The 144179-nt window shown below is 41.5% G+C and overlaps 4 long non-coding RNA genes across 9 annotated transcripts; 2 read left to right on the plus strand and 2 right to left on the minus strand.

Annotated features, from left to right (window-relative positions):
* Positions 1-22824: 22824 nt before the first annotated feature.
* LOC115601009 lies at positions 22825-25225 on the minus strand. Its single transcript, XR_003989215.1, has 3 exons — positions 25100-25225; positions 23224-23950; positions 22825-22930 (listed from the first exon to the last, which is right to left on the minus strand). It is a non-coding gene; the product is annotated as an uncharacterized LOC115601009 (long non-coding RNA).
* Positions 24438-87020, plus strand: LOC115601006. 5 transcript variants are annotated; one of them, XR_003989208.1, is made up of 5 exons: positions 24438-24586; positions 34249-34910; positions 36518-36568; positions 78119-78636; positions 86654-87020. It is a non-coding gene; the product is annotated as an uncharacterized LOC115601006 (long non-coding RNA). The 5 variants fall into 5 exon arrangements; XR_003989212.1 differs by having other exon boundaries at positions 24440-24586; positions 34685-34910; XR_003989210.1 differs by lacking the exon at positions 24438-24586 and having other exon boundaries at positions 33073-34910; positions 78119-78202; positions 78528-78636.
* On the minus strand, positions 31743-36097 carry LOC115601008. Of its 2 annotated transcripts, none has more exons than XR_003989214.1 (4): positions 35867-36097; positions 33860-35295; positions 32077-33305; positions 31743-31920 (listed from the first exon to the last, which is right to left on the minus strand). It is a non-coding gene; the product is annotated as an uncharacterized LOC115601008 (long non-coding RNA). The 2 variants fall into 2 exon arrangements; XR_003989213.1 differs by having other exon boundaries at positions 32077-33309.
* Positions 87021-109974: 22954 nt separating the features above from the next.
* Positions 109975-120771, plus strand: LOC116915250. Its single transcript, XR_004389863.1, has 2 exons — positions 109975-111781; positions 115397-120771. It is a non-coding gene; the product is annotated as an uncharacterized LOC116915250 (long non-coding RNA).
* Positions 120772-144179: the final 23408 nt, after the last annotated feature.

Raw genomic sequence — 144179 nt, forward strand, 5'->3', positions numbered from 1 at the left:
TTAAAGCACATGACTCAGTGTTCATAGCTAGGAATATGAACTGTGCAGCAAGGCAGAGGGTCAGGCAGCCGATGGTGGGGTAAACATCCACAGACCCCCCTGCGGAAAGACATGGGTTTACAATGGACTGGGAGCAGGTCAGGCAGAGGAGATTTTCCAGACTATCCAAATCTCATGTAGATATCCTGTGTAAGGTCTGTGACACTTAAACTTCTCAGAGGGACTTATTATCCAGGTCTCCTTATTGTCCCTGACCAGTCTGCTAGTGCATGGGCCATCTCCAAAGTGTTGATGTCTATACAACAGTTAACAAAGTGCTTGGGATCTCAGTTTTTCACCATCTACCTGCCTATGTGGTATAGAAAAGAAAAAACTGTCTACCAAACTCCTGACTTCTGCCTTTTTATTAAAAAATAAAAAGAGAAAAGAAAAGCTTCTTGTCCCCAGGCTTAAGCTCAGAAGAGCTTTGCAGTGCTTTTAAAGACAAAACTCCTTTTTTTTTGACATTCATTTCGGATATGCTGTCCCCGAATAATTCCGAGGAAGTTTTTGATGGATCCTAGGAGATTACATATGTTAATAACAGAGTTAATAAACAGACAGACAACAAGACAGAAATACTTTTAGAAGTCTTTGTTAAAAGACTTTTGCAAAGGTCTTCCAAGCCATGGCATATGGGTGTCATGTTGAAGTTCAGGTTGCACAGATAATCTTAACCTCCTCTCTGTTTATAATGTGTATGATTCAGGGCTATCATTCTTCTGAGCATGCTGCAAAAGACATCTGTTCAGTAAGATTCTGTGGAGAGCAATGAGAATATTCTTCCTGGAGTGATGTACGTTTGCAACAAAGCTTTTGTAACTAGTTGGCTAAGATTATCTTTCAAATCGTTATTTTTGCTGCTGGGACTTTTTTCTATTATTAATTATGTGTTAGATGCCTAGAGCCTTGTCTCGGCAATTTTTTCACCTCAATTATCCTTTAAATTTAAATGAATAAATATTCCACAATCTCTCCCAGGCAAGCCATTCTTTCTCTGTCTCAGTTTTCTCCTGTGTCAGAGACTTCCTATCCATTCAGGGCCTTTTCAACTGCAAATCCCTAAGTGAGCAAAGGGCACATGTAAACATACACACTAGATTCGTGGTGAGGGAGGATGTCAGGCTCGCTTTGGCTTGCATCCTGGAATGGAGAAACCTCTCTGTTGGTGGAATTAGTTTCTTCCACCTCTGAGAAGGGGCAGAGACACTTGGTAGCTTGGTGCTACTCATGTGACTATCAATCAAGCTTTGCAGGCAAAGAGATACGAAATACCAGCCTGATCAAAGTGTTTTCTCAAAACAGTCCTGCACAGATACATAACCAGTTTGCTTGAACTGGCAGTGCATGTTCCAAGCTGAACCCCACTGGAAGTGCTGGAAGGGCTCCAGTTGCCTTCAGCAGGCTTTCAAGCAGGACATGTCTGTCCAAAGGCACTTCCCTAACACTTAGCGGGGGTTTTGGGAGCTACCTGACCATTGCAGCAGGCAGGTAAAATGCTTTGCAGTATCCAGGCATCTCACTTGGGTGGTTTGCTGTGCAGATCCCATTAGCCTAAACCCTACCACAAAAGTGGGATCTGCCCCTTCATCTGCTAATCCCCGCTCCTGATGCACATGTTTCACAAAGGAAAAATGGCAAAGTAGTTTAAGAGTGATTTTAAAGCTTCTTGCCTGTGGTGGGAGCTTAACTCTGCATCCCTCCTTAGCGCTCCCATTCCCAACTCTTGGGCGAGCAGCAGGAGCTCCTTTTCTGCTGCAGGAGCAGGTACTTATCAAAGCAGGAGAGATGAGGATAGGTGTTGTGACACCTATCACACTGTTTGCATGAGCCACGGGCCCTGAGTTTAGCGTTACCAGAAGCAATCGTTCTCTTCTCTCTGCATGTGGTGGTGTTAATAGTTCTATGTTTTGACAGATCTGCAGGTAAAATCCCAGCTTGTTAATCGTACTTATGGGCCTAGCTCTGCCCTCAGACACATGTTGGCATCTCCCATTGGGCAGAGAAGCTTAGGAACTGCTAGTGCTGCTGCTTTGCTGCTCTCAGGTGCAAGCCTTTGGTTAAAAATACCATTCACCTTGTCTTCCATGAACTTCTGCACCTTGGAAATAGAGACATCTCACTATGTGGTACAAATGGTCCTTTCCAACCTTAAATCTCCAAATATAGAGATAGAAACTATCTCTTTTTCTAATGAGTTGACGTTATCTTTTTTCTTCGGAGAAGTCTAAGGTGTATTTGAAAAGATTCTGAGGATCATTCCTAATTATATCTGGGTTTGCAATTAAACACTGTGTTTAATTAAACAATGTGTTTGCAATTAAACACTATGTGGTCAGTATTTTCCATACTGTACAAAGATGGAATAAGACAAACTAAGTTTTATAATTATGCTTAAGTATATAGTTATGTTATAGTTATATTTATTGCTCATGATACACAATAATGGAATTTAAATATAAACGTTTAGAGAACTTTGTGAGATTAATACAAAAGCCTTACCTTTGAGTAAAATCAGTAGCAAGTAAAAGTTTATGGTCAGTTCCTGTTCTTTTACCACTATAGCGTTTGTGAGGGCATGATTTTAAGATAACATACCATGCCATCCATGCCAAAAAAAGCTGGCTACAAGGGAAAATCTACAAAGATGTTCACCTGCTTGTGTTATTTAATGTCGTGAAATAAAACTATCAACTAACTACCTGAATTACCATCTTTGTAAACAAAACCTGGGAGCATATGGCAGTGCACATTGCCTCAGGATGAAGTGGGGTCACAGCACAGCACAGCACTGGTTTGAATTACAGGCACTGCTATGCTCTGATGTGCAGGGAGAGATGACAGGACTTGACAAGCACGTATATGAGAAGGAAAGACACAAAGGTGACACTAAAAACATAAATCCAAGTTGGGAAGCCTGAGTCACCTGGAAGATGTGAGTAAAGATGAAGAAAAGAGAATGAAGAATGTCTAAAAGGCATCATAGAAACACAGAATCCTGGAGTGGTTTGTATTGAAAGGGACCTTAAAGCTCACCCAGTTCCAACCCCCTGCAATGGGCACAGGCACTTTCCCCTAGACCAGGTTGCTCCAAGCCTCGTCCAACCTGGCCTTGAACACTGCCAGCGATGGGGCAGTCACAGCTTCTCTGGGCAACCTGCAGCAGGACCTCACCACCCTCACAGTAATGTTTTGAATATGGATGATTCAGCATGAAGGAAGAGGGCAGCTCCTGTATTTCACATCTACACAAAATAAAGGGTGCTCAGGGAGGGAGAAGCATGCCTCTTTGTAGGCTGTTTGCACACTGGAAATGCAGGAGTTTTTCTCCATGAGCAGATACATGTTTTCATTTTCCTTGCTGTGTAGAGGTTTGGCAGCTGGAATTTTTGCTTTTACAGCAACATAACTTCACATCTTGGTTCTGCATAAGAAAAGCTGGATTTGTTGCTGTGCTGCCAGTTTTTGTGTCCCACCCCCCTTCCTGGGTCCCATTGCCAGCAGCAGAATGCCACCTCTCCCTCCCAAACAATAGAGACAGATGAAACAGAGCCTCACAGGCCGACTGTCTGACACTTCGGCCCCAGAAATTTATGCTGTGGAGTTGGCATCCACAATACCAGGCACACTGTTCATGGTGACATCTGCCGCTCCTGCAGAGCACAGGTTAGCCCTTCAGTTGTGCTGCCTTCTTTTGCTTCTGCACAGACACCTGAAATACCATCTGCCGCTGCAGCACCTATGTCTTGAAGACCTTTCTGCTTTCCAGGACACTTGGGAAGACATTCTTGACGTGTCCTGTTCCCCTCCCTCCTGGAGTAAGTACTGTTTCCCTGTGCCTCCAGCTGCCTAGGAGCACGAGAGGGGCAATATGTGTGGAGGGGCAATATACACACAACAGCACCAGCCCACCCTGACCTACCACCAGCATCAGGAAATGGTTCTCTTCATGAACACCCCATAGAGATATAAAAAAAGGCTCCTCCTGAAAACAGTCCCTAAACACTCTCACGGAGGACTCTGTCTCCCTCCAGTGACTACTGAGTACCTACAGACACTAACCTCCTCAACTGTTTAAAGTTAGATGGTTTAAGTGATTCTTCCAGGTTAGAAAACCAGACGAACTGGAGATTATCTCAGCTGACTTGTGGGCTGTAGATTTTCGCATAACACCCTACACTGAGCTTACTAATATGCTGAAATGTACTAATGCATGAGTCCAGAGTTACTACTAACACGCTAAAGGTGCTGCGAGGGTCTGAAGCAGCTCTGCTCTGGAGACAGGCTGAGAGAGCTGGGCTGGTTCAGCCTGCAGAAGAGAAGGCTCCTTCAGGGGACACCTTAGAGCAGCTCCAGTGCCTAAAGGGGCTACAAGAAACCTGGAGAGGGGCTTTGGGCAAGGGCCTGTAGGCACAAAACAAGGGGGAATGGCTTTAACCTGTCAGAGGCGAGATTGAGATGAGCTGTCAGGCAGAAGTTCTTCCCTGTGAGGGTGGTGAGGCCCTGGCACAGGTTGCTCAGAGAAGCTGTGGCTGCCCCATCCCTGGCAGTGTTCAAGGCCAGGCTGGACAGGGCTTGGAGCAACCTGGTCTAGTGGAAGGTGTCCCTGCCCATAGCAAGGGGTTGGAACTGGATGAACTGTAAGATGCCTTCCAACACAAACCGTTCTATGACTTTGATTCTATAAAAGATATCTTTGAGGCAGGATAGTAAGGTTTAGAGAGGTCTTCTCTTCCCTTGTACTGGTGGTGTCCTCTGTACATTAATGTGCCTACTCTTGACAAATACAGCTTTTCATCTGTGGTTTTTTCCCTCGTGCAAGGAAGACCCCTTCAGTACTTTTGTCCCTGTAAAACTCTTTATGTCATGTAAGTAAGACTTTAATTTGACTTCTTTTGGTAGGCAGATACATTTAGGTGCCTGACATAGCCTTCTGCTTTCCCCAGCATTCAAGTAGTTTTTAGGCATGCTCTCCAATGTTTCAGCTTCAGCACTTTAAAAGGTGGACCTGCAAAAATGTGAACATAGACAGTGTCCTGGTTGTGACACACCATTCCTGAGCTGTGCAAAAATGCAAAATGATCTTTCTGTACACATTAATTCTTTATCAGTGTTCATGAACAGATTAGTCTTTTTTCAGCAGTCTCAAGATGAGAATTATTGCTCAGCTGCCTCTAGATTGTGAACCTGTACAAGGTCATTGCGTTTGAAAGAACCACCTCTCTGCAGGTGGTTGCAGTTGTTGTCCCATGGTACATGACTTTGCATTTGACTTGCATGTACTAGAAAATGCGTTGGCTGACCCAGGTTAGATACAGACCTAGAATATTCTGTATGACTCCCCTATAACTAGCGTTATTTTTCTCTTGTACAAAGCTTATGTCATCTGCAAATATTGAGAGTTGTGATTTCTTGTTTAGCTTCAGACAGTTACTAAAATATTGGAAAGAACAGAGTCATCCATAGATCTATGGGAATCCTGCCAGGATTCCCATAGATCTTATTTGACAGGTTTTTTCACTAACGCCAGTTTTTTGAGATCTACTGGTTGGCCAGTTCCTAATTCATAATAGCATGTGCCTTGCTGATAGCCTGGTAGTCCTCAGTCAGACTGTCATGCACTGCAAAATCAAACAATTGTGCAGAACTATGCAGTGACTTATATCAGCCAGCCCATTTACCTCATAAAAGCTGAAGTCACATTTCTTTGATTTAAACCATTTTCCATAAAACTGTGAATTGGCGGTAGTTGCACTGCCATCTTTCAGTTTCTTCTTGATTAATCACAGAATCACAGAATCATCCATCAGTCTTTTCACTAAGCTGTCTCAGATTGATGTTAAGTTCATTATTTAATTTGTCCTGAGTAACATGACATTCTAAAAAAAAAAAAAAAAAAAAATTTGGGACAGTACAGAGAGATAGGAGCTTCATAATGAGTGATTCAGAACTGTTCTCAGTACTTTGTTTAGTACGAAAAGGGTTGTTACTGGCAGCAATGTACAACTTTTCAGAAATTAAAATTAGTAATCATTCACAAGTCAAAACTTTGCTGAAAAATAATCCCAAACACACACGATATACACACATGATATACATGATATGTATATATAAGAAGTATCTCTGGAAAAGCACTGAGTTTTGAAGTAGCCAGTCTTCTGCTGTTTGCAGTCAGTGCATCCTTATTCTGAGGATGAAAAGACCTGAAAGTCTCATATAAAGTCAGATAGTTTTCACGGCAAAGCATCAATTTTTGGTCACAGACAGCATGATGCTTCCCTAGAGAATTACTGATTTCAAAATGTATCAAGAGCGAGAATTTTTGTTGTGTCTTTGTTGACAAGGTAGACAATAAATGGTCCCAAAAGCATGGCACACAAGCAAAACTATTCAAAATTGCTAGAGTATGTTGTTCAATAAATAACTAATGAGATGTGTCAGCAGTTAAGATTTCATGCAAGGCTGGAGGACAAGCAATATACAATGGAAAAAAAGGAACAAATCACTCCTTTTTTTCCCTAAGAGCACTTGCACAACAGTACCATCAGGAAGCGTTGTGTTCAGTCTGCAGAAATCAGTGCTAAAACAAAGGTGGGTAGTGGATGCTATGTTGGCTTAAGTATAAATCTCCACAGCTGATTTTGCCAGTAACAAAAGTTTGAATTTTTAAGAAACGGGTGTGAGGAGTGAAAGCTTTTCTAAAGAAAGCTTTGGATTCAGCATCCACTGACCTTGCCTGCATTTTGACTCTCTCCTGCAAATTGTGGTCTGGATTTATTGATTATCAGACCAACTGAGAGACCTTGTATCTGTGACTTCTGCAGTTCCTGAGTGGTGAAACTGCAGCATTCATCAATAAATCACTGAAAAGACGAAGAACTGGAACATCATCTTAAGAGAGCTGGGGGGAAGACAGGTGGCTTTTTGCATTGCCTGACACTCCAGAAGTGGTAGTCATGATGTTGCCTCTGTTTTCCATGAGCTTGAGGATGGATTAGGGGTGCCACGCATTTCCCCTCAAATTTTAGTGCCCAGCAACCGTAGTGAATTTGTCATGTCCTTCCAAAAGACAAAACACTGCAGAGAGGCCTCAGTGCCCTTACTGGAGAATGGTAATTCTAATATTTAGTATGTGTGCTCCCCATGCTTCTTTTACACAAAGAAGCAAGGTTACGCAAAGCGATATCATACGAAGTAGGCTTTATCTTCTTTTCCATCTTTGATCTCATGATCAGAAGCCAGGATCTTATTATTCATCTTCATTTCATACAGTGAACTAAACTTACTAGCTAAATGCAAAAGGCAGAGAGAAAACAAAATCTGGCTCAATGCTATTTCTATTACTCTAATCTATACAATTTGGTGAGTTTTATCCCATTATTGACATATGACTGAAGAAAATTGCTGGTTTTCTTGTATATGCAACTAATATCGGGAGCATAATCCATTTAATTTGCTAGGAAAAAACAAATTTACTGGTAGTGTGAAATAAGTCTATTACACTTTTTATGCTGCTAAAGATGGCCTTAGCAGTAAGAACTTACGAGGATGGAAAGAAACATTGAATAAAGGCTTCCCCTGAGGGAGAAGAAGCCAGAAGATGTAGCCACCTGAGAGATGGGTTTTAGAGAGAAAGCAGGATGTAGTATTTACGGCAGAGGCAGATCCAGAAGTAATAGAGGTCGTGGAATTCCTAAGGAGAAACTTGTCATAGGTTCAGCAGAGTGGACAAGAAGAATGTCAATTTGATTAGTTGGGATGGGTGAAGGTAAGGAGGGTGGCTGTGAGCTTTCTGCTGTAGAAACGAGATACTTCTTCATGTAAGAGGGCAGAAGGGTGATGAGAGGGTGGATACTTGCGATTTATCTGGGTACTTGTGATTTATTACAAAGCCTGTGCCACCTTTGCCTTCCAGGCAAGCTGTGGGCCACAGGAAAGAAATCCCATGCTGAATGCTAAACAAAGGTGTTATAATAACCTAGCAGTAGCAAATGTGAGAATCAATGTTTGGACAGTTCAGCGTGGGGGTGGGGAGGCTGTTGTTGCTGTTGAATGGTGACAATATGGTCGGAAGTAGTGAAAAGCTGCCTTTGTCACAAGTGCAATATGCTGAGAGAAAGAAGGTTTTATAGGGGAATGTCACCAGTTAGTCTGAATCTGAAAACCCAGCCATCAGCACCATCTGAGAAAAATGGAAAATGTAAAAGGACATCAGGAGGAAACAAGGGCCGGCACATGCCACATCCCTCTTTTTGGCAGCATGGTGCAGAGGGCTTGCAAACAAACCAAGATCTCACATTGCTTGTCACGAACTGGTCGGTAATTGTTATGTATTAGGGAAAAGTGCATGATACATACGGAGTTGGATCATTTAATTTTGTTGCTGAGGGGAATCAACATCTACAGCTTGCTCCGTCTGCTCCTTCACCGGGCCTCTTCTTAGCTGCCGTCACGGCTGGAATCCCCTGTAAATGATGAGGACAAACTGGGTCTGGCAATCAGACCCTGCCATGCAGCCCCTCCAAACCACAAAACGTTCTACCATGTAACCATACCACCTCTCATGGATGAAGGAGGCCAACTGCCCCACTGCCAAGAACAAAACCATTCTAAGTAGAAATTCAGGGTATTGGGTTGCTGGACTCCATGTCCAGAGAAGGGCAACGGAGCTGGTGAAAGGCCTGGAGCACAAGTGTGATGAGGAACGGCTGAGGGAACTGGGCTGTTTAGTCTGGAGAAGAGAAGGCTCAGGGGGGACCTTATCGTTCTCTACAACTACCTGAAAGGAGGATAGAGCCAGGAGGTGGCTGGTCTCTTCTCCCAGGGAACAAGCAAAAGGACAAGAGGAAATGGCCCCAAGCTGGAACGGCTGTTTAGGCATTGGAACAGGCTGCCCAGGGCAGTGGTGGAGTCAGCATCCCTGGAAGTGTTCACAAGCTGTATAGGTGAGGCCCTCAGTGACATAGTTGAGAGGTGGACTTGGCAGTGCTGGGGTAATGGTTGGACTCAATGACCTGAAAGGACTTTTCCAAACTGGTTGATGCTATGATTCTTCAGGGATGCTCAAATAGCTCCGTTCTTCATGCTAGACTAATTTTAAAATACTGAGGTCATCCTATAAGGACAGTGTGTGTAGCAGGAGATGTCTACGATTGGGGAAAAAAAAAAAAAAAAAAAGAACACAACAGTTTAACTGTACATAGGGTAGGTGGTATTTTTTCATTTTTACTTTTACTAAAAGAGTAAAACCAACCTGTTTAACTCAGCACTCTCTTGAAGTAGTGCTGCCTTTTACCTTAGTGTATTAAACTGTCCTTAGGAAAATTTGTTGGTAATAACATAGTTCTTTAACTGCCTCGCTTTTTCCCATTTGTAAGCAAAAACTGCAAGTAGAGTTTTATGGTTTAGTTGCTGGCTTTTTTACTTAATTGCATTGTTTTCCTCCAGTTTTAAAGGCTGAGTTCTTCTTAGGGGCGGTGAGGGAGGCAAGTGGTTCCTTGTAGGACACTGAGAAGATTATCAGTTTGTTGTTAAAAATGTTTTTTGACAGAAGGAAGCTGTATTTTCTAAGAGTAGGTGCTTGTTTCAGTTAATCCCTTCTGGAAATTTGATAGATATTGTTTTTCCTTGTGCAGACAAAAAACATACTTACTCAGGTTTAAATTTACAGGAATACTCACCTGATACTCCAGCAAGTGACTAATTGCTGGCCTCTGGCCTACTAAACATTTGTAACTCAGAACTGTGTCAAGTATCAGGGAGTAGAAAAGACAATGTAATTGTAATTTTGTTTAAAATACTTCCTTCTTCCACCGAATCTAATTCCATCAAGTGTCTCTCTCTGCTTTCACCCACAAAAAATACACTACCTGAATTTTGAAATGTGTGCTTCATGAATTTTTTAATCCCCTAAATGTTTGCAAAGTGCATGTATTAACTTTGAAATCGTTACATTTTTGGTCTGGTCTGTACTCCTCATCTCTACTGAGTGTTGCAGAGTGTAGTTCAAGGGCTGAAGATCCTCTTTTGCTCTTGGGAAATTTAGTGGAAGTCTTGCAATTGCTTATGCCTCAAGTCAAGATGCCTTAAGGCGTTAAGCAAAGCAGTGATCTTACAAGATTACCTCTATGTCAGAAAGTGAAGCTCTCAGGATGCCAATATGACATAAGAAAGAGTTGTAGCATCGTATCGGTGTGGGACAGCAAAGCTGACACAGTTTGGGTCTACATTTTAATCCTAAAATAAGAAATATAGAACACCAGCATTGCCCAACATTTCTAAAAGATTGATGGTCCAAAACATGTATAATTAAATTAATTGAAAGAAAAGGAAATAAAAACTTAAATTTTATATTTCATACTTGTACCACTGTAACATATTCCTTTATTTGGTTAGTAACTAAATACATAACAAAAACAGCACTAGTGGTGGTATTATATGTTACAGTGACTCAGGCTGAGAAAGTGAATATCTATTGGAGCCTGCAGTATGTTATACAAGGCAATTACAAATATATGCAAAAACTGGAATGGGGGGCGGTGTTAGCTCCAAGCCTTAATAAAGCCTTTTGGCACCCAGCATCTAACACAGAATCATTGAATCATAGAATCCCAGACTGGTTTGTGTTGGAAAGGACCTTAAAGCTCATCCAGTTCCAACCCCCTGCCATGGGCAGGGACACCTTCCACTAGAGCAGGTTGCTCCAAACCCCGTCCAACCTGGCCTTGTGCACTGCCAGGGATGGGGCAGCCACAGCTTCTCTGGGCAACCTGTGCCAGGGCCTCACCACCCTCACAGGGAAGAACTTCTTCCTAAGATCTCATCTCAACCTCCCCTCTGTCAGGTTGAAGCCATTCCCCCTTGTCCTGTCCCTACTTGCTCTTGTAAAAGGTTTTATATAAAATTTTATATTAAACAAAAAAAAAATTTATATAACCATCTACCTCAGCTGCTCTAGACATATGTGATTTCTATCCATTTTGATCTTACTCTTTCATAAGTGTCATATAAAGAATAGACTTTGAATTCTTTTTTATCAATTGTCTGGTTTGTATTTGTCAAAATCATATATTGGCACTTAGTTATAGTTTGTGAGAAGTATCTGAGCTTTTAGCCATTGTATTTAACAACTGTGAAACATGAAGTCACAAAGGAAGACTATTGTACCCATATCCATGCGCAAGGAAAGGTTCAGGATGAAAATAAGCTTCATTACAACAATCCGTAGGAAATGAGTGATTATTTGGTTTTCAAGTATTTAGGGCTTTATTTTCATTGTACTTGACTTCTGAATGCCTGCTGCCGAATACCAGATATGTTTTCATGTCTATAGGTTTGTCTGAAAATTCAGGCAAAACAGAAAAAAACCCCAATGTTTTGGGATGAGTAATCAGAGGCAAAGCAGGAGAAGGGCTGTTTGGGAAGCAAGGCCAGGCAGAAGAAACAAGACCCCCATTCTTCACCACAGTCACAACAGCTTTGAAAGGGTTGGCTGGCATTGAAATGGCTGCTTGCTGTTAAAGTATATCCCAAACTTGGTGCTTTACTCTCAGTAGCAGCACAGCTCTGGCACTGAGAGGGGCCTGTAATGCTCTGTAGAGCTAATATCTCTTAATCTAAATACAGGTCTCCCTTCATGGCTTTTTTTCCTAGTGGTTTCGGGTGAAAGCAGGAGTAGGTGGAAGGAAGGGAGGACTGGGGGGGGCAGATATACTCTTCATGTTGTGCTCCATGAAGGAATCTCACATCCACCAAGACATGAATCTACAGACTCACCTCTTTCTGGGGCAGGATTGGGCCAGGGAGGTGTTGTAAAGTAGCAGTTTTTCATTGTGAGCCACCCCTGACACTGCTTTCCTAAATCTAGTTGTGCCCTGGTGTCGTGGTTTGAGCCCAACCGGTAACTCAGAACCACGCAGCCGCTCGCTCACTCCCCACCTCTTCCTCATCCCACTCCCGGAGGGATGGGGAGGAGAATCAGAAGAATGTAACTCCCACAGGTTGAGATAAGAGCAGTCCCGCAACTAAGGTATAATACAAAACCACTACTGCTGCCACCAATGATAATAACAATAAGGGAAATAACAAGGGGAGAGGATACAATTGCTCACCACCCGCCGACCGATACCCAGCCCGATCCGAGCAGTGATCTGGGCCTTCCAGGTAACTCCACCAGTTTATATACTGGGCATGATGTGCTGTGGTATGGAATACCCCTTTGGCTAGTTTGGGTCAGGTGTCCTGTCTCTGCTTCCTCCCGGCTTCCCCTCCTCCCTGGCAAAGCATGAGACTGAGAAAGTTCTTGGTCAGAGTAAACATTACTTAGCAACAACTAAAAACATCGGTGTTATCAGTGTTGTTTCCAGGCTGAAAGTTAAAAAACACAGCACTGCACCGGCTATTAAGAATTAGAAAAATGACTGCTATAGCTGAACCCAGGACATTATCCACCCCTGATTCCATACCATTCATGTCATGCTCAGATCCCACATCTCTCCACACACCACCGCCCCTGTCCCATATATACACATATATATACGCCCACACCCACACACAAAGAGAAAGATATCATTCCCTAGTCCATGGATCAATCCCTATAAAATTGCTGAATTCATCCAGTCCATGATGTCAGGCTCCATCTCTTGTAATAGTCTTTCAGGGCAGGAGGGATGGTGGGTTGTTGCCTGCTGATGACACTGCCAAACTCGTCTGGTCACTGCTGACTTGGTCTGGTTTCCTCAAAATTCATTCTTTGTTGGGGTGATGATCGGAGGGAAGCCAGGGTCAGTTGCTGGCAACCTGAAGATATCTAGCTGGTGGGCTATAAAAGTGTTATAGAGCAGGCAACAACATACAATTGAGTTCGTCGGCTCTTTTCCCCCAAAATCAAATCCCCTTGAGGTACACATCGGACTTCCCCATCTTCCCGCATTGCCCACCAAGTATATACAGGTCCCTGAGCAAAAGCAACCCCACAAGTGGGTTTGCCTTTAGCTGAAGCAGGAATAGCCCAGGCTGTCTTCCCCAACAAATTCTTTCTGTGCACCACAGGAATTTTATCCTCCTCTACAGTACGTAAAAGTTCTGACTGGCAGATCCCCTAGTATTGACCAACCAGGTGGCTTTTGGTGAATGTGTATCCCAGTGTTTGAAAGTCCCACCACTCATTGCTCTCAGAGTAGTTTTTAACAGCCCATTGTACCGTTCGATTTTCCCACAGGCTGGTGCATGGTAGGGGATGTGATATATCCACTCAATGCCATGCTCTTTGGCCCAAGTGTCTATAATGTTGCTCCGGAACTGAGTCCCATTGTCTGACTCAGTTCTCTCTGGGGTGCCGTGTTGCCACAAAACTTGTTTCTCAAGGCCCAGGATAGTGTTCTGGGCAGTGGCGTGGGGCACAGCGTATGTTTCCAGCCATCCAGTGGTTGCTTCCACCATAGTAAGCACATAGCGCTTGCCTTGTCGGGTCGGTGGGAGTGTGATATAGTCAATCTGCCAAGCCTTCCCATACTTGCACTTCAGCCATCGTCCTCCACACCAGAGAGGCTTTAACCTTTTGGCTTGCTTAATTGCAGCACATGTTTCACATTCGTGAATAACCTGGGCAATAGTGTCCATTGTTAGGTCCACCCCTCGATCACGAGCCCATCTATATGTTGCATCTCTGCCTTGATGGCCTGAGGTGTCATGGGCCCACCGGGCTAAAAATAATTCACCCTTAGGTTGCCAATCTAAGTCCATCTGAGCCACTTCAATCTTAGCAGCGTTATCCACTTGCTGGTTGTTCTGGTGTTCCTCAGTGGCTCGACCCTTGGGTACATGAGCATCTACGTGGCATACCTTCACCACCAGGTTCTGCACCCGGGCAGCGATATCTTGCCACAGCGCAGCAGTCCAGATGGGTTTACTTCTGCGTTGCCAGTAGCTCTGCTTCCGTTGCTGCAACCACCCACACAGGGCATTTGCCACCATCCATGAGTCAGTGTAGAGATAAAGTACTGGCCATTTTTCTCGTTCAGCAACGTCCAAGGCCAGCTGGATGGCTTCCACCTCTGCAAACTGACTCGATTCACCCTTTCCTTCAGCAGTTTCTGCAACTTGTCACAGGGGACTCCACACAGCTGACTTCCATCTCCGATGCTTTCCCACAGTACAGCAGGACCCATAAGTAAACAAGGCATATTGCTTTTCACTCTCTGACAGTTCATTATATGGTGGGGCCTCTTCAGCATGCATCACCTCCTCTTCTCGTGACATCCCAAAATCTTTGCCCTCTGGCCAGTCCATGATGATGTCTAGAATTTCTGGGTGACTGGGATTTCGCGTTCCAGCTCGTTGTGTAATTAGTGAGGCCCACTTACTCCATGTAGCATCGGTTGCATGATGGGTAGCGGAGATCCTGCCTTTGAACATCCAGCCCAGCTTAGGGAACTGGGGTGCCAGGAGAAGCTGTGCTTCAGTTCCAATCACTTCTGAAGTAGCTCAAACCCCTTCATGGGCTGCCAGTATCTCTTTTTCAGTGGGAGTGTAGCTGGCCTCAGATCCTTTATATCCCCTACTCCAAAAGCCGAGGGGTCGACCTCGAGTCTCCCCTGGAGCTTTCTGCCAGAGTCTCCAGGTAGGATCATTCTCCCCAGCTGCGGTATAGAGCACATTTTTCACATCTGGCCCGGCCCGGACTGGTCCAAGGGCTACTGCATGAACTATTTCTCGTTTAATTTGTTCAAAGGCTTGTTGTTGCTCAGGGCCCCATTTGAAATCATTCTTCTTCTGGGTCACGTGGTAGAGAGGGCTTACAATCAGACTGTAATTAGGGATGTGCATTCTCCAGAACCCCACGACACCTAAGAAAGCTTGTGTTTCTTTCTTGCTAGTTGATGGAGACATTGCTGTTATCTTGTTGATGACATCTGTGGGGATCTGGCGACATCCATCTTGCCATTTTATTCCCAAAAATTGAATCTCCTGTGCAGGTCCCTTGACCTTACTCCATTTTATGGCAAAACCGGCCTTCAGCAGGATTTGGATTATCTTCCTCCCTTTCTCAAAAACTTCTTCCGCTGTATCACCCCACATGATGATGTCATCAATGTATTGCAGGTGTTCTGGAGCTTGCCCCTGTTCCAGTGCAGTCTGGATCAATCCATGGCAGATGGTAGGGCTGTGTTTCCACCCCTGGGCAGTCGGTTCCAAGTGTACTGGACGCCCCTCCAAGTGAAAGCAAACTGTGGCCTGCATTCTGCTGCCAAAGGGATTGAGAAAAATGCATTGGCAATATCAATTGTGGCATACCACTTGGCTGCCTTTGACTCCAGTTCATATTGAAGTCCTAGCATATCCGGTACGGCAGCACTCCATGGTGGTGTGACTTCGTTCAGGCCACGATAGTCTACTGTTAGTCTCCACTCCCCATTAGACTTTTGCACTGGCCATATGGGGCTATTAAAGGGTGAGCAGGTCCTGCTGATCACTCCTTGGCTCTCCAGTCTACGGATCAGCTTATGGATGGGAATCGGTGAGTCTCGGTTGGTGCGATATTGCCGCCGGTGCACTGTTGTGGTTGCGATTGGCATTTGTTGTTCTTCGACCTTCAGCAACCCCACAACAGAAGAATCCTCTGAGAGACTGGGCAAGGTGGACAGCTGCTTAATTTCCTCTGTTTCCAAGGCAGCAATACCAAAAGCCCATCAATACCCTTTTGGGCCTTTGAAGTACCCTATCCTGAGATAGTCTATGCCAAGGATGCATGGAGCCCTTGGACCAGTCACAATGGGGTGCTTTTGCCACTTCCTCCCAGTCAGGCTGATTTCAGCTTCCAGTACAGTTAACTCTTGGTATCCTCCTGTCACTCCAGAAATATAAATGGGTTTCACCCCTTGATACCTTGATGGCATCAGGGTGCGCTGTGCACCGGTATCTACTAGAGCCTTATACTTCTGTGGGACTGATGTGCCAGGCCATCTGATCCACACAGTCCAGTAAACCCGATTATCCCTCTTCTCCATCTGGCTGGAGGCAGGGCCCCTCTAATAGCGATCACAAGATTGTCCTCTTATGTTTTGTAGAAAGGGATTAGTATTCCTTATCACAGGAGCTGGAGTAAAATCAGTTCTTCCACTCCATCTGGGAAACTGCCCACCAGAGACTGGAGCAGCAGCTTTCCTGGGAGGATCATCCTTGACCATTGTTCTCCTCTTCAGTTCACGCACCCGTTGCTCCAGAACTGAGGTATGTTTTCCGTCCCACTTTCTCATGTCTTCTCCGTGATCCCACAGGTAAAACCATAGGGTGGCCTGTGGCATGTACCTCCTATATTTTCTTTCTCGAGCAGTACGGCGCCATCTGTTAACAGTTGAGACATGGGTTGGTAGACATGGTGAGCTGGATAGATCAGATAAATCGTCCCTCCATTGTTTGAACTCCTGGGACAGTTTTTCCACAGCTGAAATGATGGAAGGGGTGAGATTGTCTTTGAACTCTCGGAGTTGACGAATCGGGTCATCCACTGTTGGTGATGTTCCGTCATTCCAGGTCATTGATGCCAATGAGTGGACATACGATGGTGGCGCACTCTGTGTAAGTTTCCGCCACATGGGTCGTGTACATTCGACTTCATCTGGATCTACGGATGTGTTCCTGGCATCTGGCCTATGATAGATCATCTCTAGAATGGCTGATTCCCTCAGGGACTGGATGCCTTTCTCCATCGTGGTCCAGTTGGCTGAGCGACTCATAATGTCATCTTTGTAGGGAAACGTTTCCTTCACAGCTGCCAGGAGCCGCCTCCAAAGACTGAGGGCTCACTTCTCTCTTGCAATCGCTTTGTCAATTCCTCCTTCCCTAGCAAGTGATCCCAGCTGCTTGGCTTCCCTACCCTCTAGTTCATGACTGTCGGCCCCATTGTCCCAGCATTGGAGCAACCAGGTGACAATGTGCTCCCCTGGAAGACGGCTGAAATCTTTTTGCATATTCCGCAGGTTGGTTGAGGTCTGGGGTTGAGAAGTGACCTCTTCTTCTTCTTCCGCTTCCTCTGATCCAGGTAGTAGTAACTCTCGTTCAGATCCTGTTCCGTGTAGTAATTGCATTGGGACTTCATCTTTCTTCACTGCAGGGGGTGCTTTTTGCACCTCTCATTTGCTTTTGCTTACAGGGGCAACAGATATTGTCACAAATTGGACATTTGGCTTAGCTGCAGTGTATGTCACTGTGGTTGGAGTGGCTGCAGCGTCTGCCACTAGGATTGGTGTGGCTGCAGTGTCTATTGCTGGGGTTGGTGCAGCTGTTGTGCTTGGGGGTTGAGTAACGCCAACAGCTGCGTTGTCTGTTGCTGTCAGGGTTTGAGTAGCTGCTGTGCTTGTAGTTGGCATAGCTGCGTTGTCTGTTGCTTTGCCATCAGATCCAGAGACATTTTTTTCCCTTTGAAGGTGCTGGATAGTGTTGAGCAGGGCTCTGTAGGCGTAGGCCAAGCCCCAGCACGTTGCCATGATTTGTCCCTCTCTGGTATAACCAGGACGACAGCACACCTCGTTTAAGTGTTTTACTAGTTTTTCCGGATGTTGCACTTGTTCAGTGGTGAAGTTCCAAAGCACTGGAGGGGCCCACTGGCCTAGATATTTGCCCATACTATCCCACACACCCTGCCACTCATAACTGTCCAGCCTCAGGGAAAATCTCTTGGTGGTCCTCCTATATCGTTGTCTAACCCTAGACCAGATTTGAACCTGATACTGCTGCATTTTTGAGATTAAACGAAATAGGGTGTTCCCAGGGTGGGAAGGCCACGGGTAAAACACACTCCGTATGTGTGCCAACATGCCGATCCCCAGCACAATCAGCAGGCAGGTCTCAGGGTATTCAAAGGCCATCCAAAACCTTCAGAACTCTCAAATACAGTTGTAAATAGCCTGCTGGGGAAGTGGGGGGTGTAAGGGAATGCCTCCTTCATAGGTTGACCCCCCAAGGAGGAAAATAATACACGTAATTGCTAAAAAATTTCATTATATACCTCCCAAAGTATAGAGGTGATGGCCACACCGGGAGCGCAAGCCAGACCAGTTTCATGATCAAGGAGTCTGTTGTATTACAAGTCATTACCATGAAGCACAGTAAAACAAGAACCTTAGCCCAGGCCCCCTAGCTGATAAACGCTAAAACAGCAAATACTGTCTGTAAGTAAAGTACGACGTGCTGAAACTCTGAGATCAAACGCAACAACTCTGAGAGCAAACAAACCAATATTGTGATGAGTAGTAACAATGAATGCTTATGACAAATATGATTAGACACATTCTGGTCAGATCTGTCGTTATCTCAACCCTTTGTGCCCCACCTTGGGCGCCACAAAGAACTGTCGTGGTTTGAGCCCAGCCGGTAACTCGGAACCACGCAGCCGCTCGCTCACTCCCACCCTTCTTCCTCCCCCCACTCCTGGAGGAATGGGGAGGAGAATCAGAAGAATGTAACTCCCACGGGTTGAGATAAGAGCAGTCCAGTAGCTAAGCCTAAGGTATAATACAAAACCACTACTGCTACAAGCAATAATAATAACGATAAGGGAAATAACAAGGGGAGAGGATGCAATTGCTCACCACTGGCCAACCGATACCCAGCCCGACCCGAGCAGTGATCTCAGGTAACTCCCCCTGGTTTATATATTGGGCATGATGTGCCATGGTATGGAATACCCCTTTGGTTAGTTTGGGTCAGGTGTCCTGTCTCTGTTTCCTCCCGGCTTCTCCTCCTCCCTGGAAGAGCATGAGACTGAGAAAGTCCTTGGTCAGAGTAAACATTACTGAGCAACAACTAAGAACATCGGTGTTATCAGCGTTGTTCCCAGGCTGAAAGTTAAAAAATACAGCACTGCACCAGCTACTAAGAAGGGGAAAAATGACTGCTATAGCTGAACCCAGGACACCTGGCTGCAATAGGAGAAGAATCTGGGATGGTGTGAGCTTATAAATTATGGTTACAATAAAGCCTGGCTTCAATTAGCCCTTTGAGGTTTTATTAATTACCCCTACTCAACTTTCCTCCCAGGTCCCACTAGTTTTCAAATGTCACTGCAGGTTGTTGGGAGCTCCACATTTCCTCACAACCACCTTTATCTGTCTTCTTTCCTACAAAGTTTTCAACAGATTGTGCATTGCCGCTGCATCCCCGAGGCAGGCATCCTGGCAGAGAGCAGTGGGGAGCCATGGAGGGGAACCGAAGAGCATCTACCCTTGCTGATGGAGCTACAGCTTGCATCTGGCAGAGGGTAAAATCCAACAAAAGGGAAGAAAAAGGGGAAAAAAGGAAAGGGGGAAAAAAAAAAAAAGTGGGTGGGGAGAAGGGGGAAAAAAAGGGGGGAAATTATAAAGGATTAGAAATGAACTCACACATCTGTCTTTTCCCCTCTGCAGGCAATTTTTCATGTCTCTTTAGGCTGTGCCCCTCCCTCCACACCTGCACTTGGTGTGACCCCACTCCTCAACCTCATTCCACTGTGTCCCCCAAAAACTTCTGCCCCCTTCCTCACCTTTTGCACACCCCCATCCCCATTTCCAAATTTCCTCTCTTTTACCCTATTTTTTGCTATGGCTCCTGGCTGCTCTAGCCAGACCTGCCACAGCCCGCATCCACAGGAAGGTGTATGCCTCCCCACCACATTCCCTAGTGGTTTTCCAAAGGTTTGGGCAACTTTTGAAAAGCAGAAAGTTTCCTTTACTTTCAGGCCTGTTCTGATCTTTTTTTTTATTCCCTTCCCTTCCCTTCAATTCTTTCTTCTCTCATTTCTCTTTTTCTTTTCTCTCTTTTCTGTGTTCTCCCCTCTTCTCCTTCCCTCCTGTCTCCTCTCCTTCTCTCTACTTCTCTTCTTTCTTTTTTTTTCCCCCCTCCCGGGCACATGGGCGATGACGAGGGCGCGTTTGTTCTCTCCCGCCTCCCCCGGGTCGCTTCCGCGGGTCCTTTCTATTACTGTTATTATTCATTTTCCTCTGCCTTTTCTGCTCTTTCTGCGTTCCTCCGGCTCCGCTGGTGCGCAGCGCAGGTGGCGCCACGTGGCGCCACCAGAGGGCAGCAACGCCCCGCGCTCCTTCTCTTCCCCCCCCATATCATCCCTCGTCCACCTGTCCGTGCAAGGCAGAGGGGCCCGCTCCGCTCAGCTCCGCAGGTTGGTCTCTTTGTGCTTTCTTTTAATAATAACTGTGATCATCAACAATAATATGCAATAGGCATCATGTTATGCACTGTTATGAAGTGCGACCGTCCAGAGGGGCAGAGGTGGGTGCGGGGGTCGGGCACAAACGCTGACGTCGGGATGGAAAACTGGTGTTAACCCCCGGCAAGACACACTCACACACAAAGTGAGGGGTTTTGGTGCTGTTTTCTCTGTTTCACCCCGTTGAAGTTCTGTGGCAGGATGGGAAGGTGGAATACTGGAAGCGGACGGGATGTCTTCCCCCGTGAGCAGGCACAAGGTGCCTGCCTCGGATGGCACTGCCTCCTGCCAAACCAAAGCGAAAGGGGTTTTCCTCTGCGCTGGAAGGAGTGTCCTGCCCTCCTTCCTATCCCAGGTTTAGGAAACACGCGTAGGAGGAAAAGAGGGTTTGATTGGGGGCTGTTTTGTGGGGGGAGGAGGAGGGAAGAAGCAGCGTGCTGGGAAGAAGGTGTCCGTGCGGGACCAGGAGGGCTTCCTCAGCGCAGGTTTGCGTTCTGCGACCCAGGCGTCCAGTTCTCAATCGTACCTACAACCACGGCTCTGCGCTGGGAGGGGGATCACGGTGCGGGGGGGCTGCAGGGCTGTGGGTACGAAACTCCCGCGGAGGGGTCTAGCACCGGGAGAGGACTGCAGGCTGGGTTCTATGCGTTGCTGATTCCTACCTCCAGATTGCTCCCCATCACTACACCTGTGGTGGTTTAACAACTCCTTAAGGTGACTTTTTTTCTCTCGCCTCTGGTGGTGAGCAAGTCTTAGTTGTTTATTTGAGGGGAAAAAATACAAAAGAAAAGTAAAAAGAAAAAAAGAAAAAGAAAAATAAGGAGAAAGAAAAAGAAAAAAGAGACGAAGCGAAAATAAAGATAAGAGATAAGAAAAAAATGAAAAAGAAACGAGAAAAAAAGAAAAGCAAAGAGAAGAAAAGAGAAGAAAAGAAAAGAAAAGAAAAGAAAAGAAAAGAAAAGAAAAGAAAAGAACAAAGAAAAAATAAAAGAAAGAAAAAAAGGAGAAAGAAGAAGAAGGAAAAAGAAGGAAAAAGAAGGAAAAAGAAAAATTAAAACCAAACAAACGGAAAATAAAGCCAAAAAAAATTTTAAAAAAGCACCAAGCCGCAAAATAGCGACCGCTTTTGAAAATTATTCCTGTCGTTTCTGTGCCGTTTGAGGAAAATTATCCCCTTTAAGAGTGTCTGGAAAGGAGCTCCACTTCCCCTCCACCCCCCACGCCCCCCCCCCAAACAAAAAAAAAGAAGACAAAGTAACTGAAGCAATTCACATAACTCTTCGTTTTCAGCGACCCCGGCTTACACGGGACAGTTTTTCTCAGGAAGAACAGCTTGATGCCCCTCTGGATGTGCTGGTTGGCACCTTCTCAGGAGGGACCCCCCCGCGCTGGCTGGCTGTCCTCTCCCTCTCCCAGCAGCGCTCACTTCATTAACGAAACACGTTTTATTTTATAATAGCGCTCCACTCTGGCTTCAAAACAAACCGGCTTCCTAAGAACACAGCAAACTTTATATCCTTGTTCGGCTCTTCCCCGAGGAGAGCATCCCCTCGCCTAATGGAGGTGTTGCTGGACTTGACTCCATCCTGCTTGGTACACCACCCTGGTACTGCAGGATGCTTGACTCCATCCCTGAAGTACTAGCTGTACTGTAGCTGGATGGAGTCAAGCTGTTCACATAACCGAGCAAAAACAACGCGTTTTGTACTCATGAGGTACTTGAAGTGACTTCGTCTAGTGAAAGGGAGGACGAAGTGTGTCCTGTTTTAAGCCTAATTCTCTTCAGGGGTGCCACAGACCGACCAACAACCCTGATTCCGGCTCCCACCACCAGACAGGCGGGGTTTGGGTGGCATAACTTCTCTTAGTTTGAGGTGTACTATTTACGAGCAGAGTTTTGGAGAGAAAAAAAGTCTTTAGAGGAAAGATAGAAACAGAATTAGAGCAGTTTACTTCGCCAGAGTAATTATTATGCAGGATTTTAAATGTTTTATTCCCATTTGTATGGCGTCAGCCTCTTGGCAAGACTTTTCCTTGTGATAATTATGTGACCTACAACTGCAGTACTGGAGCTACCTAATAAGTCCGGGAATAAACGATTTTAACTTCAGCAGATCCTCCCGCCCCCTTTAAATTCATTTGAAAAACCTGAATACCTTGCCTTTACCGGCCATATATGTAGATCTAGACATATACTCACATTATAGACATAGGTATGTAGATACAAATATAAAAGACTCATCTCTTGTTAAATATGTGTACTTATTTATCGAGATCTTGAGATACATAGGTGCAGATTTAGAAGTACATGTAGATATGGAGATATCAAAATACGTATGTATAGAGCGAGATTGATATGTATTTATATCGAGAGAGACAGCTTGGGTATACATATGGCCGGTATGGGAGAGACGAGATGAATTTGAGTTAAGAGTTAAAACAAACAACCACACACCTTTGTAACTTAAACAACTGATCCGTATTATTCTGCCCCTTTAAAACCAATTCACCGATTTAAATGGTTTTAGAACCAATCTGGTTATGATTCCATACTTAATAACCCACTTTCCCCTTACCCTCCCGCTTGAACTCTTAGAGCTCGACAGCAACTGATGCCTAACATCACTAGCGCCGACTTGTCCCAGAAGAGGTTAGCTGATTTTTGAAGTCGAAAACAATTTTCATGCATCCCTATTTAAAAACAAAGAAATAAATAAAATACAATTTTAAAAATAAAGGAGAAGAAAACAAAAAGGGGAGTAGAGAGGGGAAAAAAAAAAAAAAAAAAAGAAAAGCATCCTGGTATTATCAACATATCTATTAACTGCTCTGAAGAATAAGCCTGAATGTGTGTTCAGAAGGATGTAGACAGATACCAGAGAACCAGAGAAAGTGACTATATCTAACCAATAGCAGTGCTTATAGATAGGGTAAGCGGAGGGGAGAGAAATCACAAATTCAAGACGTTGCTTGTTCATTTTTACCTGCCTAAGGTAGTGGCCTGTTACAGCAAGAATGGGCAGGAGGTTGTTCTGGCACCAACCCTTCTGGTTTGGAAGGATGTCAGTTCCAATATGGATTAGTTTCTGTTTGAAAATAAGTAAGTTAAAAGGAAAACGTTTCCGTGCCTCTTAGAACGACCAACATTGTTCGATGGATTTTATTTTGGTAATTTAAATAATAGTAATTCTCAATTTAGTATGACGTAGCTGTTTATGTTTATTATACTAGTCGGTTTATATAACACCAAAATCGATGAGAAAGACTTTATTTCTGAACATAATATAGGATTATGTAGGATGCTTGCAATACTTTTTTTTTCTTTTTAGTACAATCTCTTTTCAAATATAATGTAATTCTTACTGATGAATTTTATTTCGATATCATTAGTAGAACTGCTCGCTACACTATTTATTTATTAGGATATATGGTTTATTAACACCCTGAAGCGCGTTGGCAAATACTCCTCTCTGTTACAGACACGAATCTCGCATCACCGCGCAGAAACCGCAGCCGATGCACTGTCCTCTACCCCAAATGGATGGCAAATGATATTTTGCCGTCATTCGCAAAATGAATGAGAGGCTGGGAATGATGCAATTTCTGCCGTGCAAACCGTGGCGGGAGGGCGGTGGGAGGGTGTCCCGGTGGGAGCAGGTTTTCCATGAGCCTTTCGGAGAAAATCACCGAAGAAACCCTCAGACATTGAACCTGGAGGGGGGGAATCGCTGTGTTTGCAGCAGTGAAAGTTTCCAGGGGCCCAAGGCGAGCTCTCCCCTAGGTGATGCTCAGCCAGGTTCCCCCAACCCGGGGCAGACCCCCCTCCCTTTTCCCTGTCCCCCCGCCCCGGCTGCCGTCCTCCGTTTGCAGCTGTCTTTCTAATTCATTACCAGCATCAGTAGGAACACCACCATTCCCAAGAGGAAGGAAGGGAGGCGATGCCCCAGCCTTTACTGCCCCCTCCCGCTCAGAGCCCACCTGAGCCCCGGCGGCAACCCCTTTGGCGGCGTGGGGTAGCCCCCAAGCCCCTTCTCCCTCTTTTGGCCTCAAACCCGAGTATCCCCGAGCTGAGCCCCGACTTCTGGGTGAAGGTCCCGAAGGAAGGGCCGCCCCGAAAGACGTGACACCCCTCCCCCCCGCGGGTGATTTGGGGACAGGGGCGGTGTGTTTGCGAATGGGTGGGAAATGTCGGGGTGAAGGGGAGGAGGGAGCCACGTCGCAGTCCAGCGTGGGGCATAACCGTGGCCACCCCCCTTCCTCCACCCCTCCTTCCTCCACTTTCCCTCTCCTGGGCGAGTGGGGCTGCGCTGGAGAAGGTTAAACCTGGACCCCTGTGGAGGGACCGCGGTGAGTACCGCGGCTGGGAGGGTCGGTATTCGGATGGGGGGGGAGTTGGTACGTCCCAGCTGCTCCGCCACACCACGAAGCGTGTCCTGCGCTTGGGGCGAGGTGGGGAACCCCCACTCCGGCGTTCCTTGCTCGCAAAAACACGGAGGGGGGGAAGTTGATGTCCGGGCCGAGCGGGGGGTGGAGGGACAGCCGCAGACGGCGACGGGAGAACGGGGGAGGATTCCACCGTGTCCCCCTTTTCTGCTTAACAGCCTCCTAATTTCTTACTGTCAGTGACAAATAGTATTCACATGGTTAAAAGCTATTGGGTTGTGAGGAGGATCAGCTGACGGGACCTCACCTACGGGCTCATTAAATGCACACGCACACCGATGGGGGTCCGTGCGGTGCCCGCACCCTGAGCATCGCACCGCACCGACGGGGAGGGGAAAGGGACTATAGGGAGAAGGGACAGGGCTGGGGTGGAAGAGGGTAGGGAGCGGTGGGACGGGCCTCGGAGTGCCGGCTTACCCCCTAGGGGAGATATCCGAATCGACGGGACGGGAGCGAGGGGCGCTCTGCAGTGGTCACCCCTCATCCCCGGTGCTCGCCGGCGGGCTGGCAGTTCCTGGCTCGGCAGTAGCTCCTTGTCTTGATTCCTTTATTGATACTGAAAGGCTGGGGAGGGAAACCGCGGCAGGAGGGGGCTCATAGGGTGAGAGGCACTGCCCTGCCCGCTAGCCCTCCCGTGGGATGGTGATGGTGCCCGGCAAGAGCTGACCCTGGTACCCAGTATCCCTTGGTATGCCCCTGGAACCCGGCAATGGGATTAAGCTGGGGGAGCGCAGGATGGGTTTGTTTGTCGGAGGTATGCTCCTCAAAACGACAGGGTTTGGACGGGGTGCTCCGGCAGCGTGGGAACCGGCGGCAGCGGCGCTGTCCGTCTGCCCGCCCGCACGTCAGCTCGCACGGCGGGGAAGTTTGGCGGGGGGGAAGACAGCGGCGTGTCCAGGGCAAAAATGAGTGAGTTCCGTGGCTAAAATGACATTTCAGTGCCAATATAGTCCTCCTCGGCCGTTCTGAGAGTCAGTAAGGACAAAAGGACAACGTCCTCCCCAGAACGGCAGGAGGACGAGCCTCGTCCCTGGCGCTGGACCGGGTGCGGGCAGCCAGCACCGAGGGATCTCTGAAGCCCCTCGAGGTTTTGCTGTTGCTTTAAACCGTGTTTATCCACCGTCCCAGTTCCCAGAGAACGCACCAGGTCCTTCGACAGGGACACCTTTGCCGAGGGGTACCACGTGCGCTTTTGCAAAGCCACACCACCCCTTTATATAAATATATTTAGTATAAATACTTGATGCTCGTGCTCCCACAGCCTTTCCTCGCTGTGAAACCCCTAAAAGTTGTTGGTTTTACTTATATCTATTCGGAGAAGAAGAAATAAACTCCTGCAGGTGCGGAAGAAACATGCTCCGAAAGAGCCAGGTTATTCTTTTCTCCGCCCGCAGTCTGAAGAGATACGAAAAAACAGAAATTCCTAGAAGGAGATCTGGGAAATCAATGGTAGAAGCCCACCGACTTGACGGAAGCTCAGATAATAAACTTCCAAAATAACAACAGTAAAAAGAAGTGGTGGTTAATCCAATCAAACATAACGTTTAACTTCTTGGGAGTTAAACATCTTCTTTCTCCTGACTGCCTACCGCGGTCAGAACTTCTCTTCGCCACTCCTAAGTTTAAAATCTGCCTTTATTCAATATCAAACTTTTATTACTATTATTATTAAAACGAGAAAGGCAGAATCGGGGAAAGGCAATGCCTCCTAGGTTCAGCTAGCAAGTGCTTCTGAGAAAACGGGTCTTTCCACGCAGCAGCAGTACAAATTCAGTAAAGAACGAGGTGAATATTGGAGTCGCCGTTCCCTGGGATGTCGCAGCCGCCCGCCCCTCCCGGCGTTCTTAGGCCTGGATTCTCTTAAAACAGGCACTCTCACAGCGAGACCCTGTTTTGATCCCGGCCATTAACATGGGGCGAAGATTCCACCCCCTCTCCGTATGTGGAAGGAGCCCTGCCCAGGAGGGAGGACGGATGTTGCCCGTCACCAGGGATGCTCTGCCCCAGGCAGATTCCCACCAGGAACTGGCCGTGATTCCCGCCATTCTCTATAATTTATTTTTTATTATTATTATTATTCTTTGGTGGAGTGGGACGCAGGCGCGGAGGCGAAGGGAGGTGTTTGGAGGCAGAGAACCCCCCTCACCGTCTGGGGAGACCGTGCCACAACGGGAACCGCGCCCTCTCGCCCTGCCCGCTCCTTCCTGTTCCTACGACCCCTGTTGCCTCCTGCCCGCTCCTGTCTGCTCCTGCCCGCTGCTGCCTGCTTTATCCTCTCCTGCCTCTTCCTACCCTCTCCTGCGTTCCCTGCAGTCCCCTGCCCGCTCCTACCCGCTCCTGTCTGCTCTATCCTCTATACGCGGTCCTCCTGCCCTCTTCTATCCTTTCCAGCGGTACTTCTGCTCGCCCCTACCGCTCCTGCTCGCTCCTGCCCTCCCCTACTCTCTTCTGTTCTATCCTGCCTTCCCCTGCCCTCCCTTGCCCGTTCCTGCCTCCCCCCTCCTCTGTCCTTCCCTCTCTTGCCTGCTCCTGCCCGCCCCTGGCAGCTTCTGCCTGCTTTACCCGTTCCTTCCTATTCCTATCCTCTCCTGCCCTCCCCTGCTCTCCCCTTCCCTCCTCTGCTATCTTCTGCCCGTTTCTGCCCTCTCCTGCCCGTTCTCTCTGCTGTAGCAGCTCCTGCCCTCTTCTATCGTCTCCTACCCTCTCCTGCTCGCTCCTGCTCCCTTCTATTCGCTGTAGACGCTCCTGCCCTCGCCTACCCGCTCCTGCCCACTCCTACCTTCTCCTGCCCTCTTCCGCTCCCTCTTGCTCCCTTCTATCAGCTGTATCCCTTCCTGCCCTCCGCTGCCCTCTCCTGCCCGTTTCTGCCTGTTCCTGTCCTCCCCTGTCCTCTCCTTCCCTCCCCTGCCCTTTTATGCCCGTTACTGCCCGCTCCCGCCGGTACCTCTGCCCGCTCTTCCGCTGTACCGGCCCTGCCCGCGGGTCCCGGCAGGCGTCGCTGTCCCGCCGCGGGGGAGCTGCAGCTCGGCTCTGTCCGGAGCATCCCGGGGAAGCGGGTACCAGGGTGTTGGAGCGGAGTGTCCTGTCCCCTGTTCCCCCCGTTCGCGAACGGGGTCCGGCCCGCAGCAGGGATGTAAAGAGTGTGCGGGGATAAAACCTCTAGACCCAAACTGAAGTAAAAACCAGGTTTACTCCTCCCCGTGAGGCCATAATTACGGAAAACAGCGAAATAACGGCGCATTTCAAACCTTGCCTGCATCGGTGGGTTTTTTCACGCCTCGGTGTAAACCGTCGGCGAAAATAAAAGAGCAGAAAATGGGGCTCGTCCCCCTTCTGCAGGTACCGGCAGCCAAAAACCTCCTCCGGGCTGGTGCTGGAGCTGGCTTTCTGCCTGCTAAAACAGCTAAAAAGCCACCGCGAAAGAGTTTGCTGCACATCACTGCCCGGAAACCTCGCCAGTGAGCGAGTATTTGAAGTTTGGGTAGAAGTATTGCAGTTCTCCCCACTGCCTCTCCTGCCGCTTCCTAGCTCTGATCAGGGGACATGCGCTTAAGCAGAGAGGAGGGGTACGGCTTTGGGGTCTACTTTATTAAGTCCAAAGGAGGGGTACCGTGAGGTTGTATATGCAAGGAAAGCATATTTAATTCCTTGTGTAAGGAATTAAAATTACGATTTAATATTTGTGTGTGTGTAGGCAGAAAACTCTAAATTCACCATTTTCCTTGCTTAAAAAACCAAACAAACACACACAAAAAAAACCCCTTATTTTTCTCATGCCAAATTTCAGTTGCTTCACCCAATATTATGTGTTTGCCTTTTACATTTTTCTATTTCAGTATCTAAATCTTGCCAGGGAAAAGAAAAGGAAAGAAAAAAAAATGCCCCACACGACGTTCCTATATACCCGCACCTCTACTCTTCTATATGTTCTAAATATATAAATAATGCCAAAACAAGTATGTCCGTGTGCAGAGGATGTGCCAAAATAGTCCTCCTCCGCCTTTCAGGGAGTCACGATTATTTACGCTTTTTGATAAGGAGACAGATAGGGCTGAAGAGACGAGGGACAAAATCTAAGTGTAAAATGATGAATACTTGTTTTAGAGGAATTGGGGTATTAAAAGCATGGAGGATAAAATAGATAGATAGATAGATAGATAGATAGATAGATAGATAGATAAGGCCAGGAAGAGGATCTATTTCATGCATTATTATTATTTTCAGTCCTGGCACCTCGTCTCATCCCCTTGGCACTGCAGCGGCCACCCCAAACTTGTGCATTATTTAGTGGTTTTATGCATTAATTTCTTTATTTACCTATCCTGGGTGGAAATCCGTGCAACCTTCAACTTCGGCAGCACTCGAACGAGTGACTGCGGGACATACGCGCCCTTAGTTTTAGCTATGAAAAGGCTGATACTCAGTAACGCGTGTGTCGGGGGGTGTATTTATTGTTCTTATCCCAAGACCACAAGTAGTGAGTGTCAGGGGGGGAGGGCAGGCAGGGCGGGGGAGGGGCCCTCCTCCTTACCTCCTCCCCTGCATGGGGCTCATTCAAAGGCCGCCGCCGTGATTCGCGGGTCCGCTGCTCGCTAACGCTGGGAGGGGTGAAAGGGAGGAGGAGAGGGAGAAGGGGGGGATGATGCTGAGACGGGGAGCCCCGGCAATCCCATTCCGGGAGGGTGGTGCTCATGGGGGGGAGGCGGCCATCCCCGTCCAAGCGGGGCGACGGCAATGCGTGGGGTAAGCGAGCCGCGGAGGCGGCCGCCGGGGTAGGTGGAGCGGGAGGAGAAGAATGAGGATAGAGGATGAGGATGGAGGATGCACGGTGGGAACGGACATGGAGAAGTACATCTCTGCGGCCTCTCTCCTCTGCATATGCTTGGGGGGGATGACACATGGGAGCTGTACATGCACTAATTAACAGCATAGGGAGGGGAGGATGATGATGGATTGGGATGGAGGGAATCGCCGGCAGCCGCTAATTGACAAAAAAAAAAGAAAAAGTGTAAAAATGGTACTTTCCTAATGAGTTATTGCGTTATGCGGTAAGGGAAGAGCTAATCGGACGTGTGATGGTGTCGGCTTCTTTCCTGGGGTGTTGGGTTTGTGTCTGGTTTATGTTTGTTTGGCTTATTTAGTCAGTTAGTTAGTTTGTGTTTTACGTATAGCCATCTGACCACTTCTTATTGGGTGACTTATCAGTGCAGAGCTTGTTAAAACTACGGCGAGAAGTAGCGCTGGAAATATTGTAAGAATCACAGACTGGTTTGGGTTGGAAGGGACCTCAAAGCTCATCCAGTTCCAACCCCCTGCCACGGACAGGGACACCTTCCACTAGACGAGGTTGCTCCAAGCCCCATCCAACCTGGCCTTGAGCACTGCCAGAGGTGGGGCAGCCACGCCAAACAATCAAAGTATATATGTCGTGAAATAGGCACGGAGTAATACAGACTGAGCGTGCTCTTTATTTAAAAATAAATATATAAAAATAATTATATAAAATGTTAAGAATTGATAGATAAATAAATAGAAACATGCATGACATTCTTTGGGAAGGGCTAACTTGCCCTATACGTTCATGCAGGTAAGTAATTCCTAGCGTAAATAATTATCTATGCATGTATTTAGACCTTTATATATATATTACATATGTAACATGTAACATATATAATATATAATATGTAATATTTATTATATAATTTATAAAACATATACTTTAAATATATATTAATATATATATTTTAAAGTGTGTAAGGGCGGGTGTTTTCCTTTACATGGAATAACTTTGCTCGCTTAAAGATATAACACCCCTGTACAACTTAAGAAAGAGTGTAACCTGATGGTTTTAATCAGATTTAAACCACCCTTCTTCCTCCTAAGAATTTCCCCACTAATGTAAACTGAGATGTGCTATCGGTGTTTGCAATGTAATTCAAGGCCTGTGAATTCTTTCGGATGAAGCAAACATAATGCTACCGGCAGTATTTTTAAATGACCTGTAAAAATGCTTTTTTTCCCTGTAAAGAATCGGGTGGTGGGTTTAAAGCTACACCCGTTAAAATGGGAGGTGACAAGTTGAATAATGCGGCACTTAAGGCAGAATGTACCAGTTGTGTTCCTCGGAGACAGCTCTCCCAACCTGGAGGTATGTGTTTTAAAAGAAGATTTTGGAATAAAACGTTCCTGAAATCAAGGTAGATATAAATGCGCTCCCAGGCCATAATACAGCAGTGAGATCTTATGAATTCTGTGACACAGCCCCCATTACACGCATTATCTATCTATGCATAACTATATCGCCTTTATACCTTGAAACGGTGGGGGCTGGGTTTTCTTTTGCCTAATACAAAGTTAAATTGGCGATCAAACTTGTAGTTCCGAGCTGACAATATGACAGCCGAGCAGAGCAAGGAGATCCTCCTCTCCTCTTAAGGCCCAGTAGAGCATCTGGATTGGTAATATTAGCACTGTGCGTGTTTTGTAAATTTATAGAAACAGAAAGGAGGAAACTGAAGGTAAAGACGCAGAGCCTTGCCAAAAAAAAACCAAAACAAAACAAAAGGGAATAGAAAAAAGGGAAATAAAATAAAATGAAATGAAATAAAATGAAATGAAATAAAATAAAATAAAATGAAATAAAATAAAATAAAATAAAATAAAATAAAATAAAATAAAATAAATAAAATGAAGTAAAATGAAATGAAATAAAATAAACAATAACAACAACAGTAATAATAGACATGAAGGAGAGATCATAGGAAAAGCGATCGCCTGTAACTTCCAGTAAATTAAAAATAATGCAAATATACCTTTACATATGCATCAGTATATGCATATATATGCATAGTAGCACATGCTGGTGCCAGCGGGAGGAGGATGAGGAGGAGGAGGATGTCGCGGCGTGGAGGCCGGATCATGGACCGGAGCCACCTCGCTCCCAGCCGGGCTCTTCTCCCGTCCCGGATTGCCCATTTCGGGGGTGTTTGTGTTGATAATGATGATGTTTTGAAGGAAAGAGGGGGTCCAAATGCTTCTTCCGTTAATTAGGATCTTCCTCAGTGGGGGCGGTCCCTCCGGGGATCCGCGGTCTCTTCTCCGAGCAGCGGGATTTACGTGTTCCATGTTCCTTTTATTTTGTTGTTTTAATGCCCTGATTCCCCCGATGTATGTGAATGTATCAGGATGTACAGCGATGCCTCGAGATGACGTCAATGGACGTGACCCCGCCGATAAACCTTGAACGTGAATAGAGGATGAGGGGGGAGGGGGCTGCTCCGCGCTGTGCCCGCGCAGCTCCGCGACCCTCGCCCGGTGGAATGAGCACTGACACCGGCAGCGGCAGCCAGCCCGTCCCCGTTCACCCCCCCGCGCGGCCCTAAAACAAAGCCCACCTCCCCACAGCACCGCCGAGCTCGTCCTGCCTCCTTCTTCTTCTTCTTTTTCTTTTTTTTAACGTATTTATTTCTTTACTTTATTGTAACGGTACGTTATTCGCGGCTTCTCGTCATCAGGAGACGAGCGGAAAGAGAAAACTCTGGCAATTAGAAAAAAAAAAGGGAAAGAAAGCAGGAGAAAAGCAAAAAAAAAAAAAAAAGGCAGAAACAATAAAATACAAAAATAAAAAATAAAAACAAAATAAAAAAATAATAAAATAAAAATAATTTAAATAAAATAAATCCGTAAATAAAATAGTAAGTAAAATAATATAAAACAAGCACACAAGAAAAAAAATAAACAACCCAAGCAACAAACAAGCAAAAACACAAAAAAAAACCCAATCCAAAACCTTCCTCCATCCCCAAAGTACTGCATGGCACAGGCGTGTTGAGCCACTTGAAGTGAAGCGCCTCCCGGCGCGGACCCCGGGTGCTCCTCCGGGTACCGGGGCTCCGTGCTCGGCCGGGGTAAGGGAAGGCAGGCGGGAAGAGAGGGGTGCTGCAGCCCCCGTCTCTGATCCGCAAGTCACAGAGAGAGGGCAGTAGCCCGCTCCATGAGGAGCAGCAGCAGTATGAGCGGGGACCGGGTGTCCGGTGGCTGCAGAGCCTGGGTGAGGACGATTCCTGCTCCTGCTCCTCCTCCTCTCTCCCTTCTCCCTGTGGCAGTGTGCCACGGGCGTTGGGAGAACTTTTAGCGGCAGAGGAAGGAACTTCACACAGCGGTTCCTCATTAGCCTCTCTCCTTTCCTCCTGGCGTTATTTTGTGTATTTCTTAGCCTGCCGTGAGATTTTCCAAAGCATCCCTCTGGATATGGGCACAAACCAGCTGCCAGCGAGCCGCTGCACTCTCCTCCACGCCAGCATCTCATCCCACCCTAAATATCCAGGGAGTAGAAACGCGGCTGTACTTCCGGCCGCGGGAGAAGTGTACACTTCCATAAATCCCCTCTGCATTATTTTTTATTATTATTTATTTCTAGTGCATCCGAGCGCTCGTGCTGGATTCGCTGCTTTCCCCCCGGGCTTGCGTTCGGCTCTTGGCAGAGCTTCTCTTTGTCCACAGGGATCCGGGCGCTGATGCCCGGGAGATGCGGGGAGGAGGGGGAATGCGGCAGGATGTCTGCGCTATCCCCGCGGAAATCCGCGCCCGCTGCCTGCAGCAGCGCTGCGGCCGGGACACACAGCTGGCTTCACATACAGACATATATATATATAGACATATACATAGACGGATATATATATAAAAAAACATATATATTTTTATATGTATATACATAGATATATGCGCCAGTGTAGCATGTATATGTATATGTATATTAATTTTTAAGCTTTGCCCCTCCCGCCACCCGCCCCTCCCCTCAGCCCTTCCACCCCCCTTGTCACCTGCCCTTGTGGGGCCAGGGCGTCGTATTAAAGCCACCCCAGAGTTGAGGGGACAGGCAGGGGGACAGCACGGCACCCCCTCGCCGTGCACAACCTCTCTCCATCCCTCCTCCACCTCCTCATCTCTCCCTCCCTCCATCCCTCATCCACCTTTCCACCTATCCATCTCTCCATCCTTTCTCCATTTCTCCACCTCTTCATCTCTCCCTCCCTCCACCCTTCCTCCACCTCTCCATCCCTCCATGCCCCCCTCCCCGCACACCTCCTGCTCCGGCGCACACTCAAACTTCTCCCAGCACCTCCCTACCTCGTTCCCCTTCTCCCCCCTCCCCCCCCCCCGCTCCCTAAAACCCACCGAGGCTTTGAGGGGCGTTTTCACGATGTTTCCGAACCCGGCAGGAATCGGCACCTTCCTTCCAGCGACGAGAGGTCATGCTACAAGTTAGCATGACGGCAGGGATTGGAAAAGAATCTTTTTTGTCAGCGCCATCAATTTTTCCTTTTTTTTTTTTCTTTTTTTTCCTTTCCTTCTATTTTCCCTCCCTGCTGTTGGCTGTCAGACCAAAGTTTCACAAAATGGTAGTGCCTCTCCAAAACAAGACTCGGAAGAAACTGTACTGCAGAAGTTAGCTGGAGGAAAAACAGCTTATAAATCTCGATCTTTTGCTGGGGAAAAAAAAAAAAAAAGAAAGAAAAATAGTAAGTTTCCAAACAAATGCGCGCTTTCCTTCTTTTCTTCTCTAGGAAAAGGTAGCCATTGCTCTTCTTTAGACTAGACATTTCTAATTTGTTCCGTCTGTCAGAATGGGACTATGAGAGGTTTTGGTGCAAATTCATTATCTCTGGCAACGCACAACGTATAGCAGGAGCTGAAAAAGACCGTGGCAATGGATGAACAATAGGGCTTCAGTCCATCAGCAACAAAAGCGTTGGGGAAATTGGTTGAATTTCTGAGCACGTCCTCCTCAGCAGGGAGGGCTGGACTAGACCTTGGCCAACCCCCCCAAAAAACTTGCAGATCCTCGCATAGAACACTTCACTTTCTACTCCGGGGCGCAGGAAGCCATATGGAAAGAAAAGGAGGAAAAGAGGGGAAAAAAGAAAGGAAGAAAAAAAGCCAAACCGAAGTCAGCTTCTGCGTTTCTCTCCCTGTTTTGTTTTGTTTGTTTCTGGATGGAAGATTTCCGACTCAGCGCCGTTCGGACAAGAATGACACCGTGGAGCTAAGCGGCACTTTTAAATAGGGATGGCGAGGGGAAAGACGCGAGTTTCATGGAGACATGGAAGAGCTTTCTCTGCTCCGAGGGGGCCTTGGCCTGGGGATCTTTGTTTGCCATCGAAGGCTCAGCTCGCCCTCAGCTCAATTGATGTGAGGTCAATTTTTCCTCTGATAAAGACGAATAAATGTAAGTACCGCGATGTCTGTGTGTGGGGTGTGGGATAGATCCTGAATTCCCTGAAATAACTAGGCATGCTGAGCGCGGGCAGGTCGGGTTTCCCGGGACGCTCCGACGACTTCCACTGTGCACCGGCGAGAGGAATTTGATTAACAAGTCAGGGTTTAGGACTTGACACTTTTGTGGCCCTGATGCTAAACCTGTTGGTCGTGTGGGGCGTAGTTGGTGTGCGGGAGCCGTGATAATTGCCCGGCGAAAGCAGAGATGTGGCTTTTCAGGGAGCCTTTTTATTTTGGCAGTGGCTGGGTGCGCTCAGAAAGGTGTTGCAGGCAGAGGTGCAAACGCTTGCAGGGCTGGAGTGTGGGAACTAAGTCCTGCGGCTTCCATATTAGAGCTTAAAAACAAAAAAAACAAAAAAAAAAAAAAAAACCAAAAAAAAAAAAAAAAGAGGGAAAAGAAAGAAAAAGCAAAAAGGGGGAAAAAATAAAATAAATTAAAAAGGGGAGGAGGGAAAGAGGAAAAATAGGAAAAAAGAAGGAAAAAAGGAAGAGGGAGAAAGAAGATGAAGGGATGTCTTGCAGCGGGCTGGGATGCACAGATTGCTCGCTGCAGCCTGTCCATCCGCTGCCTCCCGCGTAGGGGGTCAATTGGAGCTAGCAGCCATGACTTCCCGGGTTATCCAAACCCCAGCACGGCTCCCGACCCCGGCCCTAGGTGTCGCTGGAGAGGGGGACACGTCCAGGGGCGCCCGCTGCATTCTTCCCTCCATCCCTCCCTCCATCCTTCCCTCCACTCAAAAAAGTAGCAACCCTCCACAACTCCGGCCTACCCCGGAGCTGGGAAACGGGTGAAACCGCTTCGCTGTAACACAGATGAACTCGGTGCTCCCCGGGAAACAACAGTAATAATATGGGTTTTTAAAGAAGTGGTTGATGTAATCAATATGATGCAATAAAAGCGATTACCTTACGCTGTGTGTATTTACCCTCGCAGCTCTCGGCAAGCTGACAGGGCTGTGAATAGAGAGGATGACTTCCCGGTGATCCCAGTCTGGAAGAAGCTGGGAAATCCGGCGGGGAAGCGCTGGCTTAATGTGTTTTGCATGTTTTGAACTGAAGGCTAGGTGGAGCCTCCATCCTTTATTAAGTAGCTGGCAGCTTATACTATGTAAATCCTGCATCTGCCTCCTTAGTTTTCGTCACTTCTGCTCAGCAACCCCAAACAATAATAATATTCTTAACCTTTTATTTGCAAGCCTGGTTCTCCAGAAATAATGGTGCGATTTAAAAAAAAAATTATATTATTCACATTATTTCCTGTAAATATCGATTTAACCCTGCAGATACCGGAGTATATTACTCATATCTGGTTTGTGTCACGTTAGATCATCTGCAGCAAATGTAGCTAGTTATTTCCCCGTTGAACCTAGAGCCAAGTGCTGTAGTGATGTATTTAATAACGTCAAAAGTTAATATACTCGGCACCTTTCAAACACGTACAGGTTTACCTGCTCTTATATATTTTCACGAACAAGAACCAAACACTGAGAGTGTTTAAATTACGATCCTTTGCTATTTTTCTGCTCCCCTCCCCTTTTTTTTTCTGTCTATTTTCAGGTTTAGACAACGCAGACAGACCACAGGGACTGACAACCACGACAATAAACGGTAACTTCTTTTTGTTGTTTAATAGAAGTCTGACGCTACTGTATGCTTTACCTACAGGTAAATGTTCTTTGGCAGCATGCAGTGTTTCCATGTGTATTGACTGACTGTTGGTGGTTTTAATACTTCTCCCTCCGCTCCCCTCTTCCCGCCCCGCCCCCCCCCCTCCCCACCCCCCCGGCTTTGCATTCTTCAGTCTGTCTGTTCTCTTGTAATAGTTTGGACTTGTAGTAGATGTCCCTTTGCATACCGTACGTTCGACATAACAGGAGTATAATCTGCAGTAAAATGAAATTGTGGTCACAAAAGAAGTGGCGAGGCACCTTTATTAGAAGGCGGCCCAGGCCAGTGACTTACCTGGCTGGGAGGAGGAAAGGGATGCTCTGCAGGGAAAGCTGGCCTGGGCTGTACTGGAGTGCCGTGGTTTGCATCTACATGAGTTCTGCCATAAATTGGTGCAAAAAGGGGGTTTATGTAATGCTATGCCCTGCCTATGTAACTCCCAGCAGCTGAAGGGGGACTCCTGTGTGTCTTCCCCATGGAAGGTGATGATGTTGGCATTAGGAGGGGGCTCTGATTGCAATAATCCGAGAATCATAGGCATTCCTCTTTGAAGTCAATAGGGACTGTTTACTCCTAAGAAATTCACGCAGGATGTTCTTTACATCACAGCCATCTGGAGACCTATAAAAAGATTAGAAAACAAGCAAGGCAATCACATATTAATCTACAGGCCATTAGTGGGAATTTATTAGGGAGGCAGGGGGAAAAAGTCTGTGTTTGGATTGTGTATCTTGAGTATGCAGATCACTTCTACATGAACTATTTGGAACGAACAAGTTGTATATGTTTATGTAAACTGGGAGAAAACAGACAGTGTAAATGGCCACTTTTGACAATTCAGGTGATATTTTTTGGCAGTAATTTCAGAACTGCAGATTGCTCAAACTTCCCACATACTAGACAACACTGCGACCTTGGAAACACATTTTGCAACTGCTGTATGCATTTCTGTGATGTTCAGAATGAGCAAACACTTTTGAGTGAGTCTTCCCGGGCTGCCGTTGATTTTGAGGCCCTGCTATGTGTCTGAGAATTAGAAAATGTAACTGGTAATATGGCTAATGAACAGCCAGGTTGTGATCATCATGTTCGCTCTTTACTGAGGCTCCAATGATTAATCCACAAACGGTGTGTGGCAGCTGCTTCCCAAGTCAGTGTGGTGGTGAGGTGGTCGTGAGAAAAGGGCTTGGTGTTTTAAGGGTATGTGTCTGGATCTATTGAAACATACCAATTTGCAATACTAGGCCTTCTGTTTAACTGTAAGTCTGGTGACACAGTTTATGTGCATGCATTAACGTATATCTTCGTGTCTGTGTTAATATGCGTTATGTACACACAGATCTCTGTAAGCATAGGCGTATGCAGACATATTACATGAGGAGTATTTGAATTTTCATGCCTCTGACTGTAAGAATTTAATGCATAAGCCCACAACCCTGTCGTGTGCAACACCAACACTGCTGCCCCTAGCTATTGCCAGGAAAAAAGCATCTTTCTGCCTATCTGCCAATTCAGAGAAGCTCATTAGAATTTTACATAATATCAAACTGATCATGTGCCTCTGAATGTATCAGATGCCTGATTCGTTCATCCCTGTAGTGCCTGAGTAGCCTGAGAGGTTCAGTAACTACTAATGAAGCGTTATATGAATTCTAACCATTTTGTGCCAGGCTCTGTATTTTCCACAAAAAATACAGGCACGATTAGCTCTTACACGTCTCTCAGGTGTAAAGCACTGGTGGTAAACTGCAGTGTCACCCCTGCATTTAAAGAAGAAATGCTCAGTTTCAAAGGATTGAGGGTCTGAAAACACAACCAAGTGGCCTCGCTCGTAATATCGCTGCTGAGGTCTGGCAGATTGGCAATATCTATGTGCTGCTTCTCAGTGACAGTATTAATTTGGGGCCATGTCTGATAAATGAGATTGCTTACCCATTTTCAGGCTTTGTGATAGGTAAAAATGGACTGGTTGATAGAGTTGCCATTTTACAGCATAACCACATACACCTACATATATATTTCAACACAAGCACACATACAGACATGTACTTAGACTGACACATGTACATATGGCTCCTCTATGCACACACACAAGCACACATGCTTTATCATGCAAGCAGGCTACACAGAGCAACAACAACTTCAGTTTAACCCCATGCATTTAAAAATGTTCCTCCCACACCACCCAGTAACCTATGGAAGCACAGGTTAATTTACAGAGAAATATATTTAAATGGCATGTTGTGGTTTATTTTGCACCTCAAAAGAGCAGGTAGCAGCGTGGATTTTAAGTCGTCATTGCTTTTAGGAGTGCAGAGCAGCCCACGTTCTGTGTGTGCTGGATTTTCTCCGTGTGCATCCTGCACTGGCTGCAGCCCGGTCGAGCTGTGGAAGTGCATTTGTTAATTTCAGCAGTAAATATGGTAGATCTCAGCGAGAAGATTCATTGTACCGCGTATACTCAGGAGACGGTTAATGTTTTGCGCTTCAGAGTTAGGAAATTTCTAGGCAGATTTTGCTGTTAAAACATACAAAGTATAATGTTCTTTTTTTGGGGGTGGGCTCACATCCTAAAATTGTCCATGAGGAGTGCTAACAGTTTGGAAAGACTTGCCTCCGTTGGCTCCTTGCATAACGCCAGCATGCATTTCTCTGCTTTCGACACGAGGTTAATCAAAAATAAGCGATAAATCAGCTTTTTTCATTAAGGCATTTCGCCAGAAGATGCATAGCCTTAGACAAACATTGCTGCAACGTTCACCTGTGTTGCATCCTAACGCACACACACACACACACACAGAAGCTGGGAGGGATGGAGGGAGGGATGAAGAGAGGGAGGGAAGAGTATGGATGCTGTAGGAGAGATTGCTGCTAGCAGCTCTGCCAGCAGAGAGGGGCCGTCCCGCTGTAAATACCTGCGGATCCATCCCTGTAGACGCAAAACAAGGCCGGGGCGCGGAGCTATGACCCCCTCCCAACACACGGCATACAGCAACGGCGAGAGCGAACCGGCAGCACAGCGCAGCGCTGCTCCCGGCCGGCAAGGCCCGCGGTCGGAGCTCTCCGCTGCGGCGGAGCGGCGCTTTCCCCGCTCTCGGGGAAAGGGGCTTTTATCCCGCCGTAGCGAGGGTGGGTTGTTGTTTTCCTTTCCGTCCCCGCGGAGGTCAGAGCGGTCCCTGCGCTGGCGAGGAGGGAGGTAAAATCCGGGAGCGGCGGATGCTCGGAGGCGAGACGGGGCTCGTGCGTATCAATTAAGCCGCGTGCACTTGAGATTTCTCATGACATCATCATTACCTCGGTCTCCTGCGGTCCGGGACCTCTGACCTCGCCGGGCTGGTCCACATTTTGGCGGTGAAAAGCACACATCACCAACCCCCACCCCACCCCCCCCTCCAATGGTGGCCCTTTTCTCCTTCTTTCAGGCCGGGGGCAGCAGCAGGCAGGCGGGACAGCGTCTCTTCCCCCCCCCCCGCCACCATCCTTCCCCCCCCATTGCGATAGGAAACCCGGGAATCGAGGAACTTCCCCCAAAACACGCACGCACGCGAGGCATTGGCAATCAAGCCGCCACCATTTGCTAAAAAGCTCCGTGCCGTGCATAACCTGAAGGGATAGGAGCCGCATCCTCGAATCATCTTGTCACTTCCGACTGAAATTGGATTTTATTTTCCTTCTTTTTTCCCCTTTTTTCCTTTTTCTTCTTCTTTCTCCTTACGCTGCGCTGGAAATTGCTGGTGGCTTTACATCTTCACAGAGCCTGAAGAGTCTCTTCTTGCAACCAGAGCGATTTACAATGCAAATCGAGGCCTGCGAAGGGATGGATGCTTCTTCTCAGTCTTTAAACGCCTCGACGCACCTTAATATCTGGGGTTTATTTTCTGGCATTAAATACGGACTGTTGGGTATTGCTGCCGGAGGCCGAAAGGAAAAAAAAATAAACGTTCGGAATAAACTTTGAAGGCAACAGATCTCTTTTGGATGTTATTAGCTGCACGTATACGGCGGCACATGAACCAGGTCACGACTTCGTACAAGGATGAATGTTGTAAAGGAGAAATGGTACTCTTGGAGGACAGAGCACGCCTGTTTGTCAGAAAGAATCTGGATTCTATCAAGGAAAAATATAATAATAGAAAATAATACATATATACATTAAAAAAAGCTTTGAGGGAAGCGAGTTGTTATCTTTGGTTATCTAGCTGTATGAGTGTTTTGGTCTTCATAAAGCTAGATAACCGAAAGTAAAAACTCCTTCAAGATCATCGTACAGCGTGTGAAAAGGAAAGACTACTGCGAGAGACAGTAAAAAACCCCGAGAAATGTCAGGAACGCTGATTGAATCTAACGGTTTTACAGCTGAAGGTGGGAATGAAGGAAATTAAAAGGCACACTTATTCCAAAATATGAAGTTGTCAGATGGCAATGCCAGCAGAACGGATAGCTGCACAGAGGGAACGGTGCTGGTGGTAAACAACGCGTGTGCAACTTTTGCTGTTGAATAAACTCTAAATGAGAAACCCTGAGCAGTTAACGTTGAACTGGGCTAAGAGGAGATATATATATATTCATTCTTAGAAAGCTATTTGGAAATGCTGATCTTCATTTTGCGAAGTGATTCATTGCAATGAAATGGCCTTAAAGGTGGTAGTTCGTGGTGATGAAGATGATGGTGGTGGTGATGATACAGCTTGGACTGAACTGAGAAAAACAAAACAAAAACAAAACCCAAAACACAACAACAACAACAAAACCCCCCAATCCCCCAAAAAACCCCAGAAGCAAAAAAAAAAAAAAAAAAAAAAAAAATCCAACAAACCAAAAACCCAAACCCACAAAACTGAACCCAACCCCAAACCTGCCTGTGTGCATCTGAGACAAAGCACCGGGGTTTATGTCAGCTCATAGGAAGGCAAGCTTTTAGGAAAAGTTTACCCTGAATTGTAGACAAGCTTAATAATTTATATCTACTGGGAACTCGGCAGAGCTGCACAAAGATGAGAAAAAGTGATGGCCAGTTTTTATTCTTCTATTCAAAACGCGAGCACAGATGCTTCTCTGTTCCGAAAGGGTTTCCTTGAGGAAGCTACTGAAGCAGAAAGACATGATGGGGACGAGATCGCCTCCCCCCTTGTCAAAGTGTTAAAAAATGTTCCGTGTCTCACTCCGCGCCTAGCATTGGAAGTGAAAGTGACATTTACTCCAAAACCCACGTGTGCGCCTCCTCTCTTTTTGTTTAAGGATGATAAGGTCTATCCGGGAAACAGCTCTGGCATCCCAAACTGAAATGATTAGGACGTATATAGACCTGACAAAAACCCTTGGTTGGGGATAGTTGGGGAGGGTGGAGTGGGGTAGAGGGGGGGTGGCGGTGCGGAGGGTCTGTCTTTGCCTAATTGATTCCGTTAAACGGCGCGCAGCAGATGTGAACGGCTGGGCGCTCCCGTTCTCACGCTCGGGGCGAGCGGCAGCGCCGTGCCCCGGCGGCCCGTGACCGACAGCCCCGGGGGGTACCGGGACCAGAACCAGGACCGGGACCAGCCGCCCCGCTCCAGGATGAACACCGCTGCGGTGTGTCCGTCCCGGTTTAGGCGCCTCTCGCAGCGCAGTCGAGGAGGGTTAGTTAGTTAGCTAGTTAATTAATTAATTGTACAAGGCAAGGTTTTTCGTCTGGACTGGACCTGCCCGCCGTGCGGGAAACTGCTCGTCTGCAGGGCGGGTTAAAAATGAGATGAGGGATGAGGGAGCGGGGCTCAGCGGTCCCCAACAAACAGGGGCTCGTTACCCGCAGCACCTTGCTTTTAATTTTTACTTATTTATTTTCACCTTGCTTACACAAACCCCCTCATTTTGGGGCTCGCAGTTGGAGTACTCGTCTTCAAGCTACACGCTGCGGGAGGAAGGCAGCGGGGTCTTGGCGGCAGCAGGCGCGTTTTCTGTTTAAAGCAAAGAATTTGGCCTCAAAAGTTGCCCTGTCCTCCTTGTAGCTGCATCCCCCCCCACCCCCCCGCCTCCTTTTTGGCTACACGTGCCAAAGTTTTACTGCCTTGTTTATTTACACGGAGAGCGTGTTTGTGGCACCACAGAGTGCCCCCACGTTCCCCATTGACTGCCCGTCCAGGGGGGCTATTTACCTAGAGCCACTGCCTGCCGCAATTATCATTTGCATGACAAAGTGCATGGTTTTCTTCCTCAAAGAGCTTCAATTAAAGGCAATAAGCTGTTTTCTGGGGAAACCCATTGTTTACTTAAGCATTCAATGGGGTCGATTCACTTCAGCTGTTGCTAACGTCTTGCTCTTTGATGTAAATCTGTGAAGGAAAACACCCGAGAAAAACACCACCGTTATACTGTCATATTGATTTGTACCTTATTTAATGTTACGCGACCATCAATCAATACAGCACTTTTGGCTACTATTACTATTATTATTATTACTCCTTCGCTGCAGTAGGAGCAAAGCGCCCCATTTCTCCCCCCCCCCCCCCTTTTGTCCTGTACATTTAACTTCTGACTTGGGAAAAGGGAGCATGTGGCAGCGCGCCCTCGGAGTTTATGTTTTCAGAGGCTCACACAGTAAGTAAAGTTTCTTAAGGATAATCTACCTGTTAGGCGTTGTTTCCTTAAATCAGTGTGTGTGGGGGAAATCAAGCCATATACAGCTTTATGTAACAGGGTGGGGAAGAAGTAAATATCAGTGGAGCAGCTCTTTGGAGGCGAGTTTCAGCAGCGGGACAGAGCAGACCGAGTTTATTTAGCATACCAGTGCATTGTAAAGCAGTTGGAGTGAAGTTGCAGGTTGCGTGAGCACGCATGTTAACTAGCAGGGACCCCGGCTTATTCTTAGTGAGAAGGGAGCAGCAGATTGCTGTGCAAGGCCAATGTTAAAAAGGCAGCTGAATTTAACACCATCTGGAAGAAAAGATCTCTTCACGACTTTCTCACACCGTCAGACAAAACTAGTGTCCCTTGTTCTGAGCCCTTGTCTATGCAACCATACAATACTGAGTCATTATACTTTTGCTGAGAGAAAATTTGAGAACACAATATGGGTAACCAGTGAATGACCAAGTTTCATTGTGCCCGCTTAAGTCGATTGAAATCTACGTCTAGAGCCATGAATGGCAGCATTGTTTTCCTCACCGGGGCTGTACTAAATGTCAGCACAGTGTAAAGAAAAACTTGAAGTCTGCAAATAACTTACCAGATCTCAATTATAATATTTTCCCACACTAGAACTAATATCATTGCTAAGGCCTACAATACACTAAAAAAAAAAAAGAAAAAAAGAAAAAAAAAAAAAAAGTAGGGGAAAGAAAATGAGTTCATTTATGAGTTATTTCATCCAGATAAACATTTTAACTTTCTTATGGGAACTAGGGTTCAGACCATGGAGCTGGCTAATTGCTTCCTGACATGTTCAAGTTACCAAACTGCCTTTTTATATAATGAAAAATAAAAACTGTGCGAACAAGCTTGTATTCGGCAACTGTTGCTACCCTCCAGCTTGGGACTGGTAACATGTTAGTAAGTGCACTCAAACCTACATGGGTCACTTCTTCTAAGTCTAGGGGAAGAGTTCTTGAATGTTTGGCAGAAAAAAAGCTGAAACTGACAGCAAAGCAGTGGGAAATGTATTTTTTAAGGTGGTGGAGGAATTCCATCAGGGCATCTTGGTGCAGAGGCCAGTACCAGGAGGCATGCTTCCAGTTCTCAGTTTTCACCCTTTTCCCTCCCCCCCCCACTTGATAATGGTTTTCTGTTGTGAGTGTTATTCAGTTTAGTCCTGTGTTTAGCATCCACATGCAGTGCAGACTAACATATGGTTCGAAGACACCACGAGGTGTGCTTCATCAGAGTATTTGTGTTTAAAACCCAAGTGGCTGCAATTGCCCCCCGTGTTTTTTGTAAGGTGCTGTACAGTTCCTGGCAGAAAACCTCAAAACAATGAGTAACTACCCTTGTGCTTAGTAACACAACCCTTCCACTGCCTTTCCCAGCCAGGCTGTCACCTGCAGCACTGGATGTTGGGGATGCTGGTGCATGGTGCAAGCAGAGGGTTGGAGCAGTGGCCAGGCAGGTTTTGGTGCTGGAGAAATTTTCTGACTTTCTGAAAGTCTTTTCTGACTTTCTCATGCAACCACTTTTGGACGAGGGACAGCTGGGCTGCCCAGGCTTGGGGAGGAGGCAGGGTGGCACAGTCAGCTGCTTAAACACTGCCCGTGGAGATAGAAAGAGAAGCCAGGCCTTTGCCAGTCCCCTGTCCGTTATACAAAACCTGGCAGCTGGGGGGGAAAATGCCTTCACCCCTCCAGAAAGGGCTGCTTGTATGAATGGGCATATTCATGAGCACATCTCCCCCTACCTTAAAGTTGCCATTAAACTGCATTCATTATTTCTCTGTCAATGTTAAAACATGAAATGTTTAATTTCTGTGGGGAAGCCAAGGGTATGCTGCCCATAAGAGCAAATCCCACCCTTCCCTCATGAAGCGAACGTTGGTTTGATTTGTGTCAGCTACCTCCAGAAAGGGGGTGGGAGGGGTGCATAGGCATCCTGCAGAGACATGGTGAAAATAAGTCCATTTAGATTTTTAAAATGCACACCACTTCCACAGATTGCTCACCCTGGGGTGAGCACATTAATTACCCCTCACCTCCTCCATTATTTTAATTTAGAAGAAAGAAAACATCAGACTTTGACAATTAAATTTCCTAACTAAATAGCAAGTGCATGAGGTAAACATAAGGGCATTTTTTACAGTCCTTTCTGGAAGGGAGTGGGAAAGGACGAGAAAGGAGCCCTTTACCTTTGCCGTTGTCCATCAACAGTAACCTGTTTGATTCTTCCTGAAGCTTTTTCTTGTGTATAACTATAAATATACACGTGTGTATATATTCATAGTGTGTGGTGTGAGATGATTACCTCCCAGGGTCAGAGCCTAACATGGATGAACTCATGCCACTGGCTTTGCAGGGTGCAGGACTGAGTCTCACACCAGGCTGCTGACCCATAGATTTTAGAGATAGGTATGTAACACCGGGGAAAGGGAACGCGGTGTTCAGTCTGTCTTTAAACCTATTGCTAAAAAAGCTGTTTCCTCCCAAATTCCATACAACTAATGCTATTGGACTTGAAGTCATTTTAAGTAGAACAGGTCAATAACTACCATTAGGCTTCATGAATTTGGATCTGGTCCCTTATCCAACAGCAATAATCACAGAGCCCCAGCCTGGTTTGGGTTGGAAGCGACCTTAAAGCTCATTCAGTTCCAACCCCCTGCCACAGGCAGGGACACCTTCCACTAGCGCAGGTTGCTCCAAGCCCCGCCCAACCTGGCCTTGAAAATAATGGTAAAAATTAACTGTTTGGGCCTCGTTCGGCAGAGAGGCGTGAGGGCATCCACAGCGCAGGAAACGGGGCACGGGCAGGCCTCCACCTTCACCTGCCACGGGGTAAACAGTCCTCCAGCATCCAGGCGTGGGGGGTTCAAATAAGTAGGCAGTGCCGGGCCTGAGGGCGCTGCTGACCGCTCCTTCACGGCTCCCACGGCCGAATGACGAAGCCGGCGCTGCGAGTGGCAGCGACCATCGAGGGCCGACGCCCGGCATCACTACTCCCGCCGCCGTACTCCGCTGCCCCGCCGTGACGGCCGCCGGCCGCCGCGGGGGCCCCCGGGAGGCAGCCATTGAGCTGCCGCCAGCCTAGTCCCGCCCCCTCGGAGCGGCCGCGACGCTGATTGGTGTTTCCCGGGAGACCGGCGGCTCGCTCTGGATGTTCCGGGGCTGCCCGATCCTCCCTCCGCGCCCCTCCGCGCCGATTCCCGGTCTGTGGCCCGCCCCCCGCCCAGCTCAGCGCTCGTCCCTTCCGGCCGCCGCTGCTAATTGCTGTTAATTGTTGTTAGTCGTTATCGTTAATTAGCGCTGCCCGCCGACTGGGGAGCCGTCTTCCGCAGCATCCAGACCCCTCCGCGCTACCCCATTGCCGAGTAATTGGATTATTATCCGTACGGGTCCGCCCCCTGCACCGGTGTGTATGTGCTCGGGAGAGGCTCCAAAAAAAGACTAAAAAAGAGAAAAAAAAAAAACCAAAAAAAAAACCAACGAAAAAACCCCAAACCCACCTAAACCCCGTTCTTAAAGTGGTAACTAAAGGCAGTTAATGACATCATGCATGGACGTTTAAACTTCTTGTAAGGTGCAGCAAGGATTAAGGAGATATCGTGCTGTGCAGGGCTAACGATACCAGCTTGGCTCTGGAGGCAAGGTGGAGCTTGACCTGCCTGTGATGGTGACTTTGTCCCTCACCGTGGTATCGCTCTGCCTGGCATGACCAAAAGTGCTTTGGAGTATACAGGGCTTATCTTTTCTCCCTTAAAAATAAAATGAATAAATTATTCCCCCCCGCCCTTCATGCTGGGCCGTTGTTTGTGTGAACTGAAGTCCTGGTAGGGTGGGTCAGGACCCTATCAGAAGTGGTCATCTCCATGTTGTCGCTGTAATGAAAGACCCATTTTTGGACGCTGTTATGAGTGCCTCGATTAGAAACGTAGATGCTTCCAGTGCCGTGTATCCAAAGAAGTAACATTTTGGAAAGGAATCTTTGGTACCCAGCCGTTTGGGGTGCTGTTCATTTCTGTATCTGTAACTGCTTGCCTTTGAAATTTCTGTGCCCGTACTACACCATACAGACGTATTTCTACAGTGGTTTAGACTATATTGGTAAATACACACATATTTAAAATAGCAACAATCATGGGGTTTTGAGGGCAAAACTGACTTTGCCTGTGTGAATTTGGGGCAAAACTGACCTAGCTCCTCCAGGTGTAGATGCTTTGTCTTCCAATACCCAAAAGAGGCCATCAAGAAGTCTGGAGAGGGACTTTTTTATAAGGGCCCGTAGGGGCAGGACAAGGGGGAATGGCTTTAACCTGACAGAGGGGAGACTGAGATGAGATCTTAGGCAGAAGTTCTTCCCTGTGAGGGTGGTGAGGCCCTGGCACAGGTTGCCCAGAGAAGCTGTGGCTGCCCCACCCCTGGCAGTGTTCAAGGCCAGGTTGGACGGGGCCTGAAGCAACCTGGTCTAGTGGAAGGTGTCCCTGCTCATGGCAGGGGGTTGGAACTGGATGAGCTTTAAGGTCCCTTCCAACTCAAACCAGTCTGTGATTCTATGTTCTTTTTCAGTTCTTTCACCTCTTACTGGAATCTGAGGCATGTAACGGCGAATGGGCATTCACTCCTCCTAAACACTGATGGTTTAAATATCTATGCTGAAGCACTGTGTGTGATAAGAACACATCTTCATTTGCTTAATGATTTGTAGAATATCATGGCTTCAACAGTGCTGAAGGCCATGTGGCATGTAAGTAAGCTTGCAGCAGTGAGCAGGATTGAGAGACCCATGTGATAAAGTCAGGAAACTGCCAATGCATAAGAGGGTGTGATAAGGAACCACCTTCTGCTCAGCCTTTTGACCTCCAGTTTGTGCATCAGCATGGAGGAAGGAGAAGCTAGGTCAAAATGAACTTAATAAATAAACGACTATGGGAAACCATCAGTAATTTGTCTTCTTCAGCATATAAGAAGAGTTTGTTGGGAAAAAAATTGATGTCCTGTGCTTTCGGTCAAACCTTGGCTGAGTCTACTTTTGGATTTGAACAGGATCAGCATTTTGCACTTTGTAACGGACCTCTTTGGCCTGAGTGAGACCATTTTAATTCCAGAATAAACTCTGTGCCAGTGAAAAGGGGAATATAATTGTTTTTTAAAATCTGATTTTATTTTTTTTAAATTATGTCTTTTCAAATAATTTACATTTATTCTGTTAATAATGTCAGTTCTCTGAAAGGGACATTAACATTAAAAATAACCAACTCTCATTGTCATGTAGAATATTATCATTAGGAAACTAGAGTTTGGGGTGTTATAAAATATCATCATTCTCATGAGAATAACAGTCCTAGTTTAATGTGATTGGAATCTAACACACAATAACCTTGCGTGAGAAAGCTGGAGTCAGTAACAGAAAACCTGCTCAGCAAAGTTGGAATCACACATACGTAATTTCTTCTCACCTCTCTAACTCAGCAGCAGTTGTGGTACATCAGAAAATGTAAAATTAGCACTCCTTTGTATGAAGTATGAATTACTGTCTTCAACTGTCCCCTGTCACAGAAAGCAATTGCTGTTGTAGCATCTCAGAATTCACTGTAGGTGCATGGGAAAGCATAACCTGGTGATGGTACTGCCTGAAACAGAGCCAGGGCTAATTCTTTGCTTATTTTTCTACATCAAAAGATTGTTTCAAAACAGATCATTAAAACCTTCTTCTCTAAGGTTGTAATTGGTGTAAGCATACATTATGTAGGTTGCTGTTCCTCTGAGTGCTGAGGATTTTATGAGGTACCAATATTTTACCAGTAGGCATAAATTATTGTTGGGAAATATATGAATATTTATTTATGTCTTCCTCTATATTCCTGTAATACTCCAATGGCATAAATTAGGTTCGTATGACAGCTAAGTAGATCTTCCTTTTATTTTAGAAGCATATACATGGACACAATTGGCATATACAAGCTTGCGTGTGAATATGTATCTGTAACTTCGATTCTAGAAAACCTATGATCTATATCTGCATGTGCATCATCATGAAGTGGGTTCACTATGCTCCACGGTATCCATAAGCTCTACCTCATTCGCCTTAAAAAGACTTTGTGGACTGAGGGAAGATGTGTAACACAACACAGTTACTGGGAGCTAGTTAGCTTTGTCACCAGGCTGTCTCACCAAGACAGAAAACTTCCATTTCTTCCCTGCATTGTCCTTCACCCCAGCTGATCAATACGATAGCCTAAAATAGCTACACAAAATCAAGTAACCATTTAATGACATTGTAGTAAAACCAACATTTCCTCTGATTGTTGAAGAAGAGAGGCTCCAGGATTTTATTGTATATATTTTACTGATATTTTTCTTCCATTCTAGTAGGAGCTATACTTTATTTCCTATAGAATGGTCTAATTCCTATTCTATGTATAAGATTTGCCTGTTTCTTAAAATAAAGCTGAAAAAAGAAAACAGTGTTTATCTTTCATTGTTTAAAAACAATTCATCAAATATAGCTATGTTAGATATTACAACATCTTGCACATCACTACATTATTAAGTTAATCTAATGCCCAGAGTGATTACGCACATTCCTAGATGTCCTTCTGATATCTCTCCAGTCCGCTGGATTTTGAAGTGTGATTATATAAATTTTTTTACTGATAAATAAATTACTATAATTGTAGTTGAAATACCACTCAAATTCTGAAGACCATCACATCTAAACAATATATTATGCATTACTTAATTATTTATCAAGACTAATTCAAAATAACTGTAGGGCAAAGCATACATTTATTTTTAAATAGCACTTTTTTATTTTTGCACCAGGTACAAAAATGTACAACCACATGTCAAAAAGAAAAAAAAAAGAAAAAAGTTTCCATCATTAAATGTAAGGGGTTTTGTTTGGTTTAATAATGTTGCAACAGTAATGCCATTCTTACAGCTATCAAATCAAATATATGTTGGTCAATATATACAATTTCGATTAGCAGGAAATCAAGAAGGGAACAGTTAATGTGGGTGCGAGGTGAATGTGTGTAACAGTAAGAGAAGAACAACATTTTTAACTTGTGTTGAGGAACAGTGAGGGGCTGGCAAGACTTTGGTGGCTATAGATTGAGCAGGGAACATTAGAGAGATACCAAGCACTGCAAAATTAAAATCATGGGCTACATGGATTTTAAACCCAGCATTCAATGCTAAACGTGGAAAGTCTCAATGAACTGCCTGCTGGTGATTTGTATCACTAGGCTGCTTTCCAGGGCACCGTTTAGCTGCACTTGCCAAGGAACTTTATTTTCAGTCTAACACAAATTCTAATTCTAGGCTGGGTTCTAATCGTCACAGGCAGAGTAAGTTTGCAGTGTACACGCAGTAGTTTTCCTTTTCCATTTTCAGAACAGACCTTTATCTGACTGCTATTGAAACACAGGAGATTGGTTGCAGAAAACCTGCAAGGGCATATTTACTGTACCATCTATAGTAAGCCCCATTTGGTGCATTAGCATTTAGCCATTTTATGCAAATTTAGTGAGAAAATGACTCATGTATATGATTCACTATGCATCAGTGATAATTCGTAACATCCTTATAAGGAGAAAGAAATTAAAAATTCATTAGAAAACTAGACTAGTGCTGCTACATGTTTAAAACATTATTAAAGCATATTTCAGTGTTTTGCTTACACTAGTGTTCTCATTATGGTGCCACCATTTCATGACAAAGAGCGTAGAGGAGAAAACATTCAACTTAAAATGTCTGCTGGCACACATCGCTGGATTTGTATGTCACTAAACAATGAACAAGCATAGCCTTGAATACCAACTATTTAATTAGCACTTTTGCCAGCCATGCATAGAAAATAGCTCATTTACATGCGTCATGCTTAGTGATTATTCCCATAAAAAGCTACTGATTTTTTGTTTAAGGTATGTAGCATTCTGGTACACCAATGCAAGAAAATCAGACCATATGTTATTATTTTAAACCCCTTAAAATAAAAAAAAAAAAAAAAAAAAAAAATTGAAACATGTAAAGTCTTTATATTTTTCTTGGACGTATATTTTAATTATTTAATTTAACCTTAAGTGTGCTGTAAAAGGCTGGATACAACTAATAATTAAGAACTTCAAAGGGCAACAGAAACCCTCTAACAGTCCCCAGTTTAATTAAAGGCTATTATTACAAACCTCTTGAACATACAGTTACATTTAATGACAAGTGGTGACTTGTAAATGCTGCATTTGAAAGATACCACTCCTGTTCTAAACACTGTTGATAGATGATGCTGAAACATGCAAATTCTCCAAGTGAAATACTCTATTTTGAGCATAAATGGGATGCATTTGTGAAATTAAATATTTCTGTCCCTTTGAAAGTACAGAATTTTGAAGCATTTTGCTTAGAAATATTCATTAGTTTTTTCATGTCTCTCAATGACACCAATAGAGTAACACTGAAGGAAAAAAGATATGCCAGTTAATGTAAATGAAAGTCAGCCATTTGAGCACATTTTGCTAATAACATACAGTATGCTGGCACGTTCCTTTGCTGTATGCAGAATAAGCATAAGATGCTATACTTCACAAAAATGCTTAATTTCTTAATTTAGTTTAAAATATTACTCCACTCTCACATAAGAAAAAAATAAATCTCAGTGTGTTTAATAAGTGTTTTCACAAGCAGCATATATTCAGGTATCTGTAGGAATGTAGGCCAAAATACCTGTTAAATCAAAATATGTTGTGCAAACTATTAGTCATGTATCAAGCCCAATCATGCAAAGTCCCTGTTTCTAAGGTAGCCATTACTTCTCTATGGTTTCTCTCAAACGCAGCAGGTCCTATAAGTAAGGGCGGCTGAACCAAACAGAGGCTTTAGGTTGGGCCTTTCATAGATGAAATTAGCATTTCTCATTAATGGATACAATCTTCTGCATTTTGAGTTTTAAACTGGATTTTGACCTATTCTTTCTATGTTTTCATGCCCCTGGTTTTGCTTCCGCAGCTGAAGCCCAATCCTGTGCTTGACTAGCCATCAGTTACACAGAATGTTGAAGACCACAGGATATTTGAACTCTCAACTGTAATATGATGAGTTCACCTAAAAATGAATAAAGGAATATGCAATATTAATGTTATAATATTTTTTTAAAATTGACATTTTTTCCTCTAAAAAAAGCTTAAATAATTGCACATGCTTTAGTGAATTTAAGGAAGTGTATTATCTATTTCTATGAACACTGAATTTATAATCTGAATGCACTTATTTACTAATAATCTTGGGAGCGCAAATGAAACAACTTAAGTTACTGTTCTTGGAGATGCTGTAAATACTTGTGGGAAATGTGAAAGAATAAGGCCATAAAACTGATCAAGACAGGCAATATAATCTGAAAATCAAAATGTAAGATTTAACATGGGAAAAATAGGTAATGAATACACAGGAAAAAAAAATATCTGAAACACAGATAAATATTCAGTGGGAACAGATACTAAGTAATAGGAAGAGACCTAAAAGTGATGTGGATAACAGATTTGTTGCAAGTTTAAAATATGATTTAAATATATATATTTTTATATATATAAAACAAGTAGCTGCAATTCCTTTTATACTTTATATTTAAAAGCATCATGTTGAACCTATAAATTCCACATGGCTGTGTTAGACTACCTAGAATATAGAAGGCATTAAAAAAAGAAAAAAAAAGAAAAAAAGAAAAAGTAATGAGTCAAAATGATGAGATTCAGAGAAAAAAAAGGGGAAAACTGTTAAAGTGACAGAATGGAGGGATTGGTTCAGGAAGAAAAGTGACTGAGCTAACTGATAATCAAAAGAAAATGCACGTGGGTGCTTGGATAAGGAGTAATCCCAGCTACTGAAGGCTTTCATGGTGTCAGCTGGTCATTCTTTGTATGCATTCAGAGTTGTTTCTAAAGTTGACCAAAACCTGGCTGGTATAACCCAAACCAAAATGCAATATTAGGGCAGTGCTGACATGATGGACTGTGTGCTAAAGAAAGGTAAATGAGAAGGAACTGAGCACAGGAGCTTATGGTCTGAATATCTGGAAAAATTCCTCATAAGGAGGTGGACGGTTGTATAGGTCAAAGGAAATAATGGTGACTGCTGCCTAAGTCATTTAAAGCCAGAGTGGAGAATACTTCAGAGAACTCATTGCAGGCTACAATCCTGTGTACTTAAGAGGATTGACTAGATCAGCTCTTAGATCTTTTTTCATCTCTAAATTTTTATGATTATGTAATTGTTTGATTCCAGGTGATTCTTTTGCCTAGAGTTAAATCTTCAAATAAAATGTTTTCTAAAGATAAATCTGGGTAGTTCATTTACACATTTTGAGAAGCATGTGTGATAAAGACCTATTGTGATAGTGTTTGCTGCCCAGCTACCATCATGGGAATAATAGGAATACAAATATTGGCTTGAAATATAAATCTAAAAATCAGAAATGAAAATGGTTGGTTTAAGATGCACAGCCTTATGCTGGAGATCCCAAAGGTATAATTATATTAGATATAGGCACATTCTTCCCATTTCTTTGACATAGATAGATATGTACTGCCTTTGCCTTTTTCACCATTCCCTGTAAGACAGTATCTGAATTATTCCTTTCTATGAACAGGTGAAATACAAATATATCACATTACATATTATTATATTACATATCATTATATTATGTTCTATAGCAAGATATCACATGTTTATAAATACGATGGTTAAAACCATGTATTTTTTAATGTCTGTGTCCTGGAGAATTTGCATTGTCCTTTAAAGACCCTTGCATCTCTCCATTGAAGTCAACGAGTGATGCTTGTACTGGTGCAAGATCAAGATCTCTTTAAGCCTGTAGGAAGTTAAAATGATTGAGTCTCAAATAATTTATAAAATTTATTGTTGTCTCTGAACAGACACTGTCAGAATTCCAGGTCAAGTTAATTACAGAGGTGCCTATCCTGATTTCATCCTTAAGTTTCGGTTTGAACATGATGTGAGCATTCAGCCACCCTGTTCAAGAAGGATATAGTCCAGCCTGCCAAATTCAAGCACTTTTACCGTATGACTAGAAAGCTGCTTGGTATTGTTCTGGATGCCTTACTGGCATGCATCCCTGCTGTGCACAGTTTATAGTTACACACATTTAGGTATTCAGAAATATGGATATAAATATATGTACACATAAGCAATACATATTATATACTACATAGATAAACTACGTAGAGTTTACCTTAGTGTAGAATTTCTTGGTGTCATTGTATGCTAAGTTAAAGGGAGACAGGAAAAAAAAAAAGAACTTTAAAAAATATTTAAAATAATAAAAATTTAAAACAAAGTAAAAAACCCCCAAAACTGTCAATATTAACTCCATTTAAACATTTTTTTTCCTATTAATTTCCAATAATGACTAGGAATAACAAAGTCAGTGGACCAACATTCAATAATCTGCATTAGCCTTAAAACCATGTTGAGAATAAATATATAAAAGAAATAGTATGGTGCATTGTTATTTTACTAGTGTTCTAAATTTTCAGTTTGTAAAATGAGGGCAATTACACCAAAGAAGGAAAAATAAGACGTGACACAACAAAACCATGAAAAGCATTTAGAGAACCTTTGGAAAAAATTTTCTTCTCATCGGAAGCTGTTGAGGGAAGTTTGTTTATTTTTAAAAGCTCAATTTTCTAGCTGCTGTAAAGGGGAGGTTGAAAAGTGTGTGGTCAGGGATACCAGCCATGAGGTGGGTGAAGCTGTGCCACTGCCTGGGAAAATGACTGTAGTGTCAGGAGGGCAGAGGAGGGAGGATGGAGGAGTGTGACTGTTTGGTTTAAGGGTCTGGACATGCACGGCGAGACGTGGGTTTAATCCTGGGCCTGGGCACTGTGTCTATGTTTTCTCATATGGTCTTCTACACTCTAATACTGCCATGCCTAGTTTCATCACACCAGCCGGATGTTGGCATGGATTAGATGCCACAAAGGGTTGGATCCTTCTTTATAGGATCTATGCCTCACAACTCATCCCCACTCCACCTGTCCTCTTTTCTGCCTTGTTAGACCTTTTTCCATTCCTGTTGTCTTCTCGTTAACAGCACAGAGAAGGATTCTGCTATCGTAAGTAAATACAGAGAGCAAACACATAGCTGCTGCTCTTGAGCTGAGAAGTTTTCTGTCCTAGAGGGTAACTATGTGTAGGAGAAGAGCATGCTGCAATGGGGGCATCACTGCTAGAATCCAACCTTTAAAACCAGGGCATATTCTAACTTTTTGACTTTGGTTGTGACCAGTGATAGTTAATAGAATTAATTCAGATTTGCCATGATTTAAAATGAGAGCAGAATTGAGCAGGGTGTTTTATTTCTCAATTTGCCAGCCCTGTTTTCCTTTTTTCTTTCCCCTTCCTTTTCATTGTAATAAGAAGAGAAAAAGGATTCTTCCTTCATGCATTTTTGCAGTATTTAAATCAGTGATAAGCTAAGGCTGACAGGTTGAAAAGTTTATATTCCAGAGCCAACCTAGGAAGTATGGTAGGAGATGGTAGAAGAAAGATTATTGAAAGATAACCACATAGCTACTATGTACATCCTACTTCTCTCATTGGTTAACTCTGTGCCAAACAGCAGGAATGGATTTGTACAGTATATACTTGAAGAAGAACAACTGTGCAGTGATTAAGAAAATTAGAAACTCTTCGGCCATTCACAATGTAAAGCATTGCAAAGCTAAGAATAAACTTTACACAGTAATTGAGCATATCTGCAAAGTACCTTACAATAAGTAACAAATTTTTTTATAATTTTGTTATGAAAACTCATTCCACTATGTATTTGTGAAATTTATTTTTCATAGATATAGGTTAAAATTCCAGATGAAATTGCACTTAATATATCATAAACATGGATAAAAATGGATTGTTGTAACAAAGATTGTAGAGTTCTGAAACTATTGCTCTAAAATGATAAGAAACTTAATTAGTAAGTAAAGAGACATCTTTTCCCTTTTCTTGAACAAATTTTAAAAATTGACATGATTTATGTCTTTGCCACATTGTTTCCCTTCAAGTTAGGCAGAAAATGCATGCATAAATTAATAATGAGCCTTTCTGTATAGTAAGTTAGGGGCAGATTATAGAAGGATTACTTATAGTTTAATCAATATTTCACAAAACATGTAACTTTTTTTTTTTTTCCCACAAAGGTGGAAAACCTATTGAAAGAAATAATATCAAATCTACCTTAACCAGTTATGATGTGGGAAGAGTTCTGGTCTCTTTTTAAATTCACCTGTATATGTTGATTATGATTTTAAATATTCCATAAAATATAGATTTCAAGTAGTAGCTGAATAAAATAGGAAATTATGGAGTATTCTAAAATATAAAAAATGGAAATGTTGCAGTCTGTGGATCCTGATTTATAAATCAGGATGAAAACAAAACCTTTTTCCTATTTTTATTTCCAAAGATGTTGTAAGTCGTACAGCATCATAACATGTAGTAAGTGTATGTGTGTATATGTGTATGTGTATATATTTATGTTTATGTATGTAACATATAGGTATAGGTATACGGAGAGAGGGCACTCCACACATACAATCCATCATAAATGTTTAATAACTAGTCTCAAAATAAGGTGCATTTTATTGGGAGTCTGACTGCTCTCAACTCTCTGAACAGTGTGTTTCACAAGAACTTGAGAGAGGACCCTACTTCACTAGAATTTATAAATGTCTTTTCTAAAAAGTTATTTTCTGTATTTTAAGAAGTCCTGGGAGAATTGTTGTTCTTTAAAAGTGTATATATATATTTAATCAGAAATGCTGCTCTTCATGAAGAATCTAAATGCTCATGTTTTCACTTGGAAATTTATCTGTTGCTCCAGCTGAGTTGATACTGGTTTTGAGCTTATTTTTTCAGGGATATTTAAAGAAAGAGCAAACATTCTGTGTCATTTATGATTGAAGATGTTTAGTATGCTTTAACTAATGAACATCTAGCATAATTATTTTGCCAAAATGAGTCTTCTGTTTAGGCATGACCTCAAAGTGTTGATAGGAACTAGATGATCTTAAGGTCCTTTCCAACCCTAACCATTCTATGATTCTATGATTCTATGATAAAGAGCATACTCAGCGCTGCTTAGGATCCAGTTTGGACATTGCCCTGAAGTGATGTGTTTTACTCTTCTGAGTACTGGCAACTGATTTTTTTTTTTTATCTTAGCTGTACATTTAGGTGACAACTGGCTTGTCTTCAGTGAAGAGAGTCCTACAGCAACTTGACAGCTAGTAGCATGATGACATTAGAAGAGTGAAGGAGTTGAAAGTAGGGCAACTGGGAAAGGAAAATAAATTTTAATCAATTACACACATATTTTTTACCTATTTTGAGAAGTCAGCTGATTTCAGTGACTAAGGCACATCTTAAGAAGAGGAGTCTTTGACTTTTGAATTAACAGTTGACACACGCAATGTTTCAAGAGATTCGTTAACAGAACTATAGAATGCTAAATATTCATCCTCATGGTCCTAATATTTTGGCATAGGAGAGACAGTTGTCCAGCTTAATGTAAAGTGAGGAAGCCTCAGGGTCAGCGTTCTTCAGTTCAAGGAATGCTTATTAGATAAGTATTCACAAAAAGCAAAACTCCTGATTTGCATTGGTGACTGACTGCTAATTAAATAGACTGTTTTCGGTAAGTTTCAAATAAACTAAAGCTTATGGAAGCCAAGCTTATTTGTCAGTGGCTCATCTGTTAAAAAATATTTTTAAAACTCCCCAAAGCATCTTAATCTGAAATTAAATTCAATTATTTATCTGCAATAATTCCTGGAAAGGCTGTCGACTTTTGGAAAGTCCTGAGGTTTTGACAAAATATGATAAACACATTAAATAAATCTATAGATGATAACTTTTCTGGAGAATTTCATCAATTTTATTGGAGCACACAGGGAGAACTCTTAACCTGAATATTGTGGTGAGGTGTACCTCACTTCCAGGCAGCTGAGAAAAGGGTTTTGTCCTTCAGATATACAGGGGTGGTTTTCAGGAGTATGAACATGTGTGATCGTCCTTTCAGTAACGATCACAACTGAAACTGGATTTCGGGATAAGGGTGACAACTTTACCAGTGATTTAAGCTAAGTATTAAAACAAATAAGTGCAGAATCTCCCTGCCACTGGGGTCAGAATTCAAACCTTCAGCACAGAATTCAGCAGACCTTCATACAAAGCCTATGTAAACATAACTTTTATGACAAGTTTATCCAGGAAATTCACCTTCAGAAACAAAAATCAAGAAAGAACTTTTCTTACGGAAAGACTCAGTCTCATGGTGTATGAGACCACATTATTCCTAAATCTAACAGTATAATGCTAGTCCCCTTTCGACCTTTTTTAGCTTCATCTTGATTTACACAGCTGAGGATTTTACATCTTCATAAGCAGATTCTTGAATTAAGTAATAATTATATGTGATTTTAAAGGTTCCCACCACCCCTCTTTTTTTAAATAAAAATCTGTAACAAAAGTAAAAAAACCCCAACTGATGTGATGTACATAGATTAGGTAAACACTGAAGTTCTTGAAACTTTTGTGCTCTGGCCGGGTGAAATATTTTTTTCCCCACAGGACCCAGCAAAGATACAGCCCTGCAAAAAGCTAAGTGCCTTCTGCGGTATGTTCATTTTAATTTTAATGGAAGCTGAGGCTGTTCAGCACCTTGTAGTAGGCACTCAGCATCTCAAAGGCCTTCAATTTCCTTCTCAAATGCAGGGAAAAGCACAATGAAGTAAAATCTTAAGACAGAGTCAATGTGCCCTCAAGGAAATTTCTTTTCTGACCCAAATCTGGCAATCAGTGAAATGTACTGTAGGGCATCAAGAATTTCTGACAGAACAAACTGCATCTAAAACGCAACTATTCCTTGCCGAGCTTTAATACCGAGGCAAATGGCAACCACAAAACCAGTGAAGATGAAGAAAATAGATGGGTGAGAGTTCTGCAGAAGGCTGCCAGCAGAGGAGCTGGGACAGGCTTCCACTCTCCATCAGAAAATCTTGGTTTTCTGATGGGGGCACCTTGAGTGGATTTATGTGACTATGAGCAAATGTGTATACAGTGGCCAATCAATCAGCTATGCTACTGGATGGCCAAATCTCCCATCAATCCAAGAAAGCTTAGCTGGTGTGCTCCCCACAGAGGCAGAGAGCGATGCTGTGGTACAACTGAATTGAGTTTATAATTCCTGTTCCTTTCCTGGTGCTGAACCCTTTAGCCTAAACACAGCAGAGAGATAAAAATTATTGCACAGTAGAGTACACCCTTGCCAGAGTAAGATAGAAATACTCTTAAGCTTTAATTTACTAGACATAATATGAAAATACCCAAACAATTCCACTTTGTATTTGTGCTTGTTATTATATGCTTGAGTTCTGTATGTGAATAAACTGGTTGTGGTCATATATTAAACAGCAAGATTTATATTTGATTTGCTTTTTGTAAATACTATTTGTTGGTAGCTTAGGAGTGAGCAATGTGATAGCTTTTCTTTCTCCTAAAACTGAAATGTGCTGTGTGGATATCTGCACTCTCGCGACATTGGTGATAAAACAGCCAAGCACAGAACCTAAATTTTGAGCTGCAGGGTGTCAGTACAGATATACTGAATATTTGCTATGTGTTGTTCTAACCTGCCAATTACTGAGGGATTTTTGCTTTGACCTGGGGGCGTGTGCTGTGTCTATGTTGAATCAGGCCAAAAGAGAAGAACATAGGAATGGAAGTGATTGAGAACAAAGTTGACGGGGAAAAAAATTGCTATTGAAGACTTTCATGTTTGCTGAAATGTTTCGATTTTCTTCTGGCAGCAAAACCAAATAAAATGGTTGGGTTTATTGTTATTGAATTATATCTCTCTGCATTCTAATATTGCTTCATGGGTGTTGAAGGCAAAATTCCTTTCCTCATATATGAATAGAGCACTATCATTTCCTGTCTAACCAAGTTCTAGTTGCATCATTGGAGTTGTGTAGCTATAAGTGCCTACACACCGAAAAACTAACCTGGTGTGTAAAGGAAAAAAAATCAACAGAATTGCAAGACTTTAAAAGAAAAATGGTGCAAGATTTACATATGGGAAAACCTGATACTTCAATTAGATTTTAAGATGTCAAAATAAAAATTATGGGAAACTGGCTTTTTGTACGAAATTTTTGAACTTGCTTAGATTATTTTACAGTTGCATTTATGTTCAAGAGAACGGAAGCTACCATTATTTCTCACAGAGAAAAGAATCAGGAATGGATTGGAATGGAAAAAAGAGACCAACAGGAGTTGAAAATTACATAAATTTAAATGATAATTGAGCATGCTTGCTAGTATAACTAGGTTAACCAAAGTTATAATATCATAACCGCTTAAATCCAAGAAAACATTATCTTCATCTAGAGATAATTTATGAAATGTAGCTTCAGTTTTAATTTCTTTGTGCAAATGTGTTCTTGCCTAGGTTAAATAAAAAGCTATTTCTCATTTCTCCAACTTACGTATCCACTTCAAACATCACTTTTATGAACTTGGACAATAGAAATAAAATCAAGATCAGTGACCAGAGTAGATAAAATGTGGCTGAGTAATGGACAGCAAGATTCTTTCTGCTGTAACAATGAGTAATTTAAGCAATCCTATTGATTCCCTTGCTCAGAAAGCTGGCAGATTCTCAGCCTGCACAAATGAACAGCCAAGATAATGTCTCTGTTTATTTTAATAAGTTATTTTATTTGCAATAATCACTATCAATTTTAGCAATGTTTTCTGGTAATCTATATGAACAGAAATTGAACTTGAGCCTGCACTTCTAAACCTCCATCTTTTACTCTATATAGATAGCAGTGCAGACCCCAGTTGCGGCATTAGTTTTTAAATTTGCATCTGTCCATTGACAACGTTTGTTTTTTCCCACACTGGATTTTGGCACAAAGAGCAGAGTGCCTAGATTTTTTAATTGCAAGTCTGAAATTGCTGTGGTTGCTAAATGTAGACATTTTTCCTCATTAGAAAACTTCTTCTGAACCCAAATGAGAAATAAATAAATAAATAAAAATTCCCCTGAACCAAAACAAAAAACCAAATCCTGATAATTTTCTTGATCAATTAACTTAATAAAGCGAAAAATACTGTCAGAAACATCTTCAACTAGCCCAAACTAAGGATGGGAATTTTTTTACCAGTTGGATCAGAAGATTTTGTGAAGTTGTTTTCTTTAGTGCAAGTGTAGAGGCAATTTAAAAGTATAGATGCTCCAGTTTAAAAGTTAAACATACATTTGAAAAATATATTGCTTCTGCTTCTGGATATATTTTGTATCAAAGCTGAATTTTCAAATTAATCTTTTAAAGCAGTAGTTTAGGTATTCTGGTGGTTCCTTCATTGTATTTAATGTAATAATGTGGGAAATAAAAAGAACGTAGTTACATTATTGTACTTATTTTGCAAGTATCAACACTTGTTACAATTTAAAAAGTAATTTCAAAAATGAAGCTGCAATATACCAGAGTCAACATAGTGCTTCAAACAAGGCAATATTTTTGTGGTTGTTAATAGAAAGATGCTGTAACTTACGATAGAAATATACATGGCAGTAAATGTGGTGTTGTCAGTGTGCCTGTGGTGTAAGAGTCGTTTGAAAAGAGAAGTATGCTTCATGAACATTTAGAAATGTAATTTATACCTCTGAAATAATAATAATAAAAAAGGAATATTTCCTTTTTATTAAGCAAGAAATTTATGAAGAGTAATGGGGCAAAAATCTCATAATGGATAATTGACATAAGTTTGTTTTTTTCTCTCTGTTTCCCAATCACTTAAAATCTGATTCTTTTTCCCTATGCAACTGGAAAGTAGTCAAAAATCGAAGACAACATGTGTGTGTTAGTATTCCACTTTTAGGGGCTCACAAAATAAGTCCAATTCTGCATTAAGGTGTCATTCATTTCTTGCTTTTCTCAAAGACTTATTCACTCATCTTGGGTCAGACTGTGCCATTGATTTTTAACTAGAATTCCCCGCTGACTTTAACAGGGGGTTCTGCTAAAAAAAATCAATTGCCTGATCGGATTCACTGTGAGATTCCTCTGAAAGAAAGAACCTCACAAAAATAGAATAAGTGGAAGTACTGATAGTGTGTCAGCGGTATGAAGGCTGGAAAATGAAAGAAATAGCAAATGATACGCAAAAATAGAAGCAAAGTTAAAGGTGATGTTTTGATTGTTAGGTCTTCTTCAGACCATAAGCTGAAAAGTAATTTTACAATTTCTTCTTCAGCTTGAGGAAGAGCATTGCCTTTAACCTTGGTCTGTATTTCAACATGTTGTTGGGGAAAAAGTGATAGGGTAGATCAGAAGAAATCTGCTATTATTTTTATTAACTAAACAGACTCTGAGAACTATACCCCCAGAGTTACTCTAAATTCAGGATTCCATCCAGGGACACTGCTGGTAAGTAATTAAGACTGCTACTGACTTAACTAAGCCCAATTATAGATCTAAACATTCCTCTGAAAATCACTGTCTAAACATTTCCTTAGTGATGGTATTTTATGTGGAGGACCTGATTCAGCCATCCTGACTTCCATGGTATGATATTACTTGTGCACAGAGTTTAATTGAGGTTAAAAGGCCAAATTCTAATCTCATCTGTACAAGGGGTACATCTTGAGTAAAGCTATTAAGGTCAGGAGAGTTACTTTAGATTTACAGCAGTGTAAGTAAAAGCTTATAGGGTATATTCACATAAGATTTATTTACGCTTGTAAAGGTTACATGCTTGGCCATCTAGGTTTTCTCTTAAAGATAAAAATTTCAACATTCATGTCATATTTTGCATGCCTACCTAATTTACATATTTCCTATAAGTTATTGGTTTATAATTCATATGCAAATGTAAACTCTTTAAAATAATCTGTCCATGAATCTGAAGAGGTATTGGGAGGGGGAAATAAAAATATTAACACTTTTTTTCAGCTTAGGAACAGCAATTCATTTCTTCTCACGGAGATCTCATATAGACTCATTCCTGTGGTATATATACTAGCATGCTCTGCTAAAAATGGGTCTGCCTTTGACAGGTGTGGCCTTAGGCATGCAAAGGTTGTGACATTCATGGGCATAATGTATGAAAGCCTAAAACACAGACGACGCATCCTTCTGATTTTCTCAAAATAAAGTGATGGAGCCACACAGACTTTGTAGGAGTAGATTTAGGCTTCACAAAAAATAAAAACCAACCAAACAAAAAGCCAACCCAAAGTATTATTGTTTAGAGTTACAAGAATGGACAATAAACCAAAAAAACTTAGCACATTAGCAGCACCGTCTATTCACAACATTGCACAAGCCTTAACTAATTCATCAATAAGATAGGTGATTTGACATGATGTCTTTTCTGCTTAATGGAGCCATGGCTTTGGGTAAAAAAATATATATGTACAGTATATACCAGTGAACAAAATAGTGTCAGAGAACAAAACACAGCAAAGTCTACACAGCCATGAGTGTTTCCATAAGGAAAATAAGCAGAGTAAAATACAGAAGTCAAGATATGGTCACAGCGACATAGGCAAGCTCTGCTCCCTCCTGAGCCTAATTTGTTTCAGTTAGGTTAACTGAATCTTTTTTTGTTTATATTTTCCATCTACTGATGGAATAAGGGAGTACGTCTTTAACACTGTGATTATTGTAATCTTAGATACTTTTGAAACGGCACCTTTGAAAAGAGTATTCACTAGCCCCACTCCAGTTCTTCTTACTTACCACCCATCTCTGCTGGGCTCCCAAAGAGCTGTTTCATCATAGGGAGCTTCCTAGCACAAGCAAATTCAGGTAGGCAACTGTCCCCTACCTGACACTCATCCCGGATGGAAAAATGCTTGTAATTTTTATTATCGTGCTAGCTAAGTGATTTTTTTTTTAGCATTGATACATACTAATGAAGATAATAAATGTTCAGAAGTCTATGGCTGGCTGACGTAGACTTCTAAGCATGTAAGACAACATGGAGTAGTGACTGAACTATGAGAAGAACCTGAAAGATATTTCAAAGATATAATAGATATCGATAAAAGGCTTACGCCAGACGACGTAAGTGGGAGTCCTGTCTTTGCTTTAGTAAGATAAACATAAGTCCTCAATGTGTAGAAAGGAGATGAATTTTTTAACTGAACAAAATCTTTCACGGAAAAAAAACAAAACAAGAATCTCTTACCAACTCTCTTGGAAAGTATGGAAGCAACCATTTTAAAAACAGGAGACAAAATGACTTGATAGATATAGCAGTCCAGATTAAAAAGAAAAATGAGATTTAAAACCCTGAGTAGAACTGTACTATAGATTTTGAGATAACAAAAATCTCCCATAGGGGAGAATGTCACTGGTATGGTCATTAGGCTTACGGTGTGTTTACATTACAAACATGAGGGGATTGCCCAGAAAGTGCTGTGGTAGATAAAAATGGCCATTAACTGGGATTATAGAATGATAATGTAAATGTAGCTGAGATTCGGAGATGTTTTTCAAGCACAGTTTTTAGGATTCCATATTTTGGAGTGAATGATTTTGAGCAAAGAAATTGAGGAAAACGCAATATATTTATTGAATATGAGTCTGCTGGGGACTAAAATGAGTGGTGCTTATGCGTATGGCAAGTTTAACATGTTTCTAAAATGAACACCCAAGTGTTTCTCTGTAAGCAATGAAAATATGTTTTGCACTGATTTTGTATTATTTACATAATAAAGGTAGAAATTAATTTTTCATATCATCACTTTCACTTACAGTTTGAAACATTTGTGCTTATTTCTGATATACAAATTTTAGCTATAAATACAACTTAATTGTTTTGGAATGAGCTGTAATTTGTACTCCCTGTAACTCAGTTTTTCACAATTTCTTTTCTGGCTTCATAATTATGTTCCCCTGACTTACATGTAAAAACTGTCAATTCTGCCTTTCCATAGAAGTTGTCTTAAAGCAACTTACTGACATGCAAACTCCAGAGCATTGCTGATGTATCTCATCTCTCTACTATTGGGGTTTTAACTGCTACTGTCAAGAAACTTGTGCAAAATACCTGTGTATGGTTGTGAGTGTGAAATAATATGTCCCATGAAATTGCAAACAGCACGTTTCAGGAAGAGATTTCATCTTCTGTTTAAATCATAAGATGTATCCAGTAACTATTGGCATTTTTCCAAAGTGTGTGTGGTATTTACAGTCTAAACAAAATAACACACTAAGCCACAAGTGTTATTTACAAAATCTTGCCATAGAAAGTAAGGCAATGTACATTTAATGAATGAAATCATGGTCAAAACTGAAAGGAAAGTTTTAAACCAGAGTTGAGGAAATGGTATTTCTTAAGCTAATTGATATGTGAATCTCTCTTTCATAATCAATAATAATCCACCAAGTATTAGGTATGCTATGGACAACTTGAGTAACCACAGTTATGTTATATAAGATATGTATATATCTGTATATGTACAGATAACTAATGAACAAGTAAAAGAAAAAAACTTTTCCTCTCTATTGGTAACTTCATCATGGGCTGTTCTGTAAAGTCTGATGTAAGCTGTGCATCTACAGTCCTTTTCTGTGAAATTTAATCCACCCTTTTGTTTTCAGAGAGAGATAGGAAGATTACTGCAAGCCTTTTGCAGCTGTCTTCTTCTACGTTTTTTCCTGATTTTCACAGAGCTCTTATGTTTATGTCTTCCAATATGTAATTCGCTCTCTTGACAAGTTTCAGTGAAGCTCTTCTGCCTCTTTCTTCTGCACCCTTTTTGGCTTTTCTACTCTTCCCAAACAAGTACTGGTGAATGATCTTTCTCTTTAGTTAGTGAAGTATCTCCAAGTCTAGATCACTCATGCCATAAGGTTATACGGTTATACGGTCACACCAGCCCACAGTTCCAAATTGTTTTAGTACCTTTTAATAAACAGCCTGGCATATATATATGGAAACCATGCCCTTCTTTAAGTGAATAGGAAAAACCTGTGTATTGCTGGAACCATTATTTAGAGACTTTTCCAATTGTGACAGGAATCACAGGACCAAAATTACAGTGCATTTTATGTATGCTTAACCATCATAGAAGCAGTAAAAGGTGAGACAAATTTACAATTCTGCATAGTATAAAACATCTCAAGATCACATCAACATGTGCATATGCACTCTGAAACTAAAGAATACAGAAATTTAAAGGTGGGCTATTTCAGCTCTTTTGTTATCAAAATAATGTAATGAATCAATAGCAGTGTCATAAAAGGCTTTTCTGAGTGTTCAGCTACAGTTCCCCGGAATCTTTAAAAATTCAGCTCCAATAAAAAGATATATAAACATAAGCTTTATTAATCATGTCGGCCTATGCACAAATATGCACATTAATAGGCTATTATTGCCATCTCATATCTAGTTTTAGGATGTAATTTCTTGTTTTTTCTTAATGAGAGTTAAATTCTAAAGCCATGTCTCAGAATAAACTGGGCTCATTTGAAGACCCAAAAAACGTTATTTCTGTTACGATAGGTTTCCCATTCATTCAGAAGCAAACACTTCCCCCCCTTCTCCTCCCCATCTGGATTATCTGCATTATCCACTAAATAAAAAAAAAAGAACGAAGAGCTCTAAGTTTTCCATGATAACACAGGGACTGCCTCTCTCTGAAAGTGCCTGCTGAGGATCTCAGACCTCTGACCCAGTGGGCAGTCAATACATACAGTGTGCTCACACCAGAAATCACAACCATTATCTGAACCAAATCCTTTCTTAAGCATCCCAAAGTCCTGCCTAGGCTTGGTATCACACCAATGTTTTGATGGGATGTTTTTTTTTTCCCTTCATCATGTAATAAAAAAAAGTGAAGTGAAACATCTTAACATAAGAAAAAAAAAAATCTGTTAGCCCTGTATAACTTACATTCACTGTCCTTTCTTGACCAAAATTGTAAATTTCATTTTTATTTGAATGTTGAGAGGCAGTGTTTGCTCAGTGTCAGAAGAGTGGACAAGAGTTGCAGAAACACTTTTTGCCACAGAGGCCAAGACAGCCTCATTATAAGCCAAAGACCTTTAATGTTGCTATATAATTTTTCTCAAACACAAGATGTTCTTCTGAAGAATTATCACTTCTATGGTGAGAGATGGAGGGAGACAATTACAGGTTGTACTAGAATATGCCATTTACCTCTTTTCAACTACTCTAGCTCAGTTTCGGGCCTTTAGTTTTGCTATATGCACAGCGTTTAGATATTTTTTTCCTAAAAACAAAAAATTAATTTTAAACACATAGCTATGTACTTTGAAACAAAAACATAAGATTCCAACAATAAAGGAATTCAGAAACTAAAATTGACACCATGTTTCAGTGGTAATTTTGCCCTGCAGAAGCCATTATTATGGGACTGTACTGGGATCAGGAGCAATACGTTCACTGAAGATAACAACAGTAAGAAAATCAGTATGTTAAAAACATTTTGCCTGGGACTCTGTTTTAAGTGATTTTTGATAGTGGCTCCTATGCCACTATGCAGAATACAAATGTAATGTCAGTGGGAGTTAAAAATAATGCTTGCCAAACTGAATACAGCAGATCAGGAGGGCACTGCAGTGCTATCTGCAAACTTCTAATTAAAAGAAGGTGTTGAAAATGGAATTCAGTGGCTAGGGAAGAGAACTGCACCTGTCCCGTTAAGCACAGATTATCAGCTACAGTTTTCAGATGCACTATGCAGAGTGGTACCACATGGTGAAGGCAGCTGCACCCCCTTACAGGGAATCCCCCAAAATTTTCTTCGTGGTACTTTTGGGATTACACGTGTAAGCATTATTAGAGAAGGCCAGCATGGGATGAAAGATACATACAGTGCCATTGTGAAGGTTTCCAGCTGTAACAGCAATTAGGCCCTTGCACTGTTAGTGTGACATTTTTGGTCCTGACTATTAATCATAACCCTTCCCTGCTCATACCACTTTGAGAACAAGCATAGGGCAAAATGAGTTTTACTTCACTTTTTATCAAAATAAAAACGTGGAACTGAAGAACAAGGTGATGGTAGTTCTGTGTAGCCACTTCTGCGCTCGCTACAAAACTGTAGGATTTTATTTATATATTTAAGAGGATGGAAGGCAGAGCACAACTATCCTTTCACAGATCAGGACAGTGACAGTGATGAAATGCAGCTCAGCAGTGCTGATTTTTACACTTTTTACCCTTCTGTTTGAGGTTTTTGGTTGCGAACCTGTAAATCCAGGAAAAACATTTTTCCAGTTACTGAACTTTGCACCAAGACTTCTCTGTTTCTTCATGTTATATCACATTAATGACTATTTTAATTAATATTAATCAACATAGAAATATTCTTAAAATATTTTCTATACTATTCCGTGACAAATAGTTTTCAAAATTACACAGAAAGTACTCAATACAAAAAGGTGTAATAATGATGAGATAGGGTCTTTGTAACAGCATTTTCTTCAGGGTCACTATCAATGTAAACCAATAATTTTGTACAGAGAAAGTTAATGCAGTGGATTACAGACATTTGATTGTACTTTCATGCAAATGCCTTATATTCTGATTTGATACTTGTGTTACATGGTGTTATCTTGCTATCTTGTCATGTACCTATAGTATGACCCATTGTTTCTTATTTTACAAGGCTAGGAGTTTCCAAAACAGATGTGTAGTATGTTCTGCACTAGGATTCCTGCACGAATATATATTTGCAAAAGTACCAATGTTAGCATTTATGGTATTTCTGAGGTAACAAAGACTTACCTATACATTTTCACAGGTCACACTGACAGTAATGGAGTAAATTTTTATATAAAATGGTATTTGTGGTTTCTTATTGCTGCTCTATTCCCCTGGCTCTATTCAGTTCCACAAAAATCAAAGAGCAAAGACCTAATCGGTTATCTAATGCTTTTCTATGTCACTGTAGAATTATTCCTTAAAGTATATTCTTCAGTGTTTTGTCTTACAAATAACAGGAGTCCACTTATTCCCCTGGGAAAAATAATAGAATTCACCATTAGGAACATTTTCCTTTTGTCCATCTTACATTTCCTTTTCTGCATTGCATTCATATACTTCTATTTAATGATAATATCCTGACAATCATACTGGATCTTATTTCCAGATACATTCCCAAACATTTGGAACCTAATTCTGCAGTCATTACTAATGCACAGTGATGAAAATTTAGTCTTCAAATACAGTTCTGTAAGGTGCTGGGCATGTCCTCAAAGTGCTGCACGTCTTTCGAAGTCAGCACCTCCCCATTAAATTCAAGCCTCTTGCCTGTGTATTCAAATCTCTCCCTAACATTTTCCTACCCTCTTTGACCTAGACATTTGACCTGCCTCTGCCCTCTCTTTTGTGGTAATGATGTTATTCTTGGTGCCCTGGCTGTCTGTTCCCCTCCTTGTCTGTGTTGTCCTGCCTCCTCCTTTCCACTCGCATAGAGCATCCTCAGTGAACAGAGTTATGAAACACCCACCTTCTCCTTAGGAGGGGCTCTGGCTAAACTCTAGCATTAAAATTAAAGCAACATGTGTGATCTTTCAGGATGTTTGAAAGTACATTTATTTTGCAAGTTATAAATAAAAAGAAACAATCAACCCTAAGGTAAACTTCTTTTGCAAAATATTTTTGCCATGAGGCTTGTGTCTCTCCTCACTTTTGAAACTTCTCGAACTTGCGTGTGGATTGAACCTGTTCAACCTGTTCTCGAATTTGTGTGGGGATTGTAGCAAAAGTAAACTTCCCTGAGAAAAGACAACGTTTGTTTTATAAGTACGGTGCCTAAAGTAAAAAAAGAAATTATTTTCTACTAAATTCTTAGTAGAAAGCCAGTAGTAGTATTATCTTTAAATTCCAATAGGGCAAAATTCTGCAAGTTTTCAATAGGCTTTGTACTTCAACATCAAATGCAGGTTGGGTTTCAAGTAAGTTAAAAACTAAAAACTAATTAGAGGAAAACTTCATTTCTGAGTGGAGCTCAAACTTCATTATGTGTGGAGGAAACAGCAGGAATTCCTCTGTATCTGCAGATATTAGTCAGCAGAAAAAATAGGTGCAAAGAATGATTTAGGAGCCTAGTGATGACTAACCTGTTTGACAGGAACTACAGAGGTATTTGCAATCAGTCTGGGCTAGGTTTTGAACTGTATCTGCAAATCAACAGTTAGTTGCTCAAGTGTTATGGATGCCTTTTTATAAGCTCTGTCAAAGCAGTTTGCTAGATAAGTATATATCTATTGCCTTCTGTTGAAAGTACCCTCAGAGTTTTCAGGTTGATGTGCATGTTGAATCTGAATGTGAGTATGCTTTGCTGTGAAAGATTACTTGAGGAAAGTTAGACAGAAGAAGGACCGGTGGTTCATCCAGTGGTCCCAGATTGAATGAATTACAAGAGCAGAAGTTCAGTCAAGAGCCCTTTAAATTTGATTTATCAGAAAAAAAAACCCCACCTATTTTCCATGTTCTTTCTGACCTTGTATGGAAACAAATCGGGGAAGAGCATCATCTCCTGTTTTCAGCCCTAGTTCTGTTGCTGTCCTTTATTACTTTCTGCAACTCTTTTGGGAACTCTCTTGGTTTTATTTTTTTTGACCTAACATAAGTATCTCTCAATTTTACAAGACATTTATTTGTTTCACTGATATCTAAATTTTCTTCTGCTGTTTGCCTCAGGCCTGTGTTCTATTATCTCTGGGCAGCGGCCTATACACTCATATGGCTCCCCCAGCCTGCAAGCAACACCTTTAAATTATCATCACTTAACAGTTTGGCAGAGTCCCCTGTTACTAGAAGGGAAACCAGTCTGGTTTACAGTTATTTGTATACCAGAATTCTCCTGTGTCCGTAGACTGAAATAAATGTTAACAAAACATAATATTTTGTCATTTATTTGGCTAAAGCAAAAATAAAAAAAAAACACTTTTTTTTTTTTGTTTTGTTTTGTTTTAATATTTAATTATTTTTAAGGTCTCATGCTTTGACATTTTTGCCAAATCCACCTGCTCATAAATCAGCCTTCAACAAAATCATAGAATTGTAGGTCACAGAATCACAGACTGGTTTGGGTTGGAAGGGACCTTAAAGCTCACCCAGTTCCAAACCCCTGCCATGGGCAGGGACACCTTCCACTAGACCAGGTTGCTCCAAGCCCTGTCCAGCCTGGTCTTGAACACTTCCAGGGATGGGGCAGCCATAGTTTCTCTGGGCAACCTGTGCCAGGACCTCACCACCCTCACAGGGAAGAACTTCTGTCTAAGATCTTGTCTAAATTGCTTGAAAGTGAATTTGGTAAAATACTGCACCCTAGCACCTTTGTTACTTATCTTCCCCTCTGAGCCTAGAGAAAATATATATCAAAACTTTCCTCTATAAACTTAGTTTTAGGTGTTATGATATCCTTGTATATGGAATAGAGGTCCTCTCTTGACACAGTTCCTATTTACCTTAGTGCCATTCTACAAACTTTTAACTGAAAAGGTGGGATTGTATTCCTCCATTTACCCCAAACTGCTCATACTTATTTTAAAATAGATTGATGTTTCTTCATTGAAAGATGAGAAACATAGCCACAAGGAGAGAAAATCCCATGCATACACACAGTGTCCATTGCCAATTACATTGCCAGATAACAACCACATATTTTTACTTTCTTCACACACATTCTTGGTTATTTCTTCACCTACTAGGCCCTACTACTCAGCTATGTGTAGTCACTACCTGCTTATGGGAGTGGATTGGACAGGTTTTGGATCAACCTGGTCTAGTGGAAGGTGTCCCTGCCCGTGGCAGGGGATTGGAACTGGATGAGCTTTAAGGTCCCTTCCAACACAAACCAGTCTGTGATTCTGTGATACCCGACATTCAGAACTCTCACACAGGAGTTCATTTTCACCTAAGAGTTATTATGCAGTTTTTAACCAACAGAGTGATAGGTCCTGGATTTTTTTCTCAGCAAAGACATATTTCTGGCAAAGTAGTGCAATTCATTGGTCACTTTAATGTTTAGTTTAATGCTCACTTATGCAGAAGCATGCAGCTGCTGATGCATAAAAACAGCCTCTAGTATCACCTATCTCTTATCTCAGTCACCGACACAGTCCAGCTTTACTTAGTTTATGAAATATGAGCCCTCTGTTTGACAACAGATAAGCACACATCCTTGTACCTTGTATCACTAAACAACACTTTTCCTAGCATAGTGGTTGCTGCTTTTAAAATTTTATCCTGGTTTTCTTGGCACAATCTGTGGCTTTACAGGAGCTACTGAGTATGTTATAAACTTTTTCCATGCAGTTCTTTATTTTAGTGTTATTTGCAACTTGGCAATATTTTGCTACTGAAGTTTTGTGTTAGAGAACACACAACTGATGAGATTTTTTTGTACCTTCCGTCCTACACAGGAAAGATATAGTACTTCCCAAGCCTGTGATTTGGTTACATTCTGTGGGAAGCCAAAGATGGAACAACTTTTTTTTTTTTGGTCTTTTTTTTTTTTTTTCTCCTGCCAAATTACATGGAAAATCTTACTTCAAACTTCTTGTCCAGTCATCCATATTTTCAGACATGATACACACTCATTCTTGCTGCTGAAATAAACGGAAGCACACAGAACTTCTAGAAACTAGATTTTCAAGCATTAATAAACTAATGCTTGTTTATTTCTTTATAGCAATTACCAGTGCTTTATATTATTTTGATGTTAATATCGCTATAGAAATGATAGTAAAAAAGTAAGACTAGTCATATCACTAGGGGTTGATACTTTATTCAAGGGCTTTAGGACCATTTCTCTTGCATTTTCAGATTAAGCAGACAAGCAAAGTTACAGAAAGTGGCACGGATGCTGGAAGGGATTATTGGCATGAGTATTTCCAGTGCCATGGTGGAAAGTCGGAATGAAAAGGAAGGATATTTTGACATAGCATCTAGATGGAAGAAAAAGAAAAGTATTTAAAATAAGAGTCAGTTTTGGTAACTCAAGGGGATTGCTGGAAGAGGTTGTGTTGCTTATAAGAGCAGTGCTCATGTGTCACTTCTGGGTCAGGAAGGCATCTACTCACACAGCCATTTCCCACAGCACACTGTGGTAGTAGCAGTGGAATAATTGTCACATCACTAACACCCACGAGTATCACCTGGGAAAGGCCGGCTCAGAAGTGCGCCTTGCATCATGTCCTGGGGCTATCATGGGGGTCCATAATGTCCTGAGGGGTCGACGATCTGGAGAAGGTGTTTTTACAAAGAAATGTAGGGACAGGACAAGGGAATGGCTTTAACCTGTCAGAGGGGAGATTGAGATAAGCTCTTAGGCAGAAGTTCTTCCCTGTGAGGGTGGTGAGGCCCTGGCACAGGTTGCCCAGAGAAACTGTGGCTGCCCCATCCCTGGCAGTGTTCAAGGCCAGGTTGGACAGGGCTTGGAGCAACCTGGTCTAGTGGAAAGTGTCCCTGCCCATGGCAGGGGGTTGGAACTGGGTGAGCTTTAAGATCCCTTCCAATCCAAACCAGTCTGTGATACGATGGTGGTTCTATGATTAATTGGCTAGCAGTGTGGGGCTGGTGATGCCTATGCACAGAGGAGCTGTGCAGAGGGAGGGTAAACCAAGGATGCACCAAGCCAGAGAATTTGAAGGGGTACCGTTTTGAGCCAGCATGGTGGAAGAGGATGTGCAATACAGACAGATCTCCTGGGTAACGAGGCTCACCAGGAGTCAGGCTGCTGCAAGGCAGTGGAAACATGCACGTAAGATGGGGAGCTCAGCAAGGGCCTGAGGCTGCTGTCAAAGCAAGAATGAGCTCCAAAGGAAGCTCAGTGTCTGAAGCACAGCAGCAGCAGGCTGTTGACATACAGGAGGACGCTGAATGGGTCTTTGCCCTGGGGATGGACAGATGAGTTGTGTAACTCTCTCCTGAACCTGCTGGTGTTGGAGGGCCCCTTGCTAAGCAGCCTGGACAGGGCTGTTTTAATGTCTGCATTGAAATGGGGAAGTTGTTTCCTTTGGTATGGAAAATATAATTTTTTTAGTCTTAAAAATTCCAAGCTTACATTCATAATAGTTTCAGTTCCAGCTTATTTATCACTTCTGTCTTGCTTGGATCTGTTACATGGCACGTGCAGCCAAAATTGTTAATAAAAGACAGTGTTTTCAAGTGACCTTAATCAAATTTTAAAAGTTGTTTTCATATTTAGTTTAAAAAACCTGACAATCTGAGGGAAAATATTGATTATTGACTGCACTGTGTTTTCAGAAGTTTAAAGTTGTAATAAGAATTCATCTTTATCAGAAAGTTATTTTTCATACTCTAAAGAAAAATTATTAGAAACTAGATTTTCTTCAGTCAGTACATGGCAGGAGAATCACATATGCATGCCACAAAAATGCTTAAATGCTGCCAGTAAATGGAATAAGTCCTTTCATCTCCTTTACATGAGAGAGAAATTCTAGTACTTTGGAATTTAGCATATACCCAGCTAATGTGTGCGTATATGAACATGTATATATATACACATTACGCTTTAATATATATATGTATATATATATAAAGCATATAAAAGGTCAGCTTTGAAATTCTGTAACTATGTTTATCTGCTGATCTACTGAATGGTCCCAGTATCTCTCTCTTCCCCTTTTTTTATTTTTAGTAGAGAGAATGCACCCAAATCAGCCCTATTGTCTTGGTTATATAGTTTAAGTCATCAGACTAAAGACTAGGAATAACATCATGTGAATCAGGCCCTCGCTCATGTTGAACAGGCCTTTCACTTTCAATATGAAGTATAGCTGGCTTTTTCTCATTTTGAGTGACAGATGATAAAGCAATCATTGTTTTGTTATTATTTGCCACCACAGTACTGGGAAACCAAGTAAAATGGAGAAAACAGCTTTTTTGTTTCTTTAATGGGTTGTTACGCAAGCAGAGCTGAAACGTTTTATGTTTTAATTGCTTTCAAAGGTCCCTGTCTTGTAAACACTTTGTCTCCGACAGCAGCAGGTTTCTGCGTTCCTGCGCTGAATCTAGGGGGGTTCTGCACGGATTCACTTCCCTGCCCTTGTGCTAATGTTTGCTGGCTCAGGGCCGAATGCACATGCTTAACTTTACGTGCATTAGTCATGCCATTGAACTCAAATGGGGGAGGTGACCTTATGAAATAGCTACATCGGGAATGTACAATGCATTATTCTTACGGCAGTTCAGAAAACACAGGCAACAAACATATCTTGCACTGCAGCCTGACACAACCTGAAAGACACAGCCAAGGGGTAAGAAACTTTAATCTAAGATAAAGGCAAATTAGTATGGTGAAGGATTAGCAGCTCCTACAAGCGCAACGCAGTTCTTGGATGTGATTCATTTTGTAAGGTAAAAAAGAAAAGCCAGCAAGCAGTATGTTTTCAAAACGATTAGCAAAACTCTTCTGAGAAATGTTTTTTACACAAACGTGCTGTTGTAGTTTATATACCTACATAATTCTAAAATGCAAAACAAATTTACTTAACTTCAGAGAATGACAATACCTGGAGGATATAGATAGTGGATGTCTTTTCCTACACTACACTTACATATCTTTGAAATTTGAAAAATGTTTTACCTAGCTTCATTGAATGTCTGGAGGTTATGAATGGTACCATCTTGAAGTCATAAATGATAACTGTCTTTCCGTCTCTCTTTTCTTTAGACAGTCTCAACTTTGTTACAAGTTCAGAATAGCAATTTTTGCTAACCACAGTCATAGAATCATAGAATCATAGAACAGTTAGGGTTGGAAAGGACCTTAAGATCATCTAGTTCCAACCCCCCTGCCATAAAATAGTTCGTAAATGTAAATAGTTCATAAATAGTTCATAAGTAGTCATAAAACAGTTCAACACTGCTTGTATCAGAAGTGTATTTTTTACCCAGTCATGCAAACAATACAATTATTATTTTAAGACAATATTCATGTGTAATGCTACATGCCTTAGTAATTTTATGTAATGAAGACTGGAAAAGTTGTACTCACATCACTTAGACTAATCCAAACCCTAACCAGAATATTTATCAAGCCTAAATTTTCCTGTGTATTTACATCTCTGTAATATGTCTTTCTAATGTTCAATGAGCCACCATTAAGAGCAGTATTTTTGATTCTGCATATGCAGATTCAGTATATGTCATTGGAGCTATTCTAACTAACTGGAGCAGTTTTAAGGAAATGACCTCAGAAAGGGGAAAATTAAAAATACATGAGGAAAAAGGATGCTGTTCCATCTACAAAGTAGGGAAGAACAATCTATACTACTTAAATATGCAATTCCATGCTTTCCTGTGTTAAAAATGCTGCAATGGACCGAAAGCAACAAGTGCTTTCCTATATGAAATTGCTACTCATGTACAAATTGTATCCAGTACACCAGAAGTATAGATATTAATCATTCTTAGCTCTCCTGTGTCAGTTTTTCAGTTTACTTCTAAAAACTTTTTTCCAGAGAAAGATATTATTCTTGCTTTCTAGCAGATGAGGAAATCAAAACGTGATTTTTCCAAATCACAGAAAACCCAAAACTTTCTGTACCAGACCTCATGGCTCCCTGTATAAAGACTTGCATCATACAGTGGTAGGACAAAGGGGAATGGGTTCAAACTTAAACAGGGGAGATTGAGATGAGCTCTCAGGCAGAAGTTCTTCCCTGTGAGGGTGGTGAGGCCCTGGCACAGGTTGCCCAGAGAAGCTGTGGCTGCCTCATCCCTGGCAGTGTTCAAGGCCAGGTTGGACAGGGCCTGGAGCAACCTGGTCTAGTGGAAGGTGTTCCTGCCCATGGCAGGGGTTTGGAACTGGGTGAGTTTTAAGGTCCCTTCCAGCCCAACCTGTCTGGGATTCTATGATTCTATACCTGAGTATTTTGCATTGAAACACCAAAGCTTGTTTGCAGGTGCATTTCAGCAGCCTGCTTCCTTCTTTTATTTACTTGTATGTTATTTTTATGTCTTGATGCAATTCTGCTTTATGTGTATGGGATGGACGCAGTCAGATTTGGAAAGAAATTTTGGTGCCATCACATGGATGTGCTACTGGAAGCTGGGTGCCCGCACGTCTGAACCAGTCTCCATCCGTTTTTCCCAGTTCTGCATGGGCTGCCTGCAAGACAACAGCATCTTTAGGTCTAGTGCAACGGTCAGATAAGACTTGTGTGGGTCTCTGGATACTTATCCTAGTGAGAGGGGAACTAAATATTGTACCAGTGGCTTGATCTGCCCTGTCCTGGCTGCCCAAAGTTGTGAGTCAGCCACCATCCTATGTGTGATGCTCTCTAGTGATAGAGCAATAAGACAATTTCAGACAAAAATAAGGCTGCAAACTATCACCTGGGCCATGGAAATGATCAAGGAAGTCCAAACTTAAGTATGAACTCAAGACAAAATGGGACAGTTTCAGTGTGGCACAGAATATCGACAGTGCACTATCCATGCACTCAAAAAAGAGTTTATTCTGGTCTCTTTGGATAGATACAGGTAGTTTTAGTAAAACTACCTGTTTTTCAGATGGTAAAACTGTACCAAGCCCTGTACAGAAAATATCTGAGCTAAACAGATGGTGCTTAGTCCTGCAAAATTATCTTACAAATGGCTTGTGCTCTAAGCTGATTTTATGCATAGCAAATACATTTCTAAACGAGATTTCCTGCATGAACCTCCACTAACAGCAATACCTATTACATAATGCCTTAAAACGGTATACCTACTTGGAGGTAATAAGCCTCACAATCAGTCACTATGGCAAAGAGTAAATTGTCTTTTATTCCCTTTTCAGAGGCATAAAGGAATACACAGAAGAAAAGAGTTTACTTCAGTTCAAGTGCAAGATATTATCTTCTACTGGGGCTAAAAATAAGAGGTTTTTCCAGTGTTGATCTTGTTTACGGTGCTTCATATTGCTACTTCACTTGTCTTTTTAGTTCAATATATATGAATTCATTAAGACAAGAATGTTAATCAGCAAAATATCCAAAACATTTTTGCATTACTATTTCTGTGTCATTCTACCTGTAAATATATTATCCATCTTCTCTTGATTGATGAGTTCCCATCTGCATGAGTGTATGGCACATGGAATTGAAGAGAGAAGGTTTTGTCATTTCAAGTTGTACTTAAAGTAGAAAAATGAACATGCTTTACAGGAAATGTCTTTTTCTAAAAGACTTAATAATTCTGTGTTTCAGAGCAGCACATATGGCTAGTGACCTCTCTTCCCAAGGAGAATGGCTGAGATGTCTGTTTGGAATTATTCCTGGAATTAGACCAGCATGAAGTCTCCTTTACCAATCTCAGGTAATACCACTGAAAGGCAAGAAATCCGAAGTGATGTATGTCCAGCTGACTGTGCACTGACAATGTCAACTGTGGTAAAAGTTCCACATGCCTGGAGCCAAAGGAAAAAAAAGCCAGGAGAATGGGTAAACCTGGGGACATCATCACTCTATGAGGCATAGTAAATGTAAAGTCCTCCCCGAGGGATATTTAGTGAGTGGAGCCAAAAGTTGCTCTAGGTGGTAGGCAGGTTTTATTAACAGTGGTAGCCCAGACTTCTGCCACAATGAAGCACCTTCTTGAAGATTAACTAACTAGTTATTTACCTAACAATACACACCATAATGGCAAACACAAGAGTGTTGTCAATTTTGGTTAATTTGTAGAGCTTTTACAACCTCAGAGACTCCACTAGAGGAAAATCATAGAATCACAGAATGGCTAGGCAATTTAAATCGAGAATATAGACAGTTAACATCATACGGTTTAACAGTGCTTAGGCCTGAGCCTCCTGCTCAGAAAAACACTCCAATTCTGCTTTCCTTTAATGTGGTGTACACCAGAAGAGGTTTCGGTCGCAACCATTTTGTATCAGGGTGAGTCTGAATCATCCATGCTGGGATGTTCATGAGTACGTAGGTAAGGCAAGTATGGTTTCTCAAATGATATGCATGACAACTAATCTTCTTGTTGTTGAATGATCCTTTGAAATGTTTTCTTTAAATGGTTGTAGCTAAAAAACAGCAGAAATTGTGCACAGGTCTGGGGTACATCTGTCTCATTCTGCTTCATTGAGGTTACATAAATTATGTATGCCCTCTTCACTTTGGATAAGAGTCTGGTCTCGGAAAGATATTAATTATTATGTAGTATCATTCACTAATTGTTTCTCCCTTTAGAGTATTTAAAAAATTGTCTGTGTTGACAATAGTAAAAGATAATGAATGGTTGTTAAGATGTCTGTAGTACAAAGTAAAATACTCATTGCTTCTGCTAATAATATCAGTAAAAGTCAGCATGATTTTAATGATATTATAGGTACATTATGCTTCTGCTACCTTTTCTTGAGAGGAGGAATAATCTTCCAATATTTCTGCCACTTATGCAACCTCGAAAACCTGCATCAGGGCACTCAAATTATTGTCAGATAGCACATTAAAATATCCCTAAACACACTGCAAACAATGCACAAATCCTTAGTGTTCAGAAATCCCATTTACTTCAAAGGTTTGACCTGATTTCTGTGGGACATCTGTAAACAGGGAGTTGAAAATCTAAGTTTTAATAATAAAGAAATCCTGACTTCAAAAATAGAGATGACAAAAATCAAACACATTTTAAGAAAAAGCTTGAACAAAGATGTTTTTCCAAGTTTGTCAGTTGTTTCTTTCAGTTGTCAAAACTCATGTATATACAAGTTAATATAAAGTTAATAAATGCCTCTTGTACTAGAACACCCTTGGGATATTTATAGGTGTCTTAACATCTCTTAAAAACAAATGCTGCCTCATTTCCTAATGACTCTCCCAATTGCATACTTGCTGCCAAGTCAAAATATGTCGCAATACATATACACAGTTCTCATTAAGAGGAATTATGCACATAATTATGTATGCATATATATTCACATATATATATGCACATCTTCCTCTAATTTTTAGTAGTCTGATGGTAATTCTAGAAGTAAATGAAAGGCTTATGCTGTTTTGAGGTGCTTTCTTGAAGTGTACATTTTGCTGTAACACAAACACTCTGTCAATGTCTCAATTTAAACAATATTTTAATAATTTAAAATGCAACAAGATGCTTAATCTCCTCAGCATTTGCAATTGTAGCACCACTATGAAATCACTAAAGAGACCTCAGGCTGATTTTGATGTTGTTACTCACCTTGGTTTTTTCTTAGAGATAGGTAATTCAGGTACTGGTCTTTTCTGGGACAAGATAAAGCAATAGAAACTGTAGCTTACCTAAAACAAGGGAAAAAAAGTCTCCTATAAAAAATTAGTCTCTTGGAAAGTAGTGAACACCTTAGTTTAAGAACATGTTACACACAGGAGTGTAAACTCCCTTGCAGTACTATGCAGCTGTTCATCAGTAAGGCTTTGATGAAGTTTCATCTAAAGGCTGATGTGGCCCCATCTTAACTGTTCAGGGTACAGCAAGAATCACCAAGCTAACCAACAGCATTGAGGTTGCCTTACCCCTGCAAAAGAGTTTGGATAGAACAAATCTTGTGTTCAGCTGGGCTGACTTGGATCAGTAAGGTGGCTAGAATTGAGGTGGTATCTGTTCATCTTCTCAAGAATAGATATTTTTTGGATATAATACCAACAGGTATTCTTTTACTTCTTTACAGTGATGTACAATACCTACAGGAGCAGCTGCTTCCAACTTTTTTTTTTTCTCTGGCCTAACGAATCTGGAGTATTTCTTTACAAGTTGATCAGGACTGAGGAGTGAGTGCCCTCATTTAGGAGCTGCCCATTCCTGGTGATGGGGGCTAATTCTGGCTTTCTCTGCAGAGATAAGACTTAAAGGCAGCCAATAATGACAGGTAAAAGGATTTAGGTGGAATTTAGGCTGGATCCAGGCCAGCTTGATCTGTGTAACTTATTTGTTCTGACATCAATCCTGGCTCTGCCAAATAGGTCAGAGTCTGTTGGTGAGTTTGCAATAGGCACATGTGCGGAGAGCTGAATGTGTCCCGAGTAAGACTATTTTTGAAAAGTAAGGGTCCTGAGCAAAGCTTTGTTAACAGCATCTTCCACTCTCCTGCCACCACCACCACTACAATCTAGTGTTTTTGTGCTTCTTTAAAAAACGTGTCTCTGTGATGAAATGGCTTTTTCTGTGCTGAAAGGAGTATATTTTAGCAACCAGAATGAAAGCAAATGGTAAAATTCTTATCAGCAGCAACCCCAAATCACTTGTCTACCTATTCTTTCACATCATAAACACTGTTCATTTGTAAATAATTGATCAGTATAACTGGAAGTAAATGGTGTTATAGTTCTTCCAGTGTCTACCGTGCTACTTGAACAGGCATTCTTTTTGCCATCATTTTACAGAAAAAAAATCATGTCATGAATTGGATTATGTATGGCAAAGATGAAAAGGCAAGCCCTTCTCCTTGCATGAAAACCTTGGAAAGCTGTAAATTTGGGAGTTCTGTTGAAAGTCAATATAGCAAAACTTTCACTGGAAGAGAATTGTACAGTCAAGTTTTTGAAGGTTTGGAAGTTTAAGAAGCCTTGGATGCCATTCTGATACTGTCGCATACTGTTTTTCTCACTTATTCAATCATCAGAGTTTGAAGGTAAGAAAGGTCTTCAAAGCTGTAGCATAGATTCCTTTCATTTGAGCCAACGAAGTAACCAATAACTGAGGTCAGGAACCTCTCTGTACATGGGCAGCTGTTGGAGGGAGAGATGGCATGTTATCACCAAGTTATAAGGCTGAGACATTAGTGAAATACAGGGTAGGAGGGCTGCTGGGCTCTGCGTCTGGAGCTGCGGTGGGCTTTGTAGCCCTGGAGCCCTACAAGAGTTGCAACCCCATGGGAATATTATTTGCAAAGTGGGTATTTGTTCACTCGTTTTGAAGGGAGCATCATATTGAGAAATAAGGGCTATAAACTGAGCAGAATTGTTCTGAGCACAGTGGAAGAGAAACGAGAACAGACCTTTTGTTTCCTGAATCAGACCTATGTGTGCTTTCCTTTCATAAATCAACTTTTTAAAGCTTGTGTTATTTTAGTTTTGGGTTGGTTTATTTTTCCCCTTAGATGCTATATGTAACTCCCTTTGCCACAGTGGGAGTGCTATAAATGTATATATGTATGTATGGAAATAAAACTAGGAGACAATAGAATATGGTGCATTTTAAAGCATGGGACAGCAAGAATAATACCCTTGGAGAGCTCTGTCTGAAAACTGCAAGACTGGCTCTTATTTGCAGAGATGCTGGTTTCAGTATCAGCCCATTCTCTGTACCAAAACCTTTTTATCAAATAGGGATTTGTGCATGTGTCTGTGTGTGGCTTATATACCCTTTTCAAGATATGGTGTAAAGCTAAAACAGTAAGAAAGTCATTGATGGATGTTTACTAATTCCAAATCCATTCAGTGTCCCGAATATTGTGGCACTGTGTTTTTTGTTAATATCTCAGCCACCATCAATTTGAACTTCTGAAAAATGAAAGTGGAACTGTTAAAGGCCCAGTTTGAATCCCGGCAATTACCAAGCTACCATTTGTGCACTACTATAAGAAAAGAGCAGTATTTTGTGAATAAAAATACCTTCTTCTGCCTTTAGAAAAATATTAGCATCTATTTGAACGAAAACAATAATTTACTTTTATTTGATGCTTTTTCTAATACACAGTGCAGTGCAAATTTATTTGATTGTGAATTTCAGAAATTGAGAAAATGTGTTTATTGGTTATAACAGTATACGAAAATGTGTGCATCTGGATGAGCATTTGTACACATACAAACAAAGATCAGATTGTGACAGCTAAACTAAAACACTGCTTCCACCCACTATCATCAACAACACAAGTTAGAATGAAAGTAGGTGCAAGGCTAAGCCTCCCAAAACTAACAGAAACAATCCCAGAGCAGGTCAGTCAGTTCAAGTATAGAATTTACCTGACGAATAAACCAAAACCAACCCAAACAGATTTATGTCCCTGTTTGCAAGCTGCTGAAAGCTTCAGAGATGGCTTCCAGTGCCTACAGATGCGATGTCCCTTCTGCATTAGAGGCTGGTGAATACCCCACATCATTGTAACAAAATGTTTGTTTATATGTTTTGAGTGATTCACTGTATTTTGCTCCACTCTTCAATGTATGAATATTCTAGGAAAGTAGTTTACTGGAGGAAAGAGTCACTGTACCAAAAAATTTTAAACAAATATTACCAAACACTCAAGATGATGCAAAACTTTTCATTCATAGTCATCAGTGTTAAAAGCCTCATTCCATAAATAACATTAGTCCAACCAGAGACAAGAAATATTTTATATTACTTACATAGCCAAATAAGGCTATTGATTTAGAAATAATTAGTACACTTATTTGTCAAGTAGCTAAATAACTGGTATATCAATGAAAAGACATTTACATTAGAGATATATATATCTAATATGCAAAATAATATACATATATTTACATTGTATATATAAATTTACTCTTGTTTAAATTCTGCTCTACTCTACACCCTTGTGCTCTGGGGTGTATAAACTCTATTAACCTCTCTGTTCCCTTCAAATACTTCAAGAAAAGATGACACCAGCTTGGTCACAACCCTTTGTCCTCTATCCCTGTAACTCGCTGCTTGGTCTGCAGTAGCATTACCCAGTTTGTTAAGCGTTGTACATATGTAATATTTCCCAAACAGATGAAGCCCCAAGCAGGTGTATCGTTACAGATTATATGTTTTCCTGGTTTTATATTCTCACCCCTGACTGTGAGGAGAGTTCTAGTAAACTCTTCATATTTGTATGGAAGATGCAATTGCTTTTGGTGTCTTGTAAGTTAGTGGTGGGGATGGGTATGGGAAGGCAAAGTGTATGAATGGGTTACTTTTAGGCCTGTTTTCCTCATTTCTGGTTTATATTCAAAACTGCCAGCCTGGAAGACTGTGATGACCTGTAGCCACGTTTTCTTGAAAAATCTCCATCAGTTGACTGATTTCTGTCAGCTTCATAAGGGTCCATGGAGAAAAGCACCCTGTTGATCTTGTTCTCAGGAGCTTGGTCCTCCTAAACTTGTAGATGTGCCATCCTGGACAGTGCGTTTTGTGTTTCACCGCTGTGAAAGGCTGCATCAGTTAAACATTTCACTATAGAGTGTGGGTTGACCTTTGAAATTCTGGAGCACAACTCTTTCAGCAACTAGGAGTAGGATTTTCACTGGTAGAAAGCTCATGTGGTGGACTGGGACCTCAGCCCCCAAAAGCAATGCCAAGGCACCTCATGGCTTTACCATGCTTTTTTTTTTTTTTTATATAGCAAAGGTTTTCCATAAGAAGTCAGTTGGGATTAAGGTTCATATATTCCTTACTGGATGAAGATGAGAATTATCACAATATTTAAATTATCATAGGCTGGGTTCTTATTAAATCATAAAATCACAGAATGGTTTGTGTTGGAAGGGATCTTTAAGCTCATCCAGTTCCAATCCCCTGCCATGGGCAGGGACACCTTCCACTAGATCAGGTTGCTCCAAGCCCCATCCAACCTGGCCTTGAACACTGCCAGGGATTGGGCAGCCACAGCTTCTCTGAGCAACCTGTGCCAGGGCCTCACCGCCCTCACAGGGAAGAACTTCTGCCTAAGAGCTCATCTCAATCTCCCCTCTGCCAAGTTAAAGCCATTCCCCCTTGTCCTGTCCCTATGGGCCCTTGTCCAAAGCCCCTCTCCAGGTTTCTTGTCAGCCCCTTTAGGCACTGGAGGTGCTCTAAGGTCTCCCTGGAGCAGAGATCCAAGCCACACTACGGGTCATGGCGAGCTTCTTGTCAACCAATGCACTTTTTTGCTGGTTATTTATTCGATTGGAAGCCAACTCCTAGAAGCTCTACACATAATGTTAGAATTTGACCCTAGCTCTTCTACACAGGAAAAACATCTAGGGTGAGGTCTACAAGGGATTCTTAGGCAAGTCAGAGTAAAGCTCTGTAAAAACAACATTTTATGGTAGGATGACAAATATCCCTAGACTTCCCAAGCAGAGACTAGAGTAAAGCAGGTCATGCTGACAGTTCCCTCTTGGTTCTTGGTGAGGGCTCATATGAGGCAGTTAACAGGAAGGAGCTCTTGTCTTCTACAGAGGAGGATGGGCTGTTGGCTGCCTGTTCAGTGTGGTGTTTTCTATGTACAGGCACTCCGTTGACTGCGCACAGTGGGGCAGAAAGCTAGCATAATAACGTGCACACCAACACAAAGCCTTTAGGCTTAGATTTTTTAAAAAGTCATTTATAATCTCTGCAAAACTACTGCATGGAAAACAAGGTTTTGGTTTGGGAGGCACAGCACATGGTGCACTGGCAAAGGCGTGTGTGCAGAGCTCACTGAAGGTTTGGTAGTTGATGTGGTGCTTTGACAACTCTGAGCCCCCATGTGCATATCCCTATACAGCATCTTCCAGTTTTTACAGACTATGTCCCATTAAAAATAAATGTTGTAAGAATGGAAACAAGTGCTATTTCCCACATAAGAAAGATGACCTGATTAATCAGTGCAAGGAATACTTGGAACAAAGTGAGAATAATGATTAAAAAAGCACCACACAGCTCATTATTTTATTTAAAAACATGTACTGGATATAGCTGCCTGAATCGAGTAATTGTGACAGCTCCCAGGAAGGCACAGACAAATTCTTACAGGTAATGTTAAGGATGTTTCCTCTCTTGAATTGTGGAGCTATATTATTTATGCTGTGTTATATTGATGTGGTGTAACCAATTCTTCTGCTGGGAAATGCTCTGAAACAAGGTGATGAGGTCAGCATTGTGTTCTGTAGGACTAGCATGAGAACACCCTCTTTTGAGAGAGGAAATACTTTTTTGTCTTCTGGTTTCTGGCAGGGAGGTGATGATCATGGTATTGTAATGATGTAAAAATTTAGTACTACTAGAATCATTCTTGGTTAGAAAGAAGTTTAATGATGTTGTATTTGATTAATTCCATCATCTCCATAGGTTTTTAGAAATTAAGGAAATAGTTAAACTCCTATGTAGAAATCTCACAGGAAGGGAAGGTACTTGGTATCATGAAAGATAAAGCTCAAGAAGTCAAATTATTCCTTATCCCTTCCTTTCACACGCTAAAATTCCACTGAAGGCAGAGAAAGGCAAAGACTTTTTTTTTTTTTTAATATAAATTCATTCTTCTCTGAAGGTGGCCAGTTGTGTTGCTGTTGCAGCCAGCAGGAGTTTGCCTTTCCCTTTTGAGGGGACGACATTAAACCTTCTATCACCTACTTTTGGACTGAAACCAAGAAACTAATTCTGAAACTTTCCCTCTGCTTGGCAGATCCACTGAAATCAGTGAATAAAGCTGGACGAATCACCCTTAAACATCAAAATACACTTGGTGGAATAGAAGAGCACCCAGAAAGTAATAACACACTTATGGGATCCAGCCTCTTTGTTTCAAGATGTGGAGGCAAGCAGGAACCCTTGGAATTGAAGGCTGTCTGCCCATGTTGAGCCTGATCTATCAAATTCAGTATTTTATAATATCACCTCATTAAGATCCATATATGCTCAGACATACAGCAGATAATTCACTTGTTATAAATAAACAGGTACTTCTTAATTGTTACCTACCACTAGTGTGTTTGCTTAAACTGTTATCAAAAGAAAACCTGAATATATTATTAAAGGACAAGATTTTTGGAGGCAGTTTAGACGTTGACTTTTCATTTTCTTAAACAACAGTAGATCTGTTGATATTTTACAAGTGAGAACATCCATCTGATTTAATGTTGAATTATACTGATAAATCAAATGCTAATATGGGATAGCTGGAACAATTTTAAAGTAGAGAAAAGGTTATCTCTGTGTACAGGTTTTGCTTTGTCACCGTGCTGCACTCTATAGAAGAAGAACAAAGGCTATACGCATAATAAGGCCATGCAAATGAGGTGAAATCAGCAAAAGTACGGTGGGGGAGGTGAAAATGTAAAATATGACCATCAGTATAATGACCAAAGAGTAGAGAATTTAAATGTTTAATGCTTGCACATTCCACTTCATTTCTCAGTCATCTTTCTGAATGTATATACTGAGGCTCTTGAAAGACCAGAATGAAAAGATCCTCTGTTTTGAACCAAAAGGATTAATAATGTTAATTAACAGACTGTCCAGATACACTTTCCTGAGCTACAGCTATTTACTTTTATTTTTAAAAATAGCAGCAGCATAGTAATAATTATCGGGGATAATGGTGGGGATGGAGAAACCCCACTCTCTGTGTTTTCGGTGAGGCTTTTCTTCCTTGCCATGCTGCACTGTCTGGATGCCAGCTCCCCATCTCAGCCACGATGGAAGCTCACAGTACAATAGGAGCACAGCGACAATATGAATTACAAATACATGTATATCTCGCTGCACGGCCTGTCCCTCCCCCTCCTTTAAATGAATATAGTCTAAAAATATCCTCCACTCTAAATTGCTTTACTACTGAGACGTCTTGCAAAAACACTACGGTTTACAGAAGAAAACAAAACCTCAAACCCCAGATAGAATAATGTTAATGTGAATTGTTTTGCATCTGACTGCAAATTAACTACCTTTTTGAAAGATATTATGCTTATTTAATAACACGGATGCCCACATTAAGAGCATTAGCATTTTACTTTAGGTGAATTTATGAGGAATATCTTGTTCCTTCAAATAAAAAAGGAGGAAAAAATGTAAATGCTACACATGATAAGTACATACTGTGTTATTTTTTATTATTGTAGCCTGGTAAAAATAATTTATATCAGCTTTTAGAAAAGTACTAATTGTCAAGTATTTGTTCACAAGTGGATCTTGAACGAAAGAAAGAAAGGAAAAAAATACAGCAAAATATTAAGTGGAATGCATATTTAAATTATTTTTAAAATTTAGAGCCTGAGTCAGCAAATTTACTATCAAGAAACTACTTGTAGGGGTAATCCATTGATATTAAGAGGTTTACTCAGGTAAGTGTAGTTACTCATGTGCAAGAACTTGCAGAATCAAACACTTTTCTGTGAATAGTCAGAAAAAAAATCACTGGTAAAATGCACTACACCCTTCTATTTACAAGATAGACGTCCATTTGGCAATTGTAAAATGTGCTAATGAAAGGATTCTTAAAGATGTGAAAATTAGCTAAGTATGAGTGACTTCCTTCGAACTAGTTAAATCCTTTCTTTACTCGCTACCAAAAGAAAAACAAAAATGAATAACACTTTCTTTAGCATTTTAAATCTTTCGTGAAAAATCTTAATGTTGCCAGTGTCAGAATGTGGGGCTTAATCAGCACAACTGACAACAATTTACAAACTTTTTCATTCCAAATGCATTTACATATACACAAGCATATATATGTACATAAATTCATTTTATTGCAGCCATTTTACACAAACAGAACCTTAAGTAGTTGGAGTACTAAAAAAGCCAAAGAACTGTTCATATATCTGTAAGTCCATAAAACTCTTAAAACTGTCTCTTTAAAAAAAAACCCAAACAGTGAAATTATAGAAGTGCAGACTATATCACAGAATATTTGCCAGTTATGTCTTGATTCTTATTTGAAATTCCCACAAGAATGCCGGTGATATAAGCTGTAGTAACAGGAATAAAAAAAGTAGAACACAGGGACTTCTAAATAAATCCATGAATATCAAGGAGAAGGGATGCTAAGATTATGCATTTTACCAGTACATGCCTCTGCTTGTAAACCATAAGGCCAGACATTTGTGAGATGCAGTATTGCCAGCTCTGCAGAGGGGGGAGCATGTGTATTCGTATGTATGTACGTATGTATGTGTGTGTGTGAGGCAGGAGGGAGGGAGGAGGAAGGGAGAGATAGGGAGGGGAGGAAAGGAGGTGGGGACAGGCAGACACAATAAAGCATAATAACATTCCTGCATGTCTAATGGCTTAAATACGCTCTGTCTCTCTGTATCCTATTGCTATTGATATTGCAAGCAGAGTCAGAGAAGAAGTTAATGTTCATTCCATCAATAGTTTGTCTTTGATTCAAGTACTTTTGACAGAAAAAAATAAAGAAGCCAAAAAAAGAGGAAAAAAGATTTGTACCTTCAAGTACAGGGAAAAATGAAATGTTTACTTTAATGATATTTTCAAGATACAGCAGCGTTTGCATGCCTCATATGTTTAACAGGCTGCTTGCCAATCAGAAAATACTAGCATTAAATTATTTATATCTCACTCATGTAGCACACCTTATTAGTAGCAAATTAATATTAATAGTTCCAATTTATCATTTAACAACAGTGTATTTTTAAAAATTACATTTTTAGGGCCATAAGACGAAGCCAAGCCTGTAGCTAGCAATGCACTTCCTTCACATTATCTGTCTGTGTGGTGGCTGTTTTTGTAGAAGTATAGGGTATTTTTTTTTGTTGATTTGACGGATGCTGTGGCGTTAACAAAGAGTGACGGAGTTGTGTTAACAAAGACGAGGAGGGCTTAGCGTGTTGCTTGCCAGGGAATAATCACCTTCCAGATCTCTTAAACCCACGCTATATGTAGCACGGGTCCTGAGTGGCTTTTGTTTTCAATGTCTTTTGTAGGCTTTTAGACTCCCCCCCACTCCTGCTTTTTTTCCTTCCCCCCCCGCATCAAATGTCAAGTTAATTTACAGGACGCTATTACTGATATGTTTCCTTGGTCTGTGGTTTTCTGTGAAAGGCAGGCAGCTGAGACCAAGTCTTGGGGCGAGGGGGAGGTGCAGGAGAGCCCGCAGCATGTACAGTGTGTGCCCATGCCTGTAAATTGGCTGCCCGTAGGACAGCAGGATGGGGGAACCTCCCGTCCTCATTTGCATCCTGAAGAATATCTACAGTCAAACCCAACTCATTTCCATACAGGATTTAGACCTGACATTTATTATTCGGTTCACAGGCCTCTTGAAGGAAAGTTTGTTTTCCACTCATAGATGAGGGGAAAAGAAATATCTCCCAAGATAAACAAAGGCTGGCTTAGCAGTAACAGTAAATAAACATCTTCCTCGTATTTTTTGTGAATTTATCTTACGAGATTACCAGACAGACGCTTGCCATCAAATTACTGTATTTTGCTCCTTAGCATTTCAAAAGAAAATATCTAGCCTATCCATCACGTGACATTTGGAAAATGGGTCCTTTTATTTCCAGAAGTTTACTTCCCATAAATAAAATTATAGATCATGGTTCTAAAGGCAAATTAAAACCATCCTTGAAAAGCTATGCAAGGAAGATTTTTACACCTTTCTACGTTTATGTAGGGAGATGCAATTTTCTGCCTGCTGTATGCGTCAATTAGTGTTTTTAAAGCAGCATGAAAAATGCAAGCCACTCATGTGAGCATGCATGTAGTGAATTTATAACATAGCCCATTTTTGTCACCTAATAGCTTCCTAAAATATTTTTGTGATGCTTGGCACTCCAGTCTTAATAGCTGGTAGTGATAAAAACCCATAACCCAATATTTTAATAAAATGTTGAATATACCAGGCCTTCACTTTTAATGAGAGCTCGTACAATGCTTTGACTTGTCAATAATTTAAAGGAACACACTGCAGTTTTCTCAAGGTACTGCTCTCGAGGCGCCTCTCACAGAAACTCTGAAGCAGGATGTCAGTGCCTTATGTGAGCTGCTTAGTGGCTTTCAGGATCAGGGCCTCAGCAGTCATATCCACTTAAACTTGGCTCCCAAATCTCTTGTCTTCACTGAAACTCAGCTTGCTCTGAATAGTGAGAAGAGAGGACAAACGCAAACTCAGTCTCAAGGCTGATTTTGCAACAGTGAAGGTATGCTAACATTAAAAATACGCACCGAGAGCGTATAGGGACACAGCACTAGTATTTTCCTGCTACATTTGATTTGATGAGCTCGTGATGATTTAGGTTAGCCAAAAGCCACGTTAACATTTATTTTGTCCCTATGTCCATAAAGCAATGAGCATCCTTGGGGGGACATCTCTCTGGTTTTGTGGAGGTCTCTATGCATAGGACCCTTTGTGAACACAGGGCAGGTGGGGTAAACCTTGGTCACTGCTGTGGCTGACAAATGTAAAGTATGTACTCAAAGCACAGAATATGACTATACAGACACAAATAAATGTAAAATGCCAGATTTGGCACTCATGTGTTATGCAAAGCAAAGGCTTCCCACATTGTTTCATTACCTTCTTGCTAATTTTTCCAATTAAATCTGAGATTTCACACAATAAAAAAGACAGGACTTTCAGTGAGCTCCTTTTCCACTACACTGTTACACATGGAGGACAGGATTGAGTTTATGCCCATTAAAAATACCACACTAAATAGCTTAAAAAAATTCGATGAATTAACCAAAACCCTCATCCGTTTTCTTAAACTCAAATGCAGTGGTGTATTAGTGTATTTAAAAGAGACAATGGAATGTATTTTTAAATTTTATGAAGAGCAAGTAAGTTCTACTAAGAACATAGACAATTAAAATAAGAACAATATGCTTTTTTTTTAATGCAGCCTGCAACATTTTTTCTGTTTAGGCATATAACCCCAGAGTAATTTCTGTTAAGATTGAGAATTCATACAGTAATGATGCTGCATGTTTTGGTTTATGGGTATTTTGAGACGTGTGGCAGTATAAATAACACAGATTTTTTTTTTTGCTAATCTATTAACTCCATATCAATATCCACTAATACTCTAATTTGCAGTGTGCAGGCAATTTTACTTTTTTTTCATAAAAAGCTAGACTTCTCAATCTTACTGCTGCATACTGATGTGTGGTGAATGCCCACTGATATTCTGAGGCCTCGTAGCTCCTTACACCTTCATCTACAAGTAACTTCAATGATCTTAAATCAAATCATGTAATGAATCTGAAGGTCTAACTAATGTGCTAGCCACTCAAAATATCAAGAACAAAAATGCTCATCGTTAGCAATCATTGCAACCAGTACGTTTTTGGACTAGACTCCAATTAATTTCTCTAACAGACAGCATATCTAAACCTCTAGGAGGTAAAACATATCTGGAACACAATTGCAGTTCACCATAGCTAACAGCAAATCATTTAATGTCATTGTTTTAAAAGTCTGTGCTTGAAATAAAAATGAGAACAGAAGCTTACTAAATTGCTCTATTGGGTGGGTAATCAGATTATTGAAGTAATTAGACAGATCAAAGTCATTTTCAGAAAGCAGCCCAATACATGAGACATTTTACTCTCCAGTGTTCTCTGTAGGTAATGGAATAATAACATGTAAAATATCTACAGAAAGGCTTTTGTTCATTTCACATAAATAATTGACATTCAAGTAAGACAGTCTTGCGTGCATCCTCACATATCACATGTACATTAAAAATCTGAAGCTTTAAAAAGTAGTATGCTAATAAAGTATTTGATTTTTAAAATAGTTTGTGCAAATTCCTAGCAGTTCACACTGCTCCCAGGAGAGAAAAAGGAAATATTAAGAATACTATAGAAATAAAAAGGATATTTGTCACTCTTGTTTAAATTGATGTATGCTGCTGTCCTATAAACGTCACGTCAGATAACCCTGAAAAATTACCATGAATCTCCATAATTACACATATTCATGGTGGTGTTTTGCATAGCGCTAGCAGCAGGCTGCATGGGGGTGCTACGAAGGGAGGTGGGTGAGGAAAGGTTGAATGGTTTGGTAGACTAAAATTATTACCAGCAGCCTAGAAATAGACTCAGCAACGGTTCCATTTTGCTTGGTCTACAAAACCAAATCAAAGTCCCTTGTGCTGCTTTGGTGATCCTTATGGTTCACTAGCAGTTTTGTGCAGGTTAAACAGGGAGAGATGCCCATGCTAATTGGAAGGGCTTCTTTTACTACTGACAGCTGTACAGAAAACCAGGGATGGGAAATTGGAGGGGTGCTTTTTCAAAATCACCTTTTTTTTGGGGAGGGGGGAAAAGAAGGGTTGCATTTCCACCACTGCTCCTCACCTGCCCAGCACAGATTCAGGTGCATCCTCACTTCTGCACCCAAGGTGCGGCCCAGACAATATTCAAGCAAGCTGCTGAAAGACCAAGAGAGACAGAAAGGTTGTTCTGCCCCTGGCTCAAGAGCTTTTAATGCCGAAAACGGAGAGCAGAGTTAATCAGAAGCTCTAGAAGTAATTATTGGCAGGGTTCGGGCAGTGCGAATGCTTGGGTAAACAGCGATTGTGCTGTTTCACCAGATCCTGAACAGAAACGATGGCATTGTCGTCCACTTCTCATTAAGGGGCTTTGGGGAGAGAGCTGGGTGCGGGGAGATGGGTGGGAAACTGACAGTCAGGCGGTCCTCCAGAGGAGCCTCTGCTGATCCTGCTGCAGCAGGCTCCGGCTTTTGGCATCAGCAGTGCCAGCTGTATGGGGAAAAGCCAAGCCTGTCATACCATCTTCTCATCAAACCTTCAGTGCAGGGGGCAGAAGCACCGTTAGAGCCTAACGAAGAAACAAACACAAAAGGGAAGATTAGGCCTTGTTAAACACATGCGTTCATTTGCCCCCAATGAGTTCCCGCCGCTGAGGGACCACTGCGTAGGGCGTTGTGTTTGTTTCTTTTTAAGAGTGATATGGGTGTTTTCTGTGGTGTTTTAAGACATATTGCTATTTAGTGGTGGATTTGGCAGTCCTGGGGTAGCGGTTGGACTTGGTGGTCTTAAAGGTCTTTTCCAACCTAGTTGATTCTATGACCATGTAGCCATAACCTGTCAAATTGTGATTGCCAGAAATTGCATTTGCAACAGCTCTGCCAATGGCTGCTGTCAAAGCCCACAAACATAGACCCCGAAATCATTAATATCAACAATATTGCAATGCTTCTGTCCAAAGTGTTCACTTACACACTCTACTAAATACAACTGCATGTTTTTGGATGAATAATCACACAGGCCTTTGTACGATGTTAAACTGAATCTACTCCTCAGGACCAATGCCAGCATGTGATGTCCCCAAATTACACCTAAGACTGGGCTATGAGCTATCTCCCCACGTTACTCCCATGAGCAGCTCCACCGATTTCAGCAGTGCTTCTTGCAGGGCCAAAGCTGCTCACTGTGAGCACAGGGCTCGTGAGCTGGTTCTCCAGTCCTGCTGCATCTTTCTGCATTCAGAGCGAAGTGACATTAATGAGGGTCTCAACCCCAAAACCTTTTGCATATACCATTTCTGGCGGAGCCAATGGGAATTTTGTATTCACAGTTTGAAGAATTAAGCTTCCAGCCTGCAAGCCGTGAGCTACACTGTCTGCAGGGGAAGGTTAGCATTAAACAGTGGAAATGTCTGAAAATTAGCTTGTGGAATTGCATCCTCAGCACAGACTCAGGATTTGGCCTTGCGTTAGGTGTGCTTTAATGTAAAGATGCAATTAAAGCTGTGTGAGCGTGTGTGCTTGGATGTATATCACCAGAACAAGGAACTGGGAGAAAACACACATAAACCTCTGCTAAGTTCATATTGATAGATGATTTGGAGGCTGAAGGTTTTTTAAATGTTTACACTTATAAAGTATGTGCATACAGTATAAATATCGGTATGTGTGTATTTAGAAATATTTCTACTTCAGTGCCAGTGATTTTATGTCTCCATAGCTGAGTATACACAAAAAGAAGTTGAACACTGGAAATAATTCTCAAATGCTTCTTGCACAGACACATTTATATATTTACCTGGAAGTAGCCAGGAAGCTTGACATGAGGCATGATGTTACAACTATTTTTATTGTTGTAAGTGATCAGCCATATGCACAAGGGTGTGCTCTGCATAGACACAATTATGAAGCCCCTCTTTGCTTATTCTGCATTTAACTGTCAACCATAGGGTACTGGTAGAGTACATTTTAAATGTTAATGCTCTAAAGAAAAGAAGAGAACCTTAATTGAATGATCTATTTGCCAAGCTGCAAAGCACATGTAGATACTGTACAAAAAAGATCCATAATAAATCCCTATCTTTAAACCTCAGGTGTATGTTTGGAGAAGGTAGCTTACTGACAATGATGCAGAAAGGTGTATATGTATAGAAAAGTGTACTTTAATATAGAATAGTATCTGATTTTTAAAGAGGAATTTTTCAAAAAACCAGCACATGGTTTTAGGAATGCAATGTATCACTGAGTTCCTAACAGGCTAAAATACTGTTTCTGTGTTACATTTACCAAAACTTTGATTTCAGTATATTTATTTCCATACATTGCCTCATTCCTGCCTAAGTGGCAAGAAGAAGAAAAAGTGCTTATGGTGCATTTGAATTGCAAAACCAGCACATACTTCAAAAGGACTCCACCCCTGGGATCTCAGAGAATTTATCCCTTGTTTCATTTTTCCAATGTTTAGTATCATTATCACACATCATTATTTTGATTTCATTTCACAAAAATTAAAAGGTGATTTTCTATTATGAGGATTAGTGTTACTTTTTCAACACATAATGGCCTAGTGTTTTGCCAGGTTTTTATGATTTAAGATCTATTGAAATGAAATGCCTTTATTTGAGAAATGCTTCTGCAGATTGGAGAAACTAAAGGCAACCCCCCACTTACTTTTAGCAAAAATCCTCATGGTATTATTTGGTACTCTGTTTACTAGTCAGAAGCCCACAGCTCTGATTTTGTGAAGCTGCACATTCAGTAAGAAAAATACATTATTTTCTTGTTTTTGTTAAAGTAAGCAGCAGACCTTTAATTATATTCAAGGAAGGGCAAAAGAGTTAATGTCACTAAAAGCCAATATTGCTCTACAATAGCATAAGGCAAATATTAGTGCAATTTGCAACTATAAAATCATATTTTTCATTACACAAATAAGTGAGTATTGTAATAACAGAATCTACATTTGTTATCAATTGCAGAACAGGTAAATATATTTTTAAAACTATAGCTAGTGCAATCATGCATATGTGAGAACTATGAGAAGTAGAGCTGCACTATTTCATAGGTGGTTATTTGTTCCTTGAAGAGTTTCTAGTTATATATCTAAAACTATAAGATCAACAAAAACAACACCTGATAACACTGTTTGGCAGATGGTAACTATTACAGGTATGTCACAGGGTCATAATCTACATCAGTATCATATAGAAATTAAATATATGTGTGGTGCCTGTATGTAGTGCTATCATCTGTGTAGTTCATGTGTTTAGATATGTGGTTGTTGGTGCCACATCTATAGAGAGCATATTAAGATAACCACTTTCTTAAAACCCTCTTGCTAGCCAGTCATCAGTACTGCAGCCTTTAAATTCCAGGGAGAATTAGCCCATATTACTGTGTATTTTCTGCTTTAAGTAGCTTTTGAGAAAAATTAGATTTCATATGCAAAGTCCTTTGAGGAGATTATTTATTATTTCATTTTCAAAATAAAGATTGAGATAATGTCTTCCTTCTAGCTCTATTTTATTTAAAGGCAAAAAGATCTGTTCCAGTGTTTAAAAAAATCAAAATTATCTTTTTTAAAAAAGAAAGCACATATATATACAAACACATATATATACCTATACATACAGACATTTACTATACTAGTCATATAAATGTATATGTGCAGTATCCAAGTACATATATAAATATATGCAGACATATATACATATATAAATATGCATATAAATACATATAGTATCCTAACATTTTGTATCTATAAATAACCTTTTATGGTTTTTTTCATGTATTACTACACTGCTACTATAAAAAATTAATAATATACAGGAAAACATCAGGCATAATATAAACCAACAGACTCATTCTTACTAAGCTTAACCAAAACAACCCCCAGCAGCAACTTATAAAGTTTTTGTTTTCATTTCTCCTTCTTTAATAGGAAAAATAATAAATAAAGCTCACATATAAAAAGGTAAATAAAAAGACACCGAGACAAGATATTACTGGATTAGTTACAATAAGTCATTTAATAAGGTTCTGAATATGCCATTTTTTACTTCTGTAGTACTCCTGTGAATAGTCTTCACCAGCACTACTTATTTAGTCAATGACATGTAAGGTGAGTGAAAATTGAAGAATTAGACTCTGAAAAGAATACTAAAAATCCTAACAGAATCACTGGAGCAATCCTGCAAGATACTGAGTACTTTGCAGCTAATTTGACATGAACTCATGGGCAAGATAAAGTGTGTTCTCAAAGTTAGAGATATACACAGGTTTAAGTGTTTTGCTGAATGGGAGAGAAATGGACAGAACTTTCTTGCCCTGTTTTGTGGTAAGGTTTTGAGCAATATTGTTCTGTAAGTGTCGAGAATGGGTTTTGTGAAATTTGGAATGCTTATTGTAACAAATAATTTTCTCCCAGATACATACCATGTAGTTCCACCCCCTCTCCTTCCCCCCCCCCCCCCCCGCCTTAGGATAAGAATAAGGAAACTAATTCAACAAGAGTATAGGATCTGAGTTTTGTTCTCAGCATGCCAGAGACTCCTCTATGAAGAAAGTTTGCCTTATGAGGCCAAATTCAATCATGTCATTAATCAGATTCATCCCCACTGAAACAAACGTAATTGGTAACATTCATTGCCTTGCAAGACTGTCATAGAATTATAGAATCACAGAATCACAGGCTGGGTTGGAAAGTACCTTAAAACTCCTCCAGTTCCAACCCCCTGCCATGGGGGTTGGCACCTTCCACTAGACCAGGTTGCTCCAAGCCCCATCCAACCTGGCCTTGAGCACTGCCAGTAATGGGGCAGCCACAGCTTCTCTGGGCAACCTGCGCCAGGGCCTCACCACCCTCACAGGGAAGAACTTCTGCCTAAGATCTCACCTCAGTCTCCCCTCTGTCAGGTTGAAGCCATTCCTCCTTGTCCTATCACTATATGTCTTTGTAAATAAACAATATGCGCTCATTACATTAAAGATCCTCGTAAGAAAGAACTAGGATGCAGGGTTGTGCTGTGAGATGGGGTGGGATAACTACACATGTGGACATAGAGCTTGTGAATACCAGATGATGGCTTGGAGGACACCCTGGGTGGGGTCTGAGCACGATAATACAGATATTATCCAGAGGAGGCCTGTTCACCAGTCCAACCTACTGCAGAGGGTAGGGGAAACACGAGGTGGTGGAGGGGGAGCAGGCACTGGGCAGGTTTGACTTGTGTTTATCCACATCTGATGAGTTCTGCTGAAACTAATGTAAAGCAGGACAAGGTGGCAAACTCCAGAAGCATCAGCTATGTATTTTACAGAACAAAGATTATATTAATTGTTGTCCAAATTAGAGAGGTTTTGCAGTCCCTTGAAGAAACTCAGTATTTCTGCCTGGGGGGGGATATTTTGGAAATACCTGCTTTTTAGTGTATTCCTCAGGCAAAACAATCACTCTTCATGAGCTAAGAATAAAAGTCAAGCCTGTCAGGGTTGGTTTAGAAATTTGCAGAGAGGGACATAAAATACTGGAGGCCACAATATCCTTACTTCCACTCCCCTTCAAATTTGGCACCAATATAGAAATCTTAATAGCAACATGGTCTGTCTCTAGACATTCTGTTTTCCAGCAGTGACTTCAATTTTGCTGTTCAGCTTTCTAACAAATAGATTACTGCTAAACACTGAGCTCTGCCACACATGGGTCCATCCCCACAGCTTCATGTGTGTCATTCAGCTTTCTATTAAGTTCTATTAAGTTTCTGTTAATTTTCACAGATGTAAAGTTTTATTTCCCATGACTTTGTTTTTTCCTCTTGCTCTCCATTGCTGTTTGTTTTTTTATTGTCAGCCTTGTAATCCCTTTACTGTCACACATGTTCCCCTCATTCCTTGCCCCTTGCTTCATTTTGCCTCCCTTCCCCTCTTTTTTTACTCCCATTGCATTTTTTTCCTCATCCCTGCTGTTAAGCCTCCCTCCTTCATTCTGTGGTCGCCTTCCAGTTTTCCCCGCTCACACAGCCATGTTGAGCCACCTTGCCTCTGCAGATACTTATGCTATCACTGGGTCCCTGGTATTCACTCTGCAGCAAGCATTTCCTCACTTGTGCACTGCCAGGCTCTATTTCAGCAGGACACGATAAGGCACTCCGTTGGGTGGTGCAAATCTCTGGACTCTGAAGTCCAATTGGGAGGCACTTTTCTTTCCAGAGAAGTGCCACAGACACATGTGGCTGCTCTTTTGGGTATGAGAGGGCCAAAGAAAACTCTGTCAGGAAAGCTTAGGCCACCCTTCCTTTAGGTGCTGTAGAATCACAAGCTGTCTTACAAAAACACCGTCTGCATGTGTTACCACTGCAACTGTCTGAGACTGGAGAGAAGACACCAGTTCTGCATGCTACCCAGGGAATCTACTCACCAACAAATTGCCCAGTCTACTTTTGCCACAAAGCCTGTTTAAAAGTAGATTTAAAATTATTGCCCATATGCTTATTTTGAAACTTAACTGAAATACCAATTGAAGATGTAAATTGCAGCGTTTTGAGCAGTGTATGTACTGTAACAGTATTTTTTTCTGCTTTCAACTCTTCAGCCTCTCTTTTTTCAATGCTTGTGATCCATAAAAATACAGTTGTGCAATGTCTCTCTGTTAGAAGTATGACATGGCCCAAATGCTCTTCTGACCTGCCCCACATGCAGTTATTAAAAACAGTGAGTCACATGAAAGTCCTCTGCAAGGATCCCTGCTTGTATAGAAAACTGCCTGCCCTCTTGAGCACACAAACCAGCCATGAAACAAAGACTGCTGCACATGCCAGATGCTGGATTGTGTTCTTTACAGGGCTTTTCCCATAAAACCACAGAGCAATGAGAATTAGCTGGGAGAGGTTGTGTTCCTGTTGGTATGGATGTGGTGGTCAGAAAGCCTCACATGTGGAGCGAGCCCAGGCAATTGCTCCTAGCCTAAAGCTGTTGGTGCAAACCTTATTTACCCTGCGTGTAGGGAGGGATGAGTCTCATTCTCAGCTGCTTGTGCACAGCCACCTACTTCTCCCCACTAAGTGCTCTTAATCTAAGTGAAATATTTTATAGCCTTATAAGGTTTCTCTAGGTAACCTGCCATACTGGTACATGAGAAATGCTTCTTTACTATTTTATGAAGGCTGGTGTGTTTTCAGACATGACCGCATGCATTTGTGCTAAATCAAATCTGCTGAGTATGTCTATATGTGGGCTAAGAAAAAACAATACTCCAGCTGTATGCGTTTCAGTGACCTATTATCCTGAATTTCATTCTTAAATCTTCTTGTATTTAAAATTTAATTTAGCTACCTGCACGGTCTGCCAATTAGTTGTTATATTATTTATCTCTTTATTTCCTCAAGTGTCATCGCAATGAAAGTTTAAGTGACACATTTTAATGAAGGAGTTTATTCTTAGTTTTAAGTGTCATGTAAACATCCCTCAAGTGGAAATTATTACTCAGAAAGCTCTCTTCTGTAAGGAGTATGCCCACACATTCAAGTTCTGGCAAGGATGAGCCTTCAGACTGCTGTGAGAACTCTTCCATGTATAAAGTTAGTGAGGTAAGTAATTGTTTGCAGGACTAAGTCCAGATACAATAAATGTGAACGTGAGAGAAACAGAAGCAGTTTGCAGAGATGTTAGTTCATGATGAATCTTGGTATATTTGGAAGAGGTAATTTACTCTCTGACATGCATAAATTTATACCGTAACTATATACGGCAAGTTTCAATGTAAATACAAAAAAGAAACTTTAGATAATATATTTCTAGAGTGAATGTAATTCACGTAAACCTCAATGATTCAAAATAAAAAGAGATAGCACAAGCACCCAGAATTGCAACAGTGAAGTGCACAAAGCTTTGTTGACTTCTGTGGCACTACTTATATGATGAAAGTTACCTATACTCCTAAGTGTTCTCATTATTGTGTTCTATTAACACCATCTCTCTTCTATGAAAAGTACTACTGCCCTTTAAATAGAATGAAGATCCTGCTAAGGTATCAGTGAATAGAAAGCCACTGACCAGCTCACTGAGTTACACATTTCGTAAGGGAACATGCGTGTCCACTGTTAGTGGAATCCTTTTAAGGCTCAACTGCTTGCACAGCCATCTCTGAGCAGTGAGTACTGTGTGCACTGATTCATGTCAAAAAGACCTTTAGGAAGTCACTTTTTTTATATTTAGCTCATCTCTTGCTCCAGGAATGTTAATCTGCAGGTGACCTCTTACACTAGTAAATTACCCCTCACTGTCTACATTCCTGTGCCTGCTGGAGAGTTCAGGCTCGCTGTCCATCCTCTGCATTTAGCTCACACTGTACCTGCTAAAGAGGTGCAAGATGATTGCATGTGGGACTTGAGAACTACTCTCACCCTCATGCAGTAAGACACAACCTACCTTTATTATTATTTTTCTGTTTTTCTGTTAGCAGATAAAGCCAACTGGAATAATTTCTTTCTGGTAAGATGATAAAACAGTTTGCAGATTTTGCTTTACTTGCCCCACTTTTGTGCCTACACTGCACATGAAATTATTATTGGTAAAAGCGTAAAACTAAGATATTCTGTTCATAAAGAAATTTACCTAAGAAAGGGAAAAACATTGGGAGTACAATAAGGTTCTCCATTTTCCTCTCCTGGTGTCATGATGAACAGCACAGAGGGCCCTTTGGAAAGCAGCATGGAAGCTGAAGGTGGAAGCTAATACTGCCCATTTCTTGCAGAATTCTCTGGACAGCCCCAAGGAAAGTGTGCTGTGGTGGCACGTGTCATTTCCCAGCTCAAGCCTTCCTTGTTTCTGTTTGATGGAGGCTGCTTATACACCTTTTAGGGGAGTTCTTGTTGTCATATTTGCTGGCATCCCACATTTTGGTGTTTATGTAAGGGAGGAAGGCACCAGACTGACTTGTTACTTGTTACACTTAGAAAAACAATGGCTCATTATGCTTTGATTTCATTATGACTAAGTGTATGTCCTGATTGCAACAGGAAGTTTTTGCATTATTTGCTTATTCTTCAATGTTTGTGAATCCTTTTCTTCAGAGTATAGACTCCAATTGATCTAGTCACAACAGCCTTGTTTAATAAATTCTCTTTTTTGTAGCAATTGTGCTAACTGTAGACTTAGCAGTCAAACAGCAAAAATTCCCCTATTAGTTCCTACTTTATGGAAAACCAGTCAGAAATTGCTCATGACCTGTGAATCATTTCAATTCATCTTCATTTATACCACCTCTCCAAAAACTACCCCCTGTTGCTGTCTGCCACATGTAAAGGGTAAGATCAAAATAAGGCAGTATTGCAATAGTAAGCCAAAACCAGTCTTGGGTTTCAATTCATCCTAAAGATAAGCTTACAGACATGTGGTGTGACTGCTCAGTGGGCTTCGCATGTTGGGCCATATGCTTGAGAAAGGAGGAATGTCTTCCTCATACCAGTTTGTTCATAAACTAAAATTCAGTGCAAACAGAAGGGGCCTGCTGTTTGTATTTTATCTCCTCCCACCCTAAAATGTATTTTGCCATGTTGTCAGTATAAATACATGGATGGGAATGGGGAGCCAGGGAAGGACTCTCTCTTCCTCAGCATGGACGTTTGTCCTGACATTGTTCCTGGAAGGGAGGGTAATGCACAAGAGGCCAAAGCATATCCTCCATAGAGGATGCCAACTTGCTTACCTATAGCAAAGGGATGCCATTGGTGATCTATATTGATGTGCTTTTCCAGACAGAGACTTGCAGATCTGTGCTGTGCATGTCTTAATAACAGCTTACTATTAACATGTAATCCCCAAGGCTGATCTTTAGGAAAATTCTGTTGTTTTCCACCAGAAAATACTGCATGCCAGATGCTAAATGTTCCTTCCTTGCAGTGTTTTAACCAGTCATGTGCAGTTTACATCAATAAAGCAAAAGTGGTCTCTAAAACACGACACTCAAGAAGAAAAACCTTTGCTTTGCAGCAGAGCATCTTGTACCTCCTTCAGCCACGGATGCAGATGAGAAGCATTTGATCAGCGGCAACTGGCTTTGTTTTTGCTCCCTGTTTTCTGTTGTGCAAATGTCAAGCGAGGGCCTGATTAGGATGCTGAACATATCGTTAGCAACATTGCTAATAAGTGAGCACTCCCCAGTGCTTATTAACAATGTCTAGCTGCATGGTGAAATTGTCATTACAATGCACGGCGCTGGAGCAGGGGAAGTGACAGGCGATGCTGAAGGTCCATCTGTCTGTCCAGTGCATGTCTGCGCTGCAGCTGGAGTCACCAGGAAGGTGGGACTGATTGAGGTTCAGGGTTGCTGCTGACATTCAGCTGTCACGGCTTCATTGTCCGCATGCCTTCCCTCCACTGACACATGCAAGGGTACTTTAAGGCTGCCACAAAGAGCCAGTCAACTGATACCATTGCACTCCCTCGGGTGCTTGCTTGGGACTGTTGATACAGTCTCGCATTTATTCATTAGCTGAGCCATTGAAATCGTGGCTTGCCCAATGTCAATGCTGCTCCTAACAACGCGGGCTTGCTTGTTTAGTCCAAACATTTAGCTACTTCTTTTTAAAGTTTTGCATGTTGTTCTCTAATTAAGGTAGTATTATCTGCATCTTAATGCCAGGCCATTTGTGTCCGATGAAAGATTACCTGAAGAACCCTGACATTTAACATGACGGTTTAAATATCAGCTGCTGCAAAGAAAAAATATACAGAAAATATGTAAGCAAGGGAAAAAATGTGGGTATTTATTTATTCTGAAATCCAGTTGCTCAGAAATAGCTTGAGCAAATGGTGAAAAAGGGGAAATCCTAACCTTGGGTCAGGGGAGAGACAGTGCCATTGTTAAGAGCTCTTTGAGCTTTGCAGGTCCTATAGAAAAACCCACTAATGAACCCGTAGAAGTTTACCAAACTTTGGAAGACAACTTATGTCATGATGCTTATCTGAGAGGTGATGGTAAAGTATGGTGAGACAGAAAACAGCAAATGTGCATCTTTATTGGCTGCTTTCCTGCACTAGCCCTACAAAAACTGCTGACAATTGTTTATTCCAAAAATGTGCTTTACCTGTAAGCATAGTTCTTTAATTGAAAAGTTTGATTTTGGGAAACAAATGTACATAAAATAAAATATAAAACAAGGAAGGCCTGTTGCTGTGTACTAAGAGAAACTGCTGCTTTCACAATGAGGCTTGGGGAAAGTTTGTTTTCTTTGAACTTGTTTTGGAGACATTTATTTTCGTGTTTGTCTTAATGCTTGTTCAAGGACTTGTACAGCCAGACCTCACCACTACAGTAAACTTCACCACTGCATAGATTGTATATCAAAAGCTGTTGGCTGCTAAATGGTGTATTCAAAAATACAGGTTTTGTTGTACAAAATTATTTCCTTATATGTTTTTTTTCCTGTCTCGTTTCCCATGTACTGCTGGAGCTCCTTTGTCGCAGAGCTGGTGCAGCAGAGGCTGCAGCAGAGCAAACTTACCACCAGTTTGCCCCAAATGATGGGGAGAGAGGGACCACCTCGAGAGGCTGCAAGCTGCTGAGACAGTCGACAGGGGTGCCAATTAGTGTCAATTGTTGCCATTGTTCTCTGACATGGACGCCTGTCCTTTGGGAACCACCCTCAGACTGCCAAACTAATTTGGTAGAAAACAATGAATAAGCACCAGCTGAAAACAGTCTCCAGTTGCACAGCGGCTGTCTGAACTGGTCTGAAAAAGACATGGGTTAGGCTGTGCAAGGAGAAGGTCATGCGTTGTTGGCAATGGTGAAGCACTGTATTCAGCTTATGAAAACATATGTATTGTCATATATTGTGATCATGAAGATGATCTGAGGGCTGGAGCAGCTCTGCTCTGGAGAGAAGCTGAGAGAGCTGGGCTGGTTCAGCCTGCAGAAGAGAAGGCTCCTTAAGGGGAGACCTTAGAGCACCTCCAGTGCCTAAAGGGGCTGCAAGAAAGCTGGAGAGGGGCTTGGGACAAGGGCCCATAGGGACAGGACAAGGGGGAATGGCTTTAACCTGACAGAGAGGAGACTGAGATGAGCTCTCAGGCAGAAGTTCTTCCCTGTGAGGGTGGTGAGGCCCTGGCACAGGTTGCCCAGAGAAGCTGTGGCTGCCTCATCCCTGGCAGTGTTCAAGGCCAGGTTGGATGGGGCTTGGAGCAACCTGGTCTAGTGGAAGGTGTCCCTGCTCATGGCAGGGGGTTGGAACTGGATGAGCTTTAAGGTCTCTTCATACCCAAACCATTCTACTGTTCTATGATTCTATGTGGGTAACAACTGATGTTCAGGTGATGGTGCGAAGAGGCCTTGGAGAGCAACGGTTGTCTCCACGTGAGACACCACTATCTACCCTCCTCTGAGGGTGCCACCTACCTCCAGTTGGCTTTACAATTTACCACCTAGGACTTTATAATTTAATTTGGATCTCCAGTGGAAAGCTGCAATCTCAACCTCTCCACTATCACTGAGTCAGTTATCAGGTTTTAAATTCATCAGACCTGGTAACCTGCCTTAGTAGCAGCTCAGGACTTCTCTAACGGGTGGCTAGAAAGATTTGGCTGTGGCTGATAGGCTTTTTGCCTCCTTCACAGCTATTGCAGGATAGACGTGGTAGCTACAGGCCTAACTCCTTTAAGTGTTATGGCTCAGACAAAGATCCATACTTAATTTGTCAAAAAAACCAGTGTAGTTGAAAGCTAAAAGAGCTGTTCCTTAGAGATAGGGCATCTGGTGGTACATAGTTCCTTTGCTGTACTTATAAATAAAATTAAAGCTATTTAATCCCACTTAGTCTGTGTATTCCTTCCCTTGTACATCCAAGGAAAGAATAGCTACTGTATTCAGTCATGATCATGCATCCAAAGGTTCCTAAGTTCGTTACCATGTGCTTAAAAGTGCATAAGCCTTGACTTCACGTCACTATACACCACTGCAATTGAGACGGTTTAAGCGAGCCTTCTCTCTGCTTCTTCCAGTTTTCTTTAAACCAGTGCATCTTGGTGTATAGATGAAGCCAGGGATGTCCTGTAGCTTGCAAGAAAGCCGATGTCTGAATTTAGGCATTGACTGAATTCCCATTGCTCCAGAATAAGCTAGTCAATTTCTGCAACCTAGCCTTGTCAGACATTTAGGTTTAACCTGAAAAATGTGTGTTTCTGCGTAGTTTCCAGTTTTATGGGTTGAATGGATCCTTAAAAGTGCAGGTATAAATAACGTATTCTCGTGAGGATACCAACACATTGCCAAAGTGGTATTTCCTCCACCCACAAAACCACTCTGAAACAGGCAACTGAAAAAAATTCTATTCCATGACAAGAAACACCACTCTGAGCCCCATGGAGATGGAAACCCTACTACGCCATGCATCTGGCTCTGCTTGCAGGAGGCAAGTTAGGCAGCACTATGACTCTGCAGAAAGCAATGGGCTTGGGCCCAGATAAATCTGCTCTGATTACTCTTTGTGCTATGTTTGCCGGGAAAATCAAGAAAAGAGAAAGCAGTGCTAAATTACTGGGTAATAATAGAACAACAACTAAAACAACAAAGACCTTCAGGGTAACACAGAGAGGTTATTTACTTAACAGATTTTCCACCACTTTGTGTGCACATATGTGCAAACGCTACCAGCATCACAACGTTACTTAACCAGTGTACCTGTGGGTGTTTTCCTACCATCTGCACCTGTATTTCTGGATGAATTACAAGGTCATGCTAGTGAAAAACAAAAGCCTAAGAGTAGGTTTCGAAGTTTGATTATGCCTGTTTTGGATGTGCGGTAGGCCTGGCAGTTCCTATTGGCATCAACAGGAGTTGCAATGACCAATTTTTTTTGTAAAATAGGATTACTTAGGAGTAAAATTTTCTAAAATACCAGAACAGGTTTATAGGAGAAGTAAAATCTTTTGTTAACCCAACTGACACATGAATAAAAAAGGAAAGCTTTCAGGTTTGTGATCACTTCCTAACATCCCAGTCTCATAAGAGTTATTAATTCTTCTTGTAAACTTTGCCTTCTGCACTGAGGCCATCATGACCACAGCATAATTATTGGAAAATTGACTTTTTATATTTATGGGCCTATAATTAAGCTCCATTTTACAGCTAGCATAACTATTTACATTCTTGCTTAGAGCATTCCTGATTCATAGTGACTGTGTGTTGGGATTAAGCTGGTTTCAAGGCTGTGCTGCTCTTCTGGTTCTTCCTCTTTTCTTTTCTTTTTGTATTCCATTTTGTCCTGAAAAGACCTTGTATTTCAATGGCGTTTTTCCATTTCATAGACCTAAATGTGCTACTGAGGAAATTGGTGAGACCTACGTCACTGATATCTGAAGAAGCTGTATTATTTGGGTAAAGTATATCAAGCAAATGTTCTTCTTGTGATTTTAAAGGCTGGTTTATGCATAATTTTCTTTTATAGTTTAACTTGCCTCCTCATGGACACAACTCATTTGCACTCTTCTACTTCTAAAGTAAGGAGTAAACGTTATAATGTATCACACAAACTTCACATCAGGCCATTCATTAATAAAGGAAGTGTTTAGCTGCATCAATTTTGCAAAAATAATGTTTGGACTATTCTGAATGAATGAATGACACAGAAAATTTTTGTATTTAACAGCCAAGAATAGCTCCGGTGTTCTGACAAACTAGTATAAATTATATCAGAAACTAAGCATTCTAATTCCTTCTCCCTTTTTTGACCAAGATATCTACATCTGGCCTTACTGTAGTAATGGTTATTTTTATTTTTGTTATAGCCTGCTAATTACACCAAATCATACTCATATATTGTTGGAGCAAGGTTAACTAGGAGTAGTAAAAATCAGTCTTCTGAAACTCAAACTGCTATTAGGCCAGATTTTGACATTTTTGCAGTTGTAATAATGCATTTTTTGTTGTTCAAAACTAGACATTTTAATTACGTTATCTGGTTCTTTAGATAAACAGAAATAATTTTTAAGGCATAAAAGACTTGCTGGTATAATTTACGTTTCAACAGCACAGAGCCAAACCATGCAGTTTACAAAGAAGAAATTTAGGTAACATTTTGTTCTTTCAGGTTAAAAAAATAAAAGGAGGAGGGCGGAATAGAGGGGGAAGAGGCAAAGGGAGTGGGAGTACCTTACTATTGCAATAGTGCAATCTTTCATGGAAGGATTGCTGAAATGCTCTATGAGCTAATTTTTAATCTAGAATGAGAATTATTTAATGGGTCTACCCAGTAATTAGCAAAATACATAATCAAGACAACTGATTCTTTTCTACTGGGGATTCTAAGAAACAGAGCACATCTGTTGACAGCACACAGTCAAGTGGTGTGCAACTGGCTTGCTGTGTCATGGCAATGTTCATAGTGCCTGATAAGAAAAAAAACAACCCATCATTGTGTTAATAGCTAAGTTAGTTAATGTAAAAATAAATTAATATTTATCCAGTAGGAATAGTAACGGAGTTTTGCTATTAAATTCAGTGGCCCATGATGTCATTAGCAAGGAACACAGCCAGACATGCTGATCTGTGCCTGGCATAGAGAAGCAGCTTATGGTACCTCAACACAGGCTCAAATCAACTTGTTTTTAATAATTGCATAATTTGCCATCTGTAAATGATTTTTAGGTCTTTTCAGTATTCTTGTAGCAGAAAACCATGTTCTCATCTTAAATGTTTTGGGGTTGTTTATTGTTTGGCTTGCTGCTGATGGTTAGCGGAAGAGACACTTTCAGGTTCTGTTTGAGGAACCTCAGGGCTCTCTTTTAGGTAGTTCAGCGAGTGGAATTAAGCCTGACATGTTTTAACTCTATTTCTTTATAAAATAAACATAAAACAATGGTTTAGATTTCTAATAAAACTCCTGAAACATGTGAGACTCAAACTTTCCCTGTTCCTTTACACATCTGTAAATAAAGACCATAAAAGAAGAGTACAACAGGATAAATCAACATGGATTTGAAATCCATTGCAGCATATTAAATGGTGCGGTCTTGCTGAAAGGAAGGGCAACCCTGCGGCTTCTTGCAGTTTGAAGCTAATTGTTTTCATCAGGATGGGAACGTCTGGAAGTCCACTGCAGTATCCCACCAGCAAGGATTCAGTAACTGAGCTGGCTTGCAGAGAATGAGCCCACTTTGTAGCGACACAGCAGGCTCAGACACCATCTATTCTGCTCTCCAAACTGTCATGCATAACAACTTCATTGTGCTAAATTGAACTTGAAAGCAACCAAAGGCTATGAGAAGGAGAGGCTATGAGAAAAGCGTGCTGTCAGCGCTGGCAAAGACTGACCTGGAAAGCAGGCTCAGAGACAGGAGAATAAAAGACCAGAGCCCATGAACACAGCATATTGTTTCATTTTAAAGTATGATTCCCATACCAGCAAAAGTAGCAAATGTGATGTAAATTTATTTAAATAGATTCTGCTGCTTAAAAGTTTGCTAGCCGTTCTTATCCAACTTTCCCAGCTCTCTGATTCGTTACTTACAGTGGGAATATAATGACATATAGTCATCATTGTAACAGCTTCTTTGCAGAGGCACAATGATGATTAATAGCTAGCAGCAAATTTTCACATGGGCTCTGAAGCACTATAGCGTTAAGCAGCCAAACACTCTCAAATCCCCCTTTTCTGTTCCACTGAAAAGTCCTCTCCTTGTACCTTGCAGATATGAACAAAGCCTATCTTAATTCCAATCAGCTTTTCCTCATTCAAAGAAACTTTTCCTTTTTCATAATTGATTCATGCGCCTTTTTTTTTTTTTTTTCAGTCTTTCACTGAGCCTGGGACTTTTTTTGTGCTGGGAGAGGGAGGAAATAATTTCAGTAATAACTTGTTTTGTTTTGTTTTTCCCTCCAAAATATATTTCAAGGCTTTTCTCAGCTAGTTGAGTTAATGCACAATAAAAAGAAACACAAAACTGAAATGGAAGACTTGACTTAACTTTTTCTTCATTGAAAGATTATTAACCACAGCACTGAGGGATGATCTCAGAGAAACAGGTCTAGTAATGTAAGTCAAAGACAGGAGAGAAATAACAATAAGCTGCTTCTATTTATTGTATTAATTCCCATTCCCATGAGAAAGTTACGGTTGAAACTAGAATAGATTCATTTTTCTCTGCAGAATTATTTCTAAGACAACTTTGAATAGAATTATTTTACCACAAATATTTAGAAATACTTTTTAATTGTAATGTTTATTTAATGATGTTAATTTATTCTTTTTCCACAAATGTCCTTTCCACATTGATAGATAAATTATATTTTTAGGGCTGATTCAGTCTCTCTTTCATCACTTTCAGTATGGTATAACTACACTTTCAGGGAATTGCACCAGGTCTACACCAGTTTGAACATAGAGCTGATCAGCAGGATACAGTTTTGATTGTTTATTTGGGAAAACACTTTTAAAGAGAAATAAAAATTTCAAAGTCCTATTAGAAAACTAAAATTTACAAAGAATGCCAGTCTGTTTTCCTCCCCCTATGGAGGAAATCAGTTACAATTCTACAGCTCCACATATGCATCACATACAGTGTTGAATGCTTGACTACTAGGCTTTACACATTGCTGATGTTCCAGTCATGAAGCGCTGTACATCAGATTTGATCTGTCCTATCCAGGAAAGTATTTCTTTTTCATTTGCGTATTAGGTATACCATAGACAAGAATGGATTTTGAAAGGAGCATCGTACCTAGGCATAAATCACTTCATACAGTAGATGAGGAATTAAATACATTCATCATTAATCTTCTTTTTCATGCAGTTTAAAAGAACACTTTGGTCAGGTTGCCTGTAAATTAGGTGAGTTTATTTTCTAGAAGTTAAAATTTTCATCTTAATTTTGCCCCCAACATATTCTTCTGAAAGAATATAAAGTATTTGTGAACATTTTCAACTATTTTTCTTTTGTAGAAAATTTTCTTTCTGTTTGTTTCAGGGTTAAAAGCTTCTACTGAGACAGTATGGCTGAATAGTTTTGTGATTTTAATGGAAAAATTCTTAAGATTATTTAGGAAATAACATTGCATATCAAAATCTCTCAAGACACCAAATTTCTACTAAATTTCTTTCTGTTTTTTTTACCTTGGTGTAACTTAGCAGAATATCATGAGATTTAATAAACATGACCCCGCACTTGATTCAGACTCATAGGATTTTTTCAAGTTTTATTAATGTTGAGTGATGTAAAGGTTGTATTACAAAGTTCAGGTTCTTTTGCTGTACCAGTGTGTGAGATTCCTTCCTCTTAACTGAAAAATATTCTACATTACAGAAAAGCTTGCATTGTTTTCTGCAAGCAATTTCACTATTTATGTTTAACTGAAATTGTTTGATATTTAATGGAGTTAAAAAAAACGAAAATTCTAACAGATATTGGTGACTTTTATTAAATAAAGCTTGCATTAGAGTTATTCAGGAGAGACTACCATTGAAAATATTCCTGGAGAAGTGGAAACCTAAACCTGCACATGGATGAGGGTGATCCATTCATCGGCTTATGGACAAGTTTATGATTACTCAGTGGAGTCACAAATCCATAAATCTACTCAGTGCCCCTGTGAGTGGTGTTTTGTATTTGGAACTCTGAATTTGCTGCAGAATACATAAAATCTTGTGCAGTCAGAAAACTGCCCCATGACTATGCATCTGAGAAGCCTTATGTATGTTGTTTATTTCAGCAAGTAAGAATATATCCACGCTCCCTATAGCATCAGAGAGTGATATGCAAATAACTGGCATAAAGGGTTAAAATTTCAGACGACATACCCTTTTCAGGATGTGTCAAAACGAGCACATTCAACATGTCAGCAAGTTCATGCATCCTAAAGTACCTTTTTGGAGGACAGCAGAATCCCAGCACAGCTAGGGTTTTACAGCTGAAAGCTATCCACTTTTCAGTGCTATCTATGCGCTGTTTTCACAAACCCAGTTTATGTAGCTGCAGTGTTAGATGAGAAAACTTGCTCCTTTTACCAGCAGCCTCTAGTGATTTGTGGGGATAGGTCATACTACTTAATTTGCTGAAAATATTAGGTGGCTGTGACCCAAGGGCATGGCCGGATATTCTTAGTTTCTGCAGGAATCTCAGGCTCATATCTCCAGGATACCTTATCATCTTCTGCTACACTGTGAGCTTCTAAGCCACAGGCTTCAGCTATCTTCTCTCACACTATAGAACGTTCATTCCCCTTTTACCACCAGTCTCAGACTTGATGTGCCTACTAAGGTGGTATAACTTTCCTGCAAAGCTCACGTTTATAAGGAAGAAGGGTGTCTGTGTAATCCTTCAGCTCTGCCTATCTAAAATTAAAATTTATCATTCCAGATCTACACAGTTGCACATTTCCAAGTTATTCTGTTTTACTATCCAGTTCCAGATCACTACCTGTTTCCTCTGTGGGCTGTCAACCTCGTGATGCACCTAGGTTAAATATCTGAATTAAAATTCTGCCAAAGCTGGTGAAAAAATACATTTAATTGTCTTGGAAAACAGCACTGTGAATGTACTGGCATTACATTTTGTGCTTAGTTTCAGCTGCAACAGCTTCTGTTGAACAAAGAATCCCAAGAACTATGAAGAAAACCTATTTCAGTTCAGTGTCTACCCAAGTATCCAGAGAACAGCTTTTTACTTCTATATCTCAGCTCTGAAAGTCATGAAAGATAAAAAAAGTCTTACAAAAGGTTACCTAGATGAAGCGTCCATCTGCCATTTTCTGATTTTTATTTTTGCCCTGGTTTCTGCATATTCTTCAGGTCATCAGTAAGAGCAATAAATCACAGGTATCATTAATATCATAGGCACAGATACCCTGTGACATCATGTTTCTTGAATTACTCTTTTGGTCCCTTTCTGACAATTTCTCTTGATTGCTCTGAAGGCAGACAGTGCTTTCTGTCTTGAATTTGACTATTCCTGTTTTGTCCCACTCTCACCTTTAACCTCTTACTTTCTGGCTCTCATGGATCACCAGCCTTTGTATGCTTATCAAATATAGGACTTAGAAAAGAATCTCCTCCCAAGCATAATATATATGTTTTTCCTCCAAACTCTTAAAGCAAACAGTCCTCTGCAAAGAAAAGGAACACTTTGCACTCTTGAGGAAATAAGAAAGCCAACATCTCATCAGTTATGGGTAGAATCAGCACATGTTGCCTCTTGCCTGAACATCATGCAAAACAAAGCTCAGTAGAGAATGATGGAGGATGATGTGAGTAAACACTGAGGGGAACTATTGTGGGAGGAAACCTGCATGTATTGTGATGGTGGAGAATAAAATACTCAGAAAGGACATGGAGAAGCTATGGATTATCACAGCTGATGATAGGAAGGAAGATAAAGCAGATGGCTGCTGGAGATATCAAAAAGAATCAGTAGAATTAGCATATAAAGGTGTCCTTCCTTCATCAGCTGACAGGAGACAATCGGTTCACATTTTCACATTGCGAAAGGATTTTAAAAGTCTTCAAGAGAGGCATTAGAAAACTAGAGTGAGTCCAATTTGGGGCCAACAGGGAGATCAGAGTGCTGGGGAACTTGACATATGGAAGAAAGGTTGAAGGAATTTGGTTTGTTTGGCCTGGGAACAATAAGGCTCAGAGGATCAAAGTAATCTCATATTTAAAAGGCTGTTATAGAGTAGAAGCTGTCCTCTCTACACAACAAACCATGGTGATAGGACAAACGGCAAGGGACACAAGGTGCTTCAGGGAAAATGCTGTCTAGATATAATAAAACTTCACTAAGAGCACTCTTAAACATCAGACCAGTTTGCCCAGGGAAGTGGTAGAGTCTATCTTGCTGGAAATATCAATGTCTTGGCTTCACAAGGCCATTAGTAACCCAATCCAAGGCCCAGGAAGTTGAACCAGATGATCTCTAGAAGTCCATTCCAACCCTCACTTCTCTATGATTCTGTGACTCACAACTAAAGCCAACTTTAGTGTAGGATTAAAATCCTAGAATAGGCTAATTTTAAAGGCTATGGTAAAAATTAACATACATTTAAAATATCAAAATAACCCCACATATTTTTGAATTACATTCATTTAACAAGGGTAAGCTCTTTGACAGTTCTAAAAGAATTAAGGGTTCCAGGACAATGTACTCAGTTCTTCAGCCACACCTTTTCCACTCTCACCCCAAATCTCTGCCTTGTAGGTAGCTCTGTCAACCTGTCTCAGCTGTCTATCTGTCAAGCAAGAATAAGATACCGTGAGCTTCAGTTAATGTATAACTGACTTTGATAAAAATGTTTATTTGAAAAGCAATCAGACAATATAATTTTGTAAAAACTGAATTTTAATTGCATTGATTGTATTTCACTGTGACTGGTGTCACTACATATCTTTTCTTGTATCTCCCTTTCTATTTCAACTGCTCACACCCCTTTTATTTGTACTTCAAGTCCCACAATCTCTCCTATGTCAGTTTTAATCATCAAATCAGCTAGCACTTTCATTTTGCTGCCTCTCATTTCCTATTCCTTATCATTTGTCCTAGAACAGTTCATAGTTTCTCACATCTTACTTCAGTGACATGCTTTCAACCTGAGCTCTGCTTGGAACTGATCCGCCTCTATGATCTTTCACACCAAATCCCTTTCTCTGTTAACCTCTACCCCTAGCTTGCTCGCTTCCCAAGACTTACAAGTTGGCGGTGTCTTTCATTTCTGCAGTACATTCTGCTCTTTACTTCTGACAGTGTTACTTCTAGTGGGATTATTGTCTGGAGTTTTTTGGGGTTTTTTCTTATACTGTAAATTCTCCTTCTTTCTTTTCACCATTAGTGTTTGCCTCCTGTATCACCACAAACACTGCTTTACCTTCCATTTCTGAAGACTCATTTTCTTATGCTCTTTTCCCATAAGAAGGTCAAGTACCAAGTGATTTCCCTCTTTTGCGTATGTTTTCACATGTTATATTTGCAAAATAACTGTGCTTCTGTTCCCTATTCAAGTGCTCTTTATAGAGCCTTTCTGGCCTTTTTGGCAGCTTCATGTATCTCTGTTCTTGACTCCACTGGAGGACTCACCAAGTCATTCTCTCCCCTTCCTTTTCCATCATGCCCAGTCATGTTCTTCCCTATTTCTATGTTCTTATCTCTTTTCCTAACACCTTTGCACTGTTAAAACCTGATGGCTTTGTGCCCTTCTCCTGCTCTCATCTTCAGGCACATGATGTGCTCTCAATGGAGAAGAGGTTGGGCAGCAGTTGCTGGGGAAGATGAATGGTGCTTCAAGAGGACTGTCTGAGCAGTTGGTGGCAACTTCTCATGCTCCTCTCCTGGACAGGATTCTCACTTTGGTACAGAGCACTTCAACGTGTGATCTCCTTGACTCTCTCTGGGATGAACTACTCTGGCACGCTGGCTGATTACTTAAGAAAAATTGAAGAAGAAAGTAAGAAATAGTTAAAAGACATCCAATTTCTAATGGTCTGTCTCTCTCTCTCTGGGAGCAGCCTTTGTGTCGGGAGTGATACAAAAATGAAGTATCACTACCAAGCTATCAAAAAGAAATCAAACTCTCAATATGTAGATAATAATACTACCAACTACAAAGGTGCTAAAATATATCATGGCCAAGACAGTATGTTATAAACCAAATATTTTTTCTGAACAAAGAATCTTTGAAAAGACAACCTTTAGTCCGAAGTCTTGGTAAATTTACACCAATGAACTTAATAAAATTGGACCTGATGCTACTCTTAAATCTCATAAAATTGCCCACATTTTGACATTTCCTGTATTGGTTCATGTTTCCCCATGGAAATATGCCAAAGCAAAAAATAGAAAAATCTTGAAATCTTTTTCATGCTTTTGATAAGATACTTTCTTCAAATATTGTTGAACTTGCAATAACTCTTCAAGTCATGTAGAACAGAGTACTTTTAACTTCTCTTTTTTCCTCCATCCTCCAAGCAGTTGCTAAAATAAAAAGAAAGCAATGGGGGTATCACCTACATGGTAGATAACTCAATTTGTTGTTTTGCTGCAAGGTAATCTATACATGCTAGGGAATACAGTGAGGTCTCTGTACCTCTTAGAACAGAATTGCTTCAAGGAGAAGTTTTTAGTCGTAAATTTAAAGTTTAATTTCCTTTCTGACAGAATATTAAGTTTTTAAAATAAAGTTAACTGTTAATTTGATATGAATTGCAGCTTTTGTTTCTTGCTACAATAGCTCTTCTCTATTGTGTAAAATATACAAAAACTACAATTTCTCTTTCTATTCAGAACAGCTTTTCATTTAAGTTCATGTGAATAGACTAGCCTTAGCAATTCTTAAAATCTTATAAATTCTTTTTTTTTTCCCACTTGTCACATTTCAAATGAATTGAAAAAGTATTTAGTTTAAAGGTGTTATGCGCGACCATGCACACCACAAAGCAACTTATTTTCTGATGTTTTTGGTCAGATAGCATTTTAAGATGATTGAGATTAAGTCCAGTTCTCTGTTGAACTGAAAAAGAATTGGCATTCTGTCAGATATAAAAGTGTTTTTTAACAGAGGAAAGATTTATCTTTAGCTTGTTAAAAATCTCTCAGGAGTAAATCTTTATCAATTACAGGCAATGTATTTCTATTCGGTTTTGCTTCCTCTCCTTCTCCTCAGTTTGTCTGCTGTCCTTTATTTTTCCAAATGGTTACTGTTCTTTAGATTTTTATAAAAGAAAGGGGGGAAGGTGATTAGACCATGTCTGTGTTGAGAACTAGGTTCAATGCTCTTTATTGTTAAGAATGTAACCAAATGCTTAACTAAAATATTTGATCCTCTGTGCTTCAGTCAAAAGCTCCTTTTTAAATCATAGATAAAGCAAGGTCGGAGGAAAGGCATTCCCTTGCCTTATGAACTGAGGAAGTAATCTGGGTGCGTGTTTCGGAGGTATTTAACTCCCCGCATAGGAATAAAGCTAAACCTGGAGCTAGTATCAGGTTTAATATCTTCCACCGAAAGGTGGACCTTCTGAAACCCAATGCAAAGCAAAACTCACAAACAGGGATTTTTTTGTTAAACATTCATTATTAGTTCTCCTCACCTGCAGCAATATCAGCCTCCTGCAAGTCTGTGGTCAGGCAGCCCACCAGGCAGAGGAAGTCCTATGGGTCTTCATGTTTAATTCTTAAGAAAAAGTCATCACCATCCTGTCTCTGGAGGCTACAAAAGGTATCTTCTGCTGGTTTATCCACATCTTTGTGTGTATAGAAATGCTTTAAACCAAGTAAATTTAGTTTGAAATGTTGTTTCCCCACCTCTTTTGTGCCTAAACATATCTTTGAGGGATTTCTGAATGAATAATGATGAGGGTTTCAGACTGGTAGTTTTGGTTGGGTCTTTTTGGTTTAGTTTTTTTTGCGCGTTTTGTTTGCTTGCTTGTTTTTGTTTTGTGTCTTGTTTTGGTTTGTATCCTAAGGTGGGAGTTGCCTCAAACAAGGACACACTTTTAGAACTGGCTCATCTTTCCCCTCAAAGTGATCAAGTTTTTCTTAAAAATCTACAACAGAATCTGAAAATCCTTCTGTAGTCTCTGGTAAACTGGGGAGAGGAGAAAATACATCAACGATGCTAGTGGATACCTTTAAAACCAGGAACCAAGTCCCTCTGAACCTCCAGAGATCAGATATTTTTTAAACATTATTTTAGAATTAAAAAAAAAAGGTAATTTAATTTATTTTCTGCCAAAATTTCAAGTCATTAGATTGTATCCAGGTCACATTATCCAGCTTTTTCCTGCAGCCATAAAGACCAGAAATTATCATTTTTTTTAAATAAAACTAGGGATGTTTTTTCTGGTTGTTTGCAAATTTCTTCTTTTCATATAATCACTTGGTTTCCAAGAATATACTTCTCTCAATAGTCCCCAAAATATTGTTTGGCTCCAGTCTAATCATGGTTATTAGGCACATCACAGACTAAACTCTTTGAAAAATCTATGCAGATATGATCAATACGGGTAGATTACACATCGTAGCTTTCGGCTAAACCACAGATCAAGCACTGCATAGAGATCACCTTGTGTTCCCTGGCTGCGTACAGACCAGGGGATAACTCCTACTCCCATGGGATAATTGCACTTACAGTAGTGTCAGGTTAAAGGAGGCTTTTGTTACAAGTTGACCACACTGAATAAAACAATAAGGCCCATTTAGCTCCAGATGCAGTCCAGAAGTTCTGGGGAATGCATGTTATGCCACCCCCAGCACGCCTGCATCTCTCCTCTCACTTCAGGAAGCAGCTTTTCCATTTCCATTGAACTCACACAGCAGAGGAAAATGACTACACAGAGAAGGAAAGAAATATCCGAAATACAATCCAGCAAACTGAGGGGTATTTTGGCCAGACAACAGGGAGAAAAGTGAAGTATTAAACAGAGCAAATGCAAAATAAGTATGGATTTTCTTGGAAGGAAATTATCTCTTTTGCCCCAACAAATATATAAAATATATTTTTAATTCTTCTGTCTCATACCACCTAAAGGGAGTGGTACATCCCCACAAAATGCAAGGGATCTTTTCTGGAAAAACACATTTTTTTCATGGAAGGTGTTTTGTTAGTCTTCTGATGACCAAATACACAAAATAGCAGAGACTGCAAAATAATTTGCTATCTTAATTTGACGTCATACATACACCACCTGCATAAAGAAAGGAGTCCAAAGGCAAATAAAATTTAATTGCACACCAGATCTCACCCATGCCAGTATGATACAAGCATATCACCATAGTAGACTCAGCAGCTCTATTTCTGTGGTAGAAAAATCTGAAGTTTTCCAGGAAAACAAAATCTAGATTGCCTATAGCAAGCACGTGCCCAAGTTTTAAAAGCTGCTGCTAGCACAATGAAAGAACCACTTGGTTTTTCCAGACAATTCCTTCTGCCAGTTAATCATTACTATTGGACAGTGAGCATCAGAGCTCAGATTTCCACTGAAAAGGAAGATTCAATTTTGGAAGGACTTTTTAAAGAAACATGTAATTTTATAAATGCACAAAGAACTAAAATTATACAGTTTTCTGCCAACACTTTAAACGTTGAAGAAATAAGACTGAAAAGAGAGACACACTCTCTTTGAAACTTCTTAATTCCATTTTTTGCTTTTGGTTGTTCTTTTTTGCTTGTTTCTCCTGACTCCTTTATCATGGCGGTGGGTAATATAAAGGGTGAAAGAGCTGGGAGGCTTCTTTTCATTTTTTCCAGAGTGCGTTTGATGTGATTTTCTTGCACTGTAAGTGATAATTTTCCTTTCTCAGCAGCTAAAAACTCTAGACAGTGGAAGCAAGACCCGCCACTTGTTGTTGCTGGAAAGGATTTTCTCTGTCTACATTTCTGGTCACTCCACAGTTCCTGCACATTTTGGTCCCAGATCGAGAACTGTTACATTACATGTCATTATATGTCATTATATGGGAACTAAGAAATGTAATTAAATATAAATAAGAAAATATTTTTCCATCCAGAATTTGCAATTGAGTTGTATATTCTGTAACAAGAAAAGCATAGACAGTGTACATGTGGGAAAAATAAGAACAGATCAAGACAAATACAGAGAAGTTACATTATTTTCCTTCTTTCCTTCCTTCTCTTTCCTCTACAGCACTCTCAGTGTCTGGAAACTATTTGGGTCAGAACATTACAGGTAGATAAACTATGATCTCCACTTCATAATATTTCAATACTCAGAGATAAAGTCACACTCAGAGATCACATTATACTAACCATCCTTCAACATTTTTTTTTGCAGCTTGTTAAATATTGGCTTAGCCAATTGGCTCCAGGCTTTCTGCCAGGAGAGACCAAATGAAGCCCTGTAGGATGATCTAGCTTAGATTAGGCTAGATATAAACCACCCTCCTGCATCTCAGTGTCTTTAACTTGGACAATTGGGCTCATGAAGTTTAGTTTACACTGCAGTTTGTTAAAGACTCCCTATGCAAGCAATGGAAAAAGAGATGTGTATTTTGATGAGTTAGCACATAGGGTGTACTAACCAGTGTATAATCCACATTTCTGTCTTCCATTGCCACCCATGAACAAGAACAGAAGAATGGATCAACGTTATATATTAAACAGATATAATGAAGTTCAGGTAATAATAGAATTCAGGAAATACCACAAACTTCAGCTACATCAAGAAGACTTGGGGAAAAAAAACAAAAAATTCCTTATAATTAGTCTTTATAATGTAAAATGACATGCTGATGTTATGTTGAATGCATTTTCTATGCCAAAATTGTCACACCACCACAATAATGGAATGGAATGCTGACTTTGTTGCTTAATTATGGCCTTCTTCGTGTCAACAGTATTAATTACACATTGCAGTGTCTGTTTGCTTCCTCCCAGATGAGACCCACAGCTACATGACATTCAGTTGAGAATATCATCATTGTTTTGAGCCAAAGTGAGAGTTACTTAATGATGTGACAGCATAGATGTGTTGCCAAAAGCTTTTCGTACTATAAATAACAAGTATGAAGACATCTTGTACAAAAATGCTATCTGTATTGAGTAAATACAAATAAATAAGGACTTTGCTGAGGGATGACTTGGGAGATACATCCCACGTTACATTTATTTGAGGATGACCTCTAACAGTTTCTTTCTAGGACACATGGGTACCCCAATGCCTGCTAAGCAAAAGAAGAGAAACTTGGAAACCATCAAGGAGGAAGCTATTTTTCATTTTGAGAAAAAACAAAGCATCAACCTCATGGAAACACAGTAAAGCACTTTATAGGAGTAATCAGAGAACTACATCAAGCACACTCAAAAATATAATTCTATTTCACCTATAATAAGAAAAAAAAGGCATCAATTTTCCCATATGAATATGCTACATACACATTTTTATTACCTCATCTCCAGCAACATGACTCTAATAATTGCTTAAAAGGCAATCTAGCAGTGTTGATAGTAAGAGAAGTGCAAGTGCAAAAGAAAATGAAGCTCTTCTTATCTTGTTGGGCTGCTCTCTTCTTCCAGGCCATGTCAGACCTGAAAATGAATTCTGAGCCCCACCAAATGGTTCCCTGGGAGGCAACATCATCGTGGTGGGCTATAGCAGTTGCATACCACAAGCCTTTCCACTGGAGCTGAGTTTCAGAAGATTGCAGAGTCAAAAATCATTGCGGGCTGTGATAGGGACATGAGATCAGTCCCAAATTGGCCTGAGTTGTTGTGGTGGGCTAGATCATAGAATCATAGAATCAGCTATACTTCTTCATACATAACTCATGGAGTTAATCATAGAGCCTCGTGGAGTTAATCATAGAGCCATAGAATCACAGACTGGTTTGAGTTGGAAGGGACCTTAAAGCTCATTCAGTTCCAATCCCCTGCCATGGGCAGGGACACTTTCCACTAGACCAGGTTGCTCCAAACTCTGCCCAACCTGGCCTTGATCTAACCCTTAGGGTCATGCCCCTGAGACCAGTTGAGGTCTGCATTGCAGGCAGGTGCCGTGTGTTCTGGGTGCCATGCTCATCTGAAAACAGATAACACAGGAAGAGTTTCGTTGCTCTTGTAGGTTGCTTCAATGCTCAGACAAGCAGACAGTCAACAACCTCAGTTCCCCAACACTATAACTGCAGCTGTGGATTTAACTTTATTTAAAAAAATAAAAAAAATAATAAAATAAAAGAAATGCCCATAACTTTTTCGTCTGGTTTCTGAGTCCCGAGGGTTGAACTCGATTAGAATATTCTGAGTAGATCAATTTTTTTGTTGTTTGCTGGAACATGAGGAATTCGTCCCTCCACTCATCCCCCAGGTGCAACAATTAGATTAAAATCTGGAGCTGATAGTAGCAACTGAGTCACATGTACTCGAACCAAGCAGCACACAAAATAATAAGATTCTAAGAGGAATCCAGATATTATGGGGAAAAAAATAAAATCATTAAAAAGGCAGAGGTTTGGGGGTTGATTTTTGGTGGATGCTGTAGAAAAGGTTGCGTAGGGCATCAGTTTCAGATGTGAATAAACATATCTACCACCACAGTATCTTGGTTCTGTAGTCAATGGAAAGAGTTAAATGACATTGAGCTTGATTTAAAGCATCTAAATTAATTGCCTAAAGTCAAATTGTGTGAATACTCCTGAGAAGAAATGCAGTGAAGTGACTTAAGATTGTTTATATTTTCACTAGGAGGCACTGAGCTACTCATTTTGCCAGTAATTTATAAACATTACGTGGATGATTTTATATGCCACAAGAGAAATACTGACAAGGAGAGTTCAGCAAAAGAAAAGGCAATATTAGAAGTCTAGGATCACGAGTCTGGCCCTTTCATATTTGACCTTCATGAATACAGTACAGTTTGTTTTGGTTTTGTTTTTAATTTGAAAAAATGACAAAGAGCTTACAAAATTAAATTAAAGGCAAATACAAGTAGTCTAGGAGGGCTTAGCTATCATTCAGGTAACATCTTTAGATGCTACAAGGCAGTGGGGGAGACGGCAACAGTTGTCACATTTCAAGGAGAATGATTTCTCCTGAGGAGACGTGGCGGTTCAGCATTTCTCATTTCCCACTCTAACATCCTGTCTTTCATTTCTTCTGTCACACGTGGGTATGTCTCAAGTCAGCCGAAAACTTGCTTTTTTCATGAGGTGTTTGAGATATAAAGCCTGTATTCAGCTGAGTGAGTCTCTAAGGTCATCAGCACCTGTGTCTCTCTTTCTTGTCTTTGTCCTTTTTCACTTTTTGCAGTGAGTGTGAACACTTACCTATAAGGTAAGTTTCTCAAGTTTTCTAATTAACACGCAGAAATCTGCACTTTTTTGAAGCAAAAAGAAGAAAAGCCTGATGGCTAGAGTCCATTAACAGTCTCTCAGTACACTTTACTGCCAACTTATTTGTTTTTAATTGAGCCCTTGCTTATAATGAAACCATAGTTGCTGAGAACGGAGTATTGCTACATTAATATGGATCACTTTGCCTGGTTTTCATATACATTAGTAAATTATGGAAGATCAAATATCTTCCAAAGCTGACAATTGTGGAATCGATCCTGAAACAATCTCATATTCAGTGTTTCAGGTTAAAGATAGCACATTAAACCATTGTTTCTGAGAGGCAGTCCCAGCTGCAAACAGAAATGGTGCTTGAATGTTAAGTGAAAAACAAGATTGGAGGTAGAGGTTAACTACTGTATTTGCAAATAAAGTGTAAAGTCAGGAATCTGACTTGCAGATTTGCAGGTAAGGTGCTAATTGCATGAAGCGGGAATTTGAAAGCCCAGAACTGAAAGCTCAGAACTCTGGACAAGGTGCAATTTTATTTAAATATAATGTGAAAACATGAAATTACAAGCGGGAGGGAGGGAAGTAAGAAAAATAAAAAAAAAAGAATTTATTGATTCCGTCTTACCTAATTAACTGGAAAAATTGAATTTATAGCATACCATGGTGTTATATAACAGCTAATAGAAGTTTTAAACTAAAATTTAATGCTTTTAAAAATAATTCCTTGCATGTTCTACTTTATTTAATTGTTACCTAACAGTTAGAGCTGATTCCTGGCAGGTTCCAGAAAATAAGTATTACCCATGGCATTGCTATCACTAGCTACTGCATTACTGTCAATGTTTAATTCTTTATAAAATCAGGAGCTTTGTCAACAGTTTAAAAATCTGTTTATAACTGGCCCTCTAAAAGTGAAAAACAGAATAAAAAAAGACTGTAAGAAATATGTAGGTGCCTTACGACTTGCTATGGACCACGCAAAGCAGATGCCTCAGCAGCGTATTGACAGTTCTGCTAAAAATTAGAGGTGATCATTCCTTTTCTCCAAAGATAGAACATCTAATAATATATAACCGTCTTTTAGATTTCAGTGTGATGGACAGAAGAAAGCTTTAATCATTGCAAGTTGGTTGCTGCCCAAGAATCAGTGATTTTGACTTGATTGCATTCAGTGCAAGTAAAAGAAAGAAAGGTTCAAGTAGTAATATGGCATATGCTTTCAAATTGGAAGTCTCACGGGCAGAGAAAAGATAAGGATATGTTGGAGAGGAATGTTTAGAATTAAAGGTGTGAATGAAAATTAGGATGAATTTCTAAGACAGCCAAAAATCATGATTACACAGGAAAAACAGGCAACACTATTTTTTGGCTACCAAGTGGAGAAGTGTAGACAGCATACAGAAAAAAAGTATGTTATAGTGGGGTAACAAAGAACACGGATTGCAATAAGTATGAAAGAGAATTTTACTGTAGGTAACTCAAAAGTTTAAGACACCAGAAAGAGATTCATGGTATCTATATAGAAATAAACAGACACAAGGATTTGAAAAACATGGAGACAAATCTACAAATTAAAAACAAATACATTGGAAGTAACATAGGTCCTATAAACACTGAGATTCTGTCAATAAACAGTTGTGATAATCCTATTAGTAGACAGGCAGAACAAAACCAGTCAAAATTATTTCTGTTCTCCATTTGGCAACAAGAAGGACATTTTTATTACATAAGAATATCCTTTAATAAGGTTAATAAGTACTTTATACTCCATTAATCGATGTTAAACAATAACTGCCCATAGGTCTGAATAACTTTAAACCAAGAGTCCTAAAAGACTTGCCTGGGGAGAACACTCATTTGTTGACATTAGCATTTAATACACCTTGAAATAGCTGGGAAAAGGCAGAAGGCTGCGGGAAGTGTTCAGAAAAGGGCAAATGGTCCTACCCAAGTAATTTGAGCCAGGGAGAGAAAAAAGCTGCTTTGGGAACCAATTGATAGGGAATTAAAGGACCACTCACAGGTGATTAAGGGAAATTAACTTTGTCAAACAGACCTAACTTGTGAGTAAAACTATTACTATTATGCCATGTAAAACAAAAGCTATTCTCCGCACCACCAGCCCTAAATGAATAAGCAGTAAATGGATTCTGAATTGGCTAATGGGTTATTCTAAAAACAGGAATGTGGGACCCGCAGGTTGAAGGAGCACCAGTAGTGCTTGTCAACATTTTCATCAATGATTTGGTTGTAACTCTAAAACCGCTGTTGGCATAATTAACACAGAGGAGAACAATAAACAGTGGTCTGCTTCACTTAGTAAGTGAAATCTGTTCTGACTTTTTAATACAGAAGTATGAAAGCTGCGTATAGAAAGCAAGCAGTGCCTGTAAAATATGGAGCAGCATCCTCGTCAGTAGTGACTGAAAAATAGATCTCAGTGTAATCCTAAATTCCGCTGTTGCTGCAACAAGAAAAGGGTGGTGCTATCCATGCAGTTATAGATTCATAGATAGAAATCTACAATGGTTTGGGTTGGAAGGGACCTTAAAGCTCATCCAGTTCCAACCTTCTGACATGGGCAGGGACACCTTCCACTAGACCAGGTTGCTCCAAGCCCCGTCCAACCTGGCCTTGAGCACTGCCAGGGATAGGGCAGCCACAGCTTCTCTGGGCAGCCTGTGCCAGGGCCTCACCACCCTCACAGGGAAGAACTTCTGCCTAAGAGCTCATCTCAATCTCCCCTTGGACAGGTTAAAGCCATTCCCCCTTGTCCTGTGTCTATGGGCTCTTGTCCAAAGCCCCTCTCTAGCTTTCTTGTAGCCCCTTTAGGCACTGGAGCTGCTCTAAGGTCTTCCCCTTAAGGAGCCTTCTCTTCTGCAGGCTGAACCAGCCCAGCCCTCTCAGCCTCTCTCCAGAGCAGAGCTGCTACAGCCCTCGCAGCATCTCCGTGGCCTCCCCTGGACTTGCTCCAACATCTCCACGTCTCTCTTGTGTTGTTGCCCCAGCACTGGATGCAGGACTGCAGCGGGGGTCTCCCCAGAGCACAGCAGAAGGGGGGAATCCCCTCCCTTGACCTGCTGCTCACGCTCTGGGGGTGCAGCCCAGCACACGGAGGGGTGGTTCTGGGCTCAAGCGCTCACTGAAGCTGGGTCATAGGGAGCTTCTCTTCACCCAACACCCCCAAGTCCTTCTCCTTAGGACTGCTCCATCCAGTCTCAACCCAGCCTGTGTTTGTGCTTGGAGTTGCCCCAGTCTAGGTGTAGAACTTTGCACTCCTGTTCTACTTCTCTTGGTTCGCCAAATATGCCATTTCTGTGGGGTTTCGGCACTTGCACCCATTGGAGATGAAGCCTTCTGCACCCTCAGAGGGGTGGGTGGAAGGGATTACCAAGAGCTATGAGTCCATTACTTTCTGTCATTTGTGAAAAACTTAATTGACTATGGCATTTCATCTTAAAAAAATTAAAGGGCTCCTCGTGAAACATCTGCAGTCAGGCTTTAGATGAAAATTTTACAAATATGTAAATTACACTAATTGTAAACTTGTGCACATCTTCTTCTCCTTGACCTGCTCACCACCTTTTGTCTAATTAGTATCCACTATTTATAAGTTTAAACATTTCTAAGTAAACTTCAATTCAATATTCCTTGAACACAACTCTGAGCAGATTTACATTTTAAAATTACAATAATTATGAATTTAAGTGACCTTCTCTTATATTTTCAAGAGTGTGGCATGGACAAAAATTGTCAGTGGGAGATTTGTGGGGAAAAGTTACCCCAAAGCAGTGGAGTGGATGTTGAACCACAGTGGAGTAAATCACAGCTTCAATCCTCTGCTTCCTTGGAGCATCTTCTCTGGGGTGTTGGCGAGGATCCATACTCTTGTTACCCCTACTGCAGTTTTACAGTTTTCCTCACTTTCCAGCAGGGGTGCAAAACCCGCAAAACTTCCTCCAGCATTCTTACAACTAGTGTATCACCCGGGTTTTTGCTCATTTGAGAAGAACTTGGTTGCATTTTATCCTGATTGTTCTGTTCTAAAAATAGGAACTCGTTGCACATAGCTGCAATATGGAGTTGTAGAATGTGGCATTTCCAAATGCATATTCTTGGTAGTTTTATTTGCTATTTTTAAAGGACTGATCAACAATTACCATGCAAACTTATTTGGCTTTGCAAGCACCACGTTTTTTGGCTGAGGTCTGGAAAAAGGTGTCTTATTAAAAAAAAATATACTTTTTTTATCATAGTTTAGATAGAAATTGTCATGGTTAATGTAAATTTCATTATTTTAATCAATTCTTTTATGTGCCATGCTTGAGGAAAAAGCCCTTGACAGTTCTGTATTTTAGGTATTTTCTTTTTTCAGTGGAGCAGTATTTGTATTGAATAGTCACATTTTGGTTTTTTTTTTTCACGTTTTCCTGTTTTTCCTCTCACTGCTATTGCAAAAACAGCTACATAAAAAAAAATTATATTGTGAAAATTTTTCTGAGAGCAAACTAGATAAAAATATGGTGAAAACTGGTTTTCACCAGTCTTCAAGGTATTAGGGTTTTGATTCTTGCTCTCATATTAGTCTTAAGAGGTAGGCAATGTTCCCAGAATTAGCTGCTGACAGTTAACCCCAATAAGATTACTTGCATACTTGAAGTCCAGCAAATGCGGAAGCGTTTGAAGAACCAGGCTCTTTAGTAAGCAGTTATACACTTGCCTGCAAATGCAAGGGATGAATAATGAGTCACCAGCCCCCTGAGGGCAGCATAGATCGGCTCCATGGTCATTACATGGTCATGCCCTGAAACTGCATATGTCCTCTTCTCCTTATTTTCCCCGCCTCTTTCTCTCAGAAAAAGTGGGGCCCTGACATTGTGACATTTCTTTTCTGCTCCGATCATGTTGTTTCAGACACCTGTAGAAATTCTCAGAGGAGATTATGGATTAATTTGTTTTTCAATCTGATATCAGCACAATTAGTTTGTAAAAGGAAGTCGCAAGAAAGGACTCTTCTAGACAGCATCTGGAGGACATCAACAATACCAGCAGCATGAATAAAATCCACAGATAAGGATTTTCTGGCAGTGCCACAATTTTATTGTGCCACAATAAAAAGCACACGGAGAAGGAAATTTAACTCTGAGAGTCTGCAGCTCTGGAAACCTGAATGTGCGTGTGGGTGCATCTCGAGGATTTTATAGCCAAGGATGCTAGCTGGGCACTGGTGTTTTCTGAGAATGATGTTCACATTGTTATGAAGCAGAAGAACAATGTCTCACACGATAAAGGGTAAGCAAAGGCTTGCATTCCCATTTCTCTTACAACTTTTACCATTTTCATGACAATGGATTTAATGCTTTTGCTTGAAGTATGACAAGCAACATCCCTCTGCAAGTACCACACCAAACAACTCATTCCCTAACCTCTAAGTTCCATCATGAAGTAACAGTTTCACAAGATCACTGCAACCTTAATCAAGCACATTTAAAATAAGAAAGCTTATGTATTTTATAAATCAAGCTTCACTGCCCCAACCCCCATCAAACAATTGCCTGTTTTTGTTTCTTGTGTATTGGTAGGATTTCAGATTGTTTTGTAATTACAGAATTATAGAATATGGAATTAGGTTAGAAGGGTCCATAAAACTCATCCAGTTCCAACCCCCTGCCATGAGCAAGGACACCTTCCACTAGACCAGGTTGCTCCAAGCCCTGTCCAACCTGGCTTTGAACACTGCCAGGGATGGGGCAGCCACAGCTTCTCTGGGCAACCTGTGCCAGGGCCTCACCACCCTCACAGGGAAGAACTTCTGCCTAAGAGCTCATCTCAATCTCCCCTTGGACAGGTTAAAACCATTCCCCCTTGTCTTGTCCCTACAAATCCTTGTCCAAAACTCCTCTCTAGCTTTCTCGAAGCCCCTTTAGGCACTGACAGCTGCTCTAAGGTGTCCCCTGAAGGAGCCTTCTCTTCTGCAGGCTGAACCAGCCCAGCTCTCTCAGCCTGTCTCCAGAGCAGAGCTGCTACAGCCCTCGCAGCATCTCCGTGGCCTCCCCTGGACTTGCTCCAACAGCTCCACGTCCCTCTTGTGTTGTCACCCCAGCGCTGGACACAGGACTGCAGGTGGGTCTAAGAAATTATCCAATGTAGAGTTATTCTTCTGGTTAAATATGCATCATAAATATACAGGACAATCTGTTACAGATGAGCTGATGCCACACAGGGGGTCTTACTTTTACACTGCCTAATCTTTTACTGTTATGACTGCAGTGACCTGATGTTGCATGCGTTTTGCTGGCACTGATGTTTTACCTTCTACATTCACAGAGGCAAGTAAAAGCCTGAAATACACAACTCCCAGGTATGGCATTAATCTGTAGCTGACCTTGCTTGAGTCCCTGGATGGGGGCAGGGTGCAGTGGACTTCAGCGGGGTTGCACAGATACTTGCCAGTGGCTAATTAAACTAACGGTGTATTTTGGACTCATGGATTTAACTAGGAATTTCTTTACATTTATGGATTAACTATGAAACAAAGTAATTACATAAATTTGTTTTCATGTCTGAATCGAGGACACGGCTATAATCCTTGACTATGTTACATAAACCCACACATTTTCAATCAGTAGAAATGCAAATCCATTTTCATGTTGTTTTAAAAAAATCTTCGCTTAAAAGGCAACTTCATTTTATCTGTGCCAAATACTTATTCCGTATTTATAAAATATGGGCTCTGAAAACAGTCCTAATTTACATCATGTACAAAATATAAATTATTATTCTTAACGTATATTTTGTTGAGGTTTTGAATAAATGTTTACCTTGCAACAGAACAAAGAGATGTTAGGAGAAAAAGATGTTGGCTGATATTTTGTTCTGCTCCTGCTTTATGCTATGTTTAGGGAATCCTCTGCCAGTAGCATTTCGAAGTAATGGATTTTGGGCATGCATGTTATGGCATATTTTGCTAACACGTAAGAGGAATTATCTCAGTTTTCATATTCCACCTACTGTAAGCTTTAAGAAATTATGACTGTTCCTTAAGGAAGAACTTGTCCGTGCCCATCGTAAAACTTTCATTGCCAGTGAAAACTGAGCAAAAATTAACTTCACATCATCAAAGTGCAAAGCAAATCAAGGAAAATAAATATTTGCACCAACTCTGGCTATATCTGCTAACTATTTTCTAAGCATTCTAAAAAAGAAAAACAGAAGGCAAACTCACCATGAATAGAAACAATAATGGCCAGTAGCATGTGTTGCATGTTATTTGAATGGAAAGTAATTTATCACGCCTGAAATAAAAGCTGTTTATTCTTGTGTTTCACTGTCTGTAACAATCCTTACAATTTATCTGTGGAAAAGTGGGAAACTGTACCACCATTAGCATATGAATACTTGATACATTAAATTGGTTGTACAACAACAGAAGGACATTTGCTATTGGTGTATGCACACAGACAAAGCAGTCATTTGGGGGGGGGGGGGGGGAGAGGAAAAAAAATAATGAAATTGTGTGGGTATTTAACCCATTGTCTGTCTCTATGGTTTCACACAGCCATTTTGATGAGGGAAGCCTGGCAGAGTAGTGTGAAATTCCTAAAAAACCAAAACAAGAGAGTGCAGGTTAAATGCTGGAACAAAGATCATATGTGTCAAATTTGTATTCAGATAGTACTGGATGAGACAATGCAAAAAATGCAAGAAACCAGTCTGGAATAAGTGATTTTGTGTGTTTTTCACATGTGCAGCCAGGGTGGAGGAAGTACAGAAGTGTAGAGTTTGTACAGAAATGAACCATTGCCTACATACAGTTTTATTTCATGGCAACAGCACCGTGGGCCTTGGGTCAGATGTGTGAAACTATTTCTCAAAGAAGCTGCATACATAATGGAGGCCCTATGAAGGGCTCTCAGTTGAAGTTGCCAGGCTACATTCGTTTCAAAAGCAGAGCCATTTGTTATCAAATTTAAATTAACTCTCTCAGTACTGGATGTGTAGCTTAAAGTGCGGCTTTTCAGACCACACTTGCTGCCTGAGGAAGGAGACACGGTGGCTGCTCACCAACAGAAGCATGATTTCACAAAGGATGGAAACATTACCCATATTTAGGCCTGGAAAGTGGTACACTAAAAAGAAGTTTAATTTCTGAGGGATACCTTTATTCTTTCTTCTCTCTTAGAAGCCACAATAGTATTTTTTCTCTCATTTTTTTGCTTAAAAAAAAAATAAAATTGAAAAAATTCATTTCAGGGACCAAATTAATAAATCCATATTTGCTTCTGGTTTTCTGCAAGTACACTGTGGCTGCCTTCACTATTTTTTTTTTAATTTTATTTTAAATAGGGCTTCAAGGGTTTAAACATACAGATTAGCAGCTCATGATATTTCCGTTTTTCAGCCCTACATGACCTACAACAGAAGGGTGTAATCCCATAGCCTTTACTTTCACCAGTAATTGTTACAGATGTAAGTGCAATGTGACTTCTGTCACATTCAAGATTTACTTAAGAGAAAAGATTGCACTAATTGTTATAATTTATGATATATTTTCTTGAGCATTGCAGTGTGCTGAGTGCTATCTGAGCAGAGACATGTTCTTGCCCCAAGAAGTTCACATGGCTTCAAGCAACACATGGGCTTGATGATGTAATCTCTTAACCCATAAAGCAAACTCTCACAATCGCAAACACCCATTCAGCACATTAATCGTGTCCTCCCTGATATCACTTTCAGAAAATATTGTACGAGTTGAATGCCAATGGCAAAATATTTGCAGAAAGCAAATTTCATACCCTGAAAAGAAGTGTGTTTGCTAGAAACTCTTGGTGCCCTTTCTTGATGGAGATGTTGGACACTCCTGAGCTCAGTAGGAACGTATGTGTACTTGAAAGTAAGGTGCTTTGGCCCAGATCCTTGAGGGTCATTCCCTAACCATTAATGAGATCAACCAACATTGAAGGTGGATTCTTTATTGGGCAGAAGCCAGTGATCACTAAAACCTTTACAGCCTTAGCTCCAAAAATAAAAGAACGGGTATAGCAGTTTATGACTTTTTTGGTCAAAGGCAACCAATGAGTTCAACTCAGGTTTGAAGTATTGGAAATGAAGTCATACAGCAGGAAAAAAAAACCCAAACCCAAACCTATTTTGTGGTCTGCTCACAGATATTACAAGACATGAAAAAATGGCTAAATTTATCAAATAAATTATTAATAATAAATTTTTTGCTCTGTCTAGCCTTAAATTAGGTTCAATCAGGTTAATCAGCAAAGAGATATGCCAACAATTAAACCCATCAGAACATCCAGTCATACACGTAACATGTGTGCGCCTGAACGCTGGCATTTTGAGCAAGAAAAGAAACATATATCTACTTTTATAGACTTCATAGTAAAATATGATTTTTCAGTAAATTCTCTTTCAAAGTATTAAAGGTTTGTGGTTTCAGAGTTTATAAACCTGAATTTTTTACCCAATTTATTTTGATATTTTTCATTTCTCAAATTGGAGTCCCTAGCTAAGACTTTCATTATTTTGAAGCTTAATTTACTATGCTAAGTATAGCATTCTTAACTATTGGTGCTTTTTCTCTTTAAAACACAAGCTTAAGGCACTTAATCTACATTCCTTTGTCAACATAAGATGCTGATTTGTTAGAATCGAGTCAAGCCTGTTGTAGCTGTTGACATGTTAAGGCTGTAAGATTGAATTTCATCTTTGTAGTATCTGGGTTAAGAGAGGACTTTGTTTTAGTAGAGATGATGAGCATACCACTGAACACTGCATTGCCACACTGAAATGACTTTTCCCAGTAAAAATGGACAAATTGCATTTTATTATTGATATATGTAAAGATGTGACTCATTTGTTTAATCAGTTAGTAGGTGACTACCCTAAGCTGCTTGCCACATTACAGAACAATTCCTCATGTAATCTATAAAGGTCTCTGAAAAACAAGTGGCAAAGATAAACTGAATTAAAAAGCAAGGCGAGTAGAGTTATACAGCATAACATTTGAATTGCCGAGGTGAGTATCTGAATTGCCGAGGTGAGTATCTCCAGAGAGGACGCCTTTAACACCGGAGCGGGGGGAAGCACAGCGTCCAGGAGCCTCAGTTCGGAGCGGCAAGAGCGACCGAGGGAGCCTCAAGTCCTCGACAGGACTTGCCCAGGAGCCGGCAGCTCAGCTGACGCGAGCAGCTGACTCACAGGGGGCGGCGCCAGGAGTGACGGCACCAGCCCTCAGTGGGTAAAACCCATCCCAGGGAGCGCGAGCGACCAGGAACGCGGCGAGCAGGGCGGGCAAACAGGGTGTGGCACGGCAGTTGGCGCAGGCAGGGCGAGCGGGCAGCGAGCGGGATGGTGAGCACTCGCCTCAGGACCAGGGCCCGCTCTGGGAGCTCTGCCCCGGCGGTGGCCAGCGTAGGCACCCAGACAGAGCCGATGAGAGGGGAGGCTGCGGCGCAGACCTCGGAGTGTAGGAAGTGCCTCGACTGGTCTCGTGAGGCGGGGGTGCGCGATGGACAGGGCTGCACTCGGTGCGCTCTGGTGGAGGTCCTCCTGCAGCAGGTGGCTGAGCTGCGGGAGGCTGTTGGAGAGCTAAAAGATGCCAGGGAAGCTGAGAGGAAGCTGGGCTGCTTGCTCCAGGCTCAAACTGCGCAGGGGCTGCAAACGTCCAGCATTGCTCGTATAGGAAAGAAGGAGGGCAGCAACCCAGGAAGCTGGGAATTAGTCACGGGAAAAACGAACAAAAAAAGGAGGAAGAGGACAATTAACGACAAGGAGCTTCCTCCTAAATCTGATGTCCCCACCCAGAACCGCTTCGCGGTTCTGCAGGAGGCTAATGAGAAAGCACCCACCACACCTAATGAGCACCCTGCTGATGCACCAGTAAAGAGGATCACTACTGGTGCCTCCAGGAAAAAGAGGAGGGTCATAGTAGTAGGGGACTCTACTTTGAAAGGCACAGAGGCGCTCATCTGCCGGCCTGATCCAGTCTCGAGGGAGGTGTGTTGCCTGCCGGGGGCTCGGATCAGGGATGTTGCTGAGAGGCTGCCTGCTCTAGTAAGTCCTGCTGACTATTACCCCCTTCTAGTCGTCCATGTGGGTGCTAGAGATATAGACAGCAGTTGCCTGGAGGACATTAAGAAGGACTACAGAGCCCTGGGAGAGGTGGTTAAGGGCTCTGGAGCTCAGATAGTTTTTTCATCGATTCTCCAGGGCAAAGGGGAGGACCTTAAAAAAGCTAGGCGTGTCTGGCAGGTTAATAAATGGTTAGAAAGCTGGTGCCATAGTCAGGGGTTTGGCTATTTAGAACATGGGGCTCCATTTGGGAGGCCAGATCTACTGGAGGCTGGTGGAGCTGGTCTGACAAAGAAGGGGAAGAGCTGTTTTGGTAGGAGGCTTGCCAGGCTGGTCAGGAAAGCTTTAAACTAGATGTGTTGGGGGAGGGGAGCATTGATCCATCCCAACATTCCTGGTCAGTTGCCAGCACCTGTAATAAGTGCTTGGAGAGATGTAGAGATGTTCCAGCTGTCCCAGCCATTGAGTCGGCTTCATTTGGAGCTCGGCTAAGGTGCCTCTATACAAACGCCCGTAGTATGGGGAACAAGCAAGAGGAATTAGAGATGTGTGCAAGGTTACGGGAATATGATGTCATTGGTATCACAGAAACATGGTGGGATGGCTCCTATGACTGGAATGTCGGAATGGAAGGTTACAGGCTGTTTAGAAAAGACAGGCCAGGCAGACGGGGAGGGGGCGTTGCTATCTATGTCAGTGATAGGCTAGAGAGTATGGAACTCTGTCTGGGGACGGGTGATGAGGTAACAGAGTGTTTGTGGGTCAGGATCAAAGGGAAAACAGCAACGGGGGACATTACGGTGGGGATCTGTTACAGGCCGCCTGATCAAGAGGACTCTGTGGATGAAGCGCTCTACAGACAGATAGGAGCAGCCTCACGCTCGCACGCCCTGGTCCTCATGGGGGACTTCAACCATCCTGACATCTGTTGGAGGGACGGTACGGCCCGGCACAAGCAATCCAGGAGGTTCCTTAATTGTGTGGAAGACAACTTCCTCTTTCAAGCAGTAGAGGAGCCGACGAGGAGAGGTGCCATGCTGGACCTTGTGCTCACCAACAGGGAGGGACTGGTTGGAAATGTAACGCTCCAGGGCAGCCTTGGCTGTAGTGATCACGAGATGGTTGAGTTTGAGATCCTCAGGACGGTGAGAAGAGCATGCAGCAAGCTCACTGCCCTGGACTTCAAGAAAGCAGACTTTGACCTCTTCAGGAACCTCCTTAGTAAGGTTTCATGGGATACAGTCCTAGAGGGCAGGGGGGCCCAAGACTGCTGGCTGATATTCAAGGATCACCTGCTACGTGCTCAAGAGTGTTGCATCCCGACTAGAAGAAAGTGCAGCAGGAGGGCCAGGAGACCTCCATGGATGGACAAGGAGCTGCTGAGGAAACTTAGAGGGAAAAAAGAAGCTTATAGAAGGTGGAAGCAAGGACAGGCGGCCTGGGAAGAATACAGGAGCATTGCCCGAGAAGCTAGGGACCAGGTTAGGAAAGCTAAGGCCCAGCTAGAATTAAGTTTGGCAAGGGATGTAAAAGATAACAGGAAAGGATTCTATAGATACGTAGCAAATAAAAGACAGGCTAGGGACAATGTAGGCCCTCTCCAGAAGCTATCAGGAGAACTGGCTACCATGGATTTGGAGAAGGCTGAGGTTCTTAATGACTTCTTTGCCTCAGTCTTCACCAGCAAATGCTCTGACCACACAACCCAAGTCTTGGAAAGCAAATGCAGGGACTGTGAGAACGAAGACCTTAGGCCCACTGTAGGAGAGGATCAGGTTCGAGACCATCTTAAGAACCTGAACGTGCACAAGTCCATGGGACCTGATGAAATCCATCCACGGGTCCTGAAGGAGCTGGCGAATGAAGTTGCTAAGCCACTGTCCATCATATTCGAAAAATCCTGGCAGTCAGGTGAAGTTCCCAATGACTGGAAGAAGGGTAATATAACCCCCATTTTCAAGAAGGGGAAGGTGGAAGACCCGGGGAACTACAGACCAGTCAGTCTCACCTCTGTGCCTGGCAAAATCTTGGAACAGTTTCTCCTGGAAAACATGCTAAGGCACATGAAAAACAATGAGGTGGTTGGTGACAGCCAACATGGCTTCACTAAGGGGAAATCCTGCCTGACCAATTTGGTGGCCTTCTATGATGGAGCCACGGAACTGATGGACAGCGGCAGAGCAGTCGATGTCATCTACCTGGACTTGTGCAAAGCTTTCGACACTGTCCCACATGACATCCTTGTCTCTAAATTGGAGAGACATCAATTTGATAGATGGACCACTCGGTGGATAAAAAACTGGCTCGATGGCCGCACGCAAAGAGTTGTGGTAAATGGCTCGATGTCCAGTTGGAAACCTGTAACGAGTGGTGTCCCTCAGGGATCGGTGTTGGGACCGGTCCTGTTCAACATCTTTGTCGGTGACATGGACAGTGGGATTGAGTGCGCCCTCAGCAAGTTTGCCGATGACACCAAGCTGTGTGGTTCGGTTGATACGCTGGAGGGAAGGGATGCCATCCAGAGGGACCTTGACACGCTTGTGAGGTGGGCCGATGCCAACCTTATGAAGTTTAACCAAGCCAAGTGCAAGGTCCTACACCTGGGTCGGGGCAACCCCAGGCACTGCTACAGGCTGGGCAGAGAAGAGATTCAGAGCAGCCCTGCAGAAAAGGACTTGGGGGTGTTGGTTGATGAAAAGCTTAACATGAGCCGGCAGTGTGCACTTGCAGCCCAGAAAGCCAACCATATCCTGGGCTGCATCAAAAGAAGCGTGACCAGCAGGTCGAAGGAGGTGATCCTGCCCCTCTACTCTGCTCTTGTGAGACCCCACTTGGAGTACTGCGTACAGTTCTGGTGTCCTCAACATAAAAAGGACATGGAGCTGTTGGAGCGAGTCCAGAGGAGGGCCACGAGGATGATAAGAGGGCTGGAGCACCTCCCATATGAAGACAGGCTGAGGAAGTTGGGGCTGTTCAGCCTGGAGAAGAGAAGGCTGCGTGGTGACCTCATAGCAGCCTTCCAGTATCTGAAGGGGGTCTACAAGGATGCTGGGGAGGGACTCTTCCTTAGGGACTGTAGTGGTAGGACAAGGGGTAATGGGTTCAAACTTAAACAGAGGAAGTTTAGATTAGATATAAGGAAGAAGTTCTTTACAGTGAGGGTGGTGAAGCACTGGAATGGGTTGCCCAGGGAGGTTGTGGATGCTTCATCCCTGGCAGTGTTCAAGGCCAGGTTGGACAGAGCCTTGAGCCACATGGTTTAGGGCAAGGTGTCCCTGCCCATGGCAGGGGGGTTGGAACTAGATGATCTTAAGGTCCTTTCCAACCCTTACGATTCTATGATTCTATGATTTAGGTGTTCATTTACCCTTTGATTCTTCTAAAGGAAGATATATTATGTATGCATGCCCCCACACAGCCCTGGATATTATTCTAGAACACTACAAACCATTTGCTTATTTAAAGCTCTCTGCAGCTAACAATGTTACAGAGCTAGTAAATCCTGCCGAGCACTCTTGAAGAATCTTGTTTATTTACTGGTGGAAGTGATGGACCATGCTCATGTATCCATGACAACACTGAAACATGCAGGAGCAGGACTGGGTCGTTTCTTGCTCCTGCAATATGAGATTAAAAATAAGAGGCTAAATTTTACTAAATAGCAGAAGCTTTTCAAAAGGTAAAACATAAAGTTTATGGCAACATATGATAGTTGTTCACGGTAATATAATTTGCTATTTCAATGCTTCATTAGATTCCTCCATTGATTTTAAATAGTACTGAATGGTAAACACACCATGAAAGATAAAACTTTCCAGTTCATCCTGGAGTTCATAACACAGGAAAGTGATTCAACAGCATGAGAGCTGAATTTTTAAGAATATCCATTTTAAAGGGTATTAAATTGGATCATGCTGTAATTTTTATCTGTTCTTGAAAGGTGTTACAGGTTCTTTACTATTTTTCTTTCTCATGCCAAATGCTTTGATTAAGAATGTTATATGATCCAATGGATTAGTAATGTAATTGCCTATTTATATTTACAAATCCATGCATTCTCTCTGTTCATTTGTGTTTGCTATGCCATTGATATGTCAGACTGATATGGCTGAGATGAAGATTATGTGTATGTGGTGAAATTTAGACTTAAAATGAAAATTCAGTCCTTCATAAGCCACTGTTTTCCTTATTGTTACTCTTGATTATGTTACCATTGCCTTGAGAAAGATTGTGAACTTTAGAAAAGCACCTTGAAAAGTTAAAAGTTAAATTAATTCTGTGTAAGCAAATCTATGCAATATGGGAAGAGTTTCATAGTTAGTAGTAGTCTCCAGACTAAAATTTATCTTAGCTTAACATCTTAATAAATAACACAGTAGACTAAATTCTAGCATAGGTTTCTCAGCATTCATAGATTTAAATTACATAAGATTTTGATTTAATGCATTAGATGACCTCTACCTATATTGTATATTCCAGACATATTAGTATTTAAGCTAATGTCTAAAGTACATGTCTAATGTTACTTGTCTTCTGATCACAGACTAAAGAAAGTTTACTGTTTTAGGTGAGTTACTTGAATCTGTCAGTCGATTCACTAAAATCAGAGATGAAGTCCTGAAACAATCATAAGCCTTGGCTAAGACCAGTCCATCACTGTACATTAAAAAATGACGATCATGGTGTGGTACCTCTGGAAATTATACAGAAAACACCCCTTGAATTGCATGGAGTAACTTCTTACTGGTTTTCAGAATAACAGCAAACTGAAACAAATTTGTAAAAAAAAGGATAAGAATAAGAAATAAATTAATTCTGTGGGTTTTTCTTCTAATTTTCTGCCCCATTCTTAACACACTAACAGACCAACAGTTCTTATTCTTCTGCACAAACAAAAAAACAGATGCTTGTTAAACAGCTGCTTCTGCAGGTATCTGCTCCTCAGCTGAACAGAGGTTTTGGATTACCATTGGCCGATTTTGATCAGCATATATAGGGTGAGAGGGGATTGCTTACATGCCTGTTGTTCAGGGATGTATCTGTGTACAGGTATAAATGAAGATGTGAATTTGGCAGGGGGGATATAAACGTTCTTATTGCTGTCTGGATTAGCATTTACTCAGCCTGTGAAATCAGGAGGAGAGTTGTGCTAATGGCAGCCATCTGAGAGACAATGGTTTTCGTTTCCAGCAGAGAAATGAGTGGAAGATGAGTCCATGGAATGGATAAATGCTATTCTCAGGCCAAGTTAACTCTGTGGCATCTTTGGTGTTAGAAAAACAATATTTTTCAAGATTCCAAATTTGACATTGGTGCCAAATTTCCATCCAAACAGTGGTGTTAAAACTCCTCTTCGCAACATCTTTTTTTGGGTTAGCTGGCTTGCTGTAAGATCAACCTGGTAATACTTTTGGGATATTTCCCTCCTTTATGCTGATTGAGCAGAATTTAGCCAGATGTAAGGTATTTTAAGTGACTTATTTGATTTTTACAGTTAGAAAGGAATGTGTCTTTTTGAAGGACTGCAGGGAAGAACGCCATACCTGCCACTTAGAGGCAGGTAAAGAATATTACAACCTGTGAGTGATCTAGGTAGATACAATAATAACTTGTCTTAGATGGCATTCAGGAAGGTCCCTTAGTGGAGTTTGTTCAGACTGCATAAAATACAGATTAATCCTTTGAGCACAAGTGTTTCGGACTTCTTGGCTCTGTGTGCAGAGATCATTTTAAATATCCAGAATTGGCCAGAAATAGGTTGGCCAGAGTGACCATCAACCCTTGAAGGTTTTGCTTCCAGGTATTTTTCCATCTAATCTGCAAAACTATGTCTTTTGGCTGCAGTGGGTTTGTGATTCTGGTTGAACAACGGTTTACAGATCCCGTGCTTCTAAGGTTATTGTCAGGCTGGAGAGAGGACAGCTGAATGAGACAGAGGCTGTTAACTAAACTGCAGCAGCTTTCCACCATGTGGCTAAGAGGATATCTGCTTTCGTAGTGTCGTTTTCACTTTAACAGGCATGTGTAGCTTTTTGTTATTTGATACAGAGTGTGCAGTTCCAACACATTAGCATTTTGGGGAATTGTTTCTTTCCTATAGATGAGCAGGAATATAGAATCATAAAATCATGGAATGGTTTGTGATTTGGAAGGGACCTTAAAGCTCACCCAGTTCCAACCCCCTGCCACGGGCAAGGACACCTTCCACTAGACCAGGTTGCTCCAAGTCCCATCCAACCTGGCCTTGAGCACTGCCAGGGACAGCATGGATAAATTGCTCAGAATTCTTTTGTGCACCCTGCAGATATATTTTCAGCAAGGTTTGTGTAAAAATACTGAATCGTCTTGAAACAAGTTCAGCTCCAAAAAAGGTTGATTTTATCAGCCATATTTATGCATCCTGAAATCAGATAGACTTGGCGTGTTTGCACAGCGATAGTAAATGATAGTTTATAAAGAAGTGTAAGCAACACATGTTGATTGAAATGCAGGCAGGAAACCCATCAAAAACCAGGCAGTCAATTGAGGGAGGAGTGAAATAAGTTACAAACTAAAATTTAAAACTGACGTCTCAAAAATACTTCTTGAAAATGAAACAATGAAACATATTTGAAGAAGAGCGAACATGGCATTGAATTTATATGAAATTTGAGGCCAAATTCCTGAACACAGGCATATCGACATGGCAAAGCAATCTTCTCACAGTCCCTCTTTGCATCTGCTCTCCATGTGGGACAGCACATGCAAGAAAGGGAAGTGGAGTGCAAAATCCACTTTCAGAGCGCAACTGTGAACATCACAGCCATGCACATCAGATACTAACTCATAGGGAGAAATAGAGAAGCTGTTACTGTTTCAACCCTGGCAATGTTCAAGGCCAGGTTGGACCGGGCTTGGAGCAACCTGGTCTAGTGGAAGGTGTCTCTGCCCATCTCAGAGGGTTGGAACTGGATGAGCTTTAAGGTCCTCTCCAACACAAACCATTCCATAATTCTAACATTCTGTGCTACCCTCAACCTTATTTTTCACATGTCCCATTACCTGGCTTTGCTTCACCAGTTATTCTTAGTCTGCAGCACCATGCTGTCCTCTTCAGTGCCCAGGGAAGATATGTGCTCAGTGTGGCCCTGGGCACACTTTGCTTGAGCTGGACAACTTCGCTTTTTGGGATGCTACAACACTCCAGCGATGCAGAGGCACTGGCTTCAAAGCCGTTTCCATGATCTGCATCACATACCCAGCAGCCATTGTATTGCAAATCAATTTTTTCATTATCCATAAACAAAAAAAATACTTTATTGAAATAATATATTGAGATTACATTAAAAAGTCAACTAAATGCCTTAAAGAATAAGTAAAATGGCACACTCATTTGCAACGCATTTCCTTATATAGACACACCTAAGTATGGAGCAGCTTTAGGGATTACAATCCTAATGCAGGAAAATTCAGTTGTTCTGTACATGGAATACTGCGAATCTTCACTGTATTGTCTAAAAGTTAGGTAGAACAGTGGGAAGGACAAAGTTAAAGAAGTGGGTGATAAACCTTCATTTTTGATTAGTGATGTGAACAGAGTTCAGAAAATAACTATAGAAAGAACGTACATGGCCTACAGTTCTTTTCTCATCAAAGTATTTTCACTGCTTGTTTCCTCAGGATGCCAACTGTCAGGGTGGCTGGGCAATACTACTTTGTAATTAGTAGAATTCCTCACTCTTGTCAACTACGCTTTGCTCAAACACATTCTACTGATAAGATTCAGTGTAAGCTTTTGTTATTCATTGCAAAATACAGTTCATAAAAATATGGTAGATTGTGCATGTTATTTTGTTTGATAACATCCTATTACATAAATTGTTTTAAAAGACCTCAGCTGTTATTATGTGTTCAAAAGGCAAGAGAAAAATACCCAAATTTATTTACAGAGTACAGATGTTAATTTAGCTATTGTTTGTATGCACATCTGTAACATTTACATGTCAAGAAGACGTCAAAGAACTTTAAAACTTGGCTTATTGGTTGCAATTATGCAGTTGCAGATCTAGAATAAGTATAAAATCTCATATTAACAAGGAAATATGTAAACCAGTGATTTTTCAGCTTACATTTTGTTTGTGGGATGATGTTACCAAATCTGCTGCACAGCCAGTGATCTCTTTTTAAAACTGCAAGCAGTCTAAAGAGGATTCTGTTGAACATGGCGCTACTGTTGACATCACTGACTAGAAACATAAGTCAGTACGTTAAGAAGTACTGACCATAATTTGAGTTGCCATTATTAGCTCTAGGCACAAGCTAGATGCTAGCAATAGATAAATTGTAGAAAGATTTATGGGTGATTGCACTCAAAGAGTTGTGGTGAATGGCTCAATGTCCAAGTGGAGATTAGTGATGAGTAGTGTTCTCAGGGGTCGGTGTTGGGACTGATCCTGTTCTACATCTTTGTTGGCGACATGGACAGTGGGATGAGTGCATGCTTAGCAAGTTTGCTGATGACACCAAGCTGTGTGGTGCTGTTGGCACTCTGGAGGGAATGGATGGGATCCAGAGGGATGGGACCTGGACAGGCTGGAGAGATGGGACGTGCAAACCTCATAAATTTCAACAAGGCCAAGGGCAAAGTCCTGCACATGGGTCAGGGCAATCCCAGCATAAATACAGGCTGGGGGAAACTGGGTGGAACAGCCCTGAGGAGAAGGACTTTGGCGTGTTGGGTGAGAAGAAGGCCCCCATTACAGGACTTCAGTGTGAGCTTGAGCCCAGAACACCCCCGTCTGCTGGGCTGCACCCTCAGAGCGTGTGCAACAGGTCGAGGGAGGGGATTCTCCCCCTCTGCTGTGCTCTGGGAAGACCCCCCCTGCAGTCCTGATCCAGCTCTGGGGCAACAACACAAGAGGGACGTGGAGCTGTTGGAGCAAGTCCAGAGGAGGCCATGGAGATGCTGCGAGAGCTGGAGCAGCTCTGCTCTGGAGACAGGCTGAGAGAGCTGGGCTGGTTCAGCCTGCAGAAGAGAAGGCTCCTTAAGGGGAGGCCATAGAGCAGCTCCAGTGCCTAAAGGGGCTACAAGAAAGCTGGAGAGAGGCTTTGGACAAGGGCCTGTAGCGACACAACAAGGGGGCATGGTTTTAACGTGTCAGAGGGGAGATTGAGATGAGCTCTTAGGCAGAAGTTCTTCCCTGTGAGGGTGGTGAGGCCCTGGCACAGGTTGCCCAGAGAAGCTGTGGCTGCCCCATCCCTGGCAGTGCTCAAGGCCAGGTTGGATGGGGCTTGGAGCAGCCTGGTCTAGTGGAAGGTGTCCCTGCTCATGGCAGGGGGTTGGAACTGGATGAGCTTTAAGGTCCCTTCCAAATTATAAACTATTCTGTGATTTTATGATTCTATTATTTTGTTTGATCATAAGCATCCAAAAACATTTAGGGTGGATGTTGGATGGACCCCTGAAAAGGCCAGTGTATTTAAACTGATGTGCAGGGGCCAGACTTTGGACTTGAAGGGGTTGAGAAAACTTTCCAAGATGACTAAAATCAACTAGAGGTTGACTGTGCAGTCAGCAAGCAGTTGTTGTCACTATTAAGGGTTCCAATGTGCTTCGCCAAAGTATATCCTAGACAAATAATGCAGAGTCATTGCATGCATTTTGCACCATGCTAAGCTGATAGCTACATGGTTGAATATTGCAGAGGATAATCATAGGCAAACCTGGAAAACAATTAATTGGGGTTGTCCTGATTGACTAAGCATGTCTTAGGAAAGAAGGAGCTAATCATGGAGGTAAACAGTGTTACTCAAAAAGATCAGGGCAGGATCTCTGATTCAGAAATGTGTTTGCTAGGTTGCTCCACGATTTTTTCTTTTCCGATTGCAAAAAGACACTGAAAATCCTTTACTACCTTTAAAGTTCATATGGCGTTAGGTCTTACATTCTTTCGTCTGGTGACATTACATCTTTAACATTCTGCCAAATTGTCCCTGTATTTGTGTAAGAATTGAAGACTTTTGTTTAGATGTCAGTACTTGCTGGAGGCACATTTTAAATATCTTGTAATGGTCTTGGAAACGCAAAATATGCAAACTCAATTTCACTGTGTAATGCAAATAACACCCTACAAAACTTGATAAA

Source organism: Strigops habroptila, chromosome Z, assembly GCF_004027225.2.
Source record: "Strigops habroptila isolate Jane chromosome Z, bStrHab1.2.pri, whole genome shotgun sequence".
Taxonomy (NCBI): Eukaryota; Metazoa; Chordata; class Aves; order Psittaciformes; family Psittacidae; genus Strigops; species Strigops habroptila.